At 45.4% G+C, this 144,179-nt stretch overlaps 1 protein-coding gene across 1 annotated transcript; it reads left to right on the forward strand.

Annotated features, from left to right (window-relative positions):
* Positions 1 to 18,683: 18,683 nt before the first annotated feature.
* On the forward strand, positions 18,684 to 97,330 carry LOC143766885 (uncharacterized). The gene is made up of 7 exons (XM_077254884.1): positions 18,684 to 18,737; positions 70,754 to 70,903; positions 71,033 to 71,209; positions 71,292 to 71,415; positions 71,499 to 71,596; positions 71,794 to 71,884; positions 95,663 to 97,330. Exons 2-7 carry the CDS (start codon positions 70,826 to 70,828, stop codon positions 96,661 to 96,663), a joined length of 1,569 nt encoding a protein of 522 aa, XP_077110999.1. The 5' UTR covers positions 18,684 to 18,737; positions 70,754 to 70,825; the 3' UTR covers positions 96,664 to 97,330.
* The last annotated feature ends 46,849 nt before the right edge of the window (positions 97,331 to 144,179 follow it).

A 144,179-nucleotide genomic window follows, 5' to 3' on the forward strand; every position in this document is an offset into this window, starting at 1 on the left:
TTTCTCTTCTCCCTCTTCTGCTGCATTAACACTTTATGGCCTGCTGTACTGTTATGATCCGGCGGTAGGATCTCAAAACTGACCAGACACATATGACCAGAAAATAGGGACAAGTTCTGGGGATGTGGAAACTATATTGACCGCAATCCTAATCCTATCCACACACACTAAAGGTAGCCGTGGAGCGTTCCTAAAATCCTAGACGCCTCTTCACAGCCTGAGAAACTGACTACCCCTAGAGAGAAAGCAAAGACCTCACTTGCCTCAGAGAAATAACCCCAAAGTATTAGAGAGCCCCCCACAAATAATAACGGTGAGTTAAGGGGAAAATACAAACGTAGAAATGAAACAGGATAAGCAAATGAGGCCCGCTAACACTAGATAGATAGAAGATAGATAGGAGTCTGTGCGGTCAATACAAAACTATCAAAAATAAGCCACGCAGAGAATGCAAGAACCCCCACACCGACTCACGATGTGGGGGGCGCACGCTGCACCCCAGAACTAACCAGCAAGCAAAAAATCACATAAAGCAAGCTGGACTGAACTCATAATACACTGAGAAACATTTCCAAGGAAATAATGAGCAAAATGAACAAGCAAACTTAGCTTCTCCAGCAGGAGACTGGTCACAAGGAATATTCAGGAGAGCTGAGAATCAGGACTGAATACACTGACAGCAGGCGACAAGTAAAGGTCCAGGTGAATTAAATAGGCCCAGCCTAGCAGGAAATGAAGCAGCTGAGTCCAACCAAGACCAGCCATATCGCTAAAGGCCACCAGAGGGAGCCCAAGAACAAACTCACACAGTACCACTCATGACCACAGGAGGAAGCCCGAGAACAGAATTCACAACACACAACACGATGCTTAGCTCCCTCAAGCCAATGTCGCCACTCCTCAAATGCTCACTTCATAGCCAACAACTCCCGATTGCCGACATCATAATTACGCTCAGCAGGCAAAAACTTTCTGGAGAGGAAAGCACACGGTTTCATCACAGAGCCATCAGAACTTCTCTGAGACAAAACAGCTCCTGCCCCAATCTCAGAAGCGTCAACCTCAACCTGAAAAGGGAGAGAAACATCTGGCTGACGCAACGCAGGGGCAGGAGTAAAACAACGCTTAAGCTCCTGAAAGGCCTCCACAGCCGCATCCGTAGTGCGACAGATGCGTCGCATTTTGGCGGACCATTGGCACAAAAAAAGTTACATGTAACTTTTTTTTGTGCGTCGTGTCCACCATTTCTGACCACACTTGCACGGCCGGAACTCCGCCCCCTCGTCCCCGGACATTACAATGGGGCAGCGGATGTGTTGTAAAACTGCATCTGCTGCCCCCATTGTGCTTTGTTTTCACAGCATGCGTCAGTACGTCGTACGATGCTAGTGTGAAAGTAGCCTAATAAGTATCAAAACAGGACATTTAATGTGATTCACTGTAGAAAACATTTCGGTCATGCATCAGACCTTCATCAGTTACAGTGTAAGGTAAATCAACTTTACTGAAAAATCATCACTGGTATTCAGTACGGTTACTAGATCAGTGGTGCTAGCGAACGTGGACTAGCGGTGGACACCGCATTCGCTAGCGCCACTGCTCCACACAGCGCTCGGCCTGACAACAGACTCTAACACCGCCATACCTCACCTCCTATAAAAAGTTTCTGATCTAGTAACCGTACTGAATACCAGTGATGATTTTTCAGTAAAGTTGATTTACCTTACACTGTAACTGATGAAGGTCTGATGCAAGAGAACACCAGGTCACATCTCATATAGGAAAGTACCGACACAACTCAATAACACCATTTATAAATGATTTATTTACTGGCCAGAACTTTCTCATTCACATCACATACATGTTTATTCCTTCTTTTAGGTGACCTCACTTCATTCATAAGTACTTTTTAATATAATTAATGTATGTACGGTAAATGTTTTTTGTTTTTTTCATGAACCATAATTTATCTTTGTTTGATGGACTTACCCATAAACTTTGACATATCGTGCTTTGTTTTGCTTTTTTTCTCCAAAAAGACTGCATATAAAACGTTCCAAGCTTGACATGTTCATCCGCTATCAGGTTTGTCCTGAGGAAGAGGTCCTGCGCGACTGTGAAACGCGTTGAGTTTGAAAACCTATTTGAATAAACGTTTTTAAGGAAATCTCCATATCTGATAGTCTTCATCAGCAGTGCAGGTACAGACACATTATACCCGGATCAGCTATTCTGCTCGGTCTTTGGACCCGCGTCCTGCAGCAGCTGATTTATGCATTGAACATTACAACATGCATTACAACAGAATTAAAACACTTACTAAACAATAAAAAACTGCCATTTAAAATGAAGGATACAAAGAAACTGAAATTGATACAAGGGATTTAAAGGGGAAAATGAAGAATGCCTGTGAGTAGTGTTGAGCATTCCGATACTGCAAGTATCGGGTATCGGCCGATACTTGCTGTATCGGAATTCCGATACCGAGATCCGATATTTTTGTGATATCGGGTATCGGTATCGAAACAACATTAATGTAAAAATGTGTAAAAGAGAGAATTAAAATAAAAAATATTGCTATACTCACCTCTCCGACGCAGCCTGCACCTTACCGAGGGAAGCGGCAGCGTTCTTTGTTTAAAATTCGCGCTTTTCTTTCCTTTACGTGAGTCCCGGCTTGTGATTGGTTGCGTGCCGCCCATGTGACCGGGACGCAACCAATCACAGCAAGCCGTGACGTAATTTCAGGTCCTTCAGGATTTTAAAATTACGTTCCGGCGTTGTGATTGGTTGCGTCGCAGTCACATGGGAGACGCAACCAATCACAGCAAGCCGTGACGTAATTTCAGGTCCTTAAGGATTTTAAAATTACGTCCCGGCTTTGTGATTGGTTGCGTCGCAGTCACATGGGAGACGCAACCAATCACAAGCCGTGACGTCACGGGAGGCTGGACACGCGCGCATTTTAAAATGGGCGCGTGTCCAGCCTCCCGTGACGTCCCGGCTTGTGATTGGTTGCGCCGCGATCAACCAATCACAAGCCGGGAGGCTGGACACGCGCCCATTTTAAAATTTTAAAATGCGCGCGTGTCCAGCCTCCCGGCTTGTGATTGGTTGACCGCGGCGCAACCAATCACAAGCCGGGACGTCACGGGAGGCTGGACACGCGCCCATTTTAAAAAGCGCGCGTGTCCAGCCTCCCGTGACGTCACGGCTTGTGATTGGTTAATGGCGGCCATGTTGCCGGGACGCGGACCAATCACAGCAAGCCGTGACGTAATTTCGTCACGGCTTGCTGTGATTGGTCCGCGTCCCGGCAACATGGCGCCGTGACCAATCATAAGCCGGGACGTCACTGGAGGCTGGACACGCGCGCTTTTTAAAATGGGCGCGTGTCCAGCCTCCCGTGACGTCCCGGCTTGTGATTGGTTAATGGCGGCCATGTTGCCGGGACGCGGACCAATCACAGCAAGCCGTGACGTAATTTCGTCACGGCTTGCTGTGATTGGTCCGCGTCCCGGCAACATGGCCGCCCTGACCAATCACAAGCCGGGACTTCACGTAACCAAGTAAAAGCGCGAATTTTAAACAAACAACGCTGCCGGTTCCCTCGCTGAGGTCCAGGCTGCGTCGGACAGGTGAGTATAGCAATATTTTTTATTTTAATTCTTTCTTTTACATATTTATATGGATCCCAGGGCCTGAAGGAGAGTTTCCTCTCCTTCAGACCCTGGGAACCATCAGGAATACCGTCCGATACTTGAGTCCCATTGACTTGTATTGGTATCGGGTATCGGTATCGGATTGGATCCGATACTTTGCCGGTATCGGCCGATACTTTCCGATACCGATACTTTCAAGTATCGGACGGTATCGCTCAACACTACCTGTGAGGCATTCCAAATTAAATTAGAATTAAATTGTCACACAACAATTCCATGGAGGTTGGGACGGGCATGAAACAGCTAACTGGGTTTAAGGCAAAGCCGGAGCATGGGGAAGTGAACCTGCCCTTGGCTAATGAAATGAATGACTTTTTCAACAGATTCACCAACACAAGCACAGCGTCACCAGGAATGGGGGATGGAGCTGGGAAAGGATCGGCAGCATTGACATTGGGGGATAAACTGCCTGCTTTCACTGTCTCCCAAAACGACGTGAGAAGACAGTTTAGTAGACTTGTTATTGGCAAAGCAGCTGGGCCTGTTGGCCTCAGTCCACGTGTCCTCAGAGCGTGTGCAAACCAACTGTGTCCTGTCTTCCAGCACCTGCTTATCTGGAGCAGGGGTGTACCAGAACTGTGGAAGACCACCTGCCTGGTGTCGGTTCCTAAGACCACTTTTCCAACTTCCCTACAAGACTACCATCCAGTGGCCTTAACATCACATGTTATGAAGTCCTTGGAGAGAATAATACTCGCTTACTTGTGCCCGAGGGTGAGGGCTTTTACTGACCCCCTACAGTTTGCGTACCAGCAGAGATTGGGGGTGGATGTTGCTGTAGCGTCTCTGCTACATACAGTACATTCATTCTTGGACAATGATGGAACTACAGTGTGAGCCATGTTTTTTGACTTCTCAAGTGCTTCCAATACCTTACAGCCGCCCTTACTACGTAATAAGTTGACTGATATGGCGGTAGATGAAGGGATGGTGAACTGGATAAATGACTACCTAACGGAGAGACCGCAGTTTGTAAGGATGGGGCTTTTTTAATGCCTCTTTTGTGATTTTGATTTTCCTTAATAGTCAGTAATGAATCAGTAGATGGGACCTGTTTCATAGGACCAAATGACAGATCTTTGCTGTGAATGGATGATGATATACTGTATCTGGAATAATGGCATTTACTTCAGTTGTATCTTGTAGGATCTCAAGATCATCAGATTTAAAAATTGAAGATGTCAGCTGTCCTTCTGATCTCCTGGTACAGTCATCTCTTAAGATAAAAAAAGTATTATTTTTGAATATAATATCCTTGAGTTTTATATTTTTGAACATTTCTACTTAAACTGTCTAGAAAGATGGCAAGCTATGTACAACAATTTTAATTACAATATGTAACAATTTTTTTTTTCCGGAATAGAAAGTGTATTTTTCTCACCCTTTATGGCTAAAACAAATAGAAAATAGTTGTTGCTCCACCAAAACTTTGCTTCTGTGCTCAGGACAGTGAAATTTTGAAATTTGTCTGTTTTCGGTAAAAATCTTCATTCGTATTCAATACTGAGTAGTCTTCTAGAATATTCTTGAACTGCTAGAATTTTGCAGACGTTTCTACAATTTCCCAGAATTATCTAGAAGTTTCTAGCAACTTTTAGAACTTTCTAGAACATTCTTGGACTGTTCAATAGTAGTCACACAAGTATAAAAGCACAGGTGACTCGAACCAACATTTCGGTTTATGTTATTGCTGAGTAAGAGAATAACGAATAACGAGTTAAGGAGAAATTATTTTTTTTAGATGGCATCAACACGTTGTTTGCGCCCAGCAGATCCATCTTGCTATGTGTGTGGACAATTTATAAAGACAACAGCGAGAAAGTATTCCATGAAAGCATGTCGTAAGATGTGCAGGGTCTACAAGGTATATTTCGGCATGCCTGTCGGGGATCAAGACAAGTCTTGGGCACCTCATTTCACATGCGAATATTGCAAGAAAGCTCTTGAAGGCAAGATGAACAATTGCTCCTCATTTAGATGGCAGTGCTTTATTTTGTAGAATTTCAATGACTTAGATCTAGTACCGTTTAAGGAGTTGCAATTAACAACATTTTCACATATATCAATGCACTATAGTAAAATATGTATTAAGTAATATGTAAAATTTTATGCTTTTAAATTTATATAATTATATCTGCTATGTTACAGGTTGGTACAGGGAAGAAAAGAGAGCCATGAAGTTTGCTATCCCGCGAATTTGGCGACAACTGACCAACCACTCAAGCAACTGCTACTTCTCCATGGTGGATCCTGCCAAACGTGGCACAGGCAAGAATGCACCTCAAATCATTTATCCAGACATTCCCTCTTCCATTTCCCCAGTACCACACTGCCCCAAGATCCCTCTTTCAACTCCCCCGAAGAGGGATCAGCCATCTTCAGGAAAAAGCAGCAAGTCGGACAGCGAGAAAGATATTGGAGATCAAGATTACGTTTTCACAGATGCGGTTATTATTATTATTATTTATTGTTATAGCGCCATTTATTCCATGGCGCTTTACATGTGAGGAGGGGTATACATAATAAAAACAAGTACAATAATCTTAAACAATACAAGTCATAACTGGTACAGGAGGAGTGAGGACCCTGCCCGCGAAGGCTCACAATCTACAAGGGATGGGTGAGAATACAGTAGGTGAGGATAGAGCTGGTCGTGCAGCGGTTTGGTCGATCGGTTGAAGAGAGAATGCCAAATTTTCCTAACCAGAAAGACATTAACGATCTAATCAGAGACCTTCGTCTTACCAAGTCCAATGCTGAGCTTCTGACATCCAGGCTCAAGCAGTGGAACTTGTTGGATGAAAGCGTGTAAGCCACAGATCAGAGAAAGCGTCAAACATTTTCCAACTTTTTCTGTTGAGAAGATGGGTTATGCTTCTGCAACAAAGTGCCGGTCTTTTTGAGGCTATAGGTATCATCTGTAACCCGAGTGAATGGCGCCTATTCATAGACAGTTCATCCCGGAGCCTCAAAGCTGTGCTGCTTCACAACGGAAACAACTACTTTTCTCTCCCTATGGCTCATTCTGTGTATCTCAAAGAGGACTACACCAGTGTCAAAATGTTGCTGAGCGCTTTGAAGTATGACGACTATGGATGGAAGGTTATCGGAGACTTCAAAATGGTGTCATTCCTAATGGGCCTTCAAGGTGGTTTCACAAAATTTCCTTTGCCTCTGGGACAGCCGTGACACTAAGGCACTTTATCACAGAAAGGACTGGCCACAGCAGACCGAGTTCTCTGTGGGAAAGAGCAACGTTAAGTGGGAGCCGCTGATAGAACCTCTAAAGATGCTGATGACACCACTGCACACCAAGTTAGGGCTCATCAAGCAATTTGTCATGACCCTTGACAAGGATTCAGCAGCTTTCAAACACCTCCAAGGTCTCTTTCCAAAGCTGTCCGAGGCAAAGGTCAAGGCTGGTATCTTCGTCGGACCGCAGATCAAGAAGATCATAGAATGTGACGAGTTCGCCAAGCTGCTGAACAGCACGGAGAAAGCGGCTTGAAACAGTTTTGCTGCAGTGGTTCATGGCTTCCTGGGTTATCACAAGGCTAAAAACTATGTGCAATTGGCTCAGACTCTCATAAAGAATTACGCCATAATGGGATACAGAATGTCTCTCAAAGTCCATATCCTTGACACTCATCTGGACAAGTTCAAGGAGAACAAGAAAACTCAGAGGAGCAAGGCGAGCGCTTTCATCTAGATATATTGGACTTTGAACTTCGTTACCAAGGACAGTATAATGAAAACATGATGGGGGACTACATTTGGGGGCTTCATCGAGAAAGCGATTTGCAGTACATTCGCAAATCTAGAACATCTACTCATTTCTGAACCTTTTTGAGAGATTTTTGACTGTCTTTGTCCATTTACCATGCAAGTGTTGTTTTATATGAGACCGCATGAACAAAAATATAATAATTTATTTTGTCAAAATAAATACGAAATTTTTGTGGGCTATGGTCACAAAATCAATGTTTGTGCTGAATGTAGTCATTTTTCCATAGTCTTTAAACATAAGCAGTTGAAATATTACACTTGGAAGCCAGGAACAAAGATTGTGTTCCATGGTGTTATTTACCAGGACAATGACTGTTCATAGTCTAATAGAAAACCTTGTTGGATGAGACAGTAGTGTGTGGTGTTCAACTGTTTGCTCATTCTGCCTCCCAAATATCGAATAAAAAGAAAGTCTCCACTCAGGTCCATCATTTGTCAATGGAAAAGCAGAGGTTCCCACAGTACTAATGGCTTAAAGGCTGTTGAAATGTAACAGTTTCTATAAACCAATCCAGAAAAATCCGCTCTCACTTCTGAGTCTTGCAGTGTGCTCAAACAACATTTAGGATCCCTGTATTTAGCAATATTATAGTGCGAATAATCCACTTAACTTACGGTGTGTCTCTCCTGGAGCACAATCTGCACACTATGTGCTGGGTAATAAAATGGCAAATGTGTAATTTTCACTCTCCAACATCCACTGTGTGTTAATTTCCGGAAAGTGGCTGTGGAGTCAAAACATTCATTCCTCCTACACACGTGGTCTAAATTGTTGGTACCCCTCGTTTAATGACAGAAAAACCCAAAATGGTGATAGAAATAACTTGAATATGACAAAAGTAATAATAAATCAAAAATCTATGAAAATGAACAAATGAAAGTCAGACATTGCTTTTCAACCATGCTTCCACAGAATTAAAAAAATAAATAAATAAAACTCATAAAATAGGCCTGGACAGAAATGATGGGACCCTTAACTTAATATTTTGCTGCACAACCTTTTGAGGCAATCTCTGCAAACGATTCCTGTAACTGTCAATGAGACTTCTGCACCTCTTGACAGGTATTTTGGCTCACTTCTCAAGAGCAAACTGATCCAGTTGTCTCGTGTCTGAAGGTTGCCTTTTCCAGGCAGCAGGTTTCAGTTCTTTCCAAAAATGCTCAATAGGATTTAGGTCAGGGCTCACAGAAGGCCACTTCAGAATAGTCCAATGTTTTAATCTTAGCCATTCTTGGGTGCTTTTAGCTGTGTGTTTTGGGTCATTATCCTGTTGCAACTGAGACCAAGCTTTCTGACACTGGGCAGCACATTTCTCTCTAGAATCCCTTGATAGCCTTGAGATTTCATTGTACCCTGCACAGATTCTAGACACTATGTGCCAGATGCAGCAAAGCAGCCTCAGAACATAACAGAGCCTCCTCCATGATTCACAGTAGGGACAGTGTTCTTTTCTTGATATGCTTCATTTTTCCATCTGTGAACATTGAGCTGATGTGCCTTGCCAAAAAGTTCCATTTTTGTCTCATCTGTCCATAAGACATTTTCCCAGAAGCTTTGTGGCTTGTCAACATGTAGCTTGGCAAATTCCAGTCTGGCTTTTTTAAGATTTTTTTTAACAATGGTGTCCTCCTTGGTCGTCTCCCATGAAGTCCACTTTGGCTCATACAACAACGGATGGTGCGATCTGACACTGATGTTCCTTGAGCTTGAAGTTCACATTTAATCTGTTTAGGAGTTTTTCTGGGCTCTTTTGTTACCATTCGCATTATACGTCTCTTTGATTTGTCATCAATTTTCCTCCTGTGGCCACGTCCAGGGAGGTTGGTTACAGTCCCATGGATCTTACATTTCTGAATAATATGTGTAACTGTAGTCACAGGAACATGAAGCTGCTTGGAGATGGTCTTATAACTTTTACCTTTAACATGTTTGTCTATAATTTTTTTTCTAATCTCCTGAGACAACTCTTTCCTTCGCTTCCCCTGGTCCATGTCACCAAACAGCACAATGAGTAGCTGAGAACAAAAACCACTGATACATACTAATTGACCAGGTCCGATTACATACCTTTTCAAGGGACTAGATCAATATGATCAAGGACACTCCAAAAATAATTATTTCATAAAAATAACAAAGTTTATTGAAAACATGATATTACAAGAAAATCACCAAAAAATCATGATAAAAACAGCTTACCAATGACAAGGCACATAGAGAGCATCTGTGTGAAGGACACAAAAACAGTGGCACTGAGAAAAAGCAGGCTGGGCAAGCAGAGGTCATAAATCTCCACCTCAATAAACTTCAATGCAATAGCAAAAAAGTGCATAGTGCAAATAAGGTGCAAACATTATACCAATTATCCAAAAAAGTAGAGGGCTTAATATGGCTTAATGTGGGAGAGTATACATCACTCTAAATAAACCCATTAGGCAAATATCACTACCCTAGGGATAAAAGTGATACTCAAAGTCCTGCTTACCCATGTCACCTGTCAGCGTGTGTCCAAGGCAGCCCCTCTATGTGCCTTGTCATTCATAAGCTGTTTTTATCATGATTTTTTTGTGATTTTCTTGTAATATGTTTTTAATAAACATTGTTATTTTTATGAAATAATTATTTTTGGACAGTGAATATCTGTAGCCCTATATACAGGCCACTCACTGAATCCAAGATTGTAGACACCTGTGATGCTAGTGAGTGGACACACCGTGATTTAACATGTCCCTTTGTCACATTATTTTCAGGGGTACCATCATTTCTGTCCAGGCCTATTTCATGAGTTTTATTTTATTTTTTAATTCAGTGCAAGCATGGTTGAACAGCAATGTCTGACTTTCATTTGTTCATTTTCATAGATTTATTTATATTACTTTTGTCAGATTCAAGTTATTTCTATCACAATTGTGGGTTTTTCTGTCATTAAACGAGGGGTACCAACAATATGGATAACATATGTATAGATTATAACCCTCAGTGAATTAATTTATAAAATGGAATCACTTTATGGGGATTTAGACTCTTCTGGTTTTCTGTCATTTAGCCATATTAGGGCTTCTGCATATGGTGTGTCCAATCTCATCTGGGATCTGTTCCTGCTGTCCAGCTGGAGTAAAGGCCCCATCTCACATAGTGAGATCGCTGCTGAGTCACAAGTTTTGTGACGCAACAGCGACCTCAGTAGCGATCTCGCTATGTGTGACACGTACCAGCGATCGGGCCCCTGCTGTGAGATCGCTGGTCGTGTCGGAATGGCCTGGACCTTTTTTTGGTCGTTGAGGTCCCGCTGACATCGCTGAATCGGTGTGTGTGACACTGATCCAGCGATGTCTTCACTGGTAACCAGGGTAAACATCGGGTTACTAAGCGCAGGGCCGCGCTTAGTAACCCGATGTTTTCCCTGGTTACCATCGTAAATGTAAAAAAAAACAAACACTACATACTCACATTCACGTCCCCCGCCGTCCGCTTCCCGCTCTGACTGACTGCCGGCCATAAAGTGAAAGTACAGCACAGCGGTGACGTCACCGCTCTGCTGTTAGGGCCGGCGCTCAGTCAGTGTGGGAAGCGGACGCCGGGGGACGCGAAGGTGAGTATGTACTGTTTGTTTTTTTACATTTTACGCTGGTAACCAGGGTAAACATCGGGTTACTAAGCGCGGCCCTGCGCTTAGCAACCCGATGTTTACCCTGGTTACCCGGGGACCTCGGCATCGTTGGTCGCTGGAGAGCTGTCTGTGTGACAGCTCCCCAGCGACCACACAGCGACTAAACAGCGACGCTGCAGCGATCAGCATCGTTGTCTGTATTGCTGCAGCGTCGCTGTGTGTGACGGGGCCTTTAGGCTACTTTCACACATCAGGTTTTCTGTGTCACGCTAAATCCGACGAATGTTGGAAAAACTGGATCCGGCTCAGATTTTGAAAAACTGATGCAACGGATCCGTTTTTTTGACGGATCTGGCTAGCCTATCTAGATTATTGGATAAAAAAAAAATTTGGAGCATGCTCAGTTTAAAAAACCGGATCAGGCCGCCGGATCCACCTTTTTCCGGGTCCGGCACCTTCCAGCTCCCATGGGCTTTCATTGTAGCAAACAGCCGGAAGTGCCGGATCCGGCGCTTCAGGCTTTTTCGCCGGAGACAAAAAACGTTGCAGTAGACGTTTTTTCTAGATGCCGGAATCGGAATTTTAGCCGAATCCGGAAAAAAACAGAAGGAACGCTGGGCCATGCGGCGCGATCCGGTGCTAATACAAGTCAATGGGGGAAAAAACTGTTCCGGTTTTTATTTTTTCAGTTCCGGTTTTTCTCTAAAGAGCCGGATTTAGCCTGAAACAAAAAGAAAGATGTGTGAAAGTAGCCTAATCTGCTCCCTACCTCAGCCAATTGGAAAGTACCACACCCTACTAAAGCTCAAAGGTCATGGCCGGAATCTGCCAGAAACAGCGTTGTTCTCCTCTGGTTCAGTCCTCTGTGCTCAGGTTGCGGCTTGTGTATTTGTTTACTGTTGTGACCGTGGCCCGTTTTTTTTTGACTACTCTTGTGTCTTCTGATTCTGTATTTTGTCCTTCTGGTTCTGACCCAGCTACCTGACTATTCTTCTTGCCATCTAACACCACAGAATAGCAGGTAACTCCATGGTCCAAGCCTAGGGGTCCCAGTGTAAGTCCAGATCCATGTAATGGTGTTAAAGGGCGATGATCAAGGCAATCCTTGGGATATGGAAAGCAGAGAAGATAGTGCCAAGCATGTTCATGGTGGAGATCTTTTGAGCTGCCAGTTGACCATGAACAGTGCTCCCAATACATTGTGTCTGCAAATTATTCCAGCTAGATCTGCATTCAAACAGCTAAATGGCGCTCCTTCCCTTCTGAACACTGCCGTGTGCCCAGAGAGTAGTGTACAATCGTATGTAGGGTATTGTGAGAAGCTGGAAAATAATTTGTAAGATCCATTTGTTTTCTATTATCCTTTGTGAATAATTCCAAAGTTATCACCACATAAAGTGACACACGTCAGATTGTAAAAATGGGGCCTGATTAAGAACACAAAACTGGCTTCGGGAAGAGGTTAAATCAGAGGATTCTGGACACTACTGTAATCAAAAACTGACTATAGACAATAACATCTACTGAAATGCTCAAACTGAACAGTCTCCATCAGTAATAAATGAGGAGCTAGTGGTGAAACCTCTCTGGGGTAATTAGAGCACGGGGCTCGGTGACTTCACAATCTAAACTATCGGAAGCTCCAATATTTTCTGTCAGATGAGTTTCAAGAAGAAATATTACAGATTTAAAGAGAACTGTGTATAATAGTGCAGAGCGGAGATGTATTAAAGGGAACCTGTCAGCAGGATTGTGCTCAGTGACTACAGACACTGTCAGGTCGGTGCCGTTATACTGATTACACTGATACCTGGTGATGAAATCCATCTTGTGGTTGTTGTTTAATCTGTATTTGTAGTTTTCAGCTAATGAGATTCTCGTGCTCTGGGGCAGGGCTTTATGTGGTCCTCTGGGGCGGGGATGTGGGCGGGGCTGTGGGTGGGGCTTTATGTGCTGCTCTGATTACATATGCATCTGTATCGGCTTATGACAGGTCACTGATCCCTCGCTGACCTACGCAATGTCACTCACTGGTGATAGCGGTGTCAGGGCAGTAGCATCTATAAGAGATAGATGCTACTGGACAGGCGCCGCTGGTGTCATTTTGCTGGATGTAATATTTTTTCGAAACCTTCCAATAGCCACAATATTATAGGCATTATCAACAATAATATCAACACTATTATATGCATTATGTAAAAATGGGGGCAGGTCAGTGAGGGATCAGCAACCTGTCATAAGCCAATACAGATTAATATGTAATTGGAACAGCACATAAAACCCCGCCCCAGAGCACGAGAATCTCGTTAACTGAAAACTACAAATACAGATTACACAACAGTAAACCAGAGTTGCATTCATTTATGGTGGACCATTGGAGCTACTATGAATCCTGACCAGAAGATTACAGAAAATAATATGGCTCCGCCTTTTCAGGAGAGATTGTGCAGTAATCTGAATTTCTTAGGATCAAAAACAATGTAATTTATGAGGTGGAGTGAATCCATGAAACCAGGGCTGGAGCCAACACATCTCCTGCAGGCGGGAATAAATGTATATTACATACAAGTCAATAAGAAAAAATATGAATGGCACTGAGAAAACCACTCTTAGTACTCAGTGTTAAAGGATGAATAAACTCTGAATCACGGACACCTTCCAGAAACCTTCACCTTGCTGGAGGTGCTTGCTGTGAAAAAAGTGCATGAAAAGTCCAAAGAAGCAAGAAAAACAGCAGCAGCACTCCAAATATTGGTGAAGAAACAACATTAGTCCTTTATTGCATAATAAAAATCATGGACAAGGTATTGCGGGGAAACAAGTGCAGATTATGCAGGCAAATGAAAAAGGACGACGGCCGTTTCGCGCAATAAGCGCTTCTACGGGTCCAGATACAGAGAATGGTAAGTCAGTTCTTTTAAACCCACACATGTGATCACATTTGCATACAATTAAAAATCATAGAAATTGCTGCGATGTCAGCATAACAAACAACCACAATGTGCGTTTAAAAAAACGATCCTCAGAACAGCATGATACAGAATGACAAATCATTCAAACATTAAATGCAAATGCAAAGCTTGTTTAGAGGTGATAAAACCAGTCTATGACAAGTAATCTGAAAAACAAAAGTAAAAAAAACATCAAAAAACTTCTACAGAAAACATGAATAATCCAACCTTTCATTCAGTCCCAATGGACCTTGGGCATTTGCTTCTATAATCCACTTAGCTTCACGCCTCAAAAGGATTTTGTTATGATCCCTCCCCGCTTGGTGGTAATTTAACCACTTCCAAGCCTACAGAACGCAGGCAGCGCGGATTACTATCATGTTTTTCTGGAGTGTGCTTAATGAATCTAGGTGAGCCTTTGCCCGTTGTAACTGAATGAAAATGTTCACGGAATCTAATGAAGACAGATCTTATAGTCTTACCTATATAATAGAAGGAACATGGACAAAAAATTATATACACCACATATTTGGTTTTACACGTGATCAAGTCTCTTACATGATGATATATAGAGCCAATTTGTACTGATTTACCTGTTTGATGATAAGAGCAGAAATTGCAATCCCCACAGCGAAAATTGCCTTTTGGGGTATTAGTAGACAGCCAGTTAGTATTACGTTGAGAAATACGGTGTTTTACTAACATATCGGTTAGATTAGTCGTCCGTCTATAGGAGAAGCGTGGAGCGATTTCACCGCGTTTGTGCAAGACCCCATCTGAAGCCAAAACGTGCCGATGCTCGCATATGGACGAATAAATCGCCTGATCAAGAGAGGTATGTTCAAAACAAAAGTTAAAAATCTTTTGCGAACTTCCCGAACGCATTGAGGAGTGACCTGATTTCTTCCTCAACAAATCAGATTGCGTTACTTTTTTAACACGTTGTTCATATGAATTCAACAAATTTTTTGGATAACCTCTTGCCTTAAACCGCGTTTGTAAATCGTCCAATTGCTGTTGAAACAAACTTTCATCAGTATTTATTTTCCTTAAACGCAACATCTGGCTGTAAGGCAAACTTTTTTTCGTATAATGCAGGTGGGCAGAGTCATAATGTAGCAGCGAGTTGGAAGCTGTAGGTTTTCTATGAACTTTTGTTATGATAGCATCATCTTTAATATTTATATCAATGTCAAGAAAACACAAATTGTTATGTCCAAAATAAAACACATATTTTCATTATTGGTGTTACTTAAATACGCCACAAATTTTTCGAATTCAGAAATATCACCATCCCAGATAACAAATATATCATCCACATAACGTAAATAGCATTTTATATGCTTCAAGAAGGGATTCTTTATACCAGTAATAAACTTCTCCTCAAAGGCTGCGAAGAATACATTGGCGAAAATGCATGCTACGGGCGTACCCATTGCGGTACCGACCACTTGAAGGTACCACTCATCCAGAAATGCAAATGCGTTGTGAGTTACTACAAAATCAAGCCCCTCTAATATAAAAGAAACAAATGTGGACAATTTATTTGAATTGTGTAAAATTCTCTCGAGCGCCGCTATCCCAAGATTATGCGGGATTCTGGTGTATAGACTCTCTATATCTGTAGAAGTAAAAAAAAAATTAGGTTGATATTTTTTTGTCCATGTTCCTTCTATTATATAGGTAAGACTATAAGATCTGTCTTCATTAGATTCCGTGAACATTTTCATTCAGTCACAATGGGCAAAGGCTCCCCTAGATTCATTAAGCACATTCCGGAAAAACATGATAGTAATCCGCGCAGCCTGCGTTTTGCAGGCTTGTAAGTGGTTAAATTACCACCAAGCGGGGGGATCATAACAAAATCCTTTTGAGGCGTGAAGCTAAGTGGATTATAGAAGCAAATGCCCAAGGTCCATTGGGACTGAATGAAAGGTTGGATTATTCATGTATTCTGTAGAAGTTTTTTGATGTTTTTTTTACTTTTGTTTTTCAGATTACTTGTCATAGACTGGTTTTATCACCTCTAAACAAGCTTTGTATTTGCCTTGAGAGTCCCTAACCAATTTGTAATTAAAGGAACCTAAAAATTTTACAAATAAAAAAGACACTCTTGGACAGAATACATATTTAAGTGTAGCATTAGTTGTGCTCCTCCATTTGCCATTGCACACTACCCTCAGGTGTTAGAAAAAAATCAGCAAAATATTCCTCACTATAAGGGCAGAGTAAGCTACTCGGGGAGCATGCTCTCTATCCTCTGGTAATGCCACATTAACCACTCTCCCATCATCAACATCATCCAAGGATGGTTCTTGTTGTCGGTAGAAATAGAACGGTAGCCTTTATGACTGCCTGGACATTTTGGGGATGCATTTGGATTTGTGTTTCAAAAATACGCCATCTTGAAGTAAAGATTCCAAACGCACACTCAACCAATCGACGGGCTTTCATCAGTCGAGTGTTAAAAATTATTCTCCGGTTGTCCAAACCTCGACGTGAAAATGGTCTCAGAACATGCCTTGGGAGCGCAAAACCCTCATCAGCAACCATGATAAATGGTGCAGGTGGGCCTGACGCACCAGGAAGCACACATGGTTGTGGCAGATTTAAATTAGTGTCAGCAAGTTGCCGAGCTAATCTGGAAGGAATAAAGATGCGAGCATCAAAGGCACTCCCATATGCCCCAATGTCAGCAACAACAAAACAGTAGTTGCTGTCAGCTACAGCCAGGAGCACAACGGAAAAATATTTTTTGTAATTAAAATAATGAGAACCAGAGTTTGGTGGCTTCTTGACACGAATGTGTTTACCATCCAGGGCACCAATGCAGTTTGGGAACTCAGTGGCTTCCATGAAACCCTGGGCAATCTGCAGCCAGTCTTGTGTGTTTGGCTGAGGCATGAGGTGGCTCTTTAGCTTGTCCCAAATCACATCACAGGTTGAGTGCACAATATGGTTGACGTGCCAAGGAGGAACTCAAAATGAAGTGAAGAATATGAGTGGCCAATAGCCAGGAATCTGTTAAAAATAACCATAGTTTGGATGTCAAACAATCGCCATCAATTGTTGATTATGCTGCTAAATAAAAAAAGGTTAACATAGTGAAGGTAATACAGCACAGATAAACATAAAATACATGTTTGCTCAAATATAACCTACACCCATTAATGCACCACACAGGTGTCACTGAGAATGAACATTTCGCAAAGTGTCCATGCTATGATTTTGGTTGTGGGCCCTACTATTTGTTTGCTAGTAAGAATACATATCCAAACTGTCTGTTAGGCTTGATTTCTATGTCAATGGTTAACCAAGACAGGTTTTGCAGTTACGATTATGGTCATTGTATAACCTAGTGAACTAGAGCATTACTCACTAGAGGTTGAAACACTTAACCCACTATGATGGTTTGCAGGTTATTGGTCACAATATCATGTTTGGGCAAAAAATCTTACCTCAAGGTTACGAGCAAATGCTCCTCCGGAGAAAAGCTGAGTCGCATGCGGGTGTCTTGTCTGAAAAGGTAAGGCCACAAAACATGAACTAGGTTGTCAAAGCCGGGAATGGAAAGACGACAAAAAGCAACAAACTTCACCGGGTATCTGCAAAGTTCATTATACAATTTTGAAAAACCCATATGCCCCACGTAGCAACAGTAGAGGGTGAACCCATAGCCTCTTTTGCAGCTGTGGTTCCTCATTAAGCATATGGTGGCGAACCCCAAAGCGACATGATACAAGCCATGCCAACCACAACAACGCCTCATTGTCTGTAGACATATTTGTGACACCTAAGGAGTCCTAACACACACCCCTAAGATGATATGTCATTGTCCAAAACTTTTTAGGAACTGTTTTAAAACATCATCATTAATGGATCACACCATTGCAACTTCCATGCCTTTAAATAATGCCTTAACCCCTCATATGGACCTCTAAACCTTTGTGTGTGATACATATGCACACGGATAGCACACGGATGATAAACACGAACACACGGATGTCACACGGATGGCATACATGCGCACACGGACATGGATAACTCCAGTATCGTTTTCTCCGGTAGCGAAATTATCTGGACTTGTGAGACTGGCCTAAGTCAGTAAAACCATTTATCTCCAGGTAATTGGCTAAACAGATCAGGTGTAAGGGGTAAAGGACAGGGAAGGTGAGCTGTGATTTTATTAATCTCTCTGACATCCAAGCATGGACGCCGCCCTCCATCCTATTACCAAACCCCACAGCGACTGGAGAGGAGCATGGCCGTATATGACCCTTAGCCGCACACTGGAAGGGGGTAAATAAGCGAGATTTCGGCCTTTTTTTCTCCTGGTGTGGAGGCGATAGCACAATCATATGCCGCCATATACTAGACGTCCGGTAACCGGTGATAATCCCCTCATGTGTGGGGTCTATTTGTCTCCAGAGAAATCACACGTTACATTCCACACAGAACATTGTGTAGAAAAGGCGGCGCGAGGTGATTGTGCCAGTAGTGAGGGCGAATAATGGCGGGAATGTCACTGACTGAGGAGAAGTCTCCATGTAGCGTCTTCACTGCGGATCTCATTGAGGCCCCTGATCACGTGACCCCTGACTCCTCCCCTCTGGTGACCTCATCACAGGTCCTGTGCGCCATATCTGTGGAGTGCGGCTCTGCAGGTGGAGGTATGTGGAGATTCCCCATTACTGAGCGCAGCCGGGGACATTAACCCCTTCTACACGGAGGAGACTCTTTTGGGGTTGTTGTTGCCCCTTTATAAGAACCATAACGTTGTTGTTCTGTTTCCTGTAATAGATACATACGAGCCAACTATGGAGGACAGGAAGTGAGGGAGCGGAGTGTTCTCCTAGTACAGGGCCCCTTTCTTGGCCCCACACAGTGTAATGCCCCCATTATGCCCTGTAAGCAGGTTCTGCCCCACACCCAGCTGCCTCGGGCACTTTACCATGAGCTGGTACCTCAGATTCTTCCCCGCACCCCTTTCCTTTGCTTGGCGCCAAATCTGTTCTGCCTTTGGGGCTCCGGCCTTTATAATATCAGTAACTGCGCCATCAAGGTCTCCTGACCAGGTGCACCCTCTAGACTCTTCCCTCCGGAAACCCTCCCTCTTCCCATTGGTGTCACATGGTCCCGTCTGGACGGCAGATAGCAGTCTGTACAAATGCAGCACAGCCCTGAGGAGGCTTTTTATATGACTCTCCTTTTTACACCCCTTATACAATATATATGATGCCGCTCACACAGTATAATGTTTCCACAGTACTGGCATCTCTCGTAAAATAAGGTATTTTCATCCTACCGCCATACCCCCACACACAGTATAATGTTCTCATAGTACCGCCATACCCCCCCCACAGTATAATGTTCCTACAGTACCGCTATACCCCCACACACAGTATAATGTTCTCATAGTACCGCCATACCCCCACACAGTATAATGTTCCTACAGTACCGCTATACCCCCACACACAGTATAATGTTCTCATAGTACCGCCATACCCCCACACAGTATAATGTTCCTACAGTACCGCCATACCCCCACACACAGTATAATGTTCTCATAGTACCGCCATACCCACCACACACAGTATAATCTTCTCATAGTACCGCCATACCCCCACACAGTATAATGTTCCTTCAGTACCGCCATACCTCCACACACAGTATAATATTCTCATAGTACCGCCATACCCACCACACACAGTATAATCTTCTCATAGTACCGCCATACCCCCACACAGTATAATGTTCCTACAGTACCGCCATACCCCCACACACAGTCTAATGTTCATACAGTACCTCCATCCCACCACACACAGTCTAATGTTCATACAGTACCTCCATCCCACCACACACAGTATAATGTTCCTACAGTACCTCCAGACCACCACACACAGTATAATCTCGTACCTTTTTAATGTTCCCACAGTACTGCCCCCTACATGCACAATATGATACCATTCACCTCACTGACTACCTCCGACCACCGTCAATTAGTGTTGAGCATTCCGATACCGAAAGTATCGGGTATCGGCCGATACTTGCGGGTATCGGAATTCCGATACCGAGATCCGATACTTTTGTGGTATCGGGTATCGGTATCGAAACAACATTAATGTGTAAAATAAAGAATTAAAATAAAAAATATTGCTATACTCACCTCTCCGACGCAGCCTGGACCTCACCGAGGGAACCGGCAGCGTTGTTTGCTTAAAATGTGCGCGTCTCCTGCCTCCCGTGACGTCACGGCTTGTGATTGGTCGCGTCGCCATGTTGGCCGCGACGCGACCAATCACAAAGCCGGAACGTAATTTTAAAATACTGAATGCCTAGAAGGACCTGAAAATTACGTCACGGCTTGCTGTGATTGGTCGCGTCGCGGCCACATGGCCGGCACGCGACCAATCAGAAGCCGTGACGTCACGGAAGGAAGGAAAAGCGCGCATTTTAAGCAAACAACGCTGCCGGTTCCCTCGGAGAGGTGAGTATAGCAATATTTTTTATTTTAATTCTTTATTTTACACATTAATATGGTTCCCAGGGCCTGAAGGAGAGTTTCCTCTCCTTCAGACCCTGGGAACCATCAGGGATACCGTCCGATACTTGAGTCCCATTGACTTGTATTGGTATCGGTATCGGATTGGATCCGATACTTTGCCGGTATCGGCCGATACTTTCCGATACCGATACTTTCAAATATCGGACGGTATCGCTCAACACTACCGACAATTAATAAATACTCACTTAGCCTCATTCTTGGTGCAGATACTAATGAACCCAAGATCTATGAGATATTTACCATAGGATAGTTGGATAGGCAGGAGTGTATCATCCATAAAGGTAGCCCACTCGGTTGCTATGATGCCTATGAATTGACAGGGCTCAGTGGGGTGTGGTATTGGTCACCCTCTCCTTCCCATGATCACAATTTCAGCGATATCCACATTCCCATGACGGTGATACCGCTGAATAGATTAGTGAATCAGGGAGTAGAAAGCTCCTGATCCACCATTCAGCCTTCACTTCTGAGTCTGAGACTCCGTGCACTGCAGGCACAATGACATCACTACATCACACCTGTATTACGGAGCCTCAGTACTCACACCGCACAGACCAGAGCAGTGCAACCCAGGAACCGGGTTGGCTGAGTAGTGTGTGGTTTATTTTTTAAATATCAGGAATTGTAGGGGCATCATATTAAGAGAAGAGCTGTTGGGACTCTCATACTGAATGTGTGGCTGGTAGGGGCCATTATACTGGGGTTGTGGTGGACTGTAAATGCCTCCATACTGAGTGGGGGTTTTATTTTGTGTAGCAGGTTGATGAGAGCGATATGTTCTGAAAACGATCACCAAAACATAAATTGGGCACGAATATGGTACATTCGGATTCATGATCGGTAACACGAGCATTTTTCTTAGTATCGGAAAAAGTCGGTAACATTCGGTAAAAGATATAATAGAAGCCGACAATACATGTGGTGTGTTTAGTAAAATCACAGCCACCAATGTGGGAGACTGGGGTTCAAATCCTGGCTCTGCGCTAGCGTTAAGCGAAACGGATCGGTCATTTTCATAAATCGGCGACTTTTAGGCAAACTTGGGTTTCATGAAACCCGAACCGATCCTAGTGTGGGATCGGCCATGCGGTACACGATCTTCGCGCCAAAGTCGCATTTCATATGACGCTTAAAGCGCCATTTCTCAGCCAATGAATGAGGATGCAGAGTGTGGGCAGCGTGATGACATAGGTCCTGGTCCCCACCATCTTAGAAAAGGGCATGGCAGTGATTGGCTTGCTGTCTGCGGCATCACAGGGGCTATAAAGGGGCGTGCACGCCGACCGCCATCTTACTTCTGCCGATCTGAGCATAGGGAGCGTTTGCTGCAGTTAGTCAGAAGCAGGGACAGAGTTAGGGAGGAAATATAAACCCCCAAACCGCTTGTGCTGGAGCGATTTTCACTGTCCCACACCACCATTTTGTGCAGGGACAGTGGAGGTCGTATTTTAGTGCAGCAGCTGCATAGCTATGTGCACGGTGCTCTGCAAACCAACTGCTTTTTTCAAAGCAAAAATCCTGTTGCTCCTTTCTGCACAGTTACCTGTCTTGTTTATTTGTCTACCAATTTTTTTGTTCAGCAGTCCTTTTTATTGCTGCCATACTTGCCCTGAGATCATTGTAGGAAGCTTGTTATTGCAGTATTTTTTTTTATAATAATTACAGCCACTTTCTGCCACGTTCATAGTGGTGTGTTATCCCACAGGGCCAGAGTTAGGGTTCAGTGTCTCCCCCCAAAAAATGGAGATTCAAATTCTCACACAGTGTATATTCAGCTGTACTGCTAGTGCGTCGTATATATCAGGCAGCCACTTTCTGCCACGTTCATAGTGTTGTGTTATACCACTGGGCCAGAGTTGTGGTTCAGTGTCTCCCCCCAAAAGTGAGATAGTAATTCTCACACAGTTTATATTCTGCTGTACTGCTAGTGTGTCATATATCAGGCAGCCACTTTCTGCCACGTTCATAGTGTTGTGTTATACCACAGGGCCAGAGTTGTGGTTCAGTGTCTCCCCCCAAAAGTGAGATAGTAATTCTCACACAGTTTATATTCTGCTGTACTGCTAGTGTGTCGTATATCAGGCAGCCACTTTCTGCCACGTTCATAGTGTTGTGTTATACCACTGGGACAGAGTTGTGGTTCAGTGTCTCCCCCCAAAAGCGAGATAGTAATTCTCACACAGTTTATATTCTGCAGTACTGCTAGTGCATCGTATATCAGGCAGCCACTTTCTGCCACGTTCATAGTGTTGTGTTATACCACTTTGCCAGAGTTGTGGTTCAGTGTCTCCCCCCCCAAAAATGAGGAAGTCTGGTGGAAGAGGCCGTGGACGGGGGTTGCCAGCTAGTACTGATGGTGGTGGTGGTGCTGCATCTGGTGGTAGTGGCAAAAGCACAATAGCACCTAAGGCTGGAGGTGTTGAGCCTGCGTCATCGTCTGGCTACACAAGGCCTCGAAGGCTCCCTTACCTGGGAGTAGGAAAACAGCTTTTAAAGCCAGAGTAGCAGGAAAAAGTTTTGTCTTTCCTTGCTGACTCAGCCTCTAGCTCTTTTGCCTCCTCTTCCCAAAGTTCAAAATCTAAGAGCAGCCAGTCATCAGTGGATGCTTCCGGTCCGGAAAAAGATGTTTCCTTGTGTCCTTCTCCCAAACCAAAAGTGAAGGATGCGTCAGGCAACACTACGGGTTACTCCATGGAGCTCTTTACCCATACCGTGCCAGGGTTAGAAAGGGAAATTGTACACTGCCCATTAAAAGAAGAATCGGAAATGGAGTGCACTGATGCACAGCCACAGCTAGATTATGATGCTGTTCCATTGACTCAGATCGCTACATTGACCTTGCAGTTTCCTGAGCCAGAATCTGACCCTGATGAGACTATGGTGCCCTGTCCCGAACGCTATAGCACCGGCTTACACGGTAACACTGAGGAAGGTGCACATGACATTGTGGAGGAGGAGGTGATAGATGACCCAGTTCTTGACCCAGATTGGCAGCCATTGGGGAAAGAGGGTGCCGCTGGCACTAGCTCACAAGCGGAGGAGGTTTATCTGCAGCAACACCAATCTACATCGAAACAGCTGTCATCAGCCAGGACCGTATCAGGCCCAAAACGTGTGACAAAAAAAGTTTTAGGACAGCGTGGCCAACCGCTGAAAGTTGCACAGCGTGCAATGCCTGAAAAGGAATTCCATAGTAGGAAGAGTGCAGTGTGGCTTTTTTTTACCAAGATTCCAATGATCAGTCTAAAGTGATCTGTAAGAAATGCTCAAAGACCTTTAGCAGAGGGAAGATTCTTCAAAATTTAAATACAACATGTATGCATAGACATTTAGACAGCATGCACTTGCAAGCCTGGACAAACTACCAAACGTTCTGTACCGTTGGTGCACCTGGTCAGAATGAAGGTAGTCAGTAACACTACATTGCTTCCCTCACTGTAAGCCCACCGGTTCAGACACCACCAGCAGCAAATGTGGAGGGATCGTCGCAAGGCCAAAGCAGGCAGGGAATCAGAATATTATTTGTAGGAAGCACTGTATGTAGGCCAACATCACCAACTGTCTCTCAATCCGCCATGTCCACCCCCGCCACCACCGCTAGTTCCACCATCTGCAGGTCTCCTGTCCAGCTCACCCTAGAAGAGACTCTCGTGAGGAAAAGAAAGTATTCATCCTCTCAACCGCGTACACAGGGTTTGAACACCCACATTGCCAGATTAATCTCGTTAGACATGATGCCCTACCGGTTGGTCAAAAGCAAAGCTTTCAAAGACCTGATGGCCTACGCAGTACCACGCTATGACCTACCCAGTCGCCACTTCTTTGCGAGAAAAGTCATCCCAGCCCTCCACCAGCATGTCAAAGACCGCATTGTCCATGCACTGAGGCAGTCTGTCAGTGGAAAGGTGCACCTCACCACAGATGCATGGACCAGTAGGCATGGCCAGGGACGTTATGTGTCCATCACGGCGCACTGGGTTAATGTGGTGGATGCAGGGTCCACAGGGGACAGCCATAGTGGGACAGTTCTGCCTAGCCCACAGTCTAGGAAACAGTTGGCAGTAGGCGTTCGACACCCCTCCTCCTCCTCCTCCTCCTCCTCCAGAAGCGACAGCTCGTCCACAGAGCGCAGTCGCCTGGCAACTCCATCCGCAGCTGCCAGTGTTGCACACGAGGTGTCTCATTATGGAACAGCTAGCGGTAAGCGTCAGCAGGCTGTGTTGGAAATGAAGTGTATGGGCGACAACAGACACACCGCGGAAGTACTGGCCAAGTTCTTGCAGCAAGAAAGTGAGTCATGGCTGGGCAGTGTACATCTTGAGGCAGGCAAGGTAGTCAGCGATAACGGAAGGAATTTTATGGCTGCCATAGCCCTTTCACAACTTAAACACATACCTTGCTTGGCTCACACTTTGAACCTGGTGGTGCAGTGCTTCCTGAAAAATTATCCGGAGTTACCAGCCCTGCTCCTGAAGGTGCGAAAACTTTGTTCGCACATCCGCCGGTCGCCCGTACACTCCAGCCGTATGCTGAACCATCAGCGATCGCTAAATCTTCCACAGCACCGCCTAATTATAGATGTTGCAACAAGGTGGAACTCCACACTGCACATGGTTCAGAGGCTGTGTGAACAGAGGCGTGCTGTCATTTATTTGTGGGAGGATACGCATACACGGGCAGGCAGTTGGATGGCAGACATGGAGTTGTCTGGTGTGCAGTGGTCGAAGCTACAAGACCTCTGTCAAGTCCTTCAGTGTTTTGAGGAATGCACACGGCTGGTTAGTGCAGACGATACCATCATAAGCATGAGCATCCCACTTATGCGTCTGCTGATGCAAAGTTTGATGCACATTAAGGAGCAGGCGTCTGCAGCCGAGGAGGAGGGAAGCCTTGATGACAGTCAGCCATTGTCTGGTCAGGGAACTGTCCATGACGAGGTGGCGGACGAAGAGGATGAGGAGGAGGATGATGGGGATGAATATGTATGGGAGGAGGGAGCTTCTCAGGGGGCAATAGAAACTGGTGCCATTGCAAGGTCTGGTACAGGTTTCTTGCGGGACACTTGTGATGTAGATTTGCAAGAAAGTGCTCCTCAACCCAGCAGAAGCAGTGATTTGACACCTGGAACATTGGCCCACATGGCTGAGTATGCCTTGCGTATCCTAAAAAGGGACCCTCGCATTGTCAAAATGATGACTGATGACGATTACTGATTGGCCTGCCTACTGGATACACGCTACAAAGGGAAATTGCTAAATATCATGCCACATGAGAACCTAGAGCAAATATTGGCTACCAAACAAGCAACTCTTGTAGACCGTTTGGTTCTGGCATTCCCGGCACGCAGTGGCGGTGATGGTTCTCACACGAGGCATAGTGGGCAACATGGCAGAGGTGCAGAAATCCGAAGTGGCGTTGGACAGAGGGGTTTTATGACAAGGTTGTGGAGTGATTTTTCAATGACCGCTGACACGACAAGGACAGCTGCATCGATTCAAAGTGACAGGAGACAGCATTTGTCCAGTATGGTTACAAACTACTTTTCCTCCCTTATCGATGTTCTCCCTCACAGGTCATTCCCCTTTGATTACTGGGCATCTAAAATAGACACCTGGCCTGAATTGGCAGAATATGCATTACAGGAGCTCGCTTGCCCTGCTGCCAGTGTGCTATCAGAAAGAGTCTTCAGTGCTGCTGGTTCAATACTGACACATCTGGCTACCCAAAATGTTGATGATCTAACTTTAATTAAAATGAACCAATCGTGGATTTCAAATTCTTTTGCCCCACCTTCCCCTGCTGACACGTAGCTTTCCTTTAAAAAGGTCTTGCTTTTGTACTCCTCTTACTGACTGCTCCAATTCCTCCATTTGCTGCTGCTGAATGTCCACCATAGGCCATTTTTAACACCTCCCTAAGTGGGCTGACTGCCCCCACGGGCCCGTGGTCACCACTTGGCGCAAGCACCCGTGCGAGTGCCGTTTGCCTGGACAGGTGGGTGTGCCCACTTTTGGCCGACGGCACTGGCACAGGGTCCCTCATAGTACAATTAAGTGTCTCTGGCGGTGGGGGTGCACACCCAACGTCAGACACACCGTCGTAATATGAGGGGCCCTGGGCCAGTACCGCCGCCCACGAGAGAGTGTTCCACCCCCCCAGCTCAAACAGTGCTCCACCGCTGTTTAGTCGGTGCTGGTAAATCCTTCAATGGCACTGCCAATACAAATTGAGAGATGATAGTAAATATATACAGGGACCATGCCCTCCATTTTGACCTGTGAATACTGTGCGCAAACCTACCACTATCTGGTACTCAGCAGAGGAACCCACCCCTGTACGTTGCTTTGCCACCTGTTTATTTACGAACATTTTTTTTGCAGACATTTAGCCCGCTTTACTATTTAGGCCAACGTACTGTGTCAGCCACTTATTCCAGTTGTCCTCCACCAAAAGCAGTGCCACCAGTTTACTCCTGTTACCAGTTTAGAACTGCATTGAGCCAACTTTTTTATTTTAGGCCTAGTAAGTCTGTCTGCGCCACTCCTACTAATCATCCTCCGCTGACCAAAACAATGCTGCCTGTGTACCCGTTACCCATTTTGAACTGCATTGTGCCTACTTTTTTATTTTAGGCCTAGTAAGTCTGTCTGCGCCACTCCTAGCAATCGTCCTCCGCTGACCAAACCAGTGCTGCCTGTGTACCCCTGTTACCCATTTTAAACTGCTTTGAGACAACTTTTTTATTTTAGGCCTAGTAAGTCTGTCTGCGCCACTCCTACTAATCGTCCTCCGCTGACCAAAACAATGCTGCCTGTGTACCCGTTACCCATTTTGAACGGCATTGAGCCTACTTTTTTATTTTAGGCCTAGTAAGTCTGTCTGCGCCACTCCTAGCAATCGTCCTCCGCCTAACAAAACAATGCTGCCTGTGTACCCCTGTTACCCATTTTTAACTGCATTGCGCCTACTTTTTTATTTTAGGCCTACTAAGTCAGTCTGGGCCACTCCAGTCCTGACAATCGTCCTCCGCTTAACAACGCTCTGCCGCCTGTGTACCCCTGTAACCAATTTTAAACTGCATTGAGCCAACTTTTTAAATTTAGGCCTACTACCTGTGTCTGTCTGCGCCACTCAATACAGCTGTCCTTCACTGCACAAAGCAGAGCCTCAATTTGCAGCCAATATCACATATTAAAGTGGATTTGGCCTACTAGTTTGGTTGGGCCTACTAACGGTGTCTGCCGCTCCTTGGTATTCTCCTATGTTTTTCTCCTGAGCTTCAATCTTCAGGCTTTTGGCCTATAGGAATTTTAAAACTGCATTTGGCCTACTGGTTTGGTTGGGCCTACTAACGGTGTCTGCCACTCCTTGCTGTTCTCCTCCACTGAACAAAGCAGTGCTGCCTGTTTAGTCCTGTTACCAATTTTGAACTGCATTTAGCCTACTTTATTCTTTGGGCCTATATCTGTGTTTCCTCCTCATCCTGCCCATTGCCCAGCCACTGCTAGATGAGTCTGCCGGTACATTGACCCAGACCACTACATTCCCCTTGCACTCTACATAGCCAGTATCTGACTCTGCAGAAAGTCTGGTTCTCCTTCCCGCATACTATACCACCTTACGTGGGGACAAAGAGGAAGGTGCAGATGAAAGTGCAGATTCCTTCAACAGGTGGGGGGGGGGCATACTCATTGGCGACGTCACTGGCACAGGGCCCCTCATAGTACGCAAAAGTTTCTCTGCCGGTGGGAGGCGCCTCCGCCGTCAATCAACGCCGTACTTTGAGGGGCCCTGTGCCAGTGGCAATGCGAACGAGTGTGCCCCCCCTGCTTGCTCAGGATCACAGCACTTGCAAAGTTGAAATACTTACCTCTCCCTGCTCCACCGCCGTGACGTAGTCCGCGTTTCCTGGGCCCACGAAAAACTTGAGCAAGCCCTACTCCCCCCACAACTGTTGCCAAATGACCCCCAAATTTTCTATGGCTAACTATTATTATAAGGTAAATTAAGATTGACAAGCTTAAGTAATAATAATTGATGTTTTTGGCATTAAAATGGGCTCTGTTGGTGTTTTCCTGTCCTCCACTCACTGCCGACTTTGATTCTCCATTGACTTGCATTGGGTTTCGTATTTCGGTCGGATCCCCGACTTTTCGCAATAATCGGCCGATTTCACCCGACCCGACTTTGGCAAAGTCGGGTTTTACAAAACCCGAAACGATCCTGAAAAAGTAAAAGTCGCTCAACCCTACTCTGCGCTGTTGGACATAATGTACCAGTAGTGGTCCATAACACTATGGTGCCTACCTCAATAAACATGAGAGTGTCACGAGCAAAGAGAGTCATGCCAGCTCGGACATCACCTGGATTAACAAGGTCTGCATCAGATGTCGAGGAACCAGAACAATCTGAGCATAAATGGGCTACTGGACCAAACCATACATGGACAAGGCAAGAGAACCTGGATCTGATAAAATGCTACTATAACAGCAGACCAAATGGGAAAGGATATATGAAGCTTATGAGGAAACGCTACATGGATACAAGACCTGCATGTCCACTAGCTGAGAAACAACTAGTCACCCAACGTTTCAATATCATAAAGAGAAAGCTATTGTCACAACTTGAGATGGATCAACTGCACTGCAGATCCACCACACATGAAGACCTGGAAGAACAATATATGCAACCCCCTGAAGATCTTGATCCAACCTTGCAGCTAGAGAGCACTGCAGCTGGTCTGAAACAGAATATCTTAGATAAACTAAATACCACCAATACCAGAAATAGACTGCCAAGGCTCAGCAAAGAAACACCACAAGACAGTATGCTAGAGAATACCAATAGAACGGCTCTTGCATCAATACCTACCACTAGGGTTGAGCGACTTTCATTTTTTTAAGATCGAGTCTGGTTTTGTGAAACCCGATTTAGTCCAGAGTCGAGTCGAGTGAAGTCGGCCGATTATCGCTAAAAGTCGGGGATCGACCGAAACACGAAACCCAATGCAAGTCAATGGGGAAGCATAGCCGGCAGTGAGTGGAGGCCAGGAAAACACCTACAGTGCACATTTTACTGCCAAAAACATCCATTCTTGTTTTCTGAAGCTTGTCAATCTTAATTAACTTTATAATAATAGTTGGGCACTGGAAATTGGGGGTCATTTGGCAAAAGTTGTGGGGGTAGGGCTGGTTCAAGGTTTTAGTGGGCCCAGGAAACATGGACTACGTCATGGCGGTGGAGCAGGGAGAGGTAAGTATTTCAACGTTGCAAGTGCTGTGATCCTGAGCAAGCAGGGGGGGCCCACTCGTTCGCATTGGCACTGGCACAGGGCCCCTCAAAGTACGGCGGTGTGTTTGCATGGCGGGGGCGCCTCCCACCAGCAGCGACACTTTTGCGTACTCTGAGTGGCCCTGTGCCAGTGACGTCGCCAACGAGTATGCCCCCCCACCTGATGAAGGAACCTGCACTTTCATCTGCACCTTCCTCTTTGTCCCTGTGTAAGGTGGTATAATATGCGGGAAGGGGAACCTTACTTTCAGCAGGGTCAGATTCTGGCTGTGTAGAGTACAAGGGGAATGTAGTGGTCTAGGTCAATGTACCAGCAGACTCATCTAGCAGTGGCTGGGCAATGGGCAGGATGATGAGGAAACAGATATAGGGCCAAAGAATAAAGTAGGCTAAATGCAGATCAAAATTGGTAACAGGACTAAACAGGCGGCATTGCTTTGTTCAGTGGAGTAGCAAACCCAAGAGCAGCAGACACTGTTTCAAGGGCCTAACCACACTAGTAGGCCAAATGCAGTTTAATATCTGATAGTATAGGCCGAAAGCCAGAATGTGGAAGCTCAGCTTTGTTCAGTTGAGGACAACACCAGGGAGGGGCAGACACCGTTAGTAGGCCCTAACCACCATTTTGTTTTTTAAAAAACACTTAATGAGAGCCAGAAGGTTGAAGCTCAGCTTTATTCAGTTGAGGGCAACACCAGGGAGGGGCAGACACCGTTAGTAGGCCCTAAACACCATTTTGTTTTTTAAAAAACACTTAATGAGAGCCAGAAGGTTGAAGCTCAGCTTTATTCAGTTGAGGGCAACACCAGGCAGGGGCAGACACCGTTAGTAGGCCGGAACCACCATTTTGTTTTTTAAAAAACACTTAATGAGAGCCAGAAGGTTGAAGCTCAGCTTTATTCAGTTGAGGGCAACACCAGGCAGGGGCAGACACCGTTAGTAGGCCGGAACCAGCAATGTGTTTAAAAACAGCAGTTAATCAGAGCCGGAAGGTAGAAGCTCAGCTTTATTCAGTTGAGGGCAACACCAGGGAGGGGCAGAAGCCGTTAGTAGGCCCTAACCACCATTTTGTTTTTTAAAAAACACTTAATGAGAGCCAGAAGGTTGAAGCTCAGCTTTATTCAGTTGAGGGCAACACCAGGCAGGGGCAGACACCGTTAGTAGGCCGGAACCAGCAATGTGTTTAAAAACAGCAGTTAATCAGAGCCGGAAGGTAGAAGCTCAGCTTTATTCAGTTGAGGGCAACACCAGGGAGGGGCAGAAGCCGTTAGTAGGCCCTAACCACCATTTTGTTTTTTAAAAAACACTTAATGAGAGCCAGAAGGTTGAAGCTCAGCTTTATTCAGTTGAGGGCAACACCAGGCAGGGGCAGACACCGTTAGTAGGCCGGAACCAGCAATGTGTTTAAAAACAGCAGTTAATCAGAGCCGGAAGGTAGAAGCTCAGCTTTATTCAGTTGAGGGCAACACCAGGGAGGGGCAGAAGCCGTTAGTAGGCCCTAACCACCATTTTGTTTTTTAAAAAACACTTAATGAGAGCCAGAAGGTTGAAGCTCAGCTTTATTCAGTTGAGGGCAACACCAGGCAGGGGCAGACACCGTTAGTAGGCCGGAACCACCATTTTGTTTTTTAGAAAACACTTAATGAGAGCCAGAAGGTTGAAGCTCAGCTTTATTCAGTTGAGGGCAACACCAGGCAGGGGCAGACACCGTTAGTAGGCCGAAACCACCATTTTGATTTTTAAAAAACACTTAATGAGAGCCAGAAGGTTGAAGCTCAGCTTTATTCAGTTGAGGGCAACACCAGGCAGGGGCAGACACCGTTAGTAGGCCGGAACCACCATTTTGTTTTTTAAAAAACACTTAATGAGAGCCAGAAGGTTGAAGCTCAGCTTTATTCAGTTGAGGGCAACACCAGGCAGGGGCAGACACCGTTAGTAGGCCCTAACCACCATTTTGTTTTTTAAAAAACACTTAATGAGAGCCAGAAGGTTGAAGCTCAGCTTTATTCAGTTGAGGGCAACACCAGGCAGGGGCAGACACCGTTAGTAGGCCGGAACCACCATTTTGTTTTTTAAAAAACACTTAATGAGAGCCAGAAGGTTGAAGCTCAGCTTTATTCAGTTGAGGGCAACACCAGGCAGGGGCAGACACCGTTAGTAGGCCGGAACCAGCAATGTGTTTAAAAACAGCAGTTAATCAGAGCCGGAAGGTAGAAGCTCAGCTTTATTCAGTTGAGGGCAACACCAGGGAGGGGCAGAAGCCGTTAGTAGGCCGGAACCAGCAATGTGTTTAAAAACAGCAGTTAATCAGAGCCGGAAGGTAGAAGCTCAGCTTTATTCAGTTGAGGGCAACACCAGGGAGGGGCAGAAGCCGTTAGTAGGCCCTAACCACCATTTTGTTTTTTAAAAAACACTTAATGAGAGCCAGAAGGTTGAAGCTCAGCTTTATTCAGTTGAGGGCAACACCAGGCAGGGGCAGACACCGTTAGTAGGCCGGAACCACCATTTTGTTTTTTAAAAAACACTTAATGAGAGCCAGAAGGTTGAAGCTCAGCTTTATTCAGTTGAGGGCAACACCAGGCAGGGGCAGACACCGTTAGTAGGCCGGAACCAGCAATGTGTTTAAAAACAGCAGTTAATCAGAGCCGGAAGGTAGAAGCTCAGCTTTATTCAGTTGAGGGCAACACCAGGGAGGGGCAGAAGCCGTTAGTAGGCCGGAACCAGCAATGTGTTTAAAAACAGCAGTTAATCAGAGCCGGAAGGTAGAAGCTCAGCTTTATTCAGTTGAGGGCAACACCAGGGAGGGGCAGAAGCCGTTAGTAGGCCCTAACCACCATTTTGTTTTTTAAAAAACACTTAATGAGAGCCAGAAGGTTGAAGCTCAGCTTTATTCAGTTGAGGGCAACACCAGGCAGGGGCAGACACCGTTAGTAGGCCGGAACCAGCAATGTGTTTAAAAACAGCAGTTAATCAGAGCCGGAAGGTAGAAGCTCAGCTTTATTCAGTTGAGGGCAACACCAGGGAGGGGCAGAAGCCGTTAGTAGGCCCTAACCACCATTTTTTTTTTAAAAAACACTTAATGAGAGCCAGAAGGTAGAAGCTCAGCTTTATTCAGTTGAGGAGAACTTGAATTAGGGACTGCATACAGACTTAGCAGGCTGTCCCCTGTGTGGACCATGCATCCAATACATTAACCCATTGAGCCACAAAGGACACGTAACCTTCCGTGGCCATGCCTACAGGTCCATGTGTCTGTTGTCAGGTGTACCTTTGTCAGTGTAGGCCTATTGGAAGGAGGGACCGCAGACAGGCTTCGAAGGCCTAACACAATAAAATGGGCTGGCTGTAGGCACTTTAAAATTGGTTCCAGGGGTACACGGGCAGCAGTGGTCTGGTCAGTGGAGGCCTAGTGGAAGGAGGGACCGCAGACAGGCTTCGAAGGCCTAACACAATAAAATGGGCTGGCTGTAGGCACTTTAAAATTGGTTCCAGGGGTACACGGGCAGCAGTGGTCTGGTCAGTGGAGGCCTAGTGGAAGGAGGGACCGCAGACAGGCTTCGAAGGCCTAACACAATAAAATGGGCTGGCTGTAGGCACTTTAAAATTGGTTCCAGGGGTACACGGGCAGCAGTGGTCTGGTCAGTGGAGGCCTAGTGGAAGGAGGGACCGCAGACAGGCTTCGAAGGCCTAACACAATAAAATGGGCTGGCTGTAGGCACTTTAAAATTGGTTCCAGGGGTACACGGGCAGCAGTGGTCTGGTCAGTGGAGGCCTAGTGGAAGGAGGGACCGCAGACAGGCTTCGAAGGCCTAACACAATAAAATGGGCTGGCTGTAGGCACTTTAAAATTGGTTCCAGGGGTACACGGGCAGCAGTGGTCTGGTCAGTGGAGGCCTAGTGGAAGGAGGGACCGCAGACAGGCTTCGAAGGCCTAAAATAACAAACAATAGGCTCATGGCAGTTTTACAGCGGTTACATGGATACACAGGCAGCTTGGTGGTGAGTGGAGGAGTATTTAAAGTAGGGACCGCAGACAGGCTATCAAAGGCCTAAAATAACAAACAATAGGCTCATGGCAGTTTTACAGCGGTTACATGGATACACGGGCAGGCAGCTGGTGATGAGTGGAGGAGTATTTAAAGTAGGGACCGCAGACAGGCTATCAAAGGCCTAAAATAACAAACAATAGGCTCATGGCAGTTTTACAGCGGTTACATGGATACACGGGCAGGCAGCTGGTGATGAGTGGAGGAGTATTTAAAGTAGGGACCGCAGACAGGCTATCAAAGGCCTAAAATAACAAACAATAGGCTCATGGCAGTTTTACAGCGGTTACATGGATACACGGGCAGGCAGCTGGTGATGAGTGGAGGAGTATTTAAAGTAGGGACCGCAGACAGGCTATCAAAGGCCTAAAATAACAAACAACAGGCTCATGGCAGTTTTACAGCGGTTACATGGATACACAGGCAGCTTGGTGGTGAGTGGAGGAGTATTTAAAGTAGGGACCGCAGACAGGCTATCAAAGGCCTAAAATAACAAACAATAGGCTCATGGCAGTTTTACAGCGGTTACATGGATACACAGGCAGCTTGGTGGTGAGTGGAGGAGTATTTAAAGTAGGGACCGCAGACAGGCTATCAAAGGCCTAAAATAACAAACAATAGGCTCATGGCAGTTTTACAGCGGTTACATGGATACACGGGCAGGCAGCTGGTGATGAGTGGAGGAGTATTTAAAGTAGGGACCGCAGACAGGCTATCAAAGGCCTAAAATAACAAACAATAGGCTCATGGCAGTTTTACAGCGGTTACATGGATACACAGGCAGCTTGGTGGTGAGTGGAGGAGTATTTAAAGTAGGGACCGCAGACAGGCTATCAAAGGCCTAAAATAACAAACAATAGGCTCATGGCAGTTTTACAGCGGTTACATGGATACACAGGCAGCTTGGTGGTGAGTGGAGGAGTATTTAAAGTAGGGACCGCAGACAGGCTATCAAAGGCCTAAAATAACAAACAATAGGCTCATGGCAGTTTTACAGCGGTTACATGGATACACGGGCAGGCAGCTGGTGATGAGTGGAGGAGTATTTAAAGTAGGGACCGCAGACAGGCTATCAAAGGCCTAAAATAACAAACAATAGGCTCATGGCAGTTTTACAGCGGTTACATGGATACACAGGCAGCTTGGTGGTGAGTGGAGGAGTATTTAAAGTAGGGACCGCAGACAGGCTATCAAAGGCCTAAAATAACAAACAATAGGCTCATGGCAGTTTTACAGCGGTTACATGGATACACGGGCAGGCAGCTGGTGATGAGTGGAGGAGTATTTAAAGTAGGGACCGCAGACAGGCTATCAAAGGCCTAAAATAACAAACAATAGGCTCATGGCAGTTTTACAGCGGTTACATGGATACACAGGCAGCTTGGTGGTGAGTGGAGGAGTATTTAAAGTAGGGACCGCAGACAGGCTATCAAAGGCCTAAAATAACAAACAATAGGCTCATGGCAGTTTTACAGCGGTTACATGGATACACGGGCAGGCAGCTGGTGATTAGTGGAGGAGTATTTAAAGTAGGGACCGCAGACAGGCTATCAAAGGCCTAAAATAACAAACAATAGGCTCATGGCAGCTTTACAGCGGTTACATGGATACACAGGCAGCTTGGTGGTGAGTGGAGGAGTAGTGCAAGGAGTGTCTGTCCCAGTACTCCCAAAATATAAATAGATGTTAATGTCTCGCAAAACAACCAAAACAAAAAAAAAGGTGGCATACTTAGGTACAGGGGTGGGCTCATCTACTGAGTTTCTGACATAGTAATTTGGCAGTAACTATTTAATGGTGCCAATATAGGACACAGACACAGACTACTTTAAGTTGCATCATAGATGTCTACAAATTTGTATTGTCAGTGCCAGACATTGAATGATGTCAGCGAATAGACTAAAGATTGGTGGAGCTGTGCGACATAATTTTGCACGTGGTAGAGCACAGTTTGAGCTGGGGTAGGGGGGAACTCTCTTGAGGCCGGCGGGACCGCCCCAGGGCCCCTCATGTTACAACGGTGTGTCTGACGTTGGGTGCGCACCGCCACCGCCAGAGACACTACATTGTACTATGAGGGACCCAGTAGCAATGCCGTCAACCAAAAGCGAGCACACCCACCTCTTCAGACAAACAGCAGTCTCACGGGTGCTTGCGCCAAGTCGCGATACCACGGCCCCGTGTGGGGAGTTTTGCCATTTAGGGAGGTGTAAACATGTCGTATGCTGTACAATCAGCTGCAGCAAATTAGACATTAGAAAAGTAATTCACAGGCAAGAGCTTTTCATAGGAAAGCTAGGTGTCGGCCGGGCAAGGTGGGGCAAAAGATTTCGAAATCCAGTTGTGGTTAATTTTAATGAATGTTAGATCGTCAACATTTTGGGTAGCCAGACGAGTCCTTTTTTCGGTTAATATTGAACCTGCAGCACTGAATACTCTTTCTGATAGGACACTTGCTGCCGGGCAAGCAAGCTCCTGCTATGCATATTCTGCCAATTCAGGCCAGGTGTCTAATTTGGAGGCCCAGTAATCAAATGGGAATGACGGTTGAGGGAGAACATCGATAAGGGATGAAAAATAGTTAGTAACCATACTGGACAAATGTTGTCTCCTGTCACTTTCAATTGATGCAGCAGTACCTGTCCTGTCTGCGGTCATAGCAAAATCACTCCACAACCTGGTCAGAAAACCCCTCTGTCCAACGCCACTTCTGATGTGTGCACCCCTAACACTCCTAGTCTGCTGCCCCCTGGAGCTCGTGTGAGAACGATCACGTGCGCTGTGTGCTGGGAATGCCTGAAGCAAACGGTCAACAAGAGTTGATTGTTTGGTTGCTAATATTAGTTCCAAGTTCTCATGTGGCATAATATTTTGCAATTTGCCTTTATAGCGTGGATCAAGGAGGCAGGCCAACCAGTAATCGTCATCGTTCATCATTTTCGTAATGCGTGTGTCCCTTTTTAGGATACGTAAGGCATAATCCGCCATGTGGGCCAAAGTTCCAGTTGTCAAATCTCCGGTTGTGATTGGTTGAGGGGCAGTTGCAGGCAAATCTACGTCACTTGTGTCCCTCAAAAAACCAGAACCCGGCCGTGACACGCAACCAATTTCCTGTGCCCCCGGGAAAGGTTCGGCATTAAAAATATACTCATCCCCATCATCCTCCTCGTCCTCCACCTCCTCTTCGCCCGCTACCTCGTCCTGTACACTGCCCTGACCAGACAATGGCTGACTGTCATCAAGGCTTTCCTCTTCCTCTGGTGCAGACGCCTGCTCCTTTATGTGCGTCAAACTTTGCATCAGCAGACGCATTAGGGGGATGCTCATGCTTATTACGGCGTTGTCTGCACTAACCAGCCGTGTGCATTCCTCAAAACACTGAAGGACTTGACACATGTCTTGTATCTTAGACCACTGCACACCTGACAACTCCATGTCTGCCATCCTACTGCCTGCCCGTGTATCCTCCCACAAATAAATAACAGCACGCCTCTGTTCGCACAGTCTCTGAAGCATGTGCAGTGTTGAGTTCCACCTTGTTGCAACGTCTATGATGAGGCGATGCTGGGGAAGGTTCAAAGACCGCTGATAGGTCTGCATACGGCTGGCGTGTACAGGCGAACGTCGGATATGTGAGCAAAGTGCACGCACTTTGAGGAGCAGGTCGGAGAACCCAGGATAAGTTTTCAATAAGCACTGCACCACCAGGTTTAAGGTGTGAGCCAGGCAAGGAATGTGTTTCAGTTGGGAAAGGGAGATGGCAGCCATGAAATTCCTTCCGTTATCACTCACTACCTTGCCTGCCTCAAGATCTACTGTGCCCAGCCACGACTGCGTTTCTTGTTGCAAGAACTCGGACAGAACTTCCGCGGTGTGTCTGTTGTCGCCCAAACACTTCATAGCCAATACAGCCTGCTGACGCTTGGCAGTAGCTGGCCCATAATGGGACAACTGGTGTGCAACAGTGTCATCTGCCGATGGAGTGGCTGGCAGACTGCGTTCTGTGGAAGAGCTGTAGCTTCTGCAGGAGGACGAGGAGGAGGAGGAGGAGGGGGTGCGAACGCCTACAGCCAACTGTTTCCTAGACCGTGGGCTAGGCACAACTGTCCCTAAATTGATGTCGCCTGTGGACCCTGCATCCACCACATTCACCCAGTGTGCCGTGATGGACACATAACGTCCCTGGCCATGCCTACTGGTCCATGCATCTGTAGTCAGGTGCACCTTTGTACTCACAGATTGCCTGAGTGCATGGACGATGCGCTGTTTAACATGCTGGTGCAGGGCTGGGATGGCTTTTCTGGAAAAAAAGTGTCGACTGGGTAGCTCGTATCGTGGTTCAGCGTACTCCATCAGGGCTTTGAAAGCTTCGCTTTCAACTAACCGGTAGGGCATCATCTCTAACGAGATTAGTCTAGCTATGTGGGCGTTAAAACCCTGTGTACGCGGATGCGAGGATAAGTACTTCCTTTTTCTAACCAGAGTCTCATGTAGGGTGAGCTGGACTGGAGAGCTGGAGATCGTGGAACTTTCGGGTGTGCCGGTGTACATGGCAGACTGAGAGACGGTTGGAGACGGTATTGTTTCCGCCGGTGCCCTAGATGCAATATTTCCTCCTACAAAACTGGTGGTTCCCTGACCCTGACTGCTTTTGGCTGGCAAAGAAACCTGCACAGATACTGCCGGTGGTGCGGAAAATGGTGGCCTTACAGTGACGGAAGGGATGTTGCGTTGCTGACTAGCTTCATTGGCCGAGGGTGCTACAACCTTAAGGGACGTTTGGTAGTTAGTCCAGGCTTGAAAATGCATGGTGGTTAAGTGTCTATGCATGCAACTAGTATTTAGACTTTTCAGATTCTGACCTCTGCTTAAGCTAGTTGAACATTTTTGACAGATGACTTTGCGCTGATCAGTTGGATGTTGTTTAAAAAAATGCCAGACTGCACTCTTCCTAGACTCGGATCCCTTTTCAGGGATTGCAGACTGAGCTTTAACCGGATGGCCACGCTGTCCTCCAACAGGTTTTGGCTTTGACACGCGTTTTGGGCCAGATACGGGCCCGGCAGATGGAACCTGTTGCGATGTTGATGCCTGCTGCGGCCCCTCCTCCACCTCCGCTTCTGAACTACTGCCGCCTGCACCCTGTTCCCCCAATGGCTGCCAATCGGGGTCAATAACTGGGTCATCTATTACCTCCTCTTCGAGCTCGTGTGCAACTTCGTCTGTGTCACTGTGTCGGTCGGTGGTATAGCGTTCGTGGCGGGGCAACATAGTCTCATCAGGGTCTGATTGTGGATCTGTACCCTGAGAGGGCAATGTGGTGGTCTGAGTCAAAGGAGCAGCATAGTACTCTGGCTGTGGCTGTGCATCAGTGCACTCCATGTCAGAATATACTTGTAATGGGCATGGCCTGTTAAATGTTTCACTTTCTAAGCCAGGGACGGTATGTGTAAAGAGCTCCATGGAGTGACCCGTTGTGTCGCCTGCTGCATCCTTCTCTCTTGTTGTAGTTTTTGCTGAGGAGGACAAGGAAGCGACTTGTCCCTGACCGTGAACATCCACAAGCGACGCGCTGCTTTTACATTTACCAGTTTCGGAAGAGGAGGCAAAAGAGCTAGAGGCTGAGTCTGCAATGTAAGCCAAAACTTGCTGTTGCTGCTCCGCCTTTAAAAGCGGTTTTCCTACTCCCAGAAAAGAGAGCGTTCGAGGCCTTGTGTAGCCTGACGACGAAACTGGCTCCACAGCTCCAGACTTAGGTGGAATATTTTTATCCCCACGACCACCTGATGCTCCACTACCACTACCATCATTACCAGCTGACAATGAACGCCCACGGCCACGACCTCTTGCACCAGACTTCCTCATTGTTTTAAAATCTTAACCAAAGTAACTTTATTTGTTGCTGTCAAACAACTTACACGGTGAGCTATAACTTCAGTATGATTTCAATATCCCTTAACAGGTTGGTGAGACCACAAGGAAAATCAGGCACAATGTTACACACTCTGTTTTCTGTGGCACAAAATCACAGAGATGACACACACGCAGGACTGTCACTCAAGCACTAATGTCAATATTAATCTCCCACCTAATTTATTTATTTTTTTTTCTCAGGGAGACTTTAGAAACCAAATAATATAAAAAAAAAACAAAAAAAAACGGCTTTCTATGGCCCACAATTAGAGAGAGAGAGGTGGCACACCCAGGAGTCAAGACTGGCGCACAAGCTGAAAGGGCAATATTACTCTCCCACTGTTTTTTTATGTATTTTTTGTTTTTTAAGGGAGACTTTAGAAACCAAATAATATTAAAAAAACCAAAAAAATAAATAGCCTTTCTATGGCCCACTGAATGAGAGAGAGAGGTGGCACACCCAGGAGTCAAGACTGGCACACAAGCTGAAAGGGCAATATTACTCTCCCACTGTTTTTTTTTATGTATTTTTTGTTTTTTAAGGGAGACTTTAGAAACCCAATAATATTTAAAAAAAAAAAAAAAAAAAGGCTTTCTATGGCCCACAATTAGAGAGAGAGGTGGCACACCCAGGAGTCAAGACTGGCACACAAGCTGAAAGGGCAATAGTACTCTCCCACTGTTTTTTTATGTATTTTTTGTTTTTTAAGGGAGACTTTAGAAACCAAATAATATTAAAAAAAAACAAAAAAAAAAAGGCTTTCTATGGCCCACAATTAGAGAGAGAGAGGTGGCACACCCAGGAGTCAAGACTGGCGCACAAGCTGAAAGGGCAATATTACTCTCCCACTGTTTTTTTAAGTTTTTTTTTTTTATTTTCAGGGAGACTTTAGAAACCAAATAATATTAAAAAAAACAAAAAAATAAATAGCCTTTCTATGGCCCACTGAATGAGAGAGAGAGGTGGCACACCCAGGAGTCAAGACTGGCACACAAGCTGAAAGGGCAATATTACTCTCCCACTGTTTTTTTATGTATTTTTTGTTTTTTAAGGGAGACTTTAGAAACCAAATAGTATTTAAAAAAAAACAAAAAAAAAAAGGCTTTCTATGGCCCACAATAAGAGAGAGAGAGGTGGCACACCCAGGAGTCAAGACTGGCGCACAAGCTGAAAGGGCAATATTACTCTCCCACTGTTTTTTTAAGTTTTTTTTTTTTTATTTTCAGGGAGACTTTAGAAACCAAATAATATTAAAAAAACCAAAAAAATAAATAGCCTTTCTATGGCCCACTGAATGAGAGAGAGAGGTGGCACACCCAGGAGTCAAGACTGGCACACAAGCTGAAAGGGCAATATTACTCTCCCACTGTTTTTTTATGTATTTTTTGTTTTTTAAGGGAGACTTTAGAAACCCAATAATATTTAAAAAAAAAAAAAAAAAAAAAAGGCTTTCTATGGCCCACTGAATGAGAGAGAGAGGTGGCACACCCAGGAGTCAAGACTGGCACACAAGCTGAAAGGGCAATATTACTCTCCCACTGTTTTTTTATGTATTTTTTGTTTTTTAAGGGAGACTTTAGAAACCAAATAATATTTAAAAAAAAACAAACAAAAAAAGGCTTTCTATGGCCCACAATTAGAGAGAGAGAGGTGGCACACCCAGGAGTCAAGACTGGCGCACAAGCTGAAAGGGCAATATTACTCTCCCACTGTTTTTTTATGTTTTTTTTTTTTCAGGGAGACTTTAGAAACCAAATAATATTAAAAAAACCAAAAAAATAAATAGCCTTTCTATGGCCCACTGAATGAGAGAGAGAGGTGGCACACCCAGGATTCAAGACTGGCACACAAGCTGAAAGGGCAATATTACTCTCCCACTGTTTTTTTATGTATTTTTTGTTTTTTAAGGGAGACTTTAGAAACCCAATAATATTTAAAAAAAAAAAAAAAAAAAGGTTTTCTATGGCCCACAATTAGAGAGAGAGGTGGCACACCCAGGAGTCAAGACTGGCACACAAGCTGAAAGGGCAATATTACTCTCCCACTGTTTTTTTATGTATTTTTTGTTTTTTAAGGGAGACTTTAGAAACCAAATAATATTAAAAAAAAAACAAAAAAAAAAAAGGCTTTCTATGGCCCACAATTAGAGAGAGAGAGGTGGCACACCCAGGAGTCAAGACTGGCGCACAAGCTGAAAGGGCAATATTACTCTCCCACTGTTTTTTTAAGTTTTTTATTTTTTATTTTCAGGGAGACTTTAGAAACCAAATAATATTAAAAAAACCAAAAAAATAAATAGCCTTTCTATGGCCCACTGAATGAGAGAGAGAGGTGGCACACCCAGGAGTCAAGACTGGCACACAAGCTGAAAGGGCAATATTACTCTCCCACTGTTTTTTTTATGTATTTTTTGTTTTTTAAGGGAGACTTTAGAAACCCAATAATATTTAAAAAAAAAAAAAAAAAAAGGCTTTCTATGGCCCACTGAATGAGAGAGAGAGAGGTGGCACACCCAGGAGTCAAGACTGGCACACAAGCTGAAAGGGCAATATTACTCTCCCACTGTTTTTTTATGTATTTTTTGTTTTTTAAGGGAGACTTTAGAAACCCAATAATATTTAAAAAAAAAAAAAAAAAAAGGCTTTCTATGGCCCACAATTAGAGAGAGAGGTGGCACACCCAGGAGTCAAGACTGGCACACAAGCTGAAAGGGCAATATTACTCTCCCACTGTTTTTTTATTTATTTATTTTTTTTCAGGGAGACTTTAGAAACCAAATAATAAGAAAAAAAATAAATAAATAAATAGGCTTTCTATAGCCCACTGAATAAGAGATAGCACACACAGCAGTGGTGCACAAGCCCTGACTGAGGCCAATACTTTTCTCCCACTGATTGATGTAGTGTTTTTGTGTTGAGGTAGAATTTAGAACACAAATCACGGAAAAAATAAATAGGCTTTCTATGGCCCACTCAGTGAGAGATGGCACACACAGGGATGGCACTGTAGCAGAAATGCCAATCTTAATCTCCCACAAAAAAAAAAAAAAAACAGGGACTGTCCTACAATTACTATCTCCCTGCAGTAATCTAAGCCAGGTATGGCAGGCAGCAATAGGAGTGGACTGATGCACAAATTAAATAAATAGTGTGGACAAACAAAAAAGATAGCTGTGCAGAAAGGAACAAGAGGATATGTGCTTTGAAAAAAGCAGTTGGTTTCCACAGTGGCGTACACACAGCAATACAGCTATCACGGAGCCTTCTAGGGCAGCCCAATGAGCTACAGCACTGAGGAAAAAAAAATAGCTTCCACTGTTCCTGCACACCGAAGGTGGTGTTGGACAGTGGAAATCGCTGCAGCACAAGCGGTTTGGTGGTTAGTGGACCCTGCCTAACGCTCTCCCTGCTTCTGACGAAGCGGCAGCAACCTCTCCCTAAGCTCAGATCAGCAGCAGTAAGATGGCGGTCGGCGGGAACGCCCCTTTATAGCCCCTGTGACGCCGCAGACAGCAAGCCAATCACTGCAATGCCCTTCTCTAAGATGGTGGGGACCAGGATCTATGTCATCACGCTGCCCACACTCTGCGTTCACCTTCATTGGCTGAGAAATGGCGCTTTTCGCGTCATTGAAACGCGACTTTGGCGCGAAAGTCGCGTACCGCATGGCCGACAAGCACAGGGGTCGGATCGGGTTTCATGAGACGCCGACTTAGCCAAAAGTCGGCGACTTTTGAAAATGATCGACCCGTTTCGCTCAACCCTACCTACCACCATCATAACTCAAACTAATAAACTGATCTATGCTACTGCCTCAGCAATCATGGAAATGCTTGGTTATATAACCAGCAAGAACAACAGAAGTGCGTGCCCACCTTGGAAAAGAAGACTGTAGACAAATATCAAGGTGCCACGAAGGGCAGTCAGCCAACTATCAGAAATACAGACGTGTGTAAAGATCAAGAATAAGACCAAGCTGAACAAGTACAAAGGCCTGACCAAAACTGAAGAGACTGCTAAACAAAGGCTCACAGCTAGTGTTGAGCGATACCGTCCGATATTTGAAAGTATCGGTATCGGAAAGTATCGGCCGATACCGGCAAAGTATCGGATCCAATCCGATACTGATACCCGATACCAATACAAGTCAATGGGACTCAAGTATCGGACGGTATCCCTGATGGTTCCCAGGGTCTGAAGGAGAGGAAACTCTCCTTCAGGCCCTGGGAACCATATTAATGTGTAAAATAAAGAATTAAAATAAAAAATATTGCTATACTCACCTCTCCGAGGGAACCGGCAGCGTTGTTTGCTTAAAATGCGCGCTTTTCCTTCCTTCCGTGACGTCACGGCTTCTGATTGGTCGCGTGCCGGCCATGTGGCCGCGACGCGACCAATCACAGCAAGCCGTGACGTAATTTTCAGGTCCTTCTAGGCATTCAGTATTTTAAAATTACGTTCCGGCTTTGTGATTGGTCGCGTCGCGGCCAACATGGCGACGCGACCAATCACAAGCCGTGACGTCACGGGAGGCAGGAGACGCGCACATTTTAAAATGCGCGCGTCTCCTGCCTCCCGTGACGTCACGGCTTGTGATTGGTCGCGTCGCCATGTTGGCCGCGACGCGACCAATCACAAAGCCGGAACGTAATTTTAAAATACTGAATGCCTAGAAGGACCTGAAAATTACGTCACGGCTTGCTGTGATTGGTCGCGTCGCGGCCACATGGCCGGCACGCGACCAATCAGAAGCCGTGACGTCACGGAAGGAAGGAAAAGCGCGCATTTTAAGCAAACAACGCTGCCGGTTCCCTCGGTGAGGTCCAGGCTGCGTCGGAGAGGTGAGTATAGCAATATTTTTTATTTTAATTCTTTATTTTACACATTAATGTTGTTTCGATACCGATACCCGATACCACAAAAGTATCGGATCTCGGTATCGAAATTCCGATACAGCAAATATCGGCCGATACCCGATACTTGCGGTATCGGAATGCTCAACACTACTCACAGCACTTGCTGCAAGACTAGTGAGATACATTAGAGAAGCTGAGGCCAAAAAGATAAATGCCCTGTTCTCCAAAGAACGATCCAGAGTGTAAAAAACCCCAACACCAGTGAAATATGGCTGCAATATCTGAGAATGAAACACAGCAACCACTTAGACCAAGAACCTTTCACCATTACAGAAGCAGACATCCAACAGTGGGTCAAGAACATGAATAGCTGGACAGCACCTGGCCCAGACATGATCCTCACCTACTGGCTATAGAAATTCACAGCGGTACATGAATGCATGGCAAAGCAGATGAACTAACTGCTAGAAGCAGGCCACCACCCGTCTTGGCTAAGGCAAGGAAGAACAGTGCTGATCATGAAGGATCCCAGTTCCATCCAAATACCGCCCATTAACCTGCCTTACAAAAGCATGGAAACTTCTGTCAGGCGTCATAGCCACCAAGCTACAGAACCATATGAACCAGTACATGAATCCAGCTCAGAAAGGCATTGGGACTGACACCAGAGGCTCTAAGCATCAGCTCCTAGTAGATAGAGTAGTCGCTCAAGACTCACGATCCAGACAGAGCAATCTCAGCACAGCCTGGATTGACTACAGGAAAGCCTATGACTCAATACCACACACATGGATCTGTGAATGCTTGGCTCTGTACAATGTCAACAGAAAATTAAGAACCTTCCTCAGAAACTCAATAGGGCTATGGAGAACAACATTGGAAGTCAACTCAAGACAACTAGCACAAGTGACCATCAAATGCAGCATATAACAAGGTGGTGCACTGTCCCCATTGCTGTTCTGCATAGGCTTGAACCCCCTCAGTCAGATAATTACAGAGTCTGGCTATGAATACAAGTTCAAAAGTGGAAGCACCATCAGCGACCTCCTTTATATGGATGACATCAAGCTTTATGTGAAAAATGAACGAGACATCAATTCACTGATCGACCTGACAAGGATCTACAGTGAAGACTTCGGGCTCTGATTCGGACTGGAGAAGTGCAGCCAGTTGGTAATAAAGAGAGGCAAGGTAGTCAAGACTGATGGAGAGGAATTACCAGCAGTGCACATAGCAGATGTACAGACATACTACAAGTACATCGTCATCCCACAGGAAAACGGTAACCATGATGAGGAGGCAAGGAAAGCAGCAACATCCAAATACCATCAAAGGGTAAGACAGGTCCTAAAGAGCCAGCTCAATGGGAAGAATAAAATCTGTGCCATCAAAACATATGCCCTGCCAGTTATCAGATACCCTGCTGGCATAGTGTGCTGGCCAAAAGAAGAGATGAAAGCTGCAGATGTGAAAACACAAAAGCTCCTCACAATGCATGGAGGTCTCCACCCTAAGTCTAACACACAAAGATTGTATACCAACAGAAAGGAGGGTAGTCGAGGCTTCATAAGCATCCAAGCCACCATCACGGATGAAACAAGGAGTATCCAGGAATACATCAGAAAAATGGCACCAAAAGATGAGATGCTGAGAGAAAGCCTAATGCAGCAACAACAACAGATCTGGAAGGAAGAACAGGAACATGAACCGCCATGGCAAGACAACCTCTGCATGGGATGTACCATCAACAGATAATGGAGGTGGCTGACATGGAGAAATCCTAGCAATGGCTGGAGAAAACTGGACTCCGAGAGAGCACAGAGGTACTAATCATTGCGGCACAAGAGCAAGTACTAAGTACCAGATCCATAAAAGCAGGAATCTACCACACAAGACAAGATGCAGACTATGCTAAGAAACCTTAGAAACTATCCAACACATAGTGGCAGGATGCAAAATGCAAGCAGGAACAGCGTATACTGAACGCCACAACCAAGTAGCGGGAATTGTATACAGGAACATCTGCACAGCATATGGGCTAATTCCCCCTAAGTCCAGGTAGGAGACCCCAGAAAAAGTGGTGGAGAAGGAAAGAGCTAAAATCCTGTGGGACTTCAAGATTCTGACGGATAAGCAGGTGTTGGCTAACCAACCAGACATTGTGATAGTAGACAAGGATCAGAAGACAGCAGTGATAATAAATGTGGCAGTGCCAAGTGACAGCAGCATCAGAAAGAAGGAATATGAGAAGCTGGAGAAATACCAGGGCCTCAAAGGAGAACAGGAGAAGATGTGGAAGTTGAAGGCAACAGTGATTCAATTCCAGTGGTGATAGGAGCACTTGGAACAGTGACCCCTAAGTGGGAAGAATGTCTATAACAGATCCCATGAGCAACATCTGAGCTCTCTTTCCAGAAAAGGGCAATGCTGGGAACAACTAAGAACCTGTGCAGAACCCGCAAGCTCCCAGGTCTCTGGTAGAGGACCCGAGAATGAGAAAGGACAACAAATACCACTAAAGGCTAATTATACAGTTGTGAGCTGATATTAATAGCCTGGGAAGCTTCATGGGTATTACCCCCTTCCCAGGCTATAAACTTCAGCCCCCAGCCATCGGCTTCCCTCTTCTAGTTACGAAAATTATACGGAAGCCCACGCCATTTTTTTCAGAAAAATAATCTTTTATTAATTAAATTCATGTACAGTAAGCTGCACACACTGTACTAATTGTATAAGCCACAGACTTCTTTATATCTACCTATACTATTTGTATTTACTGTATGTAATCCATGTCTTCTATCCTGTCGGCTCTTGCGGTGATTTTACACTACCGCTCCTGGTGAATTCCTGGCTTTTCTTCTATCTGTCTTTCTATGTAATATATATACACATCTACTATATAATTGTCTAAGGGTCACTTCCGTCTTTCTGTCTGTCTGTCTTTCTGTCTGTCTGTCACGGAAATTCCAAGTCGCTGATTGGTCGCAGTCAGCTGGCCAAGACCAATCAGCGATGGGCACAGTCCGGCCGCGAAATGGCCACTCCCTACTCCCCTGCACTCAGTGCCCCCTCCATACTCCCCCCCCCCCCCCCAGTCAGCGCCTGCCACCCACATAGCATTGTAGCAGTCCGTTAAACCGACTGCGTTACACCGCGGCATAACGCGGTGTAACGCAGTCTGTTAATGCTTCTATTATCCCTGTGTGACGAACTTTTTACTATTGATGCTGCCTATGCAGCATCAATAGTAAAATGATCTAAGGTTAAAAATAATAAAAAAATAAAAAATCGTGCTATTCTCACCTTCCGGCGCCTTTCCCGTTCCTCGCGACGCTCCGGGCCATGCATTGCGGTCTCGCGAGATGATGACGTAGCGCTCTCGTGAGACTGCTACATCATCATCTTGCGAGACCGCAATGCATTCTTGGGACCGGAGCATCGGTACACGCCTCGCCTGGATCTAGGGGCTGCCGGGGGTGAGTATACTATTTTTTATTTACATTTTTTTTAAAAAATGGGGATATGGTGCCCACACCGTGGCTGCTATATACTATGTGGGTAGTGTTATATACTATGTGGGCTGTGCTATATATTATGTGGGCAGTGTTATATACTGCGTGGGCAGTGTTATTTACTGTGTGGGCTGTGCTATATACTACTAGGGCAGTGTTATATACTACATGGGCAGTGTTATATACTACGTGGTCAGTGTTATATACTACGTGGGCAGTGTTATATACTGCGTGGGCTGTGTTATATACTACGTGCCTGTGTTATATACTTCGTGGGCTGTGTTATATATTACTTGGGCTGTGCTATATATTACGTGGGCTGTGTTATATTCTACGCGGCTGTGCTATATACTATGTGGGCAGTGTTATATACTAAGTGGCTGCTATATACTAAGTGGCTGCTATATTTTTTGTGGCTATGCTATATACTATGTTGCTGTGCTATATACAATGTGGCTGTCTGTGTTACGTGGGCTGTGTTATATACTGCGTGGGCTGTGCTATATACTGCATGGGCTGTGTTATATACTACGTGGCTGTGCTATATACTACGTGGCTCCTATATACTACATGGCTGTGTTATATACTACGTGGCTGCTATATATTACGTGGGCTGTGTTATATACTATGTGGCTGTGTTATATACTACGTGGCTGTGCTATATACTATGTGGCTGCTATATACTACGTGGCTGTGCTATATACTGTGTGACTGTGCTATATACTACGCGGCTGTGCTATATACTACGTGGGCTGTGTTATTGTCATGAATCCACACCGCTGCCACCAATTTGTCACGATTCACACCGTGACCGTCACCCCTACGTCACGGATCGGGGTGACTTTAGGCCAACAGACGGCTATCACATGTGCAGGGGGGCTTATCTTAGTTATCCCTCTGCTGCTACAATGTGATGAAAAAACAAACACAAGGTTATTGACCTCTTAGTTTACAGCAGGGACTTATTTTAGGTATCCCACTGCTCTTCAATATACCACGAACTGCAGGGATTTATGTATATCCCGCTTACAGTTCCACTTGAAACTTGCAGCTCTCTGGTGCCCCCCTTACCCTCATGTCAGATTAGGTACTGCACCTAGAGTAACTAGTCGCCAGAAATGCTGCCTGTTATGTACTGGCTATTGGGCACGCTGCAGTGAGGCGATATAACTACTCCCGCTCAGGCAGGAACAATAATTATCAATGCCGCAGTCGCTACAATGACTCCCAAAGGCCCAGCACACGGTATGCTGCCACCAGCTTCGATTAAACGTGTCCAAAGCTAACCCAAAACAGTAGCGTAATTCCCTTCAAAAGACTTAGGGTACATTTTAGAACAGGAGAATGAAAACTAGTGATTTATATATTTTACTCCAAAAAAGGCAGTGTTTACAAAAGACATATAAAGATGTTACAATATGAGACAATTGAAAATGTACAAGGTAATTATAAAATAAAGGGATTCAATGAGAAAGGTAAAACTCACATGTGTTGTGAATTCTGTTTTTGGGCTCCCTCTGGTGGCTACTGGTGGTACTGGTTGACTTTTCTCTTGTGTTTCCAGTGCACCTGTTTTCATCAGGAAATTGGGAGTTTCCTATTTAGTCTGGCTTCTCAGTCACTCTAGCGCCGGCAATCAATGTTACCAGAGCACCTCTGTTGCTTGCTACCTGCTCCAAGTCTGCAATTCAGCTAAGTTGAATTTTTGTCATTTTTGTGTTTGTTTTGTCCAGCATGCATTTATATTTCTCGTGCTGCTGGAAGCTCTAGTGATCTGAAATTACTACTCCGGTGTCATGAGTTGATAACAGAGTCAAGGTAGTTTCAGGATGGCTGCTTAGGGTTTTGAGGTAACCGCGAAGTCCTCTTTTGTATTTTCATCTATCTAGTCAGAGGGCCTCACTTTGCTGAATCTATATTCATACTGCGTTTGTGTTTTCCTCTTACCTAACCGTTATTATATGTGGGGGGCTACTATAACTTTTGGGGTTTCCCTGGAGGCAAGCCAGGTCTGTGTATTCCTCTTCTAGGGGTTAGTTAGATCTCCGGCTGGCGCGAGGTGTCTAGGGATAAAAAGTAGGCACACCCCCTGGCTACTTTTATTTGCGTGTTAGGTTCAGCATCGCGGTTACCTGAGATACCATCTTCCTAGAGCTAGTCCGTTTTTGCCCGTGTCCCTGCCATTGGGAACCATGACAGTATTGCCGGCCACAATGTATTAAAAGTATTGGCTAAAGAAGGAGAGAAAAAAGAAGTTTCTGACACTTTTTTTTTTTTTTTGTACTCAGAAGTTCTGTCTAGCCATAATTGCCATCTGCTGTTTTTTTTTTTTTTTTCTCTCCTCTTAACCCCTGAATGGCTCAGATCTCTGCTGTTGAGAAATGGATATCCAGAGTTTAGCTTCAAATCTTAATACTCTTGCCTCTAAGGTTCAAAATATCCAAGACTATGTTATACATGCTCCAATGTCTGAACCCAAGATCCCTATACCTGAGTTCTTTTCTGGAGATAGATCTCGTTTTTTGAATTTTAAGCACAATTGTAAATTGTATCTTTCTCTGAGATCTCGCTCCGCTGGAGACCCCGCTCAGCAGGTTAAAATTGTTATTTCCTTGTTGCGGGGTGACCCCCAGAATTGGGCATTTGCATTGGCACCAGGGGATCCTGTGCTGCTCAATGTGGATGCGTTTTTTCTGGCACTGGGGTTGCTCTATGAGGAACCTAATTTGGAGATTCAGGCTGAAAAGGCCTTGATGGCCCTCTCTCAAGGGCATGATGAAGCTGAAATTTATTGTCAAAAATTTCAAAAATGGTCGGTGCTTACTCAGTGGAATGAGTGCGCCCTGGCGGCGAATTTCAGAGAAGGTCTCTCTGACGCCATTAAAGATGTCATGGTGGGGTTTCCTACGCCCACAGGTCTGAATGAATCCATGACTATGGCTATTCAGATTGATCGGCGTTTACGGGAGCGCAAACCTGTGCACCATTTGGCGGTGTCTTCTGAGCAGGCACCGGAGATTATGCAATGTGATAGAATTCTGTCCAGAAGTGAACGGCAGAATTATAGGCGTAAAAATGGGTTGTGCTTCTACTGTGGTGTCTGCTCATGTTATATCAGCATGCTCTAAACGCACAAAAAAGGTTGATAAGTCTTTTGCAATTGGCACCTTACAGTCTAAGTTTATTTTGTCTGTAACTTTGATCTGTTCATTATCAACTATTACTGTGGATGCCTATGTGGATTCTGGCGCTTCCTTGAGTCTTATGGATTGGTCCGTTGCCAGACGTTGTGGGTTTAGCCTAGAGCCTTTGGAAGTTCCTATCCCTCTGAAGGGTATCGACTCCACACCTTTGGCTAGGAATAAACCACAATTCTGGACACAAGTGACTATGTGTATGACTCCTGACCATCGGGAAGTGATTCGCTTCCTTGTGTTGCATAACTTGCATGATGTCTTAGTGCTTGGATTGCCATGGTTGCAAACTCATAATCCAGTCCTTGACTGGAAAACAATGTCTGTGTTAAGTTGGGGATGTCAGGGGGCTCATGCGGAAGTACCTTTGGTTTCCATTGCTTCATCTACTCCCTCTGAAATTCCGGCATTTTTGTCTGATTATTGTGATGTTTTTGAGGAGCCTAAACTTAGTTCTCTCCCCCCTCACAGGGATTGCGATTGCGCAATAGACTTGATTCCGGGCAGCAAGTTTCCCAAGGGTCGTTTGTTCAATCTATCTGTGCCTGAGCATGCTGCTATGCGAGAGTATATTAAGGAGTCCTTGGAAAAGGGACATATCCATCCATCCTCATCCCCTTTAGGAACAGGTTTTTTTTTCGTGGGTAAAAAAGATGGCTCCCTGAGGCCCTGTATTGATTATCGCCTGTTGAATAAGATTACAGTCAAATACCAGTATCCATTGCCACTATTGACTGATTTATTTGCTCGTATTAAAGGGGCAAAGTGGTTCTCTAAGGTTGATCTTCGGGGTGCGTATACTTTGGTGCGGATTAAGCAGGGAGATGAGTGGAAAACTGCATTTAATACGCCCGAGGGCCATTTTGAGTATTTGGTAATGCCTTTTGGTCTTTCTAATGCTCCTTCAGTCTTTCAGTCCTTTATGCACGATATTTTCTGTAAATACCTGGATAAATTTATGATTGTGTATTTGGATGATATTTTGATTTTTTCGGATGACTGGGAGTCGCATGTTCAACAGGTTAGGAAGGTTTTTCAGGTTTTGCGGTCCAATTCTCTGTTTGTAAAGGGTTCAAAGTGTATCTTTGAGGTTCAGAAGATCACCTTTTTGGGGTATATTTTTTCCCCTTCTTCTGTTGAGATGGATCCTGTCAAGGTTCGGGCTATTTGTGATTGGACGCAGCCTACTTCCCTGAAGAGTCTTCAGAAGTTCTTGGGCTTTGCTAATTTCTATCGTCGATTTATAACTGGGTTTTCAAGTGTTGCTAAACCTCTGACTGATTTGACTAAGAAGGGTGCTGATGTTGCCAATTGGTCCTCTGCGGCTGTGGAGGCCTTTCGGGAGCTTAAGCGCCGCTTTTCTTCTGCCCCTGTGTTGCGCCAGCCTGATGTTTCGCTCCCTATTCAGGTTGAGGTTGATGCTTCCGAGATTGGAGCGGGGGCGGTTTTGTCGCAGAAAGGTCCTGATTGCTCAGTGATGAGACCATGTGCATTCTTCTCTCGAAAGTTTTCGCCCGCCGAGCGAAATTATGATGTCGGTAATCGGGAGCTCTTGGCTATGAAGTGGGCATTTGAGGAGTGGCGTCATTGGCTTGAGGGTGCTAGACATCAGGTGGTGGTCTTGACTGATCACAAGAATCTGATTTACCTTGAGTCTGCCAGGCGTCTGAATCCTAGACAGGCGCGCTGGTCATTGTTTTTCTCTCGGTTTAATTTTGTGGTTTCATGCTTGCCGGGCTCGAAAAATGTGAAGGCAGATGCTCTTTCTAGGAGTTTTGAGCCTGACTCCTCTGGTGATTCTGAGCCTACGGGTATCCTTAAGGATGGAGTGATTTTGTCTGCTGTCTCCCCAGACTTGCGACGTGCTTTGCAGGAGTTTCAGACTGATAGGCCTGATCGTTGTCCGTCTGGGAGATTGTTTGTTCCAGATGAGTGGACCAGTAGAGTCATCTCAGAGGTTCATTCTTCTGTGTTGGCGGGCCACCCTGGAATTTTTGGTACCAGAGATTTGGTGGCCAGGTCCTTCTGGTGGCCTTCCCTGTCTCGGGATGTGCGTACCTTTGTACAGTCTTGTGATATTTGCGCTCGGGCCAAGCCTTGCTGTTCTCGGGCTAGTGGATTGTTGTTGTCCTTGCCTATTCCGAAGAGGCCGTGGACGCACATCTCTATGGACTTTATCTCGGATATTCCGGTTTCTCAGAAAATGTCCGTCATTTGGGTGGTGTGTGACCGTTTTTCTAAGATGGTTCATTTGGTACCCTTGCCCAAATTGCCTTCTTCATCGGAGTTGGTTCCTTTATTTTTTCAGAATGTGGTTCGCTTACATGGTATCCCGGAAAACATTGTGTCTGACAGAGGATCTCAATTTGTATCTAGGTTCTGGCGAGCGTTCTGTGCCAGGATGGGCATTGATTTGTCTTTTTCATCTGCGTTCCATCCTCAGACTAATGGCCAGATGGAGCGAACTAATCAGACTTTGGAGACTTATTTGAGGTGTTTTGTGTCTGCTGATCAGGATGATTGGGTCGCCTTTTTGCCGTTGGCAGAGTTTGCCCTTAATAATCGGGCCAGTTCTGCTACTCTGGTTTCTCCTTTCTTTTGCAATTCTGGGTTTCACCCTCGTTTTTCATCTGGTCAGGGGGAATCTTCGGATTGTCCTGGAGTGGATTCTGTGGTGGATAGACTGCACGGGATTTGGAGTCATGTGGTGGACAATTTGAAGTTGTCTCAGGAGAAGACTCAGCAGTTTGCTAATCGTCGTGTGGGTCATCATCTCCGTGTTGGAGACTTGGTGTGGTTGTCTTCTCGTTTTGTCCCTATGAAGGTCTCTTCTCCTAAGTTCAAACCTCGGTTCATAGGTCCTTATAAGATTTTGGAGATTCTTAATCCTGTATCTTTTCGTTTGGACCTTCCAGCATCTTTCACCATTCATAATGTCTTCCATAGGTCGTTGTTGCGGAGGTACGAGGTACCGGTTGTTCCTTCTGTTGAGCCTCCTGCTCCTGTGCTGGTGGAGGGTGAATTGGAGTATGTTGTGGAGAAGATTTTGGACTCTCGTATTTCCAGACGGAGACTTCAATATCTGGTTAAATGGAAGGGATGCGGTCAGGAGGATAATTCTTGGGTGACTGCTTCTGATGTTCATGCCTCTGATTTGGTTCGCGCCTTTCATAGGGCGCATCCAGATCGCCCTGGTGGTTCTCATGAGGGTTCGGTGCCCCCTCCTTAAGGGGGGGGGTACTGTTGTGAATTCTGTTTTTGGGCTCCCTCTGGTGGCTACTGGTGGTACTGGTTGACTTTTCTCTTGTGTTTCCAGTGCACCTGTTTTCATCAGGAAATTGGGAGTTTCCTATTTAGTCTGGCTTCTCAGTCACTCTAGCGCCGGCAATCAATGTTACCAGAGCACCTCTGTTGCTTGCTACCTGCTCCAAGTCTGCAATTCAGCTAAGTTGAATTTTTGTCATTTTTGTGTTTGTTTTGTCCAGCATGCATTTATATTTCTCGTGCTGCTGGAAGCTCTAGTGATCTGAAATTACTACTCCGGTGTCATGAGTTGATAACAGAGTCAAGGTAGTTTCAGGATGGCTGCTTAGGGTTTTGAGGTAACCGCGAAGTCCTCTTTTGTATTTTCATCTATCTAGTCAGAGGGCCTCACTTTGCTGAATCTATATTCATACTGCGTTTGTGTTTTCCTCTTACCTAACCGTTATTATATGTGGGGGGCTACTATAACTTTTGGGGTTTCCCTGGAGGCAAGCCAGGTCTGTGTATTCCTCTTCTAGGGGTTAGTTAGATCTCCGGCTGGCGCGAGGTGTCTAGGGATAAAAAGTAGGCACACCCCCTGGCTACTTTTATTTGCGTGTTAGGTTCAGCATCGCGGTTACCTGAGATACCATCTTCCTCGAGCTAGTCCATTTTTGCCCGTGTCCCTGCCATTGGGAACCATGACACACATGTTCTCAGTCCATTTCAGGCAAAACCATGCTGGTGGGCGGGACCCCAAATGTCCCAGTGCATCAGGAGGTCTGGATACGAACAGCTCCTCAAGTAAGACTCTCTAAGACTCTCTAAGACTCTGGATGCTGGGTAAAGTGGAGTCACTTAAATAACCACAGCCTTGTGACATCACAAACAGGGCTGGCTTCCACAGTCCCTCCTATCTCTTCAGTCTTAGTAAATTTAACACAAGTTTCTCTAATGCCTGTATCTCTGCTACCGAACATGTCAGAATCATAACACACCCAGCATTCATCTTGTATTAAGATTTGCTCTCTATAGATACTAAATTCAGGCTAGTAGGGACACTCAGTTCCAGAGAAATCTATACTTATTTACCTGGTGGAATTAGAAGCTCATGCTTACAGGGGCTGACAGACCCGCCGATGGACGTTAGCAATATGTATTTATTATTTTCCTAGCCCAAGTCGTTGGCCCAGAATCTTACAATATTAGGACAAAGGACCTCATGTTTTAAAGAACTTCTATAGCAGTCCTAACTAGTACAGATGGGAGGGGGCGAGTAGGTTACTCAGAGCTTGGAATTTATGGCCAGAGCAATAAAAGCTCTTCTACACCCATTGAAAAGAAAATCTAAACCCTGAAGTGAAGGGGGGGGGGGTCAACGTCCACCCTATAGGTGCTGGCAATGAGAGACTAAAACTTATATTATATTTCATGCAATATCGTGACAGTTATATACTACGTGGCTGTGATATATACTACGTGGGCTGTGTTATATACTACGTGGCTCCTATATACTACGTGGCTGTGCTATATACTACATGGCTGTCTGTGTTTCGTGGGCTGTGCCATATACTATGTGGCTGCTATATACATAAATACATACATACATATTCTAGAATACCCGATGCGTTAGAATCGGGCCACCATCTAGTGTGTGTATATATATATATATATATATATATATATATATATATATAATATGTATGTGTGTCACTAGTGTTGAGCATTCCGACACTGCAAATATCGGGTATCGGCCGATATTCGCTGTATCGGAATTCCGATACCGAGTTCCGATATTTTTGTGATATCGGAAATCGGAATCGGAAGTTTCTATACGTTCCCAGGCGTGTGCGGTGCGTATGGTTCCCAGGGTCTGGAGGGGAGGAGACTCTCCTTCAGGCCCTGGGATCCATATTCATGTAAAAAATAAAGAATAAAAATAAAAAATATGGATATACTCACCCCTCCGACAGACCCTGGACCTCAGCGGTGCAACCGGCAGCCTCCGTTCCTAAGAATTCAGTGAGTGTAGGACCTGTGATGATGTCGCAGCTTGTGATTGGTCGCGTGAGCGGTCACGCGACCAATCACAAGCCACGACGTCATCGAAGGTCCTTCACTCTGCATTCTTAGGAACGGAGGCAGACGCTTGCAGCGGTGACAGCCAGGGCTCGTCCGAGGGTGAGTATATCCATATTTTTTATTCTTTATTTTTTACATGAATATGGATCCCAGGGCCTGAAGGAGAGTCTCCTCTCCTTCAGACCCTGGGAACCATCCAGGATTACTTCCGATATTTGTGTCCCATTGACTTGTATTGGTATTGGGTATCGGTATCGGCTATATCCGATATTTTTTGGATATCGGCCGATCTGATACCGATATTTTCAAATATCGGAAGGTATCGCTCAACACTATGTGTCACTGAAATCTATATACCTGTGTATTCTATGTCTATATATCTGTTCTATCTATCCTTTTGTAACCTGTCACGGTGTGATTTCACTGAATGCGGCAAATGAATTGCCGGCTTTTGGGGAGACCCCTCTATTTTTGATAACCAACCTTGTTGCAGCCCCCAGCTGTGAGTTTTGCCTGGCTGGTTATCAAAAATATAGGGGAACCCACGCAGTTTCTTTTCTTATTATTTATTTATAGCGCAGTAGCGGCTAATGAATACACCCATCAGATGCTCCAGCTCTCACTGTTATTAGTGGCTATAGATGTCGGATGATGGGAGCTGTAGTCCCATCAGCTGACACCGGTGACCGGAGGTAAACTTAATACCTTTGATCACAGATGAGCGGTCACGCTGTCTTCCGACATTGTGAGAACCGCGGCTCTCTAACCGGCGGGGATGATTTTACTGCCGATCAGAAGCGCTACGCTGGTGAATACTACGCTGTCACACAGCTTGGGAAACACCGGCTTTTGTGCTGTGCATGTTCGGCTATATTTGATGATTTAGTCAACGATTAAGTCGGTGAAAATTGATAATTCGGTGATCGTGAGCCGAACTAAACATTGAAATATTGGCTCATCTCTAGCCATAATACTGTGTGAGGTGCTGTGGGGGCCGTCATACTGTGTCGGAGACCTCATACTGAGCTACATGGGCACACAGGAGAACAATTTCCTTGTGATGAGTCAGATAGAAAGTGAGAAGTACAGACCTTTTGGTCTATATGATTGCAGTCCTCCTGAATTGATAGGGTGTAGTGTGTCAGGAGGGAGACATCAGATAATACGTTCTGAAGGTAAGCAAATATATAATGGCAGTAAGAATTCGGATTCCAGGCAGGGAGCATAGTGGAGGCAAAGAGCAGGAAGAGGCCATTAGCTCAGGTTTGCTGCACTATTGTGGTTTCTAACAAAAGTTATGTACTGCCACATGTAACCGGAAAGTTCCTGACTCTGCACAATGCAGAAGAAGCATTCATAAAGTGTTGTGCCCTCTATCTGATGTATATACTTCTCATCAAGTTCTTGTTAAGTAAAGGAAAGTCTATTTTTGTACTTTGTTCTCCCTCATTCATCTCCATACCATCTGGTCTGGGCCTACAACGACAGCAAGCAATCTGCAGAGTTGGGAGATATGACTCTGTCAAATATATATATATACTAGCTGAAGAGCCCGGCATTGCCCGGGCATAGTAACTAACTGTGGTTAGTTATAACAAATTCTAATAATTATCCTCCATCCCATAGTCCAATGCCCATATACTATTATTATTATTATTATTATTATTATTATTATTATTATTATTATTTATATATATATAGCACCATTGATTCCATGGTGCTTTACATGAGAAGGGTTACATACAAATTACAGATATCACTTACAGTAAGCTAACAATCACAGACTGATACAGAGGAGCGAGGACCCTGCCCTTGCGGGCTTACATTCTACAGGAATGTGGGGAAGGAGACAATAGGTTGTGGGTTGCAGCAGCTCCAGTGTTGGTGAGGCGGTATCTCCGCTAGTGGTGAGGAGGCAGCGGCATCTGTGCAGGCTGCAGTCTTTCCTGATGAGGTGGGTTTTCAGGTTCCGTCTGTTGGATCCGATTGTGGTTGATAGTAGGACATGTTGGGGCACAGAATTCCAGAGGATGGCGATATTCTGGAAAAGTTTTGGAGGCGGTTGGGTGAGGAGCGAATAAGTGTGGAGGAGAGTAGGAGGTCTTGGGAGGACCGGAGATTACGTGATGGAAGATATCAGAAGATTAGTTCAGAGACGTATGGAGGAGACAGGTTATAGATAGCATTGTAGGTCAGTATTAGTAATTTGAACTGGATACGCTGAGGGAACGGAAGCCAGTGAAGAGATTTGCAGAGGGGAGAAGCAGAGGAGTAGCGAGGACAGAGATGAATTAGTCGGGCAGCAGAGTTAAGGATGGACTGGAGAAGCGCAAGGGTGTTAGCAGGGAGGCACAGAAAAGGATGTTGCAGTAGTCGAAGGGGGAGATCACACATCCTCCATCCCATAGCCCAGTGCCCATATACCCATCATACACATCCTACATCCCATAGCCCAGTGCCCATATACCCATCACATATCTTCCATCCCATAATCCAGTGCCCATATACCCATCACACATCCTCCATCCCATAGTCCCATGCCCATATACCCATCACACATCCTCCATCCCATAGTCCAGTGCCCATATACCCATCACACATCCTCCATCCCATAGTCCAGTGCCCATATACCCATCACACATCCTCCATCCCATAGTCCAGTGCCCATATACCCATCACACATCCTCCATCCCATAGTCCAGTGCCATATACCCATCACACATCCTCCATCCCATAGTTCAGTGCCCATATACCCATCACACATCCTCCATCCCATAGTCCAGTGCTCATATACCCATCACAGATCCTCCATCCCATAGTCCTGTGCCCATATACCCATCACACATCCTCCATCCCATAGTCCCGTGCCCATATACCCATCACACATCCTCCATCCCATAGTCCCGAGCTGGGTGGCGCTGAGCAGGGAGTTCCTGGAGATGTGCTGTTATGTAACCTGGCAGTGCGGCTCTGTGTGCGGCCGCTGATGATGCGATTTTCTACGCCGGTAACAATAGAGCGCGGCAGTAATAGAGGAGGGGGATTCATTTCTGTCATGTGCTCTCTGCTCCTTTCTGGGGGGCAGACAATGGCTGGAGCTTATGTTCCCAGGGATGCGAGATTTCTCCCACCCGGTCAGTGTCTGCTGAGGTGTTGTGGAGTGGGAAAACTGTTGCTCATAGCAACCAATCACAGCTCAGCTTCTTTTAAACTGCTCTGGTGAAATGAAAGATGCTTAGTGATTGGTTGCTATGTGGACTGGTCGTGGCTTGACACACAAACATCTAATATATAATTGCCTAGAATACTACTTCCTGCAATTTGTGCCAACTTCCGTGGCTTTGTCCGGAGCTAATGTCCGGAGCTAATGTCCGGAGCTAATGTCCGGAGCTAATGTCCGGAGATAAGTGACGTCACCAGTGTCCTACACCCAGGCAGAGCACAGGGGCCCCAGGCAGCATATGGGGCCCCAGGCAGAGCACAGTGGTCCCAGGTAGAGCACAGGGGCCCCAGGCAGCCTATGGGGCCCCAGGCAGAGCACAGGGGCCCCAGGCAGCATATGGGGCCCCAGGCAGAGCACAGTGGCCCCAGGCAGAGCACAGGGGCCCCAGGCAGCATATGGGGCCCCAGGCAGAGCACAGTGGTCCCAGGCAGAGCACAGGGGCCCCAGGCAGCCTATGGGGCCCCAGGCAGAGCACAGTGGCCCCAGGCAGAACATGGGGCCCCAGGCAGAGCACAGGGGCCCCAGGCAGAGCACAGGGGCCCCAGGCAGCATATGGGGCCCCAGGCAGAGCACAGGGGCCCCAGGCAGAACATGGGGCCCCAGGCAGAGCACAGGGGCCCCAGGCAGAGCACAGGGGCCCCAGGCAGCATATGGGGCCCCAGGCAGCATATGGGGCCCCAGGCAGAGCACAGTGGCCCCAGGCAGAGCACAGGGGCCCCAGGCAGCATATGGGGCCCCAGGCAGAGCACAGTGGCCCCAGGCAGAGCACAGGGGCCCCAGGCAGCATATGGGGCCCCAGGCAGAGCACAGTGGTCCCAGGCAGAGCACAGGGGCCCCAGGCAGCCTATGGGGCCCCAGGCAGAGCACAGTGGCCCCAGGCAGAACATGGGACCCCAGGCAGAGCACAGGGGCCCCAGGCAGAGCACAGGGGCCCCAGGCAGCATATGGGGCCCCAGGCAGAGCACAGGGGCCACAGGCAGCATATGGGGCCCCAGGCAGAGCACAGTGGCCCCAGGCAGAGCACAGTGGCCCCAGGCAGAGCACAGGGGCCCCAGGCAGAGCACAGGGGCCCCAGGCAGAGCACAGGGGCCCCAGGCAGCATATGGGGCCCCAGGCAGAGCACAGGGGCCCCAGGCAGCATATGGGGCCCCAGGCAGAGCACAGTGGCCCCAGGCAGAGCACAGGGGCCCCAGGCAGCATATGGGGCCCCAGGCAGAGCACAGTGGTCCCAGGTAGAGCACAGGGGCCCCAGGCAGCCTATGGGGCCCCAGGCAGAGCACAGGGGCCCCAGGCAGCATATGGGGCCCCAGGCAGAGCACAGTGGCCCCAGGCAGAGCACAGGGGCCCCAGGCAGAACATGGGGCCCCAGGCAGAGCACAGGGGCCCCAGGCAGAGCACAGGGGTCCCAGGCAGCATATGGGGCCCCAGGCAGAGCACAGGGGCCCCAGGCAGCATATGGGGCCCCAGGCAGAGCACAGCGATATTTTGGACCACTGTGCGGTGTTTCAGACCCCCTGTGTGATGTCTGGGGCCCTGTTCTTAAGTATATTAAAGATTAAAGTAACGTATATTAAAGTATATTATAGATCAAATTTGACACGTTTATGAGCACCATTGAGTGATATACTCAAGAATGACATAATTTTTCAACATTTTATGGTTTCAAACTGTAAACACTCAGAGTTTTTTTTACTTCAACCAGAAAACCTTAACGGTTCATAAAAAACTTGACTGTTCAGGATATGATAAAAGTCATAGTATTCTGAATCTTTAACTTATAAAGATACCTTTACATGGGGTGATTATTGGTTCCAGAGAGGCTTTCGGCCGATAATCGTACACATGGCTGGTGACAGGACAATACAATATAAACGTTCAAAGGTAAACACTGATAACATTAAAATCTAATATATAATTGCCTAGAATACTACTTTCGGCAATTTGTGCCAACTTCCGTGGCTTTGTCCGGAGATAATGTCCGGAGATAAGTGACGTCACCAGCGTCCTACACCCGCTCAGGGTGGACAAAGATATATGCCTTCGTGGTGCGCGGCACTTTTCTGATTGGTTGCCGCCTGCCGCGAGCGACCAATCAGAAATGTGCCGTACTGTGACACACTCCGCCCGCCATTTTGGTGTGATTTTTGAATTTTTACCTCACAGCAAGTTTTTACTGCGTGGAGGCGGTCCCAGTGACGTCGCTCTTCAAGCTCCTGCCGAATTTCGTCAAAAAAATGATAATACCATTTACCAAAACTATATATATTTAGTTGTGAAGTGGTTCAGTGACATTTTCACACCAATTTTGAACTTTTGTTTGGTGTTTTCTCCATATACTGCCTATTATTCACTGACTGTTATACTGAGAGACTGCCGTTTATTAACCTCTTCTTTGCCACACTGGGTATATTGCTCTATTATTTGCCACATAAGGACATTGTCCATTATTGCCCAGCAATTTCTCTGCAATATAAACTGCCTATTAATTAATATCTGTATTCCTGCAAAGAACTATTGCCTATTATTAACTGGCTATTTTCCTACTACCTGACACTGCCTCTTATTAACCTGTTGTTTGCCACCACCACGCTTAAAGCTGTTTAGCTTAGCCAACATGAGCTCTAATAGTAAGGATACTAATGACACAGAGCCCAAAGCTGCTGATGGTGCACGTAAGATTAGGTCTCATATAAAGTATACTAATAATGCAGAGTAAAAAGACGCCGATGCCGCACGTAAGCGTAAACAGCATGCTAACAAGAGTACAGAGGATAGATGCAAGCGCCTGGACACTGTTAAGTATAGTAATGACACAGATTCCAAAGCTGCTGATGGCGCACGTAAGATCAGGTCTGATATAAAGTATGGTAATGATGCAGAGCGAAAAGCCGCCGATGCCGCACGTAAGCGCAAACAGCGTGTTAACAAGAGTACAGAGGATAGATGCAAGCGCCTGGATACTGTTAAGTATACTAATGACACAGAGTGTAAAGCTGCTGATGGCGCACGTAAGATCAGGTCTGATATAAAGTATGGTAATGATGCAGAGCGAAAAGCCGCCGATGCCACACGTAAGCGCAAACAGCGTGTTAACAAGAGTACAGAGGAGAGATGCAAGCGCCTGGACACAGTTAAGTATACTAATGACACAGAGCCCAAAGCTGCTGATGGCGCACGTAACATCAGGTCTGATAATAAGTATACCAATGACGCAGAGCGAAAAGCCGCCGATGCTGCACGTAAGCGTAAACAGCGTGCTAACAAGAGTACAGAGGATAGATGCAAGCGCCTGGACACTGTTAAGTATACTAATGACACAGAGCCCAAAGCTGCTGATGGCGCACGTAACATCAGGTCTGATAATAAGTATACCAATGAAGCACAGCGAAAAGACACCGATGCTGCACGTAAGCGCAAACAGCATGCTAACAAGAGTACAGAGGATAGATGCAAGCGCCTGGACACTGTTAAGTATACTAATGACACAGAGCCCAAAGCTGCTGATGGCGCACGTAACATCAGGTCTGATAATAAGTATACCAATGACGCAGAGCGAAAAGCCGCCGATGCCGCACATAAGCGCAAACAGCGTGCTAACGAGACTACAGAGGACAGACAGAAGCGCTTGGACACTGTTAATGCTGCTTGCAATAAACGCATTACTAATGAGTCTTTTGAGGACAAAACTAATCGATTAAGTAATAAAGCTGCTGCTGCGCGCTCTCAACGTTGCAAACATAATATTTCCACGTCCTCAGTCATAGATTCTGCCCACAATACAGCTTCTTTGTCTCCATTCATAGAATGTGTGCAGCCTCAAGCTCCTTTAACCGTTGGTAAATCTGCACGTAAGCGCAAACACTGTCCTACTTACACTCCAAATGATAAACGCCGTCGCCTGTACACCGTTAAGTCTGCTTATAAGACATGCTTCACACCTGACTCTTCTAAGGCAACAAACAAACCATTACCAAATGCAGCTGGTGCACGCCGTGAACGGCGCAAAAAAACCGCTTGCACCTCCATATTAATAAACCCTGACCACGATACACCTTCCAACTCCTCAGTGATTGAATCTGTGGACAGTGAAGATCCTCTTCCAGGTCCACGCTTTATATATGTTGGCTTAAAGAAACATTCCAATGCTCCGTTACCACAACCTGTACCTCAACATCCTACAGGTTTTACTAATGATGACAGTACCATAGTAGAACACTCCTGTGGTCCTGTGAACTATTTATGTGAACATTGTCAAGCATTACATTTTAATGCTGAGATACCAGCAGATAAAAATTTTATTCTGTGTTGTCACAAGAGTAAAGTGCATATACCTATACCCCAATATCCCGAGGTCTTTAAACGATTGCTGACAGGGGAGAGTGAGTTCAGTAAGAATCTCATGGAAAATATTCATAGTATTAACAGCTCATTTGCTTTTGCCTCCATGGGTGCCAATATATCCCCTCCACCTGGACATGGCCCTTACTGTTTCCATATACATGGACAAATATATCATCGTACTGGAACCCTACATCCCAGTGATGATCAAGTTCCAGCTTATGCCCAACTGTATATTTTGGATACCGCTACCGCGAATGAACAACGTTTAAACTGTGAACAAAATCAAAAATGTCATCCCACTTTGATGAGTATAATTGCTCTTCAGTTAGACAATGTGAATCCCTTTGTTGCTGCCTACAAAATGTTACGAGATGTGGAACATGAAGAACATCTTAAAGCTGAAGCTAATGGCACTCTCATGCCAAATATCATCATGGCCCTTAAACAAGATCGGAATCAAGACCCTCGCCGATATAATAATCCAACTGTCAATGAAGTTGCTGTCGTATTTGAAAATGACAATGGAGAGACACCATTTAATCGTGATATTTTAATACATTTACAACCGGACCCCAAAAATCCTTTGGCGCCAAGAACACAACAGGTCAGCATTCTACACAGTAATTTAGATGCTTTACTCTATCCTTTATTTTTCCCTTACGGAGACCAGGGCTGGCATGATGGCCTCAAGCAACAAGGGCAAAGTCCACACAGAGTTACACAACTGCAATATTACTGCTATGTGCTGTCTGTCCGTAATCAGTTTAATCCACTCCTGAATGGTGGCAAACTCACTCAGCAGTACTTAGTGGATGCTTATGTGAAAATCGAGGCAAATCGCCTAAATTATATCCGTCAACACCAAAAGGATTTGAAAGTAGAGGATTATTGTGTACTCCAGGAACATCTCCAGAAAAAATCCATTGAGAAGGGCATCCCCATTGGAAAAACGGTCATTTTACCATCTTCGTTTGAAGGCAGTCCCAGGAATATGCAGCAGCGGTACCAGGATGCCATGGCTATTATGACTAAATATGGTCGTCCTGATCTATTCATCACCATGACCTGTAATCCGAAATGGAATGAGATTACTGAGAATTTGGAACCTTGGCAGCGTGTGGAACATAGACCTGATTTGGTGGCACGTGTTTTCAAAATAAAACTGGAAGCACTCTTAAAAGACATTAACAACGGATTATTTGGGAAAGTTTGCGCTATGGTTCATGTAATTGAATTTCAAAAACGTGGCCTTCCACACGCTCACATTTTGATTATTCTGGACAGCAACTCCAAATTAAGGACTGAGGAGGACATAGACAATACAGTGTGGGCTGAAATTCCCAATCCTACCCACTACCGTCAGCTCCATAAAATTGTTCTCCAACATATGATTCATGGTCCGTGTGGAGAACACAACCCAAATTCTCCCTGTATGGATCTGGGGAAGTGTACAAAAGGTTTCCCTAAAGATTTGCAACGAAGAACCATCATAGCTAAGGACGCCTATCCTACTTATCGCAGACACTTTGGCCCATCTTTTCAACACCATTCTAACATGATTGACAATTCGTGGGTGGTTCCATATAATCCGTTCCTGCTATTAAAATACAAGTGCCATATAAATGTCGAAGTTTGTGGTTCCATTCAGGCTGTGAAATATTTATTTAAATACGTCTACAAAGGACATGATAAAGCCAATCTTGAAATCTGCCAGACTAACATCCAACATGATGAAACACACCAATTCATGGATTCAAGATATGTCAGTGCACCAGAGGCAGCTTGGCGAATATTCTCATATCCAATGCATAAACAATCTCATAGCATCATTCGCCTTGCTGTACATCTACCGCATTCTCAGCCACTCTATTTTCATGAGGATGACTCTATTGGAAACATCAAACAAAAGCTCCATCAAAATTCTACACTTATGGCCTACTTCAAGCTTAATCAGAACGACCATCATGCTCATATTTATTTATACCGTGAAATTCCCGAAAACTATGTTTGGAAAGAAGGTTCTTGGGAAGTTAGAAAGCGAGCAGGTGGTTCTGTGATTGGACGAATGTATACTGTCAGTGTGAAAGACCAAGAACGCTACTATTTAAGATTGTTATTGTTACATGTCAAAGGTGCAACCAGGTTTGACAGCATAAAAACTGTACACGGAGTCACACATGAAACCTTCAAAGATGCGGCATTAGCTCTTGGCTTACTATTTGATGATAGTCTGTGGAGAAATACATTACTTGATGCCAGTATTCTCAACATGCCAGCACAGCTACGTGACATGTTTGCCTACATTTGTATTTTTGGTCCTCCAGCTAAACCTCGGGACTTATGGGATGAATTTAAGGAACACTTTGTAGAAGACTACTGCTATGCATACCACTCCGACACTCTGGAGTGTGTCAATTGTGAAGGCTATGCTATGACAGATGTCCAACATGTTCTTAAAGCTCATGGCAAAACTTATACTGATTTTAATTTGCCACGTCCAGTCAAGAAACAACACCTCCTCCCACAGTATGATAAAGATTATGAGTTATCAGCAGCTGCTGAAATGAAAGCTACTCTAAATGAGGACCAACTTTTTGCTTTTGATGCTATCACTCAAGCTTTAGAAGACACTAATTCTACAGCAAAGTGTTTTTTCCTTGATGGTCCTGGTGGCAGCGGAAAAACGTACCTATATCATCTACTCCTACATCAGCTAAGAGGACAAGGAGACATTGTGTCACCTGCTGCCACTACTGGAATTGCCGCCAACTTGCTACAAGGTGGACAAACCATTCATTCTCTTTATGGGATTCCAATTCCTGTGAATGAAACATCTGTTTCCAGGATTAAGAATGATACCGATGCAGCAAAAGATTTGCACAGCACTAAACTTTTTATTATTGATGAGTGCACAATGCTATCCAAATATGCATTGCATGTCATTGATAGAGTTTTACGTGATGTCATGACAACAAATGTAGCTCACAAAGAAAAAACACCGTTTGGAGGTAAAGTGATTGTTTTTGGAGGCGACTTTAGACAATGTCTTCCTGTCATCCCTCATGGGACAAGAACTGATGTTGTAGAGAGCTGTATAAAATATTCACAACACTGGCAACATTTTACTCGCCTGCCACTTATTAACAACATGCGCTCCATTGATCCTCACTACAGCAGTTGGTTGCTTCAACTGGGAAATGGTGAACTATCTAATGAACATAACCTTGGAGATGATGTAATTGAAATTCCTCCAGACATGGTATGCACTGGCTCTTTAATAATTGAAATTTTTGGAGATAATCTTTGTATTGATGTGAATGACACCGAAAGCATAAATACAGCTGCATCTCATGCAATTTTATGTCCAAAAAATGAGGACGTTGAGAAAGTCAATTCCCAAGTCATGGATTTATTGATAGGTGACTATACTGAATATATCAGTGATGATTCCATCGATCCTGATGAAGCTGATGACCTCGATCAATACCCACTTGAGTTTTTGAATTCACTAACACCAACTGGAATGCCTTCACATCGGCTGAAACTTAAAATTGGCACCATTGTCATGTTATTACGTAATCTGAACACGAACAAAGGTCTCTGCAATGGTACGTGGCTCATTGTCACTGCCTTACATGCCAATATCATACTGGCTAAAGTAATTAGTGGGTCAGCAGCAGGAAATGTGGTATTCATTCCACGAATTGATTTGTGTCCATCAGAGACTGGATTACCTTTTAAATTAAGACGGAGACAATTTCCCATCAAGCCCGCATTTGCAATGACCATAAATAAATCTCAAGGCCAGACCCTCCATCGAGTTGGCATTTATCTACCAGAACCTGCTTTTGCCCATGGTCAATTGTATGTTGCTTTTTCCAGGGTGAAGCAATGTTGCAATGTGAGGGTTAAAGTGGTTAATACACCACTTCAAGGACAATTATTGGCTGATAGTACTAAAGTCTTCACACGTAATATTATCTACAAAAATATTTTAGTTTAAAGTTACTTTTCTTTTTTTTCATTATTCAGTTTTTCTAATAACATAGACAGCAATAGGCAAATTCTATGTATAGAGATAAGGAAAAAAAACAAAAACAAAAAAAAATTAGTGTAGCCATAGACATATAGATTTTAAGTACTTATGTAGGAAATACGTATATAACATACGTACTCATTAGCATATAGGGTTAATAACTCTATATCATATCTACATAAATTTAGAAATATGATATATCAATACATATTTTTATAGGTAAGTAGAACACACATTAAGTACAAGATGTAAGATGTGTATCATCCAAATGCCTGTATTTGGTGATAGGAACCTGTATTTGAAGCTCCAGCAGTATAGCTGCTGAGAGATTTCATTTTGTTTTTAAAAAGGGTGAGGTTTTTGTGAACAGGTAAGAGACGGGTGGGATGGCTGTTCACACACATCTCTATCTCCAGGTGTGTTCTGTACATAGAAATAGATATATAGATAGGTACATATTTAGATAGATAGGGAAAGAATAGAGATTTTGCTTTCACATCAACATTTTTCTGCTATTTGGAGAATTTATGGTGGAAAAAAGGCTATTTCTGCACTTCCTGCCTAAGGGCTGACCCACGCCACTCTTGCTGTAAGTTGCATGCAATGTATACGGAATTTGTACTTCACTTGCGGCAGGTGCGGCACATGTGGTTTCTGCAGTTTTCGCCACAAAATCTCCACTTACCAGTGTTTTTGTTGTGGCTGCATTTAATGCAATTGTCGAAGCCGCGTTTGCCGCATTTACTGCAAGTTAACTCCAAGCTTCATCTACATTGCATGGCACTTGCTGAAAGTGTGTTGTAGGTCAGTTCTTTGGTGCCAAGTGTGGAAGTTGTATTGTTTTTAACATTACTTCTGCAAATATCAGAAACATGCAGATGTGAAAGAGGTTTGAGTATTAAGAAATAGGAATCAGTTAGTTAGGACCCATCAGTTCAAAGGCTACCGTGACGTGGTTGATGGGCATGCTTATATTAGCCCATCGGTGTACTATGAACGTTGATTTCTTAAATTTTACACTTCTGTAAAAATAAACACAAAAAATTTGGATACACAAAAAGGCTTTTATTTCTGTTGTACTTATTAGAATTATTTAAAATGAAGGCTTAGCTAAGCCCAAGAGATGATTAAAAACGTTTCATACCAACCCATCAGATGTAAAATTACTGTGAAAATACCTGATGGGCACACAAGTATGCGCCAGTATGGGTACTAAGAGCTTTTCCACATAATAATGAAATATTTTAAAATGTCATAGAACATACCAATATACATAGTTATTGATACATATTATTTATTATTTACATTATTGTTCTTAAGCAAAGAACAGTTGTTGTGGCATTTGCCACAACACGCAAAGTTGTTGTCTGATGTCTTTCATTCCTCCCCTCATAAGCATGTTCATGGATCCTGTGTAACTGTACCTTAAATAACAAGAATTGTCAAGAGCTGGTGAGTGCAGCCATTTTTTGTTCTTTCTTACTATTATTTATTAATTGTATTATTCTTACATTTGAATAAATAAAGTATATATGGATTCTAGACTCCCGATTCTTTAGAATCGGGCTGCCATCTAGTAGATACATAAACACACAGAGACATGCACTCCTCAGCTTTATATATATAATAATAATCTTTATTTTTATATATATAGCGCTAACATATTCCACAGCGCTTTACAGTTTGCACACATTATCATCGCTGTCCCCAATGGGGTTCACAATCTAAATTCACTATCAGTATGTTTTTGGAATGTGGGAGGAAACCAGAGAACCCGGAGGAAACCCACGCTAACACAGGGAAAACATACAAACTTTATACAGATGTTTTCCAGGGTGGGGCTTGAACCCAGGACTCCAGCGCTGCAAGGCTGCAGTGCTAACCACTGAACGACAGTGCTCAAACTTGTGTGTGTGAATCAGAGCTGAGATCTAACGTGATAGAAGATTACAGTGCGGGGAAGACGGGAAACCTTCATATAGACGGCCGGTGGTGATGGAGTCAGTGACCGACTCTGGCCACATATGTCTCTAGAGCCGTAGTAGAAGATGAAGATGTCGTCCTCATCATGAAGTAGTTATTTCTCATGTCGCGTGTAATGAATATCTCCTGCAGTATTGCTAATGCCGATTCCAGGGTCGGTAAATGAGACGAGAATTAGCGTTATGGAAGATGAGTCTATGAGGAACGTATTCAGCTGCCGACTCCGAGGAAGAAACTGCTTGTTGTCTGTGGCCTAAATATATAGGTTTTATTAGTAGACGTAAAGAAGGAAACTAAATACTGTAAAATAATAAATCTCATATGTTTCCCTTATTATCTCCAGTAATTGTATTATTACACAGGATTCTTATGATGTTACATCGGCTCATCTTCTCATTCAGGTCTCTACAATATCGGATCCTCTCAGTGAAGATCTTCTACAAAAGAGAATTTTCCTGATTTCCCCATCAAAGATGGATATGGACAGAGACAAGATGGCGGAGAGGATATTACACCTCACCCTAGAGATCCTCTTCCGGCTTACTGGAGAGGTGAGAGATTCTGATGACGTCACATTACATCATTCTTATCTATGGGAATAACAGATGGACAGAACTGGAGAGGTGAGGACTCTGGAAATGTCTGTAGTGAGATTTATTAATGTGTCTCTCCATTACCAGGATTACACAGTGGTGAAGACCTCTAGTGATCGCTGTCAGGACCCTGTGTCTGAGGGATGGGGAAGACCCCTGAGCCCAATCACGGGGCCTCCACCTTACCCCCTGATCCATGAGGACATCAATGACCAGAAGATCCTAGAACTCATCTACAAGATGATTGAGCTGCTGACTGGAGAGGTGACACTGCTGGGAATGCTGGGACATTATACAGTAACACTATGAAGGGATCGGGGGATGACGGTATCATTGTATGTGTCAGGTTCCTATAAGGTGTCAGGATGTCGCTGTCTATTTCTCCATGGAGGAGTGGGAGTATTTAGAAGGACACAGAGATCTGTACAAGAACGTCATAATGGAGGTTCCCCAGCCCCTCACTTCTCCAGGTAATTGACAGGACTAAATACACACGGCCTATAATTATCTGTATGTAAAGAATGAATTCACTCCCTGTATGTGTTTCCTCCAGATCTATCCAGTAAGAGGACAACACCAGAGAGATGTCCCCGTCCTCTTCTTCCACAAGACTGCAAGCAAGAAGATCTCAATGCTCCTCAGGACCATCAGGTAGATTGAGAGAAGGTGTCAGGAGATCTCCCCTATGATGTGTAGACGGCGGTGAAGGTCTTGTGCTCAGTCTTGTTTTATCCACCAGTATTATATGTTTTATACTTGTGTGATGAGAACGGTGGAGATGGCAGGATTAGAGCTGATCATAGATGGAAATTCTCCATCTGTCGGTGACTTTTACAATATTTTTTCAGGGTGAAGATCTGACCCATATTAATACTACAGAGACGTATGTGAGGGGTGATGAGTGGTGTAAAGAGGAGATTCCCACATATGACTACCCAGGTGAGTAGTAACCACTAAATGCAGAGAGGTCACAGATTCTTCTCAGTCACCGGCTGTGGCTGCTTTATCGGTGGTGTAGTCCGGTCATATTACCATGATCACCATTTTTGCCTCTAGACAACAGCATTCTCCTCCACCCAAAACTGTTCAAATGACTTTGGGCATTGAAAGCCATTTCCTATAGAACTTACAACCTGGTAGATCCACCTACCCCCTGGTATTAGTGTGAGGGTGATACCTTAAAACGAGATCTATATGATTGCTTGTACCTGACCCAATATAAGCCGAGTGCACACTTAAAGAGTCACACCGAGCACTGAGTTAGAAGTATACTCCTTTCTCAGCAAAGGATTGCGCACAACTGAAGTTTATTCTCAAGACAAAGAGACAGGAAATGGGTGTCACACAATCTTCTGAGTGGCCAGTGTCAGTCTATGATAGGTCCATTTCAACTTTACTTCCATATATGGTATCCAGTATCTTAGCTTCTGCATTCCAAGGATTCTTTCCAGGGTGTTGTCTGAAGACACAGATGCCATCTTGGTGCACCATACCTGAACTGACTTATATAAGGTTTAATAATTGATTTCATTAGCCATTCTCTCCTTCACATTAGAAGATGCTGACCGTTACCTGCCCAGATCTGTAAACTATAAAGCCAAATGACAGCGTACGTAGAATGTGCTGACAAGATAGAAAATCACTTGAAGAAAAATATAATGATGGGCCGGTAAGAGAAAGCGGAGGGTAATGATGCTGTTGGCTTCCTAGAACCCTGAGATCTTATCGGATGAATCTCCCTTCTCTCCCTTCTGTGCTGCTGAATGTGATCATATGGTCCCTACAAGACCAGGTCCAGTCTTTCTGGCCAAACTTCACTTTTATGAGCGACAACATTAAATCCCTTTATCCTGACTTTTCAATTGGCAGCACGGTGGCACAGTGGTTAGCACTGCAGCCTTGCAGCGCTGGAGTCCTGGGTTTGAATCCCACCAAGTACAACATCTGCAGAGTTTGTATGTTCTCTCCATGTTTGCGTGGGTTTCCTCCCACATTCCAAAGACATACTGATAGGGAATTTAGATTGTGAGCCCCAACGGAGACAGTGGTGATAATGTGTGCAAAACGGTAAAGCCCTGTGGAATGTGTTAGCGCTATATAAAAAAGAAAAAAAGAAGAAAGTATTAAAACTGACTAACTTCAAGAGGATTGTGATAATCTACATAAACCCATCACACCGGTGCCATGATATATCTCTGAGCTGTGCGTGGCTGATGGCTGTAATATACATTTATTCCCGCCTGCAGGAGATGTGTTGGCTCCAGCCCTGGTTTCATGGATTCACTCCACCTCATAAATTACATTGTTTTTAATCCTAAGAAATTCAGATTACTGCACAATCTCTCCTGAAATGGGGAGCGATATTATTTTCTCTAATCTTCTGGTCAGGATTAATACACTGTGTGCAGAATTATTAGGCAAGTTGTATTTTAGAGTATTATTTTTATTATTGATCAACAACTATGTTCTCAATCAACCCAAAAGACTCATAAATATTAAAGCTTAATATTTTTGGAAGTTGGAGTGGGGTTATTTTTAGATTTGGCTATCTTAGGAGGATATCTGTTTGTGCAGGTAACTATTACTGTGCAGAATTATTAGGTAACTTAATAAAAACCAAATATATTCCTATCTCACTTGTTTATTTTCACCAGGTAAACCAATATAACTGCACAAAATTTAGAAATAAACATTTCTGACATGCAAAAAGAAAACTCCCCAAAATTAGTGCCCAATATAGCCCCCTTTCTTTATGATGACGCTCAGCAGCCTCCATCCATAGATTCTGTCAGTCGCTTGATCTGTTTACGATGAACATTGCATGCAGCAGCCACCACAGCCTCCCAGACACTGCTCCGAGAGGTGGACTGTTTTTCCTCCCTGTAGATCTCACATTTTATGAGGGACCACAGGTTCTCTATGGGGTTCAGATGAGGTGAACAAGGGGGCCATGTCATTATTTTTTCATCTTTGAGACCTTTACTGGCCAGCTACGCTGTGGAGTAGTTGGAGGCGCGTGATGGAGCATTGTCCTGCACGAAAATCATGTTTTTCTTGAACAATACCGACTTCTCCCTGTACCACTGCTTGAAGAAGTTGTCTTCCAGAAACTATCAGTAGGTCTGGAAGTTGAGCTTCACTTCATCCTCAACCCGAAAAGGTCCCACAAGTTCATCTTTGATGATACCAGCCCATACCAGTCCCCCACCTCCACCTTGCTGGCGTCTAAGTCGGAGTGGAGCTCTCTGCCCTTTACTGATTCAGCCTCTGGCCCATCAAGAATCACTCTCATTTCATCAGTCCATAAAACCTTTGAAAATTCAGTCTTAAGATATTTCTTGGCCCAGTCTTGACGTTTTATCTTATGTTTCTTGTTCAAAGTTGGTCGTTTTTCAGCCTTCCTTACCTTGGCCATGTCCCTGAGTATCGCACACCTTGTGCTTTTTGTTACTCCAGTAACGTTGCAGCTCTGAAATATGGCAAAATTGGTGGCAAATGGCATCTTGGCAGCTTCACGCTTGATTTTCCTCAATTCATGGGCAGTTATTTTGCGCCTTTTTTGCCCAACACGCTTCTTGCGACCCTGTTGGCTATTTGCCATGAAACACTTGATTGTTCTGTGATCACGCTTCAAAAGTTTGGCAATTTCAAGACTGCTGCATCCCTCTGCAAGACATCTCACAATTTTGAACTTTTCATAGCCCGTCAAATCTCCTGACCCATTTTGCCAAAGGAAAGGAAGTTGCCTAATAATTAAGCACACCTTATATAGGGTTTTGATGTCATTAGGCAACACCCCTCCTCATTACAGAGATGCACATCACCTGATTTACTTAATTGGTAGTTGGCTCTCAAGCCTGAACAGCTTGGAGTAGGACAACATGTATAAAAAGGATCATGTGATCAAAATACAACTTGCCTAATAATTCTGCACACAGTGTAGTAGCTCCAACAATTCACCATAAATGAATGCAACTCTGATTTACTGTTGTTTAATCAGTATTTGTAGTTTTCAGTTAATGAGATTCTCGTGCTCTGGGGCGGGGCTGTGGGTCGGACTTTATGTGGTGCTCTGGGGCGGGGCTGTGGGTCGGGCTTTATGTGGTGCTCTGGGGCGGGGCTGTGGGCGGGGCTTTATGTGCTGCTCTGATTACATATTCATCTGTATTGGCTTATGACAGGACACTGATCCCTCACTGACCTGCCCCCCATTATTACATAATGTATATAATAGTGTTGATATTATTGGTGATAATGCCTATAATATTGTGGCTATTGGGAGGCTTAGAAAGAAAATTACATCCAGCAAAATGTCACCAGCGGCACCTGTCCAGTAGCATCTATCTCTTACTTATAGATGCTACCTCGCAGGTGCCGCCATCGCCGGTGACATTTTGCTGGATGTAATTTTTTTTCTAAGCCTCAAAATAGCCACAATATTATAGGCACTATCAACAATAATATCAATGTTATTATATGCATTATGTAAAAATGGGGGGCAGGTCAGCGAGGGATCAGCAACCTGTCATAGGCCAATACAGATGAATATGTAACCAGATCACCACATAAAGCCCCGCCCACATCCCCGCCCCAGAGCACCACATAAAGCCCCGCCCACAGCCCCACCCCAGAGCACGAGAATCTCATTAACTGAAAACTACAAATAGATTAAACAACAACCACAAGACGGATTTCATCACCAGGTATCGGTGTAATCCGTATAACGGCACCGACCTGACAGTGTCTGTAGTCACTGAGCACAATCCTGCTGACAGGTTCCCTTTAAGACATCTCCGCTCTGCACTATTATACACAGTTCTCTTTAAATCTGTAATATTTCTTCTTGAAACTCATCTGACAGAAAATATTGGAGCTTCCGATAGTTTAGATTGTGAAGTCACCGAGCCCCGTGCTCTAATTACCCCAGAGAGGTTTCACCACTAGCTCCTCATTTATTACTGATGGAGACTGTTCAGTTTGAGCATTTCAGTAGATGTTATTGTCTATAGTCAGTTTTTGATTACAGTAGTGTCCAGAATCCTCTGATTTATCCTCTTCCCGCAGCCAGTTTTGTGTTCTTAATCAGGCCCCATTTTAACAATCTGACGTGTGTCACTTTATGTGGTGATAACTTTGGAATTATTCACAAAGGATAATAGAAAACAAATGGATCTTACAAATTATTTTCCAGCTTCTCACAATACCCTACATACGATTGTGCGCTACTCTCTGGGCACACGGCAGTGTTCAGAAGGGAAGGAGCGCCATTTAGCTGTTTGAATGCAGATCTAGCTGGAATAGTTTGCAGACACAATGTATTGGGAGCACTGTTCATGGTCAACTGGCAGCTCAAAATATATCCACCATGAACATGCTTGGCACTATCCTCTCTGCTTTCCATATCCCAAGGATTGCCTTGCTCATTGCCCTTTAACCTCATTACATGGATCTGGACTTACACTGGGACCCCTAGGCTTGGACCATGGAGTTACCTGCTATACTGTGGTATCAGATGGCAAGAAGAATAGTCAGGTAGCTGGGTCAGAACCAGAATGACAGAATACAGGATCAGAAGACACGAGTAGTCAGTAATCGAGCCACGGTCACAACAGGAAACAAATACACAAGCCACAAGCTGAGCACAGAGGACTGAACCAGAGGAGATCAACGCTGTTTCTGGCAGATTCCGGCCATGTGGTTTGAGCTTTAGTAGGGTGTGGTACTTTCCAATTGGCTGAAGTAGGGAGCAGATTACTCCAGCTGGACAGCAGGAACAGATCCCAGATGAGATTGGACACACCATATGCAGAAACCCTAATATGATTAAATGACAGAAAACCAGAAGAGTCTAAATCCCCATAAAGTGATTCCATTTTATAAATTAATTCACTGAGGGTTATAATCTATACATATGTTATCCATATTGTTGGTACCCCTCGTTTAATGACAGAAAAACCCACAATTGTGATAGAAATAACTTGAATCTGAAAAAAGTAATATAAATAAATCTATTGAAATGAACAAATGAAAGTCAGACATTGCTGTTCAACCATGCTTGCACTGAATTAAAAAATAAAATAAAACTCGTGAAATAAGTCTGGACAGAAATGATGGGACCCCTGAAAATAATGTGACGAAAGGGACATGTTAAATCTCGGTGTGTCCACTAACTAGCATCACAGGTGTCTACAATATTGGAATCAGTGAGTGGCCTGTAGGGACGGACTGGGACTAAAATTCAGCCCTGGCATTTGAAGTTACACAGGCCCACTTGTCACATGGTGACTGTATAGGCCCCGTCTCACATATCGAGATCGCTAGCGAGATCGCTGCTGAGTCACAAGTTTTGTGACGCAACAGCGACCTCAGTAGCGATCTCGCTATGTGTGACACGTACCAGCGATCAGGCCCCTGCTGTGAGATCGCTGGTCGTGTCGGAATGGCCTGGACCTTTTTTTGGTCGTTGAGGTCCCGCTGACATCGCTGAATCGGTGTGTGTGACACGGATTCAGTGATGTCTTCACTGGTAACCAGGGTAAACATCGGGTTACTAAGCACAGGGCCGCGCTTAGTAACCCGATGTTTACCCTGGTTACCATCGTAAATGTAAAAAAAAAAAAACAGTACATACTCACATTCCAGTGTCCGTCAGGTCCCTTGCCGTCTGCTTCCCACACTGACTGACTGCCAGCTGTAAAGTGAAAGCACAGCACAGCAGTGACGTCACCGCTCTGCTGTTAGGGCCGGCGCTCAGTCAGTGCAGGAAGCAGACGCCGGGGGACGCGAAGGTGAGTATGTACTGTTTGTTATTTTACATTTTACACTGGTAACCAGGGTAAACATCGGGTTACTAAGCGCGGCCCTGCGCTTAGCAACCCGTTGTTTACCCTGGTTACCCGGGGACCTCGGCATCGTTGGTCGCTGGAGAGCGGTCTGTGTGACAGCTCCCCAGCGACCACACAGCGACTAAACAGCGATGCTGCAGCGATCAGCATCGTTGTCTGTATCGCTGCAGCGTCGCTGTGTGTGACGGGGCCTTATAATGTCTTTGTACACTTGTAAGTTACAAGAAGTGAGGTGAGTGTAGCATGACTATATAACATATAATCACAGCTTCACTTTGAGGCTGCCATCACGCTAGCAGTATTTGGTCAGTGTTTTACAGTGATTGTAAGCCAAAACCAGGAGTGGAACAAATAGAGGAAAAGTATAATAGAAACATATGCACCACTTCTGCATTTATCAACCACTCCTGGTTTTGGCTTACAAATACTGATGTAAAATACTGACCAAATACTGCTAGTGTGACGGCAGCCTGTCTCTTTCCGATTGCCCTGGTGCGGTGGCAATCAAGTTAATGGTAGCTGATGTCGATGTCAGCTGTGAATTGTCCAAAAATACAGATGGCATCAAGCCCTGGTTTTAGTAATGGAGAGGAATCTATCAGACACCCCCATTACTAACCCAGTAATAAAAAAAAAACACAAAAAAAATACTTTAGTTAAATAAACACTCCTTAAGATATTCTCTTGTTCACCACTTTATTCAAAAAGGAAAAAAATCCCACGCCGGTCCTCCACAGTTCACCAAATCCAACGTAGTCCAGGGATTGAGACGACCTCATTCTGACGCTCCATAACCTTTGCCTACAGCCACTTTCGGTTCTGCTGCGCAGCACGAGACACGGTGACTCTGAAGAGCGGTGACATCAGTTACTCAGTAACGTCACCGCTCTTCAGATATTCTGGGTCTTGCATTGCGCTTGGCGACTGTGAAGAGCGGTAATGTTACTAACATCTCCGCTCTTCACTGTCGCTGGGTCTTGCCAGGTCTGGGCTAGTAGTGGGGGTGTCTGATAGACACCTCTCCATTACTTATGTAAGAGGGTGGTGCTGTTGTGGATAATAAGAAACACGCTGTCACTTTAAGAGGCTGCATCCCCTTGTCTGATGTGATGGTATGTTCTGCTGTTCTCCCCTGCTCTTGGGTTTGCTATGAACTGGTCAGTGTTGTGTAAGGGGTGGAGCTGAAGCAGCGTGAGAGGAAGAAGCTACTAGAAAAGAAGAGAGAGAGAACTGTATGCTGCTGTTCTGTCTGCAAGAAAGACTCTTAGGCTGCGAGAAAGATTACACAGTCTGAGACGTACTGCGTTTGTCAAATAGACTCTCCCGGTTACAGCAAAGGGTGGCTGTTCTGCGCTGTTTGTGAAGCCAAGAAGATACTTGGAAGGGGACTTACGGTTTCCAGGAGCAAGGAGAAGACCACACTTTGCAGAGCCGATAGAAATCCGTGCGCACCACCGTTGTGGACTTCTGGGGCCCCCTGGGACTGTACCTGTGTCTCCAACATCACCGTGAGTCTGTTCCTGCCTGGTGCAACAGTTAGGGCCTAGTGCAGGCTTCAGTAGTAAGAGCACGGCAGCCATGCGGCCTGCGTAGTACAGGCCAGGAAGGTTATATGCAGAGTAGCATCTATAAATGTTTTATTGTGTAAAGTTGCTGGTGAGATAGATTCTGAGTTTGCGATTGCTTAAGCACTGTGCTATCTTACAGACCAGTTGATTCATGTGCATTATCTTGTGCTATTGTAAATCTCTGTTTGCACTTTCCATGTCCCTTCCATTCCCTGTCTCCCAATAAATCCATCCTTTGTTGTTCGCACCTCGTCTTGTGTACAGTAGTCTTCCTGCACCGTGGTGGTCCCTGGGCCATCGCTTCAAGTGGCGCTGCAAGCAGGGTACTGTCATCAAGATGGAGGCAGCAGACAGCAATGGTGGGAATGCTAACATTAATGGGGATGCTGTGGGCATTGGTGGAACCCCTGCAAGGACACTCCCTATGGGCACCATATTTAGTGTGCTCCCAAAATTTGACGGCAAGAATATGCCACTGTCTGACTGGGTGTCCCGGCTGCAATGCACCCTGAAGATTTATAACATAAGCCCAGACCTTGAAGTGGACATTGCTTTAACTGCCCTAGAGGGGGAAGCCCGCAGAAACGTCTGCCTACAACCAGAACTCACCCGCAGTACCCTGAAGGAGCTAGTGAAGTTCCTGGAAGAGATCTACGGCGAGACTGCTAGCGCGGGACATCTTCGCGCCAAATTTTTCTCTAAGCTGCAGCGGGAAGAAGAAGGAATTTCTCAGTATGCAACAGCACTGCAAGAAGTGTTCAAAGAGGTACAGAGAAAGGAGGCAGATGGATTTGGCAGCATGGGCTCTAAAGACCGGATACTCTGGGAGCAATTCATTCTGGGACTACACAGCACATCCTTGAGGCAAGCACTGTCAGAACGGGTCCAGGCAGATCCAGCCCTTACGTTTCGTCAAGTTTTGGCGGAAACAGTGGCCCGAAGTAAAGAAGAAAGCTATGCGTCTGGAGTGATGCGTGTCCAGGGCACCAATTCCAGAGGGGACCCAAACCATCAAGAAGTGCTGGTCCAGGTAGTGCAAGACTTGCAGCGGTCCCTTGTTAACGTGCAAGAGAAACTGACCCAGATGGAGCGGAGAGTGGGGGAACTTCAAGAGACTGACCCACCATACTCATGCAACCATTCTTCGGCCCGATTGACAAGGGATCAGTGGGAACAAGCCCCCTCCCGTCGGGCATCGGCGGCACGAGGACAGGCTCGAAGTACCCCTCGGCGAGGAGGAGGCATGCAATGCTGGGAGTGTGGAGGATGGGGGCACCTTGCCAGAGACTGTCGGAACTATACTCAAGGCCAGTGGAAGCCGCCATTAAACTACCAACCCCCGCAGTAGTGCGGCACTCTGCGGGGGAGGCGAGAAGAGAGGCCGCTCCATATCATAATGAACACTTGATCGCTGGGAGCCCCATCCTACGTGCTGAATTTGAAGGAGTTCTGGTGGATTGCTTGGTAGATACCGGGTCACAAGTGACAACGTCGTCAGAAGCGTACTTCAGGCAGAATTTCCAGAACCTGGCCAAGCCAGAAAAAGAGACATTGATTCGCTTATTTGCTGCCAACCAACAACCGATTCCGGTCACAGGGGTCATGTGGATGAATATTCGAATCTGTGGACAAGTAGTTGGAAGAAAAGGGATCCTACTAGTCCCTGAGCCTGTCAAGAAAGATGTGCCTGTAGTACTGGGGATGAATATTCTACGTGAACTCGATCAGATTATGTTTACCAAACAGGGACCTGGATATTGGAAGCAGGCTACCCCACATAAGCCTACTCAGGAGGCCCTTCAACGACTGATCCGCGTCTGTGGGACGCAGAAGAGTGTGCCATCTTATCAGACGGTAGGAGTCATCCGGGCTCCTGGGAAAGAACCTGTAATCCTACCTCCCGAGCGAGAAACTATAGTGTACCTTCCAGTGGGGACTCACCGCAACCTTGATGGGTTGGAAGTGGTTGTTCAGCCTGTGGTAGGCGGCGGAGTGGATCAAGAAGTCATGATAGCTCGTACGATAGCTGTGGTCCAGCGAGGACATGTCCCCATAAGAGCTTTGAATGTGAGCCCCAGGGAGGTCACCTTGCCACGAGGGACAGATCTGGCCCTGGTGTACCTACATAAGGGTGAAGTGGTGAGTCAGAAGGAGATGTCTTTATCACCGAAAGAAGGCGTGGGGTGGACCCTAGCAGTTGCTGCGGGAGGCAAAGAGACACCATCCCCGGAGTGGAGTGGACGGGTCATCCTTGAGCAGATGGAAGTGGATGTGAAGGCTATGGACCCTGAGCAAGTGCAAGCAATAGAAACTATGCTGTGGGAAAATCAGGCCGCATTTGCCCGTCACGCCGAAGATTTCGGCTGTACTGAAGCCATCACGCATGAAATCCCGACTGGGGAAGCTCGTCCAATTCGAGAACGATACCGGCAGATCCCGCCCAAGATGTACCAAGAGGTGAAAACATTACTGCGGCAGATGCTGGATTCAGGAGTGGTGCAGAGTAGCCAGAGCCCTTGGGCAGCCCCGGTGGTGCTCGTCAAGAAGAAGGATGGGACCATCCGGTTCTGTGTGGATTACAGGAAACTCAATGCCTGCACTGTTCGAGACTCGTATCCGTTGCCCCGCATCGAGGAATCCTTGACAGCATTGGGGAAAGCCAAGTACTTCTCCACCCTGGACCTAGCAAGCGGATATTGGCAAGTAGCCGTGGCAGAGAAAGACAGAGAGAAAACCGCCTTCATCCTCCCTATGGGACTGTTCGAGTTTAACCGGATGCCCTTCGGGCTCTCCAATGCCCCAAGCACCTTTCAACGGCTGATGGAGAAGTGTTTGGGAGATCTAAATTTCGAGGCTACCCTGATCTATCTGGATGACATCATTGTGTTTTCATCCTCTTTTGAAGACCACCTTGCCCGACTTGGACAGGTACTCGGAAGATTGCGTGCTCATAACCTGAAGTTAAAGCCAAAAAAATGCCACCTCTTCAAGAGGGAGATCGAGTACCTAGGTCACATAGTGTCACAAGATGGAGTTCTACCCTCGCCAGAAAAAGTGGCTGCTATCCACAAGTGGCCTGTCCCTCAAACAGTGAGAGAACTCCAGGCCTTCCTGGGACTCGCGGGGTACTACCGCCGGTTTGTTAAAGACTTCGCGAAGTTGGCCGGCCCTCTCAACGAGTTGCTGAGGGGGACCGCTGGAGTGCCGAAGACCCAGCGCATCCCCTGGGTGCAGGGACCACACGAGGCCTTCCAGGCTATAAAGACTGCCCTTACTTCGGCCCCGATTTTGGCCTACGCAGACTTCGACCAACCGTTCCTGTTGTACACCGATGGTAGTCTTCATGGACTCGGTGCAGTACTTTCTCAGATACAGGATGGACACGAGAGAGTTATCGGGTATGCTAGCAGGTCCCTGCGAGACAGCGAAAGGAACCCTCACAATTACAGCTCCTTCCGGTTAGAGCTCCTGGCCCTGGTGTGGGCCATGACGGAAAAGTTTGCAGGCTTCCTGACAGGTACAAAAATCTAAGTTCGAACAGACAATAATCCCCTGGCCCACCTTGAGAATGCTAAACTAGGGGCCTTAGAACAACGGTGGATGGCTCGCCTGGCCAAGTTCGACTTCACCATCCGCTATCGCTCTGCTACCGAAAACGCAAATGCGGATGGGCTGTCAAGAGTGCCGGTGGAGACACCAGTGGGGGATCTTGATGAGCAACTCGAAGAGGAGGAAACCCCAGACTTCAACAAGTTCAAGACCCCAATGGTTGTGGCCCAGTCAAGAAGGGAGGCCTGCGCATTACCTCGGTCCCTGGGGAGAACCAATGAAGAATGGGGGCACGTTCAGGATGAAGACGAAGGGCTGAGACAGATGAAATGGTGGGTAACGCAAAAGCGGAAGCCTGGCAAACAGGAGAGAGATAATCTGGATTCTGAAACGAGGAGTGTGTTGCACCAGTGGGAAAGACTGGAAATGCGAGAGTCAGTACTATATAGTAAGAGGCAACAGCCAAAGGATATAGAAGCAAGGTGGCAAGTGGTCATCCCTGGAAGAATGGCTCAAGAAGTAGCTAAAGAAGCCCATGAATTCGGAGCGCACTTCGGCCCCACAAAGACCTACCAATGGTTGCAGCGGTATGTGTATTGCCCCCGGTGGTGGAAGAGGTTTGCCGGCAGTGTCGAGTATGTGACCTCATTAAGAGTACTGAACAGAGGGCACCCATCCAGACCATACAAACTAAGGAGCCGCTGGAAGTCTTGATGATCGACTACCTCCTCGTAGGACACTCGGCCCGGGGGCTGCAATATTGTTTGGTGATGACCGATCATTTCTCTAAAGGTACCGTCACACTAAGCAACGTCGCCAGCGATCTGTGACGTTGCAGCGTCCTAGGGAGCGATATCGCTGTATTTGACACGCAGCAGCGATCAGAATCCCGCTGTGAAATTGCTGGTCGCTGCTAGAAGGTCTGCACATTATTTGGTCGCTAGGTCGCCGTGTATCGCCGTGTTTGACAGCAAAAGCAACCATACCAGCGATATTTTACACTGGTAACCAGGGTAAACATCGGGTTACTAAGCGCAGGGCCGCGCTTAGTAACCCGATGTTTACCCTGGTTACCAGCGTAAAATGTAAAAAAAACCAAACACTACATACTCACATGCTTCCCCCGGCGTCCCCCGGCGTCCACTGACTGAGCGCCGCAAATTGAAAGTGAAAGCACAGCACAGCGGTGACGTCACCGCTGTGCCCTGCTACTGCCGGCGCTCAGTCATTACAGGAAGCGGACGCCGGGGGACGCATGTAAGTATGTACTTACATTTTACGCTGGTAACCAGGGTAAACATCGGGTTACTAAGCGCGGCCCTGCGCTTAGCAACCCGATGTTTACACTGGTTACCCGGGGACCTCGGCATCGTTGGTCGCTGGAGAGCGGTCTGTGTGACAGCTCTCCAGCGACCACACAGCGACGCTGCAGCGATCGGCATCGCTGTCGCTATCGCTGCAGCGTCGCTTAGTGTGACGGTACCTTAAGTTCACAGTAGTCACTCCGACTAGAGACCAGACTGCGGAATCGGCGGCGCGAGCCATCTGTCAAGACTTCATCCGGGTGTATGGGTGCCCAAAGCGCATCCACTCCGATCAAGGCGCATGTTTCCAAGGCAAGGTGATGGAAGAATTGTATCGCATGTATGGCATCGAGCGGTCCCGGACCACTCCTTATCACCCGCAAGGCAATGGAGCTTGCGAACGCTTCAACAGAACCTTGCTCCAGATGCTGAGAACCTTGGAGGAAGATAAGAAGGTGTGTTGGCCAGACTATCTGCCAGAATTGGTCTGGACCTACAACAATCGGGTCCACTCCACCACGGGTTATACCCCCTATCTACTGTTGTTTGGAAGAGCTGGACGAGAGATCATTGAGTTGAACCTGGAACAGCCAGAGGAGCTGCTGGAGCGAAATGTCACCTCATGGGTGAAAGAGCATCGGCAACGTTTGCAAACGATACTGCGGTTGGCGGGTCAGCAACTGCAAGCAAAAGAACATATGGCTCGCAAACCGACTCAAGAGTTACCGCTCCAACCTGGAGACCGGGTATTGGTCAGAGAGAAACGCCCCAAGGGAAAACTAAGTGAGAGATGGGAAGTACAGCCGTACAAGATTATCGAGCGAGTGTATGCTAACGGCCCTGTCTACAAAGTACAGATTGAAAATGGGGAATCCACCCCTAGAGTACTTCACACAAATATGTTGCGGCCTTGCCAGTCTGAGGTCTGTCCTAGACCATTGTCGCCTGGAGGCGCCACTCCACTTCCTGAGTCTGTTATGCCTGATGTCCAAATCGATGATGAGTGGTGGACCGTCCCTGACACAGTAGGGGGTCCCCAGCCGCCCAGAGACAGTAATCTCATGGATGTACCAGTACCGCCATGTGAGGATGAAATCAGACAAGAGCACACAATGTCCCCTACAACAAGTGTTCCTCTGGAAGAAAGTCAAGCCTTGCCTGACAGCCAAGAGCTTCGGAGATCTCAGTCCGATATGTAGAACAGTGTGCTCTGTCTGTATGTACATCTTTGTTGCCTCCTCCATTGCACTTTCACCCTGAGGCTGTGATGGCCGAGGACGACCATCATTAAGAAGGAAGGCATGTAAGAGGGTGGTGCTGTTGTGGATAATAAGAAACACGCTGTCACTTTAAGAGGCTGCATCCCCTTGTCTGATGTGATGGTATGTTCTGCTGTTCTCCCCTGCTCTTGGGTTTGCTATGAACTGGTCGGTGTTGTGTAAAGGATGGAGCTGAAGCAGCGTGAGAGGAAGAAGCTACTAGAAAAGTAGAGAGAGAGAACTGTGTGCTGCTGTTCTGTCTGCAAGAAAGAGTCTTAAGGCCCCGTCTCACATAGCGAGATCGCTAGCGAGATCGCTGCTGAGTCACAAGTTTTGTGACGCAACAGCAACTTCAGTAGCGATCTCGCTATGTGTGACACGTACCAGCGATCAGGCCCCTGCTGTGAGATCGCTGGTCGTGTCGGAATGGCCTGGACCTTTTTTTGGTCGTTGAGGTCCCGCTGACATCGCTGAATCGGTGTGTGTGACACTGATCCAGCGATTTCTTCACTGGTAACCAGGGTAAACATCGGGTTACTAAGCGCAGGGCCGCGCTTAGTAACCCGATGTTTACCCTGGTTACCAGCGTAAATGTAAAAAAAAAAACAGTACATACTCGCCATTCGGTGTCCGTCAAGTCCCTTGCCGTCTGCTTCCTGCTCTGACTGACTGACGGCCGTAAAGTGAGAGCACAGCACAGCAGTGACGTCACCGCTGCGCTCTGCTCTCACTGTATGGCGGCACTCAGTCAGAGCGGGAAGCAGACGGCAAGGGACCTGACAGACATCAGAAGGCGAGTATGTACTGTTTGTTTTTTTTGGAAACCAGGGTAAACATCGGGTTACTAAGCGCGGCCCTGCGCTTAGTAACCCGATGTTTACCCTGGTTACCCGGGTGCTGCAGGGGGACTTCGGCATCGTTGAAGACAGTTTCAACGATGCCGAAGTCGTTCCCCTGATCGTTGGTCGCTGGAGAGAGCTGTCTGTGTGACAGCTCCCCAGCGACCACACAACGACTTACCAACGATCACGGCCAGGTCGTATCGATGGTCGTGATCATTGGTAAATCGCTATGTGAGACGGGGCCATTAGGCTGCGAGAAAGATTACACAGTCTGAGACGTACTGCATTTGTCAAATAGACTCTCCCGGTTACAGCAAAGGGTGGCTGTTCTGCGCTGGTTTGTGAAGCCACGAAGATACTTGGAAGGGGACTTACGGTTTCCAGGAGCAAGGAGAAGACCACACTTTGCAGAGCCGATAGAAATCCGTGCGCACCACCGTTGTGGACTTCTGGGGCCCCCTGGGACTGTACCTGTGTCTCCAACATCACCGTGAGTCTGTTCCTGCCTGGCGCAACAGTTAGGGCCTAGTGCAGGCTTCAGTAGTAAGAGCACGGCAGCCGTGCGGCCTGCGTAGTACAGGACAGGAAGGTTATATGCAGAGTAGCATCTATAAATGTTTTATTGTGTAAAGTTGCTGGTGAGATAGATTCTGAGTTTGCGATTGCTTAAGCACTGTGCTATCTTACAGACCAGTTGATTCATGTGCATTATCTTGTGCTATTGTAAATCCCTGTTTGCACTTTCCATGTCCCTTCCATTCCCTGTCTCCCAATAAATCCATCCTTTGTTGTTCGCACCTCGTCTTGTGTACAGTAGTCTTCCTGCACCGTGGTGGTCCCCGGGCCATCGCTTCACTTACATCAGGGATTGATGGCAGCTAACATTACACAGCTGACATCAACCCCAAAAATCATTACACATACCAGAATTAAATGCTTTGGCAGCTGGAAAAAGCAATACAGTTAGCGCTATTCCCAGGTGCCGGGTGCTAACTACAACTGTCATCATCCTTGCCTGGTCTCCCTGCGATCAGCAATGCTGATGACAGTTGTAGTCAGCACCTGGGAATAGCGTGCATTAAATAAATTATTAAATGAAAAAAAACGGCGTGGGGTCCCCCTTATATTTTAAAACCTGTGCAGATAAAACAGACGGGCCGGGACGGTCCATGGTTATTTGCCCGTTCTGAGCCAAAAAAGAGAAGCCCACAGCCTCCACAGAATTGACGCATCAGGTTAGATTCGCCTATTCTGGCGCTTTACCCAGCTCATCCTGATGCCCTGCTGTGGTGGCAATCGGGTTAATATATAGTGTTGATTACAGCTGTGATTTGTCAAAAATCACATATGCAATCAAGCCCTGAGGCTAGTAATGGAGAGGTGTTAGTCAGACACCCCCCTTACTAACCCTGTAAGTTAAAATCATGAAAGCACACACAGAAAAGTCCTTTATTTAAAAAAAAAACACCATCTTTCACCTATTTATTTTCCCAAAAACCCCTCTGCAGGTACGTTTTAATCCACATTGATGTCTCACAACGATCCTCAACTCTGCTGCATCTGGATGATGTGAGGAGCGGTGACATCAGTAACATTACCGCCGCTCACCACGGCTGCTGGAACACACTGAGAGTAGTGTGAGAATCAGCAGCAGTAACGAGCAGTGACGTCAGTAAGGTTATCACAGGTCACGGCTGGCGATTCTCACGGTAACCTCTGTGTGATCCGTAGATCACAGCATGTGAGCAGCAGCTGTGAACTGCGGTAACCATACTGATGTCACCGCTCAACACGGCTGCTGGAACACACAGAGTAATGTGAGAACCAGCAGCAGTAACGAGCGGTGACATCAGTAAGGTTATCACAGGTCACATCCGGTGATTCTCACGGTAACCTCTGTGTGATCCGTAGATGACAGCATGTGAGCAGCAGCTGTGAACTGCGGTAACCATACTGATGTCACCGCTCACCACGGCTGCTGGAACACACAGAGTAATGTGAGAACCAGCAGCAGTAAGGAGCAGTGACATCAGTGACATTACTGCCGCTCACGACGGCTGCTGGAACACACTGAGAGTAGTGTGAGAATCAGCAGCAGTAACAAGCGGTGACGTCAGTAAGGTTATCACAGGTCACAGCCGGCGATTCTCACGGTAACTTCTGTGTGATCTGTAGATGACAGCATGTGAGCAGCAGCTGTGAACTGCGGTAACCATACTGATGTCACCGCTCACCACGGCTGCTGGAACACACAGTAGTGTGATAACCAGGGGCAGTAATGAGCGGTGACGTCAGTAAGGTTATCACAAGTCACAGGTGATGATTCTCACGGTAACCTTTTCAGTTAGCCATTAAAAGGTATCAACCAAATATTTTTCTATCTACTGGCTAACACGGTACCAAGATATATTTCTTTCCGGTAACCTCTGTGTGATCCGTAGATGACAGCGTGTGACAGCCAGCTGTGAACTACGGTAACTATACTGATGTCACCGCTTATCACAGCCTCTGGAGACATCCATGTTGATTACAACGAACCTGTGGAGATGTTTTTTGGAGAAATAATAGGTGAAAGATGTTGTCTAGGTTTTTATTTTAAAATAAAGGACTTTTCTGTGTGTGTTTAATGATTTTTATTTACAGGGTTAGTAATGGGAGTGTCTGACTGACACCTCTCCATTACTAACCCTTGGACTTGATGGCAGATGTGATTGTTGACAAATCATAGCTGTACTAAAACCTATATATTACCCCGATTACCACCGCACCAAGGCATTGGGATGACTGGGTAAAACACCAGAATTGCCGAATCTGATGTGATGTGCCAATTTTGGGGCAGCTGTGGGCTCCTATCTTTTGGTTGGGACAGCCAATAACACTGGACTGTCCCAGCCTGATAATAAAAGTGGCCAGCTTTATCTGTGCTGGTATTAAAAAGTAGGGGGACCCTGCGCCGTTTTTTAAATTAATATGTAAAAAAAAAGAAAAAACAGTATCTATTTATCTCTTTAATTTCTATTCTGCATTTCATGTCATACACAGACAGCACACTAACAGCACACAAGGATGGCACATGGACACGGACCACCGATCTCACCTGTACTGGTTTTCCAGTACCGGAAACAGCAGGACGTGTTGAGGCCTATTATCTTTTCACATATGTAAAGCTTACAAATCAGTAATTAATGATTAATGCATTATATTGTGGTATGTGTCATGCGGAATGAAAAAACATGCACACGGATGCTGATAAAAAAAAATGCACGGATGGTGAAAACGGAATGTCCCAGAGCTGCGGAATCTGATGGCGCTATATAACCAATACATAATAAAATACACAAAAATTCACCACTAGCTGTTTAGATTTGGGTGAAAGTTTTTTTTTTTTTAATGAAACCAGCTGGAGTGTTTATTGGTACTAAGTTGCGGTACTTTTGATTTTTAAATCACTTTTTTTTGTGCAGTGGGATAAACAAAAAAAGATAGTGTGCACTGATTTATGAAATCCTGTATTTTTTGATGGGTTCAGAGGTTTTTCTGGCACAGTTTGCTTCCAGATTAGGGAATGAGAGGGGTTGATATTCTGCCATCAAAGCAAAACTGTCAATCATGCATCTGTCCTGTCAGGTACCTGATGTCCTCAACGCTGCTCACCTCCCAATGCAGCACTGAGAAAACCTTAAAGTGAACCTGACAGCTGATACAGGCTACACTGGCTGTACTCTCAGCCATGTATGATTGACTCTGAAATGCACAGAGAAAAAACATACTGTATAAACCGAGATTTTCAGCCCATTTTTTTTTTGGCTGAAAGTGCTCCTCTCGGCTTATGCTTGAGTTATTGTCCCAGGGGGTCGGCGTGGGAGGGGGAGGAGAAGTGGCGGCTGTCACATCATACTCACCTGCTCCCGGCGCGGTCTCTGCACGTTCCTGCTTCTCAGATGGTCTCCGGCACCCGCAGCTCTTCCTGTGTTCAGCGATCACCTGGTAACGCTCATTAAAGGAATGAGTATGGATGCGCCTCCACTCCCATTGGTGTGGAGCGCATATTCATTACTTTAATGAGCGGTACCAGTGAACACTGAACACAGGAACAAGCTGCCGGCACACACTGGAGACCATCAGAAAACCAGGGAAGTGCAGACCACGCCAAGGGGGGTGAGTATGATGGGGGAGGGTGAGCCATGCAATATTCACCTGTCCCCTTCCACCGCCGGGCTCTGTTTTCCACATCCTCTGGCTGTGATGTTCAGGCAGAGGGCGTGATGATTTGGTGAGCGCGCCCCCTCTGCCTGACAAGTCACTGCAGAGACCCAGAGAGACTGCAGAGAGCGGTGCGTGGTGGTGGAACGGGGTCAGGTGAATATCACAAGTGCCGGGGGCCTGAGCCTGCGGTGACACCGGCACCTGGCCCCCACAGCGAATTGGTGTCCCCGCCTGCTCAGGACATCGGCACCTCTTCCCCAGTTACGAGAGGTGAGTATGTCATTTTTTTTTTTAAATCACAGCAGCAGCATATACGGCATATTATTCCATGGAGCATCTTATGGGGCCATCATTAACCTTTTATGCAGCACTATATGGGGCATATTTTAATATGGATCATCTTATGGGGCCATCATTAACCTTTGTGCAGCATTATATGGGGCATATTTTATATGGAGGATCTTATGGGGCCCATCATGAACTGTATAGAGCATTATATGGGGCTCCAGACTCAATATGGATATTCAAAAACACTTAACCTACTGATGTCTCAAATAATTTTACTTTCATTGGTATCTATTTTTATTTTTGAAATTTACCGGTAGCTGCTGCATTTCCCACCCTAGGCTTATACTTGAGTCATTAAGTTTTACCATTTTTTTGTGGCAAAATTAGGGGGGTTGGCTTATTCTTGGATTGGCTTGTACTCGAGTATATACGATACTTTGGCTTCTTCTCTCCTGCTGTCAGTGACTGACAGGAAAAAAAAATTGAGTCAATGAGAGCAAATGGGGAGAAGATACAGAGGACCTAACTGTCTGAATATTCTTTCTTGTGGCTTGGTCCCTGTCACCAGTTTTGGCCGTCACCTTTCAGGGCTGATATACAGCATTCTATAATGCTGCCCCCAACCGGACATGCAAGAGAAGAATAATAACGTATTATTAGTGATGAGCGAATATACTCGTTGCTCGAGATTTCCCGAACACACTCGGGTGACCTCCGAGTAGTTGTTAGTGTTCGGAGACTTCGTTTTTATCGTGGCAGCTAAATGATTTACAGCTAATTGCCAGGCTGAGTACATGTGGGGGTTGCCTGGTTGCTAGGGAATCGTCACATGTAATCAAGCTGCCGTGATGAAAACTAAATCTCCGAACACTAACAAATACTCGGAGGTCACCCGAGCGTGCTCAGAATATCTCGAGCAACGAGTATATTCGCTCATCACTACTTATTATGCTCACCAGCAGGGCGGTCTGGTCCGAGAGATGTCGCAGGTCTTTGTCCTTTGTCATTCTCCTGTTGCTTCATGTGGATGACGCGTCCCTATGTCATCCACACAGTCTCCTTGGCACCGCGCTTCTGTGCAGGCTTACTTATCTGCCCTGTTGAGGGCAGAGCAAAGTACTACAGTGCGCAGGCAGCGGGAAAGGTCAGAGATGCCCAGTGCCTGCACCCTGCACTACTTTACGCTGCCCTCAACAGGGCAAATCAGTACACCTGCACAGGTGTTGTGAATTCCGCTCTTGGGCTCCCTCCGGTGGTTGTAAATTGCATTTTTGTGAGTTCCCCCCGGTGGTTTTAAGTGGAACGGGCTGCTCCTTGGATTTAGCAGTAGCAGCTGCTTCTGGACATGTTAGCTGTTTTGAACAGCTGAAATGTGCGCGCAATAGGTGCAGGCGGAATTGCAATCCACCCATGCCTATTAACTAGTTAAATGCCGCTGTCAAACTCTTGACAGCAGCATTTAATAAGTGCTTCCCACCATCCGGCCGTAAATGCGAGCAACAGTGAACCCCGGTTGGCACGTCGGTATGACAAACAGAGGTCTCCTTGAAACCTCTATGGTTGCTGATGCCAGATTGCTGTGAGTGCCACACTGTGGTCGGCGCTCATAGCAATGCAGTAATTCAGCTACATAGGAGCAATCTATGCTTAGCTCCTATGTAGCAGAGCCAATTGAGTTGTGCCAGCTTCTAGCCTCCCATGGAGACTATTGGAAGCATGGCAAAAGTTAAAAAAAATGTTTTAAAAAATATAAAAGTTTAAATCACCCCCCTTTTGCCCCATTCAAAATAAAATAAAAAAATCAAGCCTACACATATTTGATATTGCTGCGTTCAGAAACGCCCAATCTATGAATAAAAGAAAAAACCTGATCACTAATCGGCATAGCGATAAAAAAATTAAAAACACCAGAATTAAGTTTTTTTGGTCGCTGCTACATTGCATTAAAATGCAATAACAGGCGATCAAAAGAATGTTATCTGCACCAAAATGGTATCACTAAAAACATCAGCCCTCACCCAACCCAAGATCACGAAAAGTGGAGAGTAGACGCTATGGGTTTCGGAAAGTTTTGAATTTTTTTCACCACTTAGATAAAAAAGAGCCTAGACATGTTTGGTGTCTATGAACTCATAATGACCTGGAGAATCATAATGGCCAGTCAGTTTTAGCATTTAGGCAACCTAGCAACAGACAAACAAGCAAAAAACAAGTGTGGGATTGCACTTTTTTTCCAATTTCACCGCATTTGGATTTTTTTTCCCGTTTTCTAGTACATGACATGGTAAAACCAATGGTGCTCTTCAAAAGTACAACTCATCCTGCAAAAAATAAGCCCCCACATGGCCATATTGATGGAAAAATAAAAAAGATATGGATCTGGGAAGAAGGGGAGCAAAAAATGAAAATACCCCTAAACTATGTTTTCCCCTAAAACGCAGCAAAGTTTCAGGGAAACACATGTGTGGCTGAAATCATGCAGCCAGTGTCCATTGCATGTTGCCCATGGATCAGGCAGCCTACATAAGCAGACAGGTACCCTTTAAGACCCCATAAATGCTACTTATGTCAAGTGGTGATGTTATGTTACCATTATCCCTTTGAGAACTATAACTCCCAGCATGTCCTGAAGCTCCAAAGGCATGCTGGGAGGTATAGTTCACCAGAGGAGCTGTACAGTGCTTTTATTTACTCTTATGTTTATTTTGACGCTTGCCTGAAATTAACTTACAACAAATGAACTCCTGTTCTCTCTGCGGCATGAGTTCAAGTTTTCTTGCCCTGCTGCCGTGCTGGACAGGAGGAAGTGGGCGGTCTTAAGTCCAGATCACGAGCTGCAGTGATGCAATTGAAGAGGCAGTGCTGGGGGAGCTGCGCGCTGTACTTCTCCAGCCCTGCCTCCTCAACTACGCCACTGCAGCTCGTGATCTGGATGGAAGACCACCCACTTCCTCCTCTCCAGCGCGGCGGTGAGTACAGAATGCTGCATGATTGTGGACGAACCAGCATGAATGGATCGAGCAGCCCACTACAGGCACCGGCCCTTCTGGCAATTGCCAGAAGTGCCCGATGCTCATTCCAGCCCTGGTGGCCTGTATATAGGGCTACAGAAACTCACTGTGCTGTTTGGTGACATGGTGTGTATCAGACTCAACATGGACCAGAGGAAGCGAAGGAAAGAGTTGTCTCAGGAGATTAGAAAGAAAATTATAGGCAAACATGTTAAAGGTAAAAGTTATAAGACCATCTCCAAGCAGCTTGATGTTCCTGTGATTACAGTTGCACATATTATTCAGAAATGTAAGATCCATGGGACTGTAGACCACCTCCCTGGATGGGGCCACAGGAGGAAAATTGATGACAAATCAAAGAGACGGATAATACGAATGGTAACAAAAGGGCCCAGAAATACTTCTAAAAAGTTTAAAGGTGAACTTCAAGCTCAAGGAACATCATTGTCAGATCGTACCATCTGTCGTTGCATGAGCCAAAGTGGACTTCAAAGGAGACGACCAAGGAGGACAACATTGTTGAAAAAAAATCATAAAAAAGCCAGACTGGAATTTGCCAAACCACATGTTGATAAGCCACAAAGCCTGTGGGAGAATGTCTTATGGACAGATGAGACAAAAATGGAACTTTTTGGAAATGCATATCAGCTCTATGTTCACAGATGGAAAAATGAAGCATATCAAGAAAGGAACACTGTCCCTACTGTGAAACATGGAGGAGGCTCTGTTATGTTCTGGGGCTGCTTTGCTGCATCTGGCACAGGGTGTGAATCTGTGCAGGGTACAATGAAATCTCAAGACTATTAAGGGATTGTAGAGAGAAATGTGCTTCCCAGTGTCAGAAAGCTTAGTATCAGTCGTCGGTCATGGGTCTTGCAACAGGATAATGACCCAAAACACACAGCTGAAAACACCCAAGAATGGCTAAGAGGAAAACATTGGACTATTCTGAAGTGGCCTTCTATGAGCCCTGACCAAAATCCTATTGAGCAGCTTTGAAAAGAGCTGAAACATGCTATCTGGAAAAGACAGCCTTTAGACAGGAGACAACTGGAGCAGTTTGCTCCTGAGGAGTTGGCCAAAATACCTGTTGAGAGGTGCAGAAGTCTCATTGACAGTTACATGAATTGTTTGATTGCAGCAATTGCCTCAAAATGTTGTGCAACAAAATATTAAGTTAAGGATTCCATCATTTCTGTCCTGGCCTATTTCAGGAGTTGATTTTTTAATTCGGTGGAAGCATGGTTGAAAAACAATGTCTGACTTTCATATACTCATTTTCATAAATTATTTATTATTACTTTTGTCAGATTCAAGTTATTTCTGTGATCATTGTAGGTTTTTCTGTCACTAGGAAACACACCCCGCAAATTAAGTGGATTCTTCTCACTATAATATTGCTAAACACAGGGATCATAAATGTTGTTTGAGCACACTGCAAGACTCAGAAGTGAGAGCGGATTTTGCTTGGTTGATTCATAGAAACTGTTATTTTTCAACAACCTTTGAGCCACTAGTAGTGTGGGAACCTCTGTTTTTCCATTGACAGATGATGGACCTGAGTGGGGACTTGTTTTTTGTGAGATGAGAATTGGTAATATTTTCGCCTACATAACATTGATTGGTTTCTATTTATTTGATATTTGGGAGGCAGAATGAACAAACAGTTGAACATCATACACTACTGGTTCATCCAACAAGGTTTTCTATTTGACTGGGAACTGTCATTGTCTTGGTAAATAAAGGTTTTTTACATAGCTTGTCATTTTTATGGAAAGTTTAAGTAGAACTATTCAAAAATATAAAAAGATATTTTAATTAAAAAAATGTGTTTTATTATCTTAGCAGATGACTGTACCAGGAGATCAGAGGGACAGTTGACATCTTCAATTTATAAATCTGATGATCTTGATATCCTACAAGACACACCTGAAGTGAATGCCAGTACTCCAGATATATCATCATCCATTCACAGCAAAGATCTGTCATCTGATCCTATGAAACAGGTCCCATCTTCTGATTCATTACCGACTACTAAGGAAAATCAAAGTCACAAAAGAGGCATTAAAAAACAAACTGCTCCTAAAGCAAAGAAGTCATTTTCATGTTCAGAATGTGGGAAATGTTTTAACAAGAAATCACATTTTGTTAGACACCAAAGAACTCACACAGGGGAGAAGCCTTTTTCCTGTTCAGACTGTGGAAAATGTTTTGCAAGTAAATCACATTTTGTTAGACACCAAATAATTCATACAGGGGAGAAGCCTTTTTCCTGTTCAGAATGTGGGAAATGTTTTGCACGTAAATCAGATATTGTTACACACCAAATAACTCACACAGGAGAGAAGCCTTTTTCATGTTCAGAATGTGGGAAATGTTTTGCACGTAAATCAGATTTTGTTACACACCATAGAACTCACACAGGGGAGAAGCTTTTTTCATGTTCAGAATGTGGGAAATGTTTTATAAAGAAACCACATCTTGTTAGTCACCAGAGAACTCACACAGGGGAGAAGCCTTTTTCATGTTCAGAATGTGGAAAATGTTTTAGAAATAAATCAAATTGTGTTAAGCACCAGAGAACTCACACAGGGGAGAAGCCTTTTTCCTGTTCAGAATGTGGGAAGTGTTTTATCCAGAAATCAGATTTGGTTAATCACCAGAGAACTCACACAGGGGAGAAGCCTTTTTCCTGTTCAGAATGCGGGAAGTGTTTTATCCAGAAATCAGATTTGGTTAGTCACAAGAGAACTCACACAGGGGAGAAGCCTTTTTCCTGTTCAGAATGTGGGAAATGTTTTACCCAGAAAGGGACGCTTGTTAGACATCAGAGCAGACACACATAGGAGAAGCATTTTTCATTTTCTTAATGTGGGAAATATTTTACTTGGAAATCAACTGTTAATAAACATCAGAGACGTCACATAGGGGAGAAGCCTTTTTTATGTTCATAATGTTGGAATAGTTTTAACCAAAATTGAATCTTCTGAAAATGGGTTGTCTCTTGTCATTCCTCATGTTTGCTGAAAAAAAAGGATAAAACTAAACTTTATTAATTCCAAATGTAAAACTATACCCATAGTTCACCCCTGAAGGTTAGTCAGAAAATGACTAATAAAAAAACATGTAAATCTCAGTATATAGGGTGAGGTGACGTATACACACTTACTCTCCAAGCCTCTCATTTCTACGGGTTTCATCGTCCTTACCAAAGGCGACATGTCAAGGTACATCCTTTGCAGGTTAATTACTTCCCTGTAAGGCCAAATATTTAACTTCAGACGCAGCATTTTTAAGCATTTTTCAACTTTAACCCCTTCCCGACCCATGACACCACGTAGGCGTCATGAAAACCCGTGCCAATCCGACCCATGACGCCTATGTGGCGTCATGGAATGATCGCGTCCCTGCAGATCGGGTGAAGGGGTTAACTCCCATTTCACCCGATCTGCAGAGACAGGGGGAGTGGTGCTTCAGCCCAGGGGGGGTGGCTTCACCCCCCCGTGGCTACGATCGCTCTGATTGGCTGTTGAAAGTGAAACTGCCAATCAGAGCGATTTGTAATATTTCACCTAAAAAACAGGTGAAATATTACAATCCATGGCCGATGCTGCAATATCATCGGCCATGGCTGGAAAACCTGAAGTAACCCCCCCCACACCCACCGATCGCCCCCCCCCGTCCTCCGTTATGGGGTCCGGTCCCCTCCGTCCGCCTGCCGGCTCCCCCGTCCTGCTGTTCGCTCCCCCCTGTGGTCCGATCACCCCCCCTGTGGTCCGATCACCCCCCCTGTGCTCCAATCCACCCCCCCACCACCCCTTCATACTTACCGATCCTCCCGGTGTCCGGCCGTCTCCTCGCTGGGCGCCGCCATCTTCCAAAATGGCGGGCGCATGCTCAGTACGCCCGCCGGCAGATTCCTTACAAGTACATTTTGATCGCTGTGGTAGGTTCTACCACAGCGATCAAAATAAAAAATAAATAAATAAACCCCCCCCTTTATCACCCCCATAGATAGGGACAATAATAAAATAAAGAAAATATATATATATTTTTTTTCCACTAGGGTTAGGGTTAGAACTAGGGTTAGGGTTAGAACTAGGGTTAGGGTTACGGGTAGGGTTAGGGTTAGGGTTAGGGGTAGGGTTAGGGTTACAGGTAGGGTTAGGGGTAGGGTTAGGGTTATGGCATGTGCGGATTTGGCTGCGGATCCGCAGCGGATTGGCCGCGGATCCGCAGCGGATTGGCCGCGGATCCGCAGCGGATTGGCCGCTGCGAATTCGTAGCAGTTTTCCATCAGGTTTACAGTACCGTGTACACCTATGGAAGACCAAATCCGCTGTGCCCATGGTGCGGAAAATTCCGTGCAGAAACGCTGCGTTGTATTTTCCACAGCATGTCAATTCTTTGTGCGGATTCCTCAACGTTTTACACCTGTTCCTCAATAGGAATCCGCAGGTGAAATCCGCACAAAAAAACACTGGAAATCTGCTGTAAATCCGCAGGTAAAACGCAGTGCCTTTTACTTGCAGATTTTTCAAAAGTCGTGCGGAAAAATCTCACACGAATCCGCTACGTGGGCACATACCCTTAGGGTTAGGGTTGGAATTAGGGCTAGGGTTGGAAATAGGGTTAAGATTAGGCTTGTGGTTAGGGTTACGGATAGGGTTAGGGTTGGAATTAGGGTTACCGGTGTGTTGGGGTTAGGGTTGTGGTTAGGGGTGTGTTGGGGTTAGGGTTGGGATTAGGGTTATGGCTACAGTTGGGATTAGGATTAGGGGTGTGTTGGGGTTAGTGTTAAAGTTAGAAATGAGGGGTTTCTACTGTTTAGGCACATCAGGGGTCTCCAAACGCAACATGGCGCCACCATTGATTCCAGCCAATCTTGCATTCAAAAAGTCAAATGGTGCTCCCTCCCTTCCAAGCCCCGACGTGTGCCCAAACAGTGTTTTACCCCCACATTTGGGGTACCAGCGTACTCAGGATAAACTGGGCAACAACTGTTGGGGTCCAATTTCTCCTGTTACCCTTGCAAAAATAAAAAATTACTTGCGAAGACATAATTTTTGAGGAAAGAAGAATTATTTTTTATTTTCACGGCTCTGCGTTGTAAACTTCTGTGCAGCACTTGGGGGTTGAACGTGCTCATCACACATCTAGATAAGTTCCTTGGGGGGTCTACTTTCCAAAATGGGGTCACTTGTGGGGTGTTTCTACTGTTTAGGCACATCAGGGGCTCTGCAAATGAAACGTGACGCCCGCAGACCATTCCATCAAAGTCTGCATTTCAAATGTCACTACTTCCCTTCCGAGCCCTGACGTGCGCCCAAACAGTGGTTTACCCCCACATATGGGGTATCACTGTACTCACAACAAACTGGGCAACAAACATTGGGGCCCAGTTTCTCCTGTTACCCTTGTGAAAATAAAAAATTGCTTGCTAAAACATCTTTTTTGAGGAAAGAAAAATGATTTTTTATTTTCACGGCTCTGCGGTGTAAACTTCTGTGAAGCACTTGGGGGTTGAACGTGCTCATCACACATCTAGATAAGTTCCTTGGGGGGTCTAGTTTCCAAAATGGGGTCACTTGTGGGGTGTTTCTACTGTTTAGGCACATCAGGGGCTCTGCAAATGCAACGTGACGCCCGCAGACCATTCCATCAAAGTCTGCATTTCAAATGTCACTACTTCCCTTCCGAGCCCCGGCATGTGCCCAAACAGTGGTTTACCCCCACATATGGGGTATCAGCGTACTCAGGAGAAACTGGACAACAACTTTTGGGGTCCAATTTCTCCTGTTACCCTTGCAAAAATAAAAAATTCTGGGCTAAAAAAATATTTTTGAGGAAAGGAAACACATTTATTATTTTCACGGCTCTGCGTTATAAACTTCTACGAAGCACTTGGGGGTTCAAAGTGCTCACCACACATCTAGATTAGTTCCTTGGGAGGTCTAGTTTCCAAAATGGGGTCACTTGTGCGGGAGCTCCAATGTTTAGGCACACAGGGGCTCTCCAAACGTGACATGGTGTCCGCTAATGATTGGAGCTAATTTTCCATTTAAAAAGCCAAATGGCGTGCCTTCCCTTCCGACCCCTGCCGTGTGCCCAAACAGTGGTTTACCCCCACATATGGGGTATCATCGTACTCAGGACAAACTGGACAACAACATTTGGGGTCCAATTTCTCCTATTACCCTTGGAAAATTAAAAAATCCTGGGCTAAAAATCATTTTTGAGGAAAGAAAAATTATTTTTTATTTTCACGGCTCTGCGTTATAAACTTCTGTGAAGCACCTGGGGGTTATAAGTGCTCACTATGCATCTAGATAAGTTCCTTGGGGGGTCTAGTTTCCAAAATGGGGTCACTTGTAGGGGAGCTCCAATGTTTAGGCACACAGGGGCTCTCTCAAATGGCACGCCTCCCCTTCCGAGCCTTGCCGTGCACCCAAACAGTGGTTTACCCCCACATATGAGGTATCAACGTACTCAGCAGAAATTGCCCAACAAATTTTAGGATCCATTTTATCCTGTTGCCCATGTGAAAATGAAAAAATTGAGGCTAAAAGAAATTTTGTGTGAAAAAAAAGTACTTTTTCATTTTTACGGATCAATTTGTGAAGCACCTGAGAGTTTAAAGTGCTCACTATGCTTCTAGATAAGTTCCCTGGGGGGTCTAGTTTCCAAAATGGGGTCACTTGTGGGGGAACTCCAATGTTTAGGCACACAGGGGCTCTCCAAACGTGACATGGTGTCCGCTAGCGATGGAGATAATTTTTCATTCAAAAAGTCAAATGGCGCTCCTTCCCTTCCGAGCCTTACCATGTGCCCAAACAGTGGTTTACCCCCACATGTGAGGTATCAGTGTACTCAGGAGAAATTGTCCAACACATTTTAGGATCCATTTTATCCTGTTGCCCATGTGAAAATGAAAAAATTGAGGCTAAAATAATTTTTTTGTGAAAAAAAAGTACTGTTTCATTTTTACGGATCAATTTGTGAAGCACCTGGGGGTTTAAAGTGCTCACTATGCTTCTAGATAAGTTCCTTGGGGGGTCTAGTTTCCAAAATGGGGTCACTTGTGGGGGAGCTCCAATGTTTAGGCACACGGGGGCTCTCCAAACGCGACATGGTGTCCGCTAAAGATTGGAGCCAATTTTTCATTCAAAAAGTCAAATGGCGCTCCTTTCCTTCCAAGCCCTGCCGTATGCCCAAACAGTGGTTTACCCCCACATATGAGGTATCAGCGTACTCAGGACAAATTGGACAACAACGTTCGTGGTCCAGTTTCTCCTTTTACCCTTGGGAAAATAAAAAAATTGTTGCTAAAAGATCATTTTTGTGACTAAAAAGTTAAATGTTCATTTTTTCCTTCCATGTTGCTTCTGCTGCTGTGAAACACCTGAAGGGTTAATAAACTTCTTGAATGTGGTTTTGAGCACCTTGAGGGGTGCAGTTTTTAGAATGGTGTCACTTTTGGGTATTTTCAGCCATATAGAACCCTCAAACTGACTTCAAATGTGAGGTGGTCCCTAAAAAAAATGGTTTTGTTAATTTTGTTGTAAAAATGAGAAATCACTGGTCAAATTTTAACCCTTATAACTTCCTAGCAAAAAAAAAATTTGTTTCCAAAATTGTGCTGATGTAAAGTAGACATGTGGGAAATGTTATTTATTAACTATTTTGTGTCACATAACTCTCTGGTTTAACAGAATAAAAATTCAAAATGTGAAAATTGCGAAATTTTCAAAATTTTCGCCAAATTTCCATTTTTTTCACAAATAAACTCAGAAATTATCGACCTAAATTTACGACTAACATGAAGCCCAATATGTCACGAAAAAACAATCTCAGAATCGCTAGGATCCGTTGAAGCGTTCCTGAGTTATTACCTCATAAAGGGACACTGGTCAGAATTGCAAAAAACGGCAAGGTCATTAAGGCCAAAATAGGCTGGGTCATGAAGGGGTTAACATTGCTTTCAACCACTACAAATGCATTGACTGGGAAATGTCATTGTAACATTTAAGAACCCTAGCTGACCATGTGGTGTGTGACACATAAGCAGACCCAACTTGTTTCATTTATGAAGGAGGGACTCTTAAAGTCCCAGAGCCTATTTTTACTGGTGCATCAAGCTGCATTAATCTTCTTAAAGGGCTGTTATTAAACAGTGGTTCTCCTAAACTGTTGTAGCCTATGCTGTGAGTGGATGGGCTGCCAAGAATTACTATGCACCACAATACTACTTTCATAACATGTTAAGGAGGGCCTCTTGAAAAAATATTGCAATGAATTCAAGGCCTGCCCTGCTACCAATTCATATGCACACTAATAAGCCTTTGAACCCACATACTGGATGGGCCCATGCAAATCTGGAGCACCCCCGTTAGGGCAGTGGGGTACTCGGTACCGGGTCCTTCAGTTCTCAGTGGGATGTCACGGTGGCTGACCCGGTCCGTGGCCCTCGGGACGTCCATGTTAAAGGGAAAGGTCTTTAAAGGGAAATGTTCATGACGCCACCTGTGGTATTCGGTCAGGGTGACCGATGCTGCTTTAAGAGGTCCGCTGGGGTGATGTTATGGCAGCTAGATGGTATATCTTCCCACAGGTGAAGTATGTCCCCAGGGCTTCACAGTGTGTAGATGGTGGATGGTGTGAGGTGCAGTGAAGAACGAGGACACAAGGTTGCAATCTCTACCTTTTACTGAAGGCTTCAGCATCCACATTCCAGAGCACAGATCACAGGGCTGGCAGAGTCCGGCCGGTTTGGAGGCAAATTCAGTGTTCCCTTATCCAGGTGGAAATCAGTAGCCTTCCTCTAGCTCCTTGGTGTTGTAGTATCTTACTGCTAAGCCTCTCATAAGGTCCTCACAACTGTTGAAGATGTTACAGATGTTATGTCTCTCTCTCTCTGTCCCCCAGATGGATAGGACAACCCGTATGACTGGTGGCGTGAGGCTTTTTACAGGGACTCTATCATGCCCCGGCCTCTTGTGGGTGCCACCATGCCTCCTGGGTGTGGGGCAGATCAGTAACGTGAAATTAGCTGTCCTGCCAGTCTCTGGAGCAAGGCATAAATTACTGTTGCTCCCTCGGTGTTCCAGCTACTGGGATCCTGTGCCTCAGAAGGAGGCAGCCTGTGCAGGGCAGAACTCCTTCTGGTATCCACTCCTTTGCTATAACTTCTCACTCTCTACAATACAGTTCTCTGTTCGTGTCCTTTCTTAGGAAATGACGCATGTGTGGCAGGCGCAGCTCCGTGACCTTCCATCTAGGCCTCTGACAGGCTCCCACCCCTGTCAGGGACCAACTCCCTGAGCAAAGCTCAGACAGCAACTGCCTAACTTCCTCTCCAGGCCACCAGTTTTAACTAAGTGTGAAGAGTGCCCTAATAAATAGGAGCATAGCTCCCCCTGGTGGACTGGAGTATGAAATGTGTTATATGTTTGTGTTACCTATTAAAGAGATCTCCTTCATTGCCTCCAAACTTAACATCACTCCCCCCTAGAGGAGCCTGATATTACTGCAATGACCAGGACCCTGGGGCGCTGCAAATCCACTTCACAATATGCATTTTGTACGCCCGTACTACTTTGTTTTACACATTGGCAGCAAGGCCAGCCCTGCTGCATAGTCATATGCACCCCATTACACCTTGAAACCCACATACTGGATGAGCCCATGAAAATCCACTTGTATTTTTTGATGGTATGATGGTTCCCTCTTTGCAGAATTATTTACAGTAGAATTTGGCAATTTTATTTGCCATGTTTTTAACACTAAGGTTCAGATACGGCTTTAAATAAGGCTAAACCTTGCAATACGACGCAATTTTATTGCAATCTACAAAATTCAAGGAATAGTATGATTGAATAGTGTGAGTGCATACACTTTTGTATATGTACTTATCATACAAAGGTTTATAAGTACATATAAGGATTAAATATAGTGATTACGTATATATAAAGATTAACTACATACAGTTTACATCATCCACAAGAGGCTTTTAAACATCATCCGTCTGGAATATCAGAGAAGCAAGACCAAGACAGAGAACCCCTGGGAGATTACCTACACTGCATGGGCATCACCAATTATGCAGGTACGAGCACACTATTCATGTACAGGTACCCCAGTTTTGGCATCTGTCTTAGTCATGTTTCTCTTGTCTTATATAGTGATTTACACTATGTAGTAACTCTAGTTTCACCCAGCCCTTCAAGTGGCCAGCTTTCAAGGTTGTATGAAACTGAGATAACACGGAGTCATCAGACAAGGGGCCATAAACCCCTAGAAAATAAAAGCCACAAGGATTTAGATCAAACCACCACAGGCAGAGTTTCAGTAAATCTAAATGTTTTACAATGACAAACAGCAAACATATAGAGGCTTAGAACTGTTTGTGAAGTGAATAAACCAACATTTCTCAAGATTGTGTCACTATGAGTATTGTCTGTCACATCTGTAAATGTTTTACAAGAAATGCAGCTGTGTGATTGTCTGAATGCAGTCAGTATACAGTATTTTAATCTGGATTCCAAATCGCCATTTGTATATTCACCATTTGTACATTTGAGGCAGCCAAAGTTATGGCTCTCAAGGAGAGAAACTAATATAGTAGACAAAGAAATATTTGTAATGAACTACTGCAAACTAAACAGCATTGCTTAATCAAATTTATATGAAGTGTATTGTGTCCAATGTGAGCAACCAGGCAACACAAAAAGGAGCTTTTCAAGTGAGCTCTTTAAGGTACACAAATGTTTGAAGTCCTTGCCAACAAGGATGTGGTTTCACCAATGGGGGGTACCTTTTTTAAAAATATTCTATTGCCATCACAGCCCCCCTTGCTCAAATTCATGTGGCCTATAAAAGTACAGAACACGTTCACCAAGGTCATGTCGTCGGAGATAAGGAAGAGACATTGCAGGAAACAGTTAAGAAGTAGGCCCAATGTAGGGGTGTTGGTCTCTGAGACTTGTAATGAAGGGCATGAGCTGACAATTGCCCAATGTGGGGTCCTTTTTTTACTAAATAAAATAGTGTAAATTTTACTTAAACAATACACATAAGTTTTGTATCACAATACAACACAGGCACATAGCCAAAAAATAGGGTGTAGAGGAAACCTATGGTACGCTTAGGGAATATGAGGGAACAGAAGAGTTTACATCCCGGGCTGTGCCAGAGAATTATTACAATCACATTGAGGACTCATGAAAACATTCCATAGTCCTAAATACATCAGTAGCATGTCCATTACAAAATAAATATAAAGTGCCACAGTGCAAGTGAACATGGACACCGACAATAGTTAGGCAACTTACCCATACATATGGATGGTTCCCTCAGATTCCACACGCGGCCCCCTGACGCACGTTTTTGAAAAAGCAGACCGCAAAACGTGCGTCAGGGGGCCGCGTGTGGAATCTGAGGGAACCATCCATATATCCAAAATTCACTGGCCTATAACGGTACAGAGCACATTCACCCTGGTCATCTAGTGGTTCTGGATGACGAGGATAAGGAGGATAAGAACAAACAGACCAAATCTGGAAGCGTATACCCATGTGTGGTTGTGAAGAGGCGCATAAGAATACACCTCCCCAAAAGAGAGAATGTATTTAAGGTTTTGTTTCACTGTTTTCACTTGGTGGTGTACAGAAGTCTTTCCCAATCCAGCCCTTGTTCATTTTCATAAGAGTCAGCCTGTCAGCATTTTCAGTTGACAGGCCGATGCGCTTATCTATTATAATTCCACCAGCGGCACTAAAAACCCGCTCTGACAGAATGTTAGCAGCACGGCAGGCCAGGATCTCAAAGGCGTAGAGAGCCAGTTCATGCCACGTGTCAAGCTTGGATACCGAATAATGAAAAGTAACAGAGGAATCACGGAGGACGTTTGTACGATCTGCAACGTACACCCTCATCATCTTCCCAAACATTGCACTTCTTGTGACAGCACCCCTTGCCTCTGTGCCATCACGATGGGAGGGTCTGAGAAAACTGTTCCAGAACTTTGCCATTGTTCCCCTGCCTGAGCTGGATTGTACTTCTGTGTCTCTCGCTTGGTTGTAAAACAAACTGACGTCTTCTGCCAGCGTTCTCATATGGGAATTTTCTAAGTAATTCAGCTACAAGGGCCCTCTAGTACTGCAACATTTTGGTACACCTCTCTGCCTCTGGCAGAAGAGAATGAAAGTTCTCCTTGTAACGTGGGTCTAGAAGTGTCACCAATCAGTAATGAGTGTCACCCAAAATTTTTATAATGCGAGGGTCACGTCAAACGCAGAGCAACATAAAGTCAGTCATGCATGCCAGACTGCTAACAGGCAAGACTTCCGTGTCCTCACCAACAGGACAGCTGACCATGCTGTCCTCATCATCCTCCTCCTCTCTGTCTTCAGGCCATCCCTGCTGAACAGACGGTATGACAGCTGTGTTTGTAGTACCGTCTATAGCGCATGAAAAGAGCTCCTGTTCTTCCTCCTCCTCCTCACTGCCTACCAATCCATGTTGAGAAGACATAAGGCTGGGCTGAGTGTAATCCCACTGTATGGTTCCTTGCTCCATGTCCTCGTGCTCTGCCTGCAATGCATCCTTTTTAATTGTGAACAGAGAGGTTTTCAGAATGCTGAGAAGTGGGATGGTGACACTAATTATAAACATAAGGATGAATGACCTCGGGGAGCTCAAAACATCCAACACCGTGGAGACACCATCGCGTGTTTCTCAACGCAGTGATCCAGAACACTGCCCCTATCTGTTACGTGTTACGGAACCCCCAGCACCCAGAATATGTTGTGCAGTTATATGTATGAATAATAGGTTCCATGTGAGATGCATCAGTCCACAGGCTGCGCCCCTGGGCAGAGGGGACAAGATATCCCCCTTCTGTCCTCCCCCACCTTTGTAATTCCCACAGTAAATATCGGCAGGCTCCAGCCCCCTGCGGCTATTGTAATGTATGTCTGGCCTGCTGCTTTTCTATTGGCCTGCCCTCTGTATCTGTGTAATATATTTTGTGTCCTGTGAATAAAGTGTTGTCAGACTGGAAATACGTGGAGAAGCAGTCAGCTTTTATATGCTCTCATGTAATCGAGGAATTCCAGCCAGCATCCTTCATTCAGACTCCAGCCAAAGCAGAGTGGACCTCCTGAAACACAGGGTGGTACTAAAGAGGTACCCCAGCACGGTAGACCCCGTTACACTGGTGGCAGACAGCGGGATGTGATACCCCTTCTACAGGAGGAAAGGAATGAATGGAAAACAACTACCAGAAGTTAAAGAGGACTACATTAAAAGATCTGGTGGAAGCCCGAGGGTTAATCACCAGCAACAATAAAAAGCGGATTTGATAGCAGCCATCATGGAACACGACAGTGCAGCGCCCCCCAATGTGAACACAGATGAGACTGAATTCCAGAGGGAGGTAAAGAACAGACTGGCGTTCTATGGCCCAAACCCTGCAGTAGAGATCATACGAGAGGTGATGGCTGATGTGCGCACTGATCTGAAGGAAAAGATGGCCAAGCGGACCATGATAGAGCTGGCCAAGATGGAGATGGCAGAGCGGACCAAAGTGGAGCTGGCCAAGATGGAGATGGCAGAGGGGAGAAAGGAGAGTCAGCGAGTAGGGGGAGCTCTGGCCTCCGCCCAGGTACCTTCAACAGTAAGCCACAAAAAGATCCAGTATAATGCCTTCCGACAGTTGGGGGAGGCAGAGGAAGACATTCATGGCTTTCTGCAGGACTTTGAGCGGCAGTGTGCCCTTCATCAAGTGAAGCCGGAGGAACGGATTCAGATTCTGGCCAGCAAGCTGACAGGCTGGGCAGCGGATGCCTATCGCACGGTACCTGATGAGGACTGTATGGACTATGAGCAGATCAAAGAAGTGATCTTGGCCTGGTATGCGCTGTCACCAGAGGCATACCGCCAAAAGTTCCGCGGACTTATAAAACAAGTAACCGATACCCACGCTGAATGGGCCTGTAAATTACGGCGGTCACTGCTACAGTGGGTACAAGGGAGCCAAGCAACCACTAAGGAGGACATCCCCCAGCTCTTCTTGTTAGAACGATTCTTTAATGGACTAACCCCCGAGACACAGGAATTGCTTCGGGACAGGCGGCCAATAACTCTTGAGGAAGCCGCTCGTCTGGACGATGAACATCATGATGCCAGGAGGCCTCAGTTGTCCAGATCAAAAATGGTCACTAGGGGTCCGCCCATGGACCTGGAGGGCCCCAAACCACCGAAGATTGTAGGGGGACCAGCTAGAAACCCGGCCTACCACAGTTCCCCTGGGGCTCGATGCCACACCTGCCATCAGCTGGGCCACCTGCAAAGACAATGTCCCAACCGGACTCAGCATACCCAGTGGCCAAAGGTGGGAACAGCTACCTTCAGCTGGGCCGCTGTACACTGCTACCAAGGCGAAGCTGACCCGACAGTGGGGGCTACAACTAACCAAGGGGTGGAAGAAATGGAGGAAGTGCTGCATGAAGTAGACCTTGTGCAGGCAGCCCGGGCAGATAATCGACAACAGCATCGACAGGTCGTGTGGGTTAATGGGAAACGCATGCAGGGACTAAGAGATTCCGGAGCAACTTTGACCCTTGTGAAGCCTCATCTCGTCCGGGACCAAGAGAAGACGGACCGGACAGTAGCAGTCCGTGTAGCAGGGGGAGCCATACATCAACTGCCCACTGCCAGGATTCACCTGAACTGGGGAGTTGGGGATGGCCTTGTTGAGGTCGGCTTGATGGAGGATTTGCCTGCAGACGTCTTGCTGGGAAATGACTTGGGGCCCCTGTTGTCTGCCTTCTCGGTTGCCCCTCTGGCTGAGACATATCCTGTGACCATCCGGAGACAAGCTCGAGCTGCGGAGGTGGAATCACACTCAGAGGAGGTCCAGGTAAGACATCCCAGCCCTACACGTATTCCCATAGCCAGACACATTTCTTGGGCCACCCCAGATGAATTTAAGAGGGAGTTACTTGAGGATCCTTCATTGGAGGGATATCGTGGTAAGGCACAGGAGGGTAGAGGGGTACTGGAAGGAGAACAGTTTATATGGAAGCAGGAACTCCTCTACCGGATCACAAAGCAGCACCACACAGGGATGAGCCCCACTATAAAACGACAGCTGGTAGTTCCCAAGAAGTATAGGCAGGAGTTACTGCGAATCTCTCATGACATACCCTTGGCTGGGCACTTCGGCGTCAGACGCACCAGGCATCGTCTGACACAAAACTTCTTTTGGCCGGGGTTAACCTATGATGTTCGTCAGTACTGCCAGACCTGTGACAGTTGTTAGCGCATTGGCAAGAGGGGAGATCGATGCAAGGCCAAATTACGCCCCCTCCCCTTTGTCGAGGAACCATTTAGCCGAGTAGCGATTGATCTGATAGGGCCATTAGCCAAACCCAGTCTGTCAGGGAAAAGGTATATATTGACAGTGGTAGATTATGCCACATGGTATCCAGAGGCAGTTGTGTTACCTAACATACTGGCAGAGACGGTGGCGGCTGCCCTGCTCCAGGTTTTCTCACGGGTTGGAAATCCCCGGGAGATTATCTCGGACCAGGGTACCCAGTTTACAGCAGAGGTGACCAACCAACTGTGGAAGCTGTGCGGCGTAAAGTCCATTAGAAGTGCCCCGTACCACCCACAAACCAATGGGTTGTGTGAACGCTTTAACAGGACGTTAAAACAACTCATTGGGACTTTTACCAGGACCTACAGGGACTGGGAGAAATTCTTGCCTCACCTCCTGTTTGCCTATCGGGAGGTGCCCCAAGAATCCACATGGTTCTCCCCGTTCAAACTGGTATACGGGAGACGGGTAAGGGGACCCCTAGACTTAGTGCTAGAACACTGGGAAGGGGAGGGCATCATAGAAGGGGTACCTATTGTACCCTATGTGCTGGAATTCCAGGATCGCCTACAGGAGCTGACCCAGGCTGTACGTTGGAACATGCAGGTGGCCCAGTGGCGCCAGCGCGTATGGTACGATCGGAGGGCCAGAGAGCACACCTTGGAAATAGGGCAGAAGGTCCTGGTGTTAGAGCCCACTAGGCAGAACAAGTTCAAAGCTGCATGGCAGAGGCAATACCAGGTAGTGGGGAAAATAGCCGACACCACCTATAAAATCGCCGATTGTGACGACCCCAGGGTTATCCGCATGTTACACATGAATATGTTGAAGCTCTACCGGGAGCGCCCTGAAGAGGTAGTGGCCATCTGTGCACCTGAAGCAGAGGATTTAGCTGGACTTTCCTTGCCTGATGTCTTAGGGGAAAGGACTCAGTCTGAAACATTGGACCAGGTACACTTGGGTGAAGACCTAGGCCCCTGGGAGAGACAGCAGGCAGAGGAGTTGTTGAGGCAGTGACAGAGGATGTTTTCGGGGAGACCAGGGTACACTCGCCTGGCACAACACAAGGTTGAGACCCAGGATCAGACCCCCCTGCGACAACTCCCCTTCTGCGTCCCTGAGTCTGTACGAGAAGGGATGCGACAAGAGATACAAGAGATGTTGCGCTTAGGGGTCATTGAAGAGTCAGATAGTCCCTGGGCATCCCCCGTAGTGTTAGTGCCCAAGAAGGATGGGACTACACGGTTTTGTGTAGACTATCGTAAGCTCAATGAGAAAACAATGACGGATGCGTATCCCATGCCGCGTGTGGATGAGTTGTTAGACCGGCTGGCGGGGGCAAAGTATTTGACCACCATCGATCTATGCAAAGGCTACTGGCAGATTCCTCTTAGTCTTGACACTATTCCCAAGTCGGCATTTGTCACCCCGTTCGGCTTATTCCAGTTTCGAGTTATGCCATTCGGGATGAAGAATGCCCCTGTGACCTTCCAGAGGCTGGCTGACCGGCTTCTGGATGGTCTCCAGGACTATGCTTGTGCCTACCTGGACGACATCGCCATCTACAGCGTGACATGGGAAGAGGATCTAAATCACATAGAGACAGTATTGGACAGGATCCACAAGGCCGGAATCACCCTGAACCCAAACAAGTGTCACGTGGGCAAAGCAGAGGTTCAGTATTTAGGGCATTGGGTGGGAAGTGGGAAACAGCGACCAGAACCAGCCAAGATTGAGGCCATAGCCAAATATCCCACCCCACACACTAAAACCCAGGTCATGGCGTTTCTAGGGACAGCGGGGTATTACAGGAAATTCGTCCCCAATTACAGCAGCGTAGCCAAGCCCCTCACTGATCTGACCCGTAAGAACCAACCCCGCCAGGTAACCTGGACATCAGAGTGTGAGGAAGCCTTCTGCCAGCTAAAGGATGCACACTGACGCTTCTATGTTTGGATTGGGGGCAGTACTGAGCCAAGTCAGGCCGGATGGCCAAGAACAGCCGGTAGCTTACCTGAGTTGGAAACTACTGCCCCGTGAAGTAAGCTATGCGGCCATCGAAAAGGAGTGCCTAGCGGTAGTATGGGCACTCAAAAAGTTGCAACCATATTTGTATGGACGATAGTTTTCCCTCCTAACGGACCATAATCCCCTAGTCTGGCTTAATCGGGTCTCCGGAGACAACGCCAGATTACTGCGGTGGAGTTTAGCCCTTACAACCTCTGGACTATACCATCCACTACAGACCAAACAAAACGGTAACGCCGATGGACTAAGTTGACAAACGGAACTTTTACCAACCCCATAAACTTCGGTTATCCCCAAACCGATCCGTTAAGGATCAGACTGTGTATGCCGATCGCGTCGCTGAAAAGGGGAGCCGTGTTACGTGTTACGGAACCCCCAGCACCCAAAATATTTTGTGCAGTTATATGTATGAAAAATAGGTTCCATGTGAGATGCATCAGCCCACAGGCTGCGCCCCTGGGCAGAGGGTACAAGATATCCCCCTTGTCCTCCCCCACCTTTGTAATTCCCACAGCAAATATCTGCAGGCTTCGGCCCCCTGCGGCTATTGTAATGTATGTCTGGCCTGCAGCTTTTCTATTGGCCTGCCCTCTGTATCTGTGTAATATATTTTGTGTCCTGTGAAGAAAGTGTTGTCAGACTGGAAATACGTGGATAAGCAGTCAGCTTTTATATGCTCTCATGTAATCAAGGAATTCCAGCCAGCGTCCTTCTTCAGACTCCAGCCAAAGCAGAGTGGACCTCCTGAAACACGGGGTGGTACTAAAGAGGTACCCCAGCACGGTAGACCCCGTTACACCATCCCTTAAGGGAAATATGCAAATGCATGTAGAAAAGCCGCGGAGATACCATTACGTGTTTCTCAACGCAAGCAATGAATAGCCAGGTCTTTTTGTGGAGTAGGACTAGGCACTGCTCCTAATAGCCAGATTCCTACTCCACACTGATGAGGGGCAAATACCCCGAAACAGCTGTCTGTGGATGGATACCATGTTTTGGCATAGGTGGTTTTCCTTTATTGGATGCTGCCCTTCCCGTGGTTGTTCCTTCCCGGTGAAAGACCTGGCTATTCATTGCTTGCATTGAGAAACACGTGATGGTGTCTCCGTGGCTTTACTACATGCATTTGGATATTTCCCGTAAGGGATGGGGGCAGTGTTCTGGATCACTGCGTTGAGAAACACGTGATGGTGTCTCCACGGTGTTGGATATTTTCATCTACCTGAGGTCATTCATCGTTATGTTTATAGTCTTTTCACTAGGCACTGCTCCTAATAGCCAGTTTCCTACTCCACACTGATGAGGGGCAAATACCCCGAAACAGCTGTCTGTGGATGGATACCATGTATTGGCATAGGTGGTTTTCCTTTATTGGATGCTGCCCTTCCCGTGGTTGTTCCTTCCCGACACTAATTATGTCGTCATCGCCGCTCACCATCTTGATGCAGTCCTCAAAGTTTTGGAGGGTCGTACATATGTCTGACATCCATGTCCCCTCCTGAGCTCTTATGTGTGGAGTCTGAACTGAATATCGACGGCCTTGTTGATGTTGGTAGTCAACAAATGCCCTCTTCTGCTTAAAAATCCTTTCAAACATATGCGGCATAGAGTTCCAGCGCGTGGGGACATCACACACCAGTCCATGTGCCGGAAGCTGCAAACGCTGCTAAAGCACGGCAAGGGCAGCTGAAGCTGTAGTTGACTTTCTAAAATGGGCAGACAGACTGTGTACTTTCACTAGCAGATCCAGCAGCTCCAGGTAGCTTTTCAGAAATCTTTGAACCACGAGGTTAAACACATGAGCCAAGCAAGGTGCGTGTGTGTGCTCACCTTGCCTCAGAGCCGCCACCAGGTTACGGTGGAAAACAGGCTTAAAATGCCCAATCTTGGAGCACACAGATATATGAGGTCTGTCACGGAAATACCACACTGCCAAATACGTGGCCTGTGTTTTTTAAATGCAAAATAGTGCTGTATATAAGTTGAGTCACAGAGAGTAAAACTGGAAAACTGCCCTAAAATGCCCAAACTTGGAGCATGCAGATATATGAGGCCTTGTTTGGTGAATTTAAAACCAAAAAATAAGAGTGGCACAAGTCTACCACACAGAACTATGCTACTGAGGAAATTTGATTTTTCAAAAACAGATACACCAGGACTCAGTCTGATTTAACAGACTGTATTAATGTGTTATTTGATTTTTGGTGAATGTAAACCAAAAAAAGTTGACCAATGCTAGCACACAGAAATATGCTACGTATGCCTGTGGAAATACAGTTTTTCAAAAACAGATACAGCAGGACTCAGCCTGACATAACAAACTGTATTAATTTTTGGGGGGCTTTTGGATGAATTTAAAAAAAAACAAAAAAACAGTGGCACAAGGCTAGCACCAACAACTATGCAGGGCCGGCTCCAGGTTTTTGAGGGCCCCGGGCAAAAGAGTCTCAGTGGGCCCCTTTAACACATACCATGATTCATGATGCACAGATACATGAGAAATATAGGTATAGTACAATGCCAGATTTCACTTCTTACATGAGTGATAGCTATTGTAAATTCTAAAATACCATACAGCAGAAGGGCTTTATAAAAGTCAACCTCTTATATGCCAATTTTTGTGACCTACTCCCTCTTCCTCAGTTACAAGTAGATATTTTATTGTTAGCTGAACTTGTTGCAAAGAAAAAACTGCATACATTGAATATGACAATTTTTAAATGGAAAACCTTTTAAAGTAAACATTAGAAAGTATTAACGTAGAACATTTGTAAAAGTGCAAAATGGGTTGCAGCATTGCAACACATCAGTATTTGTGGTCCCATTGTTTTGAATTCACTGTCAATTTGTAGTGCTGATGACTGACTCCAATAAGTGACATGTGCAAAATGCAGCTTAAAAGCTATAAAACAAGAAAACAAAAAAAATAAGCCAGTAGTGCAATTCGGTGGCAAACCAAAGATTTGATTTGAAAATTGCTACCACGACAGTGATCGAATAATATCACATACAAGGGCCAAATGCCACAACACCATGACCAGACCACATATTACCACCACAAAGTGACCAAATAGCACATTCAAGGGACAAATACCGCAACACCATGTCTAGACCACATATTACCACCACATAGTGACTGAATACTACAATACTGATCAGTAATAAAAAAAAATACTAATATCACCATAAGTGCCATTATACACAGGAGGTCTGTTCTTAGCATGCAGTGTCTGTGTACAGGTAATACAGTGATTATCGGTGACATTATACACAGGAGCTCTGTATATAATATATAGGTAATACAGTGATCACTGGTGACATTATACACAGGACCTCTGTTATGACCTGGTGGTTAAGGAGCAACATTGACGAGCTCTGGAGGTGGTGGTATCTATACGGACCGCAGTTCCTGATCCTAACACAACACTAGAAGTAGCCGTGGAATGTTCCTGTCACTCCCTAGAAATCTCGTCACAGCCGGAGAACTAACTACCCCTAAAGATAGAAACAGAAAGCTATCTTGCCTCAGAGAACATTCCCCAAAGGAAAGACAGCCCCCCACAAATATTGACTGTGAGTAGAGAGGAAAATGACATACACAGAATGAAATCAGGATTTTAGCAAAGGAGGCCTGTTGTGGATTCTGTTTGTGGGCTCCCTCTGGTGGTTACTGCTGGTACTGGGTGACTTTGGTGGGTTGCGGCCTTTGGTTTCCACCTGTCCATCAGAGGCTGGGTGTTTCCTATTTTACCTGGCCTTTCTGTCATTTCCTTGCCGGCTATCAATGTATTCAGATGTGCTCTGTTTAGTTCCTGCATACCTGCTCCCAGATCTTTCAGGATAAGCTAAGTGCTGATTTTCAGTTGTTTGGTTTTTTTTGTCCAGCTTGCTTATTATGTCTCTATGCTAGCTGGTAGCTCTAGTGGACTGAGGTTCTCCCCATGTGCCATGAGTTGGCACATGGGTTCTTGTAATCTCAGGATGGTTTTTTGATTAGGGTTTTTTGCTGACCGCTCAGACCCCTTTTGTATCGTTCTGCTTTCTAGTTTACAGCGGGCCTCAATTTGCTAAACCTTTATATATCATCTCTATGTGTGTGCCTTCCTCTCATTTCACCGTCAATACATGTGGGGGGCAACTATACCTTTTGGGGTTCATTCCTCTGGAGGCAAGTGAGGTCTTTATTTTCTCTGCAGTACTAGTTAGCTCTTAGGCTGGTGCGTGGCGTCTAGAACCAACGTAGGCACGCTCCCTGGCTATCTCTAGTTGCGTTTGTCAGGCGTAGGGCAGCGGTCAGCCCAGGTTCCATCACCCTAGAGCTCGTCCGTTATTTATTTGTATCTTGCTTGTCCTGTGCTATCCCTAGCCATTGGGATTCATGACAGTATAGCCGGCCCACAAAGTGTTAATTGTTTGGGCTGAAGCAGGAGAAAAAGAAGTGTTTAAGGGAAATTTTTTTTTTTTTTTTTTTCCCTTCAGAGTTTTGCTGCCTAGCCCTTAATTGCTGTCTAGCTGCTTCTTACCTCCTCTTAACCCTTGAATGGCTCTGATCTTAGCTGTTTAACATGGATGTCCAGAGTTTGGCTTCCAGCCTGAGTAATCTCGCGGCAAAAGTTCAAAATATACAGGATTTTGTTGTTCACACTCCCATGTCTGAACCTAGAATTCCTATTCCAGAGTTCTTTTCTGGAGATAGATCTACCTTCCTGAATTTCAGGAACAATTGTAAATTGTTTCTTTCTTTAAAAACTCGCTCCTCTGGAGACCCTGCTCAACAGGTCAGGATTGTAATATCTTTCCTGCGGGGCGACCCTCAGAATTGGGCATTTGCATTGGCACCAGGGGATCCTGCATTGCTCAGTGTGGATGCGTTTTTTCTGACATTGGGATTGCTCTATGAGGAACCTAACCTGGAGATTCAGGCTGAAAAGGCTTTGTTAGCCCTCTCTCAGGGGCATGATGAAGCGGAAATATATTGTCAAAAATTTCGTAAATGGTCGGTGCTTACTCAGTGGAATGAGTGCGCCTTGGCTGCAAACTTCAGAAATGGTCTTTCTGAGGCCATTAAGGATATTATGGTGGGGTTCCCTACGCCTACAGGTCTGAATGAGTCTATGGCTATGGCCATTCAGATTGATCGGCGTTTACGGGAGCGCAAACCCGTGCACCAGTTGGTGGTGTCTTCTGAACAGGCACCTGAGACTATGCAATGTGATAGAATTCAGTCCAGAAGTGAACGGCAAAATTATAGGCGGAAAAATGGATTGTGTTTTTATTGTGGTGATTCAGCTCATGTTATATCAGCATGCTCTAAACGCACAAAAAGGGTTGATAAATCTTTTGCCATTGGTACTCTGCAGCCTAAGTTCATTTTGTCTGTGACTCTGATTTTTTCACTGTCTTCCATTTCCGTCGATGCCTATGTGGATTCGGGCGCTGCCCTGAGTCTTATGGATTGGTCATTTGCTAAACGCTGCGGTTTTAGTCTGGAACCTCTGGAAGTTCCTATTCCTCTGAAGGGAATTGACTCTACACCATTGGCTATGAATAAACCGCAGTATTGGACACAAGTGACCATGCGCATGACTCCCGTTCATCAGGAGGTGATTCGCTTCCTTGTACTGTATAATTTACATGATGTAGTAGTGCTTGGTCTGCCATGGTTACAAACTCATAATCCTGTCCTGGACTGGAAAACAATGTCTGTGTTAAGCTGGGGATGTCAGGGGGTTCATGATCATGCACCTCCGATTTCAATCGCTTCATCTACTCCTTCTGAGATCCCTGCGTTTTTGTCTGACTATAGGGATGTTTTTGAGGAGCCTAAGCTCAATTCGCTCCCTCCTCAGAGATTGTGACTGTGCTATAAATAAACGACCCTTAGGGAACTTACTGCCAGGAATCAATTCTAATCTGTCACTGCCAGAGCATACTGCTATGCGGAATTATATTAAGGAGTCCTTGGAAAAGGGACATATTCATCCATCTTCGTCCCCTCTGGGAGCAGGTTTTTTTTTCGTGGCAAAAAAAGATGGTTCCCTGAGGCCTTGTATAGATTATCGCCTTCTGAATAAGATTACAGTCAAATATCAGTATCCATTGCCATTATTGACTGATTTGTTTGCTCGCATTAAGGGGGCTAGGTGGTTCACTAAGATAGATCTTCGCGGTGCGTATAATCTGGTGCGGATAAAACAGGGTGATGAGTGGAAAACCGCATTTAATATGCCTGAGGGCCATTTTGAGTATTTGGTAATGCCTTTTGGGCTCTCCAATGCTCCGTCAGTCTTTCAGTCCTTTATGCACAATATTCTCCGTGAATATCTGGATAAGTTTATGATTGTTTATTTGGATGATATTTTGGTGTTTTCTGATGACTGGGAGTCTCATGTTCTACAGGTCAGGAAGGTGTTTCAGGTTCTGCGGGCCAATTCTCTGTTTGTGAAGGGCTCAAAGTGTCTCTTCGGAGTCCAGAAGATTTCTTTTTTGGGGTACATTTTTTCTCCTTCTACTATTGAGATGGATCCCGTCAAGGTTCAGGCGATTTGTGACTGGACACAACCTACATCTGTTAAGAGCCTTCAGAAGTTCTTGGGGTTTGCTAATTTTTATCGTCGGTTCATTGCTAATTTTTCCAGTATTGTTAAACCTTTGACTGATTTGACTAAAAAGGGTGCTGATGTTGCTAATTGGTCTCCTGCTGCCGTGGAGGCCTTTCAGGAACTTAAGCGCCGGTTTTCTTCTGCTCCTGTGTTGTGTCAACCAGATGTTTCACTTCCTTTTCAGGTTGAGGTTGATGCTTCCGAGATTGGAGCGGGGGCGGTTTTGTCACAGAGAAGTTCTAATGGCTCGGTGATGAAGCCATGTGCATTCTTCTCTAGAAAATTCTCGCCCGCCGAGCGCAATTATGATGTGGGTAATCGGGAGCTTTTGGCCATGAAGTGGGCATTTGAGGAGTGGCGTCATTGGCTTGAGGGTGCTCAACATCGTGTGGTGGTCTTGACTGATCACAAGAATCTCATTTACCTTGAGTCTGCCAGGCGTTTGAATCCTAGACAGGCTCGTTGGTCGTTGTTTTTTTCTCGTTTCAATTTCGTGGTTTCATACCTGCCAGGTTCAAAGAATGTGAAGGCAGATGCTCTTTCCAGGAGTTTTGTGCCTGACTCTCCTGGAGACTCTGGGCCTACTGGTATCCTTAGGGATGGGGTAATATTGTCCGCCGTATCCCCAGACTTGCGACGTGCATTGCAGGAGTTTCAGGTGGATAAACCGGATCGTTGTCCACCAGAAAGACTGTTTGTTCCGGATGATTGGACCAATAGAGTCATCTCCGAGGTCCATTCTTCTGTGTTGGCTGGTCATCCTGGAATATTTGGTACTAGAGACCTGGTGGCCAGGTCTTTTTGGTGGCCTTCCTTGTCTAAGGATGTGCGTACCTTTGTGCAGTCTTGTGAAGTGTGTGCTCGAGCTAAGCCTTGCTGTTCTCGGGCCAGTGGGTTGTTGTTATACTTGCCCATCCCGAAGAGGCCTTGGACGCACATTTCCATGGATTTTATTTCTGATCTCCCGGTTTCACAGAAAATGTCCGTTATCTGGGTTGTGTGTGACCGCTTTTCTAAGATGGTTCATTTGGTGCCCTTGCCTAAGTTGCCTTCCTCCTCTGAGTTGGTCCCTTTATTTTTTCAGAACGTGGTTCGTTTGCATGGGATTCCGGAGAATATCGTTTCTGACAGGGGATCCCAGTTTGTGTGTAGATTTTTGCGGACGTTTTGTGTCAAGATGGGCATTGATTTGTCTTTCTCGTCTGCATTCCATCCTCAGACGAATGGCCAGACGGAGCGAACTAATCAGACCTTGGAAACTTATTTGAGGTGTCTTGTTTCTGCTGATCAAGATGACTGGGTTGCTTTTTTGCCACTGGCCGAATTTGCTCTTAATAATCGGGCTAGTTCTGCCACGTTGGTCTCTCCTTTTTTTTGTAATTCGGGGTTTCATCCTCGTTTTTCCTCTGGTCAGGTGGAGCCTTCGGATTGTCCTGGAGTGGACGTGGTGGTGGACAGGCTACATCAGATTTGGAATCAGGTGGTGGACAATTTGAAGTTATCTCAGGAGAAGACTCAGCAGTTTGCTAATCGCCGTCGCCGCGTGGGTCCCCGACTTCTTGTTGGGGATTTGGTGTGGTTGTCTTCTCGTTTTGTCCCTATGAAGGTCTCTTCTCCTAAGTTCAAGCCTCGGTTCATCGGTCCTTATAGGATCTCGGAGATTCTTAACCCTGTATCTTTTCGTTTGGATCTCCCAGCATCGTTTGCTATTCATAATGTGTTCCATCGGTCGTTGTTGCGGAGGTATGAGGTGCCCGTTGTTCCTTCAGTTGAGCCTCCTGCCCCGGTGCTGGTGGAGGGAGAATTGGAGTATGTTGTTGAGAAGATCTTGGATTCTCGTGTTTCCAGACGCAAACTCCAGTATTTGGTTAAGTGGAAGGGTTATGGTCAGGAGGATAATTCTTGGGTGGTCGCCTCCGATGTTCATGCGACTGATTTGGTCCGCGCCTTCCATAGAGCTCACCCTGATCGCCCTGGGGGTTCTCGTGAGGGTTCGGTGACCCCTCCTCAAGGGGGGGGTATTGTTGTGGATTCTGTTTGTGGGCTCCCTCTGGTGGTTACTGCTGGTACTGGGTGACTTTGGTGGGTTGCGGCCTTTGGTTTCCACCTGTCCATCAGAGGCTGGGTGTTTCCTATTTTACCTGGCCTTTCTGTCATTTCCTTGCCGGCTATCAATGTATTCAGATGTGCTCTGTTTAGTTCCTGCATACCTGCTCCCAGATCTTTCAGGATAAGCTAAGTGCTGATTTTCAGTTGTTTGGTTTTTTTGTCCAGCTTGCTTATTATGTCTCTATGCTAGCTGGTAGCTCTAGTGGACTGAGGTTCTCCCCATGTGCCATGAGTTGGCACATGGGTTCTTGTAATCTCAGGATGGTTTTTTGATTAGGGTTTTTTGCTGACCGCTCAGACCCCTTTTGTATCGTTCTGCTTTCTAGTTTACAGCGGGCCTCAATTTGCTAAACCTTTATATATCATCTCTATGTGTGTGCCTTCCTCTCATTTCACCGTCAATACATGTGGGGGGCAACTATACCTTTTGGGGTTCATTCCTCTGGAGGCAAGTGAGGTCTTTATTTTCTCTGCAGTACTAGTTAGCTCTTAGGCTGGTGCGTGGCGTCTAGAACCAACGTAGGCACGCTCCCTGGCTATCTCTAGTTGCGTTTGTCAGGCGTAGGGCAGCGGTCAGCCCAGGTTCCATCACCCTAGAGCTCGTCCGTTATTTATTTGTATCTTGCTTGTCCTGTGCTATCCCTAGCCATTGGGATTCATGACAGAGGCCACTTCTACCTAGATAGACAGAATAGGAAAGTATACTGTGCTGTCCGTATTAAAAGCTAGAAAATCCACCGCAGAGTTTGCAGGAAAAAACTCCACACCTGACTAACGGTGTGGAGGGCAAATCTGCTTCCCCAGAGCTTCCAGCTAAACAGAATATATCATACTGACAAGCTGGACTAGAGAAAACATAATGAGAGCTGAACGATTAAGTCCACAGCAAGTGGACAACAAATGAACAAACAAGGACTTATCTGTGCTGAACTGGACCGACTGTCAGAGAAATCCAAGAGAGATCTGAATCCAACTAAGAAACATTGACAGCTGGCAATGGCTGCAGACCAGAGCCAGGTTAAATAGCAGAACCAAGAGAGATGATCAGTGAAAGCAGCTGCTAATGCTCAATCCAAGGAGCAGCAGTTCCACTTAAAACCACCGGAGGGAGCCCAAGGGCAGAATTCACAAAAGTGCCATTTACAACCACTGGAGGGAGCCCAAGAACGGAATTCACAACAAAACCCCCCCCTTGAGGAGGGGTCACCGAACCCTCACCAGAGCCCCCAGGCCGATCAGGACGAGCCAAGTGAAAAGCACGAACCAAATCGGCAGCATGGACATCGGAGGCAACCACCCAAGAATTTTCCTCGTGGCCATAACCCTTCCACTTGACAAGATACTGAAGCTTGCGCCTCGAAAAACGAGAATCCAAAATCTTCTCCACCTCATACTCCAACTCCCCCTCAACCAACACCAGGGCAGGTAGATCAACAGAGGGAACAACGGGTACCACATATCTCCACAGCAAAGATCTGTGGAAAACATTATGGATGGCAAAAGAGGCTGGAAGGGCCAAACGAAAAGATACCGGATTGATAATTTCAGAAATCTTATAAGGACCAATAAAGCGAGGCTTGAACTTAGGGGAAGAAACCTTCATAGGAACATGACGAGAAGATAACCAGACTAAATCCCCAACACGAAGCCGGGGACCAACACACCGACGGCGGTTAGTAAAACGTTGAGCCTTTTCCTGAGACAACTTCAAATTGTCCACCACATGAGTCCAAATCTGTTGTAACCTGTCCACCACAGAATCCACACCAGGACAGACAGAAGGCTCAACCTGCCCTGAAGAAAAACGAGGATGAAAACCAAAATTACAAAAGAAAGGTGAAACCAGAGTAGCCGAACTAGCCCGATTATTAAGGGCAAACTCGGCCAACGGCAAAAAGGCCACCCAATCATCCTGATCAGCAGACACAAAGCATCTCAAATAGGTTTCCAAGGTCTGATTGGTTCGCTCAGTTTGGCCATTAGTCTGAGGATGAAACGCTGAAGAAAAAGACAAATCAATGCCCATCCTAGCACAAAAGGACCGCCAAACCTGGAAACAAACTGGGAACCTCTATCAGACACAATATTCTCCGGAATGCCATGAAAACGAACCACATGCTGAAAAAACAATGGAAACAAATCAGAAGAGGAAGGCAACTTAGGCAAAGGTACCAAATGGACCATCTTAGAAAACTGGTCACAAACCACCCAGATAAGAGACATCTTCTGGGAAACAGGAAGATCCAAAATAAAATCCATGGAAATTTGCGTCCAGGGCCTCTCAGGGACCGGCAAGGGCAAAAGCAACCCACTAGCGCGGGAACAGCAAAGCTTGGCCCGGGCACAAGTCCCACAGGACTGCACAAAAGAACGCACATCCCGCGACAAGGAAGGCCACCAAAAGGACCTAGCAACCAAATCTCTGGTACCAAAAATCCCAGGATGACCAACCAACACCGAACAATGAACCTCAGAAATTACCTTACTAGTCCATCTCTCAGGAACAAACAATTTCCCCACTGGACAGCGGTCAGGTTTATCAGCCTGAAATTCCTGAAGCACCCGCCGTAAATCAGGGGAGATGGCAGAAAGAATCACCCCCTCCTTGAGAATACCAACCAGCTCAAGGACTCCCGGAGAATCAGGCAAAAAACTCCTAGAGAGGGCATCCGCCTTCACATTCTTAGATCCCGGAAGATACGAGACCACAAAATCGAAACGGGAGAAAAACAGGGACCATCGAGCCTGTCTAGGGTTCAGCCGCTTGGCAGACTCGAGGTAAATCAGATTCTTATGATCGGTCAAGACCACAACGCGGTGCTTGGCTCCCTCAAGCCAATGATGCCACTCCTCAAATGCCCACTTCATAGCCAACAACTCCCGATTGCCGACATCATAATTATGCTCCGCAGGCGAAAACTTTCTGGAGAAGAAGGCACACGGTTTTCATCAAAGAACCATCAGAACTTCTTTGAGACAAAACGGCCCCTGCCCCAATCTCAGAAGCATCAACCTCAACCTGAAAAGGAAGAGAAACATCCGGCTGACGCAACACAGGGGCAGAAGTAAATCGATGTTTAAGCTCCTGAAAGGCCTCAATGGCCGCAGAGGACCAATTCATCACATCAGCGCCTTTCTTCATCAAATCGGTCAGGGGCTTAACCACACTGGAAAAATTAGCAATGAAACGGCGATAAAAATTAGCAAAGCCCAAAAATTTCTGAAGGCTCTTCACAGATGTGGGCTGAATCCAATCATGGATGGCCTGGACCTTAACAGGATCCATTTCTATAGCCGAAGGAGAAAAAATGAACCCCAAAAAATAAACCCTCTGAACTCCAAAAAGGCACTTAGAACCCTTCACAAACAAAGCATTAGCACGAAGGATCTGAAATACCATCCTGACCTGTTTCACATGAGACTCCCAATCATCGGAAAAAATCAAAATATCATCCAAATATACAATCATGAATTTATCAAGAAAATTCCGGAAGATATCATGCATAAAGGACTGAAACACAGATGGAGCATTAGAGAGCCCGAATGGCATCACCAGGTATTCAAAATGGCCTTCAGGCGTATTAAATGCTGTTTTCCATTCGTCACCTTGTTTAATACGAACCAGATTATACGCCCCTCGATGGTCAATCTTAGTAAACCAACTAGCCCCCTTAATCCGAGCAAACAAATCAGAAAGCAAAGGTAAAGGGTATTGGAATTTGACCGTGATCTTATTAAGAAGGCGATAATCAATACAGGGTCTCAGGGAGCCATCCTTCTTGGCAACAAAAAAGAATCCCGCTCCCAATGGTGATGAAGACGGCCGAATATGCCCCTTCTCCAAAGACTCCTTCACATAACTCCGCATGGCGGCATGCTCTGCCACAGACAGATTGAAAAGTCGGCCCTTAGGGAACTTACAGCCAGGAATCAAGTTAATAGCACAATCGCAGTCCCTATGAGGAGGAAGGGAACTGGACTTGGGCTCATCAAATACATCCTGGAAATCCGACAAAAACTCAGGAACTTCAGAAGAGGGGGCAGATGAAATTGACATTAAAGGAACATCACTATGTACCCCTTGACAACCCCAACTAGTCACAGACATAGATTTCCAATCCAGCACCGGATTATGCACCTGTAACCATGGAAAACCCAGCACAACAACATCATGCAAACTATGCAACACCAGAAAATGACAATCTTCCCGATGTGCTGGAGCCATGTACATGGTCAACTGTTTCCAGTACTGAGGTTTATTCTTGGCCAATGGTGTAGCATCAATGCCCCTTAAGGGAATAGGGCTCTGCAAAGGCTGCAAGGAAAAACCACAGCGTCTGGCAAACTCTAAGTCCATTAAATTCAGGGCAGCGCCTGAATCCACAAATGCCATGACAGAAAAGGACGACAATGAGCAAATCAGGGTAACAGACAAGAGAAATTTAGGCTGCACAGTACTAATGGTAACGGACCGAGCGACCCTCTTAGTACGTTTAGGGCAATCAGAAATAACATGAGCAGAATCACCACAGTAGAAACACAGTCTATTCTGACGTCTGAATTCCTGGCGTTCTGCTCTAGTCAAAATCCTATCACATTGCATAGGCTCAGGACTCTGCTCAGAGGACACTGCCATATGCTGCACAACCTTGCGCTTGCGCAGGCGCCGATCAATCTGAATGGCTAGGGACATTGATACGTTCAAACCAGCAGGCGTGGGAAACCCCACCATAACATCTTTAAGGCTTCAGAAAGACCCTTTCTGAAAATTGCTGCCAGGGCAAACTCATTCCATTTAGTGAGCACAGACCACTTTCTAAATTTCTGGCAGTATACTTCTGCCGCTTCCTGACCCTGACACAGAGCCAGCAAGGTTTTTTCCGCCTGATCCACAGAATTAGGTTCGTCATACAGTAATCCGAGCGCTTGAAAAAATGCATCTACATTAAGCAATGCCGGATCCCCTGACTCAAGGGAGAATGCCCAATCCTGAGGGTCTCCACGCAGCAGAGATATGACAATTTTCACCTGCTGAATGGGGTCACCAGAGGAACGGGGTCTCAAAGCAAAAAACAATCTGCAGTTATTTTTAAAATTCAAAAACTTGCATCTGTCCCCAAAAAACAAATCCGGAGTAGGAATTCTAGGCCCTAAAGCTGGCGTCTGAGTAACATAATCTTGGATACTCTGTACCCTTGCAGCAAGTTGATCTACACGAGAGAACAAACCCTGAACATCCATATCAGCGCCAGAATCCTGAACCACCCAGAGATTAAGGGGAAAAAAAAGACAAAACAGGCTGCAGAGAAAAAAAAATGGCTCAGAGCTTCTTTTTTCCCTCTTTTGAGATGCATTCAGCACATTGCTGGCCAGCTGTACTGTTATGACCTGGTGGTTAAGGAGCAACATGGACGAGCTCTGGAGGTGGTGGAATCTATACGGACCGCAGTTCCTGATCCTAACACAACACTAGAAGTAGCCGTGGAATGTTCCGGTCACTCCCTAGACATCTCGTCACAGCCAGAGAACTAACTACCCCTAAAGATAGAAACAGAAACCTATCTTGCCTCAGAGAACATTCCCCAAAGGAAAGACAGCCCCCCACAAATATTGACTGTGAGTAGAGAGGAAAATGACATACACAGAATGAAGCTACGTATGCCTGTGGAAATACAGTTTTTCAAAAACAGATACAGCAGGACTCAGCCTGACATAACAAACTGTATTAATTTTTGGGGGGCTTTTGGATGAATTTAAATAAAAAACAAAAAACAGTGGCACAAGGCTAGCACCAACAACTATGCAGGGCCGGCTCCAGGTTTTTGAGGGCCCCAGGCAAAAGAGTCTCAGTGGGCCCCTTTAACATATACCATGATTCATGATGCACAGATACATGAGAAATATAGGTATAGTACAATGCCAGATTTCACTTCTTACATGAGTGATAGCTATTGTAAATTCTAAAATACCATACAGCAGAAGGGCTTTATAAAAGTCAACCTCTTATATGCCAATTTTTGTGACCTACTCCCTCTTCCTCAGTTACAAGTAGATATTTTATTGTTAGCTGAACTTGTTGCAAAGAAAAAACTGCATACATTGAATATGACAATTTTTAAATGGAAAACCTTTTAAAGTAAACATTAGAAAGTATTAACGTAGAACATTTGTAAAAGTGCAAAATGGGTTGCAGCATTGCAACACATCAGTATTCGTGGTCCCATTGTTTTGAATTCACTGTCAATTTGTAGTGCTGATGACTGACTCCAATAAGTGACATGTGCAAAATGCAGCTTAAAAGCTATAAAACAAGAAAACAAAAAAAATAAGCCAGTAGTGCAATTCGGTGGCAAACCAAAGATTTGATTTGAAAATTGCTACCACGACAGTGATCGAATAATATCACATACAAGGGCCAAATGCCACAACACCATGACCAGACCACATATTACCACCACAAAGTGACCAAATAGCACATACAAGGGACAAATACCGCAACGCCATGTCTAGACCACATCTTACCTCCACATAGTGACTGAATACTACAATACTGATCAGTAATAAAAAAAAATACTAATATCACCATAAGTGCCATTATACACAGGAGGTCTGTTCTTAGCATGCAGTGTCTGTGTACAGGTAATACAGTGATTATCGGTGACATTATACACAGGAGCTCTGTATATAATATATAGGTAATACAGTGATCACTGGTGACATTATACACAGGACCTCTGTTATGACCTGGTGGTTAAGGAGCAACATTGACGAGCTCTGGAGGTGGTGGTATCTATACGGACCGCAGTTCCTGATCCTAACACAACACTAGAAGTAGCCATGGAATGTTCCTGTCACTCCCTAGACATCTCGTCACAGCCGGAGAACTAACTACCCCTAGAGATAGAAACAGAAAGCTATCTTGCCTCAGAGAACATTCCCCAAAGGAAAGACAGCCCCCCACAAATATTGACTGTGAGTAGAGAGGAAAATGACATACACAGAATGAAATCAGGATTTTAGCAAAGGAGGCCACTTCTACCTAGATAGACAGAATAGGAAAGTATACTGTGCTGCCCGTATTAAAAGCTAGAAAATCCACCGCAGAGTTTGCAGGAAAAAACTCCACACCTGACTAACGGTGTGGAGGGCAAATCTGCTTCCCCAGAGCTTCCAGCTAAACAGAATATATCATACTGACAAGCTGGACTAGAGAAAACATAATGAGAGCTGAACGATTAAGTCCACAGCAAGTGGACAACAAATGAACAAACAAGGACTTATCTGTGCTGAACTGGACCAACTGTCAGAGAAATCCAAGAGAGATCTGAATCCAACTAAGAAACATTGACAGCTGGCAATGGCTGCAGACCAGAGCCAGGTTAAATAGCAGAACCAAGAGAGACGATCAGTGAAAGCAGCTGCTAATGCTCAATCCAAGGAGCAGCAGTTCCACTTAAAACCACCGGAGGGAGCCCAAGGGCAGAATTCACAAAAGTGCTATTTACAACCACCGGAGGGAGCCCAAGAACGGAATTCACAATAGACCTCTATATATACCGCATATACTCGAGTATAAGCTGAGATTTTCAGCCCAATAAAATGGGTTAAAAGTGCCCCTCTCGGCTTATACTCGAGTCATGGAAGGCGGGGGGGTCGGTGGGTGAGGGGGAGCAACGCCTGTCAAATAGTCACCTGCTCCCGGCGCTCCTGGCGCGGTCTCCACATGTCCCACGGTCTTCAGGTGCTGCAGCGTCTTCCCCTGTTCAGCTGTCACTGGTACCGCTCATTAAAGTAATGAATATGGACTCCACTCCCATAGGGGTAGAGCCACATATTCATTACTGTAATGAGCGGTGCCACGTGACCGCACACTACAGGAAGAAGGCGCCGGAGACGTGGGCCATGCAGGGACCGCATCAGGAGTGTCGGGAGCTGGATTTTTGAAAGAGGTCTGTCTAGTATTGTAAAAGATGAATTAGCTCGCTTAGAGTCACCACAAGAGCTAGAAACATTTATACAGCATTGTGTGCGCATAAACATTCGCCTTACTGAGCTTAGGCAGGAGAAGTTTGCTGCATTTAACCATATCTCTAACTTTTCCCTTCCTTCCAAAGATACTGCAGGTAAAACATCTCGGGAGGTGGAGAAGGTGCCCATGCAAATTGATTCCGTTGAGAGGCACAAGATTAATGAGCGCCAGGAGCATCGCCTTCGTGAAAGTCTATGTTTCTACTGCGGCCAGTCTGACCACTTTTTAATCAATTGTCCTAAGTGTCCCAGACGGCCTAACAAGGTGCTAGCAGCAGTAGGGGAGTATGACAACTGTGATGATGAATCTGACATCTCTGAATGTAGCCTGCCTTTAAACGCTGTATTTCATTCACTTTCTATGACTTCACCCCCCAAGGAGCTTAAGGAAAATAACTCTCACTGTTCTCTCCCTATTAATCCTTTCATGTCCCAGCCTATTTTGACCTTAATGACCTGGCCATTTTTTGCAATTCTGACCAGTGTCCATTTATGAGGTAATAACTCAGGAACGCTTCAACGAATCCTAGCGGTTCTGAGATTGTTTTTCGTGACATATTGGGCTTCATGTTAGTGGTAAACTTAGGTTGATAATTTTTGTGTTTATTTGTGAAAAAAATGGAAATTTGGCAAAAATTTTGAAAATTTCGCAATTTTCAAATTTTGAATTTTTATTCTGTTAAACGAGAGAGCTATGTGACACAAAATAGTTAATAAATAACATTACCCACATGTCTACTTTACATCAGCACAATTTTGGAAACAAAATTTTTTTGCTAGGAAGTTATAAGGGTTAAAATTTGACCAGCGATTTCTCATTTTTACAATGAAATTTACAAGACCATTTTTTTAGGGACCACCTCACATTTGAAGTAAATTTGAGGGGTCTATATGGCTGAAAATACCCAGAAGTGACACGATTCTAAAAACTGCACCCCTTAAGGTGCACAAAACCACATACAAGAAATGTATTAACCCTTCAGGTGCTTCACAGCAGCAGAAGCAACATGGAAGGAAAAAATCAACATTTAACTTTTTAGTCATAAAAATGATCTTTTAGCAACAATTTTTTTATTTTCCCAAGGGTAAAAAGAGAAACTGGACCCCAAAAGTTATTGCACAATTTATCCTGAGTACGCCGATACCCCATATGTGGGGGGGACCACTGTTTGGGCGCACAACAGGGCTCGGAAGGGAAGGAGTGCCATTCGACTTTTTCAATGAAAAATTGGTTCCAATCTTTAGCGGACACCATGTCGCGTTTGGAGAGCCCCTGTGTGCCTAAACATTGCAGCTCCCCAACAAATGACCCCATTTTGGAAACTAGACCCCCCAAGGAACTTATCTAGATGCATAGTGAGCACTTTGAATCACCAGGTGCTTCACAAATGAATCCATAAAAATGAAAAAGTCCTTTTTTTCACAAATAAATTCTTTTAGCCTCAATTTTTTCATTTTCACATGGGTAACAGGAAAAATGGATCCTAAAATGTGTTGGACAATTTCTCCTGAGAACACCGATACCTCATATGTGGGGGTAAACCACTGTTTGTGCACACGGCAAGGCTCAGAAGGGAAGGAGCGCCATTTGACTTTTGAATGAAAAGTTAGCTCCAATCGTTAGCGGACACCATGTCGCGTTTGGAGAGCCCCTGTGTGCCTAAACATTGGAGCTCCCCCACATGTGACCCCATTTTGGAAACTAGACCTCCCTTGGAACTAATCTAGATGTGCAGTGACCACTTTAAACCCCCAAGTGCTTCACAGAAGTTTATAATGCAGAGCTGTGAAAATAAAAAATCATTTTTCTTTCCTCAAAAATTATGTTTTAGCACGCAATTTTTTATTTTCACAAGAGTAAAGGGAGAAATTGGACCACAAAATTTGTTGTCCAGTTTGTTCAGAGTACACTGATACCCCATATGTGGGGGAGAACCACTGTTTAGGCACACTTCGGGGCTCGGATGGGAAGTAGTGATGTTTTGAAATGCAGACTTTGATGGAATGTCTGCGGGTGTCACGTTGCGTTTGCGGAGCCCCTGATGTGCCTAAACAGTAGAAACCCCCCACAAGTGACTCCATTTTGGAAACTAGACCCCCCAAGGAACTTATCTAGATATGTGGTGAGCACATTGAACCCCCAAGTGCTTCACAAAAGTTTACAACGCAGAGCTGTGAAAATAAAAAATCATTTTTCTTTCCTCAAAAATGATGTTTTAGCAAACAATTTTTCATTTTCACAAGGGTAACAGGAGAAATTGGACCCCAATAGTTGTTGCCCAGTTTGTCTTGAGTACACTGATACCCAATATGTGGGGGTAAACAACTACTTGGGCACACGTCGGGGCTCAGAAGGGAAGTAGTGACGTTTTAAAAAGCAGACTTTGATGGAATGGTCTGCGGGCGTTACGTTGCGTTTGCGAAGCCCCTGATGTGCCTAAACAGTAGAAACCCCCCACAAGTGACCCCATTTTGGAAACTAGACCCCCAATGAACTTATCTAGATATGTGACAAAAACAGATTGAGACCGCGCATAAGGGATAGGACTAAAACAACCTAAAACCAAATGTGTGCAATATACCAGCACATGAAGGCATATAGTAGGGAAACGCAAACCCCTGAAGGCTATAGACACCTAAAATCAATGAATTCCTTAGATAGCTGAATAGCAACACATAACCAGATAAAACAGGACAGCTGGTATATACTGATGTGTGGGCAGTGCTATTGAAATCGACCCCTCAGAATAGATGGTAAACGTACCAGTATTCTGTGATTTTCACATGAAAGGTAATGGGTATACCGGTGGATGTAATGGTGCACAGCCGGGGTCCAGACTCTATGGTGCCAAATGCGAGGCTGGGTGTGGGGCTGTGGGATGGAGTGTCCGGCGTTAGGTAAGTAGATGAGGTAGTGGGTCGGCGAGCGTGGAAGAACACCACACAGGGGTGCTGCGAGGAGGCTACATAGAGCCAGGGAAAGCCCCGGCCGGTGGCGTCCCTGGATACGAGCGCAAAGGAAAATGGCCGACAGGGAACGGAGCGTGTGACATCACAGCTGGGGAACTATGGAGCGGCACTGGGACAAGGTTGTAACCAACGCGTTTCAAAGGAACAGCATCCTTCTTCGTCAGGGTTACCCACCCTGGTGACTCCGGAGAATATGAACTAGTCCCGTGTCAATCACCCCAAAAAGGACCCCACCCATCTACTCAGTGAAATAGGATGACTAATATACACTCACAATGGTATCCCATAATATGATTACTGGTATGTAGGACAATGATTACTGGAAGTGTATTATGTATAACAGAGACGAACTTTGCAGCAGATTTTCTTAAAAGGAGGTAATTACCAAACAACAGATGGCAATTCTAGGAAATAACGGAAATGTATCTAAAAAGTGCATATATAAGAAACATACACGTATAAGGGAAAAAAAATATATATGCAAAAGAAAAAACACCAACCATCGGATGGATAGGTGGGAATATTTATATAGATGCATACATACTAAAAACAATTTTTATTAATTTAATGGTGAAATTTTTAAAAAAAAAAAGATTAATAAAAATAGTGAAAAATGACATTTATAAAAATAATAAAAATGAAAGGTACCCATGTCCTAATTAAAAAGCATACAATTCTAGCCCATAATTGGGGCCTTTGGTGCAAGGCAGTCCAAGGAAAAAATCCATTTAGATTCAGTCCTGGACATGACCTGTATTAGATTGCCCCCTTTCGTTCTGTTGGATTTTTTGAATACCAAGGAAACGCACATTTTTAGCGGATTTGTTATTTTCTCGCAAAAATGACGAGAGAGTGGGTGGCCAGCAAAACCTTTTTGGATGTTCATCAAGTGCTCCTTAATTCGTACCATAAGGGGCCTTTTGGTACGGCCCACATATAGTTTCTTACATGGACACTCAATTAGGTAGATGACTTTTGTAGTAGAGCATGTAATACTCTCCTTAATCCTAAACTTCTTCACAGACTCCGTATCTGTAAATGTGTAATAGCACGTTTTTTGGAAGGAGGTATTCCTACAGCCATAACACTTGCCACAAGGTGTAAACCCAGGCCTTATATCTTTATGGGTGCCGGGACATGGTTCCTGGTTGGCAAAAGATTTAATCGTGGGAGCTATTAGGCTACCCAATGAGCGGGCCTTCCTAAATATGAACCTGGGGACAGTCGGTAAATGGTCCCCTATAATTTTGTCCCCTTGTAAAATGGACCAATGTTTGCTGATGATGGACCTGAATTTGCGGTGATCCGCATGGTATTGGGTGATAAACGGTAGATCGTGAATTTGGTCCGGCATACTTATGACAATTGGGTTAGTGGATTTTTCTCTATATAGTAGGGAATTCCTTGATAGATCCCTCACTTCCTGTTTTGCTCGTGCCAGTAATGAGCATGGGTAACCTTTATCAAGGAATTGTTGGGTCACGAGCGACCTCTGATTCCGTGTTGTAATCCTCCAGGGTCGTGCAATTTCTTCTGATCCGTGTATACTGACTCTTAGGGATATTAGTGAGCCACACTGGCAAGTGGCAGCTGATAATATTAATAAAACTATTCGTGTCTACTTCCTTGCGGTAGCATTTGGTGTATAGCTGGGAGTCTTTTATGTATACATTAAGGTCCAGGAAGTTAATACTTGTGTTGCTGATTGTTGGTGTGAATTCTAGCCCAAAGTTGTTGTCATATAAACTAGCAATGAACTGATCCAGATCAATCCTTGGGCCATCCCAAATGAACAACACATCATCGATAAATCTGCGCCAGAGGATTAGCCCTGGGTGCAGCTGACCAGAGGTATAAATGTAGGACTCCTCCTACTTGGCTACAAACAGGTTAGCGTAGCTTGGGGCAAAGCGAGTCCCCATCGCAGTGCCCCAAACTTGTAAAAAGAAATCTCCTTCATACCAGAAGTAGTTATCTTGTAGGATGAAGTCAATACATTCCTTAATGAATGACACCTGAGTTTCAGGATATGTACCCAATAATTGGAGGAAATGGCCTGCAATGTGACAACCCATCTTTTGGTCAATGACCGTATATAGGGACTTTATGTCCAAAGTCCCTAAAATGTAATTGGATTTCCACTCGACCTTCTCAAGAATTTGTAAAATGTGACCTGTGTCCTTCAGATAGGCCGGTATAAGCTGCATGCATTTTTGTAAATGCGTGTCCACGTATTGTGACAGATTAGCTGTAAGGCTATTAATGCCTGAAATAATAGGTCGTCCTGGCGGGCACGTGGAGCTCTTATGTATTTTAGGGATGTGATAAAAAATAGCTGTACTTGGATCCCTATTAAATACAAATTGGAATTCCTTTTTATTTAGGACCCCCAGGGACTGGCCCTTAAGGCACAAGTTTCTCAGTTTCTTTATATAGTATAGTGTTGGGTCACTTTTTAGTTTCCTGTAAGTGACCTCATCCCCAAGGAGCCTAACAGACTCCTGGTGATACGTGGTACGATCGAAGATGACGATACCCCCTCCTTTATCCGCGGGGCGGATGATGATATCGTTATTTTCTTGTATGTCTTTGATGGCTTTCTTTTCTTGATGGTTTAAATTCTGAGGTACAAACCTGGGTTTTTTCTTCTTCTGTAATCTTCTAATGTCGTTCGTGACAAGCCTATCGAAGGTAGAAAATGCCTCTGATTGTTCCTGAATGGGATTAAAGGTAGAGGGATTTGCCAGAAAGGTGTGGATATACTCCCCAGAATCTTGATTGGCAGGCTCCGTTGTACTTTTACTTTTTTTGTAGAAGTATTTTTTGACCGACAGGTTTCTCAGGTACTTCTTCATACATATATATAGATCAAACGGTTTCCCGCTGGCAGTTGTTGCAAATTTCAGTCCTTTTTGAAGGAGTGAAATTTCATTGGTTGTCAATTTATGTGAACTTAAATTGAATATTTTTTGTGAATTATCAAGCATTAAGTTCACTTTCGTTTTGGTGAGTTTCCTCCCCCTCCTACCTCTCTTGGTTTTGTGGGTTTTACCCGAAAAAAATCCCGATTGATCGGCACACGGGCCTTGGGTGCTGTGGTATTCTTCGTACTAGGTCCCTTACTTTAGTCGGGCATATTAGTCCTAGGTCTATTTGTGGATGCTATATTCCTACTGGATACAGAGGTTGGAGCATTATTAGTGGTCTTCACAAATACGGTATGGTTTCCCTTTATGGATTTATTTATGGGTCTCCCTTGGGAGGATGTATTTAGTTGGCGGGCGGACTGTTCATGAACCACCCGTGGTGTGATGGATTCAGTGCCGCCTTCACTCGCCAATAGTGGGGAAAATCTATTAGAAGTATGAATGAGAGCTGCAGAGCAGGAGTGGTTGTCCTCATGCACATGGAGGGGGGTACTGGGGTATATAGAAATTTCCAAGGTGTCATCCTGGTTTGAATATTTGTTTGGGGTGACTGATAGTCTAGACTGGGATCTGTTGCGGGTAACTACAGGCGTATACTGTGTGGAGTTAGACTCAGCATATGTTGAAAATACTAGAGAAAAATCAGTTTTATTAGGCGTAGGTGTCACATTATATTCATCCAATACTACTAAATCTTCTGATTTTTGCTCTATATTAGTACTGGATGTGTCACCTGGCCTTATTGGTGTTGAATAATTCATGTATGCTTCCTCCTGTATGTGATCCCTTTGAAATTTTCTGATTTTCTTATTTATGATCTCCTTCTCAAGCATGCAGCTTATACCGACCTATCTGAAGGACACAGGTCACATTTTACAAATTCTTGAGAAGGTCGAGTGGAAATCCAATTACATTTTAGGGACTTTGGACATAAAGTCCCTATACACGGTCATTGACCAAAAGATGGGTTGTCACATTGCAGGCCATTTCCTCCAATTATTGGGTACATATCCTGAAAGACAGGTTTCATTCATTAAGGAATGTATTGACTTCATCCTACAACATAACTACTTCTGGTATGAAGGAGATTTCTTTTTACAAGTTTGGGGCACTGCGATGGGGCTCGCTTTGCCCCAAGCTACGCTAACCTGTTTGTAGCCAAGTGGGAGGAGTCCTACATTTATACCTCTGGTCAGCTGCGCCCAGGGCTAATCCTCTGGCGCAGATTTATCGATGATGTGTTGTTCATTTGGGATGGCCCAAGGATTGATCTGGATCAGTTCATTGCTAGTTTGAATGACAGCAACTTTGGGCTAGAATTCACACCAACAATTAGCAACACAAGTATTAACTTCCTGGACCTTAATGTATACATAAAAGACTCCCCGCTATACACCAAATCCTACCGCAAGGAAGTAGACACGAATAGTTTTATTAATATTATCAGCTGCCACTTGCCAGTGTGGCTCACTAATATCCCTAAGAGTCAGTATACACGGATCAGAAGAAATTGCACGACCCTGGAGGATTACAACACGGAATCAGAGGTCGCTCGTGACCCAACAATTCCTTGATAAAGGTTACCCATGCTCATTACTGGCACGAGCAAAACAGGAAGTGAGGGATCTATCAAGGAATTCCCTACTATATAGAGAAAAATCCACTAACCCAATTGTCATAAGTATGCGGGACCAAATTCACGATCTACCGTTTATCACCCAATACCATGCGGATCACCGCAAATTCAGGTCCATCATCCGCAAACATTGGTCCATTTTACAAGGGGACAAAATTATAGGGGACCATTTACCGACTGTCCCCAGGTTTATATTTAGGAAGGCCCGCTCATTGGGTAGCCTAATAGCTCCCACGATTAAATCTTTTGCCAACCAGGAACCATGTCCCGGCACCCATAAAGATATAAGGCCTGGGTTTACACCTTGTGGCAAGTGTTATGGCTGTAGGAATACCTCCTTCCAAAAAACGTGCTATTACACATTTACAGATACGGAGTCTGTGAAGGAGTTTAGGATTAAGGAGAGTATTACATGCTCTACTACAAAAGTCATCTACCTAATTGAGTGTCCATGTAAGAAACTATATGTGGGCCGTACCAAAAGGCCCCTTATGGTACGAATTAAGGAGCACTTGATGAACATCCAAAAAGGTTTTGCTGGTTTTGCTGGCGACCCACTCTCTCGTCATTTTTGCGAGAAACATAACAAATCCGCTAAAAATGTGCGCTTCCTTGGTATTCAAAAAATCCAACAGAACGAGAGGGGGCAATCTAATACAGGTCATGTCCAGGACTGAATCTAAATGGATTTTTTCCTTGGACTGCCTTGCACCAAAGGGCCTCAATTATGGGCTAGAATTGTATGCTTTTTAATTAGGACATGGGTACATATGGGTACCTTTCATTTTTATTATTATTTTTATCAGTGTCATTTTTCACTATTTTTATTAATCTTTTAAAAAAAAAAAAAAATTAACCATTAAATTAATAAAAATTGTTTTTAGTATGTATACATCTATATAAATATTCGCACCTATCCATCCGACGGTTGGTGTTTTTTCTTTTGCATATATATATATTTTTTCCCTTATACATGTATGTTTCTTATATATGCACTTTTTAGATACATTTCCGTTATTTCCTAGAATTGCCATCTGTCGTTTGGTAATTATTACCCCCTTTTAAGAAAATCTGCTGCAAAGTTCGTCTGTTATACATAATACACTTCAAGTAATCATTGTCCTACATACCAGTAATCATATTATGGGATACCATGGGAGTGTATATTAGTCATCCTATTTCACTGAGTAGATGGGTGGGGTCCTTTTTGGGGTGATTGACAGGGGACCAGTTCATATTCTCCGGAATCACCAGGGCGGGTAACCTTGACGAAGAAGGACGCTGTTCCTTTGAAACGCGTTGGTTACAACCTTGTCCCAGTGCTGCTCCGTAGTTCCCCAGCTGTGACGTCACACACTCAGTTCCCTGTCGGCCATTTTCCTTTGCGCTCGTATCCAGGGATGCCACCGGCCGGGGCTTTCCCTGGCTCTACGTAGCCTCCTCGCAGCACCCCTGTCTGGTGCACTTCCACGCTCGCTGACCCACTACCTCATCTACTTACTTAACGCCGGACACTCCATCCCACAGCCCCACACCCAGCCTCGCATTTGGCACCGTAGAGTCTGGACCCCGGCTGTGCACCATTACATCCACCGGTATACCCATTACCTTTCATGTGAAAATCACAGACTACAGGTACGTTTACCATCTATTCTGAGGGGTCGATTTCAATAGCACTGCCCACACATCAGTATATACCAGCTGTCCTGTTTTATCTGGTTATGTGTTGCTATTCAGCTATCTAAGGAATTCATTGATTTTAGGTGTCTATAGCCTTCAGGGGTTTGCGTTTCCCTACTATATGCCTTCATGTGCTGGTATATTGCACACATTTGGTTTTAGGTTGTTTTAGTCCTATCCCTTATGCGCGGTCTCAAACTGTTTTTGTCATTTATTTTTTTGGCTCAGGATTGGCGTACACCTGTTTTTGATTCCAGCTGCTAAGGGTATTGGTTACGTGATTTAGCGCTAGTGTGTTTATTATACAGATTATCTAGATATGTGGTGAGCACTTTGAACCCCCAAGTGCTTCACAGAAGTTTACAACGCAGAGCCGTGAAAATAAAAAATCATTTTTCTTTCCTCAAAAATGATGTTTTAGCAAACTATTTATTATTTTTACAGGGGTAACAGGAGAAATTGGACCCCAATAGTTGTTGCCCAGTTTGTCCTGAGTACGCTGATACCCCATATGTGGGGGTAAACCACTGTTTGGGCACACGTCGGAGCTCGGAAGGGAAGTAGTGACTTTTGAAATGCAGATTTTGATGGAATGGTCTGCGGGCATCACGTTGCATTTGCAGAGCCCCTGATGTGCCTAAACAGTAGAAAACCCCCACAAGTGACCCCATTTTGGAAACTAGACCCCCCAAGGAACTTATCTAGATGTGTGGTGAGCACTTTGAACGCCCAAGTGCTTCACAAAAGTTTATAACACAGAGCCGTGAAAATAAAAAATCATTTTTCTTTCCTCAAAAATTATGTATTAGCAAGCAATCTTTATTTTTGCAAGGGTAACAGGAGAAATTGGACCCCAATAGTTGTTGCCCAGTTTGTCCTGAGTATGCTTGTACCCCATATGTGGGGGTAAACCAGTTTGGGTGCACGTCAGGGTTCGGAAGGGAGGGAGCGCCATTTGACTTTTTGAACGCAAGATTGGCTGGAATCAATGGTGGTGCCATGTTGCGTTTGGAGACCCCTGATGTGCCTAAACAGTGGAAACCCCTCAATTCTAACTCCAACACTAACCCCAACACACCCCTAACCCTAATCCCAACTCTAGCCATAACTCTAGTCACAACCCTATCCCCAACACACCCCTAAACATAACTCTAACCCTAATCCCAACCCTAACCCTAATCCTAACCCTAAATCCCAACCCTAATCCTAACCCCAACCCTAACCACAACTTTAACCCCAACACACCCCTAACCATAACCCTAACCACAAGCCTATTCTTAATCCTATTTGCAACCCTAGCCCTAGTTCCAACCCTAACTCTAATTCCAACCCTAAGGCTATGTGTCCAAGTTGCGGATTCTTGTGAGATTTTTCCGTGCCATTTTTGAAAAATCCGCAGGTAAAAGGCACTGCGTTTTACCTGCAGATTTACAGCGGATTTCCAGTGTTTTTTATGTGGATTTCACCTGCGGATTCCTATTGAGGAACAGGTGTAAAACGCTGCAGAATCCACACAAAGAATTGACATGCTGCGGAAAATACAACGCAGCGTTTCCGCGTGGTATTTTCCGCACCATGCTCACAGCGGATTTGGTTTTCTATAGGTTTGCATGGTACTGCAGCCAAATCCGCACCATGTGCACATAGCCTAATTCTAACCCTAACCCTAGTTCTAACCCTAACCCTAGCCCTAACCCTAGTTCTAACCCTAACCTAGCCCTAACCCTAACCCTAGTTCTAACCCCAACCCTAGTGGGAAAAAAAAAATATTTTCTTAATTTTATTATTGTCCCTACGTATGGGGGTGATAAAGGGGGGGTTCATTTACTATTTTTTTTATTTTGATCACTGTGATAAAACCTATCACAATGATCAAAATGTACCTGGAACGAATCTGCCAGCCGGCAGATTCGGCGGGGGCACTGCGCCTGCGCCCGCCATTTTAGATGATGGCGGCGCCCATGGAGAAGACAGACGTACACCGGGAGGCTTGGTAAGTATGAGGGGGGATCGGAGCATGGGGGGTGGGATCGGAGCACGGGGGAGCGGACAGGAGGAGGGGGAGCTGACAGGCGGACGGAGGGGAGCAGATCACAGGATGGAGGACTGGGGAGGCAATCGGTGGCGATGGGGGGGCAGATCAGGGTTTCCAGCCATGGCCGATAATACTGCAGCATCGGCCATGGCTGGATTGTAATATTTCACCAGTTTTCATAGTGAAATATTATAAATCGCTCTGATTGGCTATTTCACCTTCAACAGCCAATCAGAGCGATCGTAGCCATGGGGGGGGGGGGTGAAGCCACCCCCTGGGCTGAAGTACCACTCCCCCTGTCCCTGCAGATCAAGTGAAATTGGAGTTAACCCTTTCACCCGATCTGCAGGGACGCGATCCCTCCATGACGCCACATACGCGTCACAGGTTGGATTGGCACCAACTTTCATGATGCCTACATGGTGTCACAGTTCGGGAAGGGGTTAAGATCCTGTGTTCAGGACAGTGGATTTCCAGTGCAGCTATGATTGACTCTGGTGCAGGTGGCAATTTCATGGATATCGCATTTGCCAAGGAACATGGTATTGAAATTCAGCAAAGAGCCTCTCCAATTACCATGGAAAAAGTGGATTGGTCACCTTTAATCTCTGGGCCTGTGGATCAGGAGACCGTACCCCTTGAAATTTTGTTGGAGCCTAATCATCAGGAGCAACTTTCTTTCTTGCTAATTTCTTCTCCTCATTTTCCTGTGATTTTAGGCATTCCTTGGTTGCGTTCTCAGAACCCAATTATCAACTGGGAGACCAAGAAGATTATCTTTCCAACAAGGAACAACTCAGCATTAACAGAAGCTGTCCCTGAGTCCATGGCTACGGAACCACATGTACAGGTATTTACTTTACCTTCAGCATATAAAGAGTTCTCTGACATTTGTGTCAAGAAGAATGCAGATCAGCTTCCTCCACACAGGCATTATGACTGTCCCATTGAGCTGCTTCCTGGGGCAGCTATTCCTTTTGGTAACGTATACCCTTTGGTGACACCTGAGCTTCAAGCCTTAAAGGAGTATATTGATGAAAATCTGGCCAAAGGCTTCATAAGTCCTTCTTCCTCACCAACATGGGCACCTATATTTTGTGTAAAAAAGAAGGATGGGACCCTGAGACCCTGTGTTGACTATCGGGAACTCAATAAGGTAACCATACCGTTACCCTTTGCCTCTGATTCCTAAATTACTGGAAAGAGTCCGCCATGCTAAGGTGTTCTCTAAACTGGATCTTCGTGGGGCTTATAATTTGGTGCGTAGTCGTCCAGGGGATGAGTGGAAGACAGCATTCAGATGCCGGTATGGACACTTTGAATATCTTGTGATGCCCTTCGGGCTTTGTAACGCCCCTGCAACGTTTTAACACCTTGCTAATGACATTTTCAGAGATTTGTTGGACCAGTTTGTGGTGATCTATTTGGACGATATACTAATCTTTTCTGACTCTCTACAGGAACTGGAAGAACATGTCAAAACTGTTTTAAGACATCTGAAAGAGAACCATCTGTATATTAAGCCAGAGAAATGTGAGTTCCATCGTTCTGAGATACAGTTCTTAGGTTATATCATCTCTCCCCACTGGCTGAACATGGAATCTGGTAAGATTCAGGCTATCCTTGACTGGCCGGTACCCAAGAACGTTAAGGAGGTCCAACATTTTATTGGTTTTGCAAATTTCTACAGATGCTTTATTTGAAATTTTTCTGATATTGTCCGTCCCATTACTTCCTTGACAAAGAAGGAAAAGCCCTTTAAGTGGTCATCACAGGCTCAAAAAGCTTTTGATCTGCTTAAGATCTGTTTCACCTCAGCACCGCTGTTGATACACCCAGATCCAACACTATCTTTCTTTGTGGAGGTAGACTAACCTCAGCAGAGAAGAATTACGACATGGGAGACAAGGAATTGTTGGTTATTATTGCGGCTTTCAAAGAATGGAGGCATCATCTGCAAGGAGCTGCACAACAGATTATAGTGCTAACTGACCATCGCAATTTAGAGTTCCTTAGATCCGCTAGATGTCTTTCTCCTCGTCAGGCTCGTTGGAACTTATTTTTAAATCAATTTAACTTTGTTATCTCGTACCGTCCAGGTTCTCGTAATGGGAAGGCTGATGTTTTATCCCGAATCCATGCTGCGGATTCCGTACCTGGAGCCCCGTCCAAGACCATTCTATCTGATGCCAATTATCCACGATCAGGACTTGTGGAAGGAGTGCAGGGAGGCCTATGAAGGTGATGTATTTCTGGCCAACCCAACTGTGGATATTAATTTTGTCTTTAAGGGTGGTATGTGGTTCAGAGATCGACGTATCTACGTCCCTGAGGTCATCCGTTTGCAGATCCTCAAGTTGGTACATGTCTCCAAGTTGGCTGGTCACAGGGGGGTACAGAAGACACAAGAGTTCCTAAGCAGATTCTTCTGGTGGCCAACTTGCCTGAAGGATACCAAGGACTATGTTCTCTCTTGCGAGGTATGTGCTCGTTACAAGACTCCTCATGTGGCACCTACGGGTCTTCTACAACCATTACCTGTTCTGTCCTGCCCTTGGGGGTCTATATCAATGGACTTTATTGTGGAGCTGCCTACATCGGGGGGCATGAATACAATCATGGTGGTAGTTGATCGCCTGACTAAAGCTGCTCATTTTGTTCCGTGCACCGGCCTCCCCTCAGCTAAAGATACAGTGAACTTGGTTATCAAGAATGTCTTTCGGTTGCATGGAGTTCCAGACGAGATCATCTCTGACCGTGGAGTGCAGTTCACTTCAAGATTCTGGAAGGGGTTTTGTGTTATGATCCCAGTGGCGGAGGATCCGAAAACCTGACCTGCTAAGTACTAAACAATAGACCAGCTCTGGGGTAGTGGTAACTGGACTAAAATTCAGAAACTTAGATCTATCTCCAGAAAATAACTCAGGAATAGGTATTTTTGGCTCTGACATAGGACTGTGAACAACAAAATCCTGAATACTTTGTACCCTTGCAGCAAGATGATCAACACTAGAAGTCAAACTTTGAATATCCATGTCTGCAGCTGAACTCAAAGCCACACAAAGATTAAGGGGAGGAGAGAAGCTAGACAAGCTAGACACACTGCAGCAGAGGAGGAGGAAAAAAAAAACTCCAGGCTTCTCTTTATCCCGCTTTTGCAATGCATTAACACTTGGCCTGCTGTACTGTTATGATCCCAGTGGCGGAGGATCCCAAAACCTGACCTGCTAAGTACTAAACAATAGACCAGCTCTGGGGTGGTGGTAACTGGACTGACCGCATACCTGATCCTAACCACACACAACTATAGGTAGCCGTGGAACGTGCCTAAAATCCTAGACGTCTCGTCACTACCTGAGGAACTGACTACTCCTAGAGAGAAAGCAAGACCTCCCTTGCCTCAGACAAATGATCCCCAAGATATAGAAAAGCCCCCCACAGATAATAACGGTTAGTTAAGGGGAAAGTACAAACACAGAGATGAATCAGATTTAGCAAAGGAGGCCCGCTAATACTAGATAGCAGAAAATAGAAAAGGGATCTATGTGGTCAGTAAAAAACCCTCTAAAAATCCACTCAGAGAATGCGCGAGCCCCTCACACCAGCTAACGGTGTGAGGGGAGCAAGTCTGAACCCCAGAGCTACCAGCAAGCAAGAAATCACATGTTAGCAAGCTGGATTAAACTCATCATACACAGAGCACATATTGATAACTGATGAGAAAACAAAACTGAAAAGCAAAACTTAGCTTGTCTTGGAAAGACTGAGACCAAACGTAGTCAGATGAAATCAGAATAGGTCTGAACACATTGACAGCAGGCAACAAGTGAAGTTGCAGATGAGCTAAATAGAAAACCTCACTGGTGGATAATGAGACAGCTGATCCTGCCTCAAACCCGCAGGAAGATAAACAAAACCACCAGAGGGAGCCCAAAGACAACACTCACACAGTACCAGTTGTGACCACAAGAGGGAGCCCACTAACAGAGTTCACAACAGTACCCCCTCCTTGAGGAGGGGTCACCAAACCCTCATCAAAACCCCCAGGGCGATCAGGATGAGCTACATGGAAGGCACGAACCAGATCGGCCGCATGAACATCAGAGGCGACAACCCAGGAATTATCTTCCTGACCATAGCCCTTCCACTTAACCAAATACTGAAGACTCCGTCTTGAAATACGAGAATCCAAGATCTTCTCCACCACGTACTCCAATTCTCCCTCAACCAGCACCGGGGCAGGAGGCTCAACCGAAGGAACCACAGGCACCACATACCTCCACAACAATGACCTATGGAACACATTATGAATGGCAAACGATACTGGGAGGTCCAAACGAAATAACACAGGGTTAATAACTTCCAAAATCTTATAAGGACCGATGAACCGAGGCTTGAACTTAGGAGAAGAAACCTTCATCGGGACAAAACGAGAAGACAACCACACCAAATCCCCAACACAAAGTCGGGGACCCACACAGCGACGGCGGTTGGCAAAGCGCTGAGCCTTCTCTTGTGACAACTTCAAGTTGTCCACCACATGGTTCCAAATCCGCTGCAACCTATCCACCACAGAATCCACCCCAGGGCAGTCAGAAGACTCCACCTGAGCCGAGGAAAAACGAGGATGAAAACCAGAATTACAAAAAAAAGGCGAAACCAAAGTAGCAGAACTAGCCCGATTGTTAAGGGCAAACTCGGCCAATGGCAAAAAGGTTACCCAATCATCCTGATCAGCAGAAACAAAACATCTCAAATAGGTCTCCAAGGTCTGATTAGTTCGCTCAGTTTGGCCATTCGTCTGAGGATGGAAGGCTGACGAAAAAGACAACTCAATGAATGCCCATCTTAGCACAAAAGGTCCGCCAAAACCTGGACACAAACTGAGATCCTCTGTCAGACACAATGTTTTCAGGAATCCCGTGCAAACGAACCACATTCTGAAAAAACAGCGGAATCAAATCA

Source organism: Ranitomeya variabilis, chromosome 4 (assembly GCF_051348905.1).
Source record: "Ranitomeya variabilis isolate aRanVar5 chromosome 4, aRanVar5.hap1, whole genome shotgun sequence".
NCBI classification, from domain to species: Eukaryota; Metazoa; Chordata; class Amphibia; order Anura; family Dendrobatidae; genus Ranitomeya; species Ranitomeya variabilis.

What these genes read in the sequence shown, in the direction of transcription:
- LOC143766885 (XM_077254884.1), top strand. Translation starts at nt 70,826, where the DNA reads ATGGATATGGACAGAGACAAGATGGCGGAGAGGATATTACACCTCACC. An exon ending in TCTTCCGGCTTACTGGAGAG is followed by an intron (nt 70,904 to 71,032) that starts GTGAGAGATTCT and finishes CTCCATTACCAG; the next exon opens with GATTACACAGTGGTGAAGAC. An exon ending in ATGCTCCTCAGGACCATCAG is followed by an intron (nt 71,597 to 71,793) that starts GTAGATTGAGAG and finishes ATATTTTTTCAG; the next exon opens with GGTGAAGATCTGACCCATAT.